Source organism: Nelusetta ayraudi, unplaced genomic scaffold (assembly GCF_046127955.1).
Source record: "Nelusetta ayraudi isolate G7.1 ecotype Tasmania unplaced genomic scaffold, CSIRO-AGI_Nayr_v1 ptg000017l, whole genome shotgun sequence".
NCBI lineage: Eukaryota > Metazoa > Chordata > Actinopteri > Tetraodontiformes > Monacanthidae > Nelusetta > Nelusetta ayraudi.
The window spans coordinates 100,628-242,272 of record NW_027466067.1 but is presented as its reverse complement, the minus strand read 5'-3'; the positions used below and the strand labels follow the sequence as shown (position 1 = coordinate 242,272).

General features: G+C 48.2%; 6 protein-coding genes and 1 long non-coding RNA gene across 21 annotated transcripts in view; 2 read left to right on the top strand and 5 right to left on the bottom strand.

The window, feature by feature from the left end:
- The window catches only part of mapkapk2a (MAPK activated protein kinase 2a), an 18,169-nt gene extending 13,575 nt beyond the window's left edge, over positions 1-4,594 (bottom strand). The window contains exon 1 of the mRNA XM_076024423.1: positions 3,762-4,594. Within this exon, the coding sequence (XP_075880538.1) occupies positions 3,762-3,995 (234 nt within the window). The 5' untranslated portion in view covers positions 3,996-4,594. The remainder of the gene's footprint in view (positions 1-3,761) is intronic.
- Positions 4,595-22,148: 17,554 nt separating this feature from the next.
- dyrk3 (dual specificity tyrosine phosphorylation regulated kinase 3) lies at positions 22,149-32,102 on the bottom strand. 4 transcript variants are annotated; one of them, XM_076024405.1, is made up of 6 exons: positions 32,026-32,102; positions 29,308-29,417; positions 26,021-26,226; positions 24,931-25,234; positions 24,422-24,838; positions 22,149-24,135 (listed from the first exon to the last, which is right to left on the bottom strand). In XM_076024405.1, the coding sequence occupies exons 2-6, from the start codon at positions 29,383-29,385 to the stop codon at positions 23,374-23,376; spliced, it is 1,767 nt and encodes a 588-aa protein (XP_075880520.1). In that variant the 5' UTR covers positions 29,386-29,417; positions 32,026-32,102; the 3' UTR covers positions 22,149-23,373. The 4 variants fall into 4 exon arrangements, with proteins under 4 accessions (XP_075880520.1, XP_075880519.1, XP_075880521.1 ...); XM_076024404.1 differs by having other exon boundaries at positions 31,560-32,096; XM_076024406.1 differs by having other exon boundaries at positions 32,013-32,084.
- Positions 32,103-36,531: 4,429 nt separating this feature from the next.
- On the bottom strand, positions 36,532-62,463 carry rassf5 (Ras association domain family member 5). Of its 2 annotated transcripts, none has more exons than XM_076024420.1 (6): positions 61,567-62,463; positions 48,395-48,558; positions 39,763-39,876; positions 39,193-39,514; positions 38,978-39,093; positions 36,532-38,435 (listed from the first exon to the last, which is right to left on the bottom strand). In XM_076024420.1, the coding sequence occupies exons 1-6, from the start codon at positions 62,348-62,350 to the stop codon at positions 38,292-38,294; spliced, it is 1,644 nt and encodes a 547-aa protein (XP_075880535.1). In that variant the 5' UTR covers positions 62,351-62,463; the 3' UTR covers positions 36,532-38,291. The 2 variants fall into 2 exon arrangements, with proteins under 2 accessions (XP_075880535.1, XP_075880536.1); XM_076024421.1 differs by lacking the exon at positions 61,567-62,463 and adding an exon at positions 56,118-56,418.
- A 1,753-nt stretch (positions 62,464-64,216) lies between these two features.
- ikbke (inhibitor of nuclear factor kappa B kinase subunit epsilon) lies at positions 64,217-72,644 on the bottom strand. 4 transcript variants are annotated; one of them, XM_076024397.1, is made up of 21 exons: positions 72,443-72,644; positions 71,885-72,081; positions 71,335-71,472; positions 70,978-71,107; positions 70,719-70,900; positions 69,788-69,948; positions 69,573-69,683; positions 69,277-69,456; positions 68,711-68,907; positions 68,504-68,562; positions 68,300-68,391; positions 68,111-68,212; positions 67,937-67,994; positions 67,261-67,373; positions 67,106-67,182; positions 66,965-67,004; positions 66,762-66,863; positions 65,767-65,863; positions 65,345-65,436; positions 64,835-64,906; positions 64,217-64,734 (listed from the first exon to the last, which is right to left on the bottom strand). In XM_076024397.1, exons 1-21 carry the CDS (start codon positions 72,474-72,476, stop codon positions 64,680-64,682), a joined length of 2,289 nt encoding a protein of 762 aa, XP_075880512.1. In that variant the 5' UTR covers positions 72,477-72,644; the 3' UTR covers positions 64,217-64,679. The 4 variants fall into 4 exon arrangements, 3 of the variants coding, with proteins under 3 accessions (XP_075880512.1, XP_075880514.1, XP_075880513.1); XM_076024399.1 differs by having other exon boundaries at positions 71,885-71,984; XM_076024398.1 differs by lacking the exon at positions 72,443-72,644 and having other exon boundaries at positions 71,885-72,079.
- A 1,130-nt stretch (positions 72,645-73,774) lies between these two features.
- On the top strand, positions 73,775-75,674 carry LOC142887083 (uncharacterized). Its single transcript, XR_012926500.1, has 2 exons — positions 73,775-74,415; positions 74,456-75,674. It is a non-coding gene; the product is annotated as an uncharacterized LOC142887083 (long non-coding RNA).
- srgap2 (SLIT-ROBO Rho GTPase activating protein 2) lies at positions 74,597-132,402 on the bottom strand. Of its 5 annotated transcripts, none has more exons than XM_076024391.1 (23): positions 132,264-132,402; positions 99,810-100,002; positions 93,678-93,840; positions 90,728-90,790; positions 88,175-88,390; positions 87,835-87,963; positions 85,641-85,862; positions 84,649-84,750; positions 84,357-84,554; positions 84,157-84,241; positions 83,516-83,543; positions 83,185-83,215; positions 82,247-82,307; positions 81,938-82,015; positions 81,703-81,837; positions 81,442-81,547; positions 80,289-80,513; positions 79,359-79,438; positions 78,908-79,106; positions 78,035-78,172; positions 77,601-77,811; positions 77,388-77,498; positions 74,597-77,154 (listed from the first exon to the last, which is right to left on the bottom strand). In XM_076024391.1, exons 1-23 carry the CDS (start codon positions 132,328-132,330, stop codon positions 76,603-76,605), a joined length of 3,393 nt encoding a protein of 1,130 aa, XP_075880506.1. In that variant the 5' UTR covers positions 132,331-132,402; the 3' UTR covers positions 74,597-76,602. The 5 variants fall into 5 exon arrangements, with proteins under 5 accessions (XP_075880506.1, XP_075880508.1, XP_075880507.1 ...); XM_076024393.1 differs by having other exon boundaries at positions 78,908-79,088; XM_076024392.1 differs by having other exon boundaries at positions 83,185-83,212.
- A 427-nt stretch (positions 132,403-132,829) lies between these two features.
- On the top strand, positions 132,830-137,769 carry LOC142887082 (protein FAM72A). 4 transcript variants are annotated; one of them, XM_076024403.1, is made up of 5 exons: positions 132,830-132,964; positions 134,036-134,226; positions 134,501-134,578; positions 135,179-135,303; positions 135,392-137,769. In XM_076024403.1, the coding sequence occupies exons 2-5, from the start codon at positions 134,075-134,077 to the stop codon at positions 135,484-135,486; spliced, it is 450 nt and encodes a 149-aa protein (XP_075880518.1). In that variant the 5' UTR covers positions 132,830-132,964; positions 134,036-134,074; the 3' UTR covers positions 135,487-137,769. The 4 variants fall into 4 exon arrangements, with proteins under 4 accessions (XP_075880518.1, XP_075880517.1, XP_075880515.1 ...); XM_076024402.1 differs by lacking the exon at positions 132,830-132,964 and adding an exon at positions 133,461-133,808 and having other exon boundaries at positions 134,040-134,226; XM_076024401.1 differs by lacking the exon at positions 132,830-132,964 and adding an exon at positions 133,468-133,808.
- The last annotated feature ends 3,876 nt before the right edge of the window (positions 137,770-141,645 follow it).

Below are 141,645 nucleotides of genomic sequence, written 5' to 3'. Positions count from 1 at the left end.
TTCATAAGTATGTTTGGCAGTGTGCAGGAGCAGCAGCGGCTCGTCGACCGCACAGCAGATAAAAGAGGAAGCGAAGGTCGAGGTGGGGTTGGCTCGAGTCCAAGCAAAGACAATACATATGCGCGATCCAGTAAATCACATTGCGGCAAAGGAGCTTAACACACCAAGATAAATGTTTATCAGGGTAGCTTTAAACGCCTGCTAATCTGTTTGTTTGTGACAAATGCCATGTAAATATTTTTGATTTGAAAGAGCCCAAAGTATTAGTTGTCGGCAACATCTTTTACATTAATGCACTTCTTTATCTTTTTTTTTTTTTTTTTAATATTTATCACATTGTATTTGTGTATACAGCTCGCCAGATATAAACTGCAATGGAGCTTACTGTTCAAATATTAGGCTGGAGTCTGGACACTAATGTGCGGCAGTCAGAGGTCCCCGCTCTGACAAACAACATCACAAACAGAGAGCTCTCTCAGTGACGTCTTTGACTATTGACAATGCGTCACAGCGCCGGTGCCCTGCGTGATCCCAGATAGCAAATGGGAGACCCCCGAAATGAAAACATAGCAGTGACTCGACGGTGTCAAAGTCTCGTGTGCGACGTTGCAGCACGTGCCATGAGCAAAGCTCCTGAACGATTTTCGTTTCGTTTCAAAGGACAAAACGTCACATGCGGCCTCAAATACAGTCACACGATTTAATTTATCGTTTATCTTTAAGGTGACTTCAAACTTGCGTCGGTTGACTTTAAGCGTCCGGGTCAGTGTCGAGGTCAATCTGAGCAGAAATGTGAGAAAACAGGGAATAAACCATGTTTAGTATAATATTGTTCTCAGCAAAGAAAATCATTATTTTAGAACGTTTGAGGTGAAGTGTACAGGTCCATATTCAGGGCGGAAGGAACACCTGTCTGGGGGCGTTATAACGAAACTGATCCCTTCCTGACATCACGAGGGGTTGGCTTCCTGGTGACACTTTCCAAAAGTTTGTTTTTGCGGAGAGCACCGACAGGCCGCTACTATGAACTGACCGTCAAGTTAACTTTACAATGACGACGTAGCACATCAAGATCAGCTTCACGGTAACAAGCAACAAAATCCCTTTCAATCGTCTGGCCTTTTACTCTTACTGTAAGGTGAAATCATCCGTCTTTACGGAGAGGAGTGAAGAAGCAAAAAGTGACAAAGACCGCACTGCAGAGGCATGACAGCTTTTGGTTTCTAAACTCCACAACCGATTGAGAATCGACCGAAGAGAAGTTTCTTTTCGACAACGAAATGTTAGCGTCTGCCTCCAGCAGGTGACGTCTGGGAACAGAAGGATTGTGGGTAGCTCTGTAGCCCGTGTTCAAAAGAGATCAAAAGAGATTGCGCTCCCTATAATGGCATACATAGAGGATAGAGGACGTTCCCTTACTCCCCCCGCCTGCCTCCATTTCCTTCCTTCCCATTGGCACAGCGATAAAGGAGCAGGCTCTTCCTTTGTATTTAGGTATCCTCTCATCAGACACGCTGACACTGTAGCTGCCAGATTCAGATGCCACTTCTTGCCCTCTGTTTTTTGGTTTTTTTTTTTATTTTTAGCTCATATAACAATGACAGTAGCAACGTCTTGACCTGTTGTAGCAAGACTACAAGGATTGTTTTGTTTTGTCTTGATACAAAGCGCCTCTAAAAAAGAACCGCCCATCTCAACAATACACAAATACAGTCTGTGATTAACAGTTGCGGGGTGTGGAGGAGGAGGCCGGCAATAGGAAGTTGCAAGTGGTTACACTTCCTCTTTTTCATAGCCGTCAAGCGGCAGGTGTATTGACATCCTTCCCCGCAGGTTTGAATCCTCAGGTAGTTCACCTTGGAACCACTCGAAGAACGTGGCCACAACATTTGCGTCTGCATCCATTCTGTGTTCAGTCCCCTTCGCTGTTCTCATTTCACTGAGTTCACACAGAGAAACTTTACAGGACTCTGAGGAAACACACAAATACTTAACTTTATTTTCAGTCAAAATTGTAATTATGACTGCATGAACTTAGGAAAGCATACCAGATAATAACATGCAATAAGAATGTTGACCTTGATCTTGCAGTCAAAGTCTGAAGTTGACAGCACGTTAAATGCAACTTATTTGAATGATTTAAATCAGACAATAACTGATAAGCCATCAGTTATCATCTGCCCATACTCAATGAAAGGTGACTGACTACTCGGTTCAAACTATCTATTTATCACTCTCCTTTTCTTTCTTTCATTCACTCTCCGTCCTTCCCAATTTTTCTTCCTGTTTTATTAATATTTTTTCAAAGCAATAACTTTATCGATGGTGTTAGTGACCGACGACCTGTTCTGGATTTTGACTCAAGGTTCAGGTACATTCACGCACGTAGTTTCCCCAGGTGCTACGGCAAAAGCCGGGGAGCTGTGCTGCTGAGGTGGAGGGGCGAGAGTGGGTGGGGGTGATTTGACAAATTTAACATAACAGGAGCCATTGTGGGACTTAAAGCTGGCTTGTGGTTCACTGTATTCATGGTGTGGGATGTGGCGATCAAAATGCTACAGCATTAAACCAAAGTAATTCTGTAAGAAATTTGAAATGGTGTTGTTAACAAAAACGAAAAACCCTTTTAAACTGAATATAAAAACAAAGACGTACGGCATTAATACTTTGACCCCAGCTTGGCTTTAAAATTTACCCGTGTGCTTACGTAACGGGAGCACAAAAGCACAGCCTTGTTTTTAACACCCCTGCCACTTGCAGTCAAACAGGGGTCTTAACCTCAAGGCCCTGATCACCTGGTCTTGCTTGCAACGCCGGTGTTAAAAGGAGACCTGCAGAAGCTTCACACACTTTGAGAACCTCGATGTGGCAGGCCAGCTAAAAGCAGACTAGCATCAAATGTAGAGCTCGCACATACAGTACAGGGTGGCAAAACATTTGAGTTTGGCAATTGAACGGTTCTTGAGGTTGGACCAGGTCGTAGTTTAAACAAGAACGTCTCTCCTGAGAACAAGCTTGCAGACACAAGGACGTGTTGTCAGCTGTGCCAGACACAATAGATGAGGTAAAGTTGACTCAGCTAACTGATGAGGTGTCAATGGTGTTTGGCAACACATTTGCCTTATGACACCATGAGAAGATTTACGGTGCAACGTGGAGAGCAAGGAGCCGTCCCCTGCGACAGTGATTGTGAAATGTAGGTAATATTGGAAAAATACAGTGCGGTGCGGTGCGCTACTGCTACTACAAAAAAATCAGTGGCATGCGCAACTATCAAAACACCAGGCTCCTGGGAAATTCAGGCAGCACATCATTGACAAGAACGGTGTTGCACCTGTTGTGAACCGATTCAGATTTATTTAAATAGCCCCCCCATAACTCCTATAACACAAAACCAAAAAACTGGAAACGGCAAAAGCAGGAAGAAAGAAGCGAGAATGAGAGACTCTTCTGAACTTTCTCCAAGTTCTCCTAAAAAGTACTGGGTGTGTAGAAGAAGAGTGTGTGAGTGTACTTTGTACAGTCGAGACAACCACTGAGTGGCACTTCTTTTTTTTTCCCTACCATGTCCAAATAACCAAAAATACAAACTGAAAGTTACGGTGTGGTGTTACAGATGTGGGAGAAAAAAAACATTCATGTTCTTATCTTGTTGCAACACACCAGTTTCATAACTCCATATCCATTCTGTCGAAACAGAATGTTCATTTTTTTTTTTTTTTAGAAGAAGAAGAAGAAGAAGAAGAAGAAGAAGTACTAACCTTCAGTGCATACTTGTCCCCAGTTTTCTTCTGGAAAATTTCAAGCACCTTCCCATTGATACCCAGCCCCAACACCTGGCTGGTCACCTTGTAGTCATCCGTTATGGCGCTCTTCTTGATCTGTAAGTTGGCTCTGGCGTGGAAGTACTGGCCCGCCGGGTTCGGCTGTCCGGCCGGGTTCTGCTGTACCGCCGGGTTGGGAAACAACGGCTGGTTCTGTGCGTTGGATAGCATGGTGTTCAAAGGGGTCTGAAGCCGAAGACGCGAACAAACAGCCAGCCGCCACTCAAACGACACTACTTGTTCTCCGCCTTTTCCTCTCGTCTCTCGACCGACACAGACAGTCTTCTTCCTGTGTTAGCTGGCCTGTAACCGAGTGTTCACGGGGACCGCCAGGCCCGAGGAGACGCCGACAGTGGCTGTGACGCAACACGGGCTTTTTTAATAGTTATTTAAAAAAAAAAAAAAAAAAAAGCTAAGTTAGCTCCAGGCTAGCATGCTAGCTCGGTGCTATTCTCGACCTGTGTGATCCTCAGCTAACTACTCGGCTAACTTGGCTTAACGCTAGCTCATCCATCTCCGCTTCCTCAAACGGCACTTCGGGAACTTTGGTGAAACCTCCCCATGAATGCTCCTCCGCGGCGGCGGTCGCGACTTACAAAAACGCCGAGTGGGTAAAACTTCGCCGGTCGAGTCAAGGAAATAAAACCTTTACGGGAAGCCAAAACACAAGAAGAGCGGGGGGCGAAAGGCTCGGACACCAGTAGCACGCCAAACACACTCCACTTTCCGACGGACAGCAGGCGGAGTGAGACACCCAAGAGGAGCAGGTTTTACTGCTGACGTCATAGCCGGGGTGTTTTTTTTTTTTCTTTCGGCGCTTAAAGGAGAAGTGTGGAGTACGTCGGCAGGTAGAGGCCCACGCCGAGGGAAAACACGCGAGGGACGGCCGCGATACTCATCTCAGAGAAAGAAAAGGAAAATTACTGCCCCGCACGCACCGACGTCAATAGACTCTGAAGAGAGCTCCCAATGTTTTCATAGTAAATGGGGGGTGGGGGGTGAGGGGTGTGTGTTGTGTTGTGTTGTGTTGTGTGTATGTGCGTGTGGTCAAAAATAGCCCTCGGCCAGTAACCAGGGGCACTTTAAGGTTGCCTCAAGGTTAGAGTCTGTTGGTTTTCTGTTTTGTTTTTTTCTCCCTCCACTGAATTTATAATCGACTCTTTATTCGACTTTTGAGTCAAATATGTTTATTGTTAGCAAACTTGTTAAAGCAGTTACTGACTGGTAATTTGAGTAGAACATATATCACACACACATAGGTGTGTGTGTGTGTGTGTGTGTGTGTATATATATGTATATATATATATATATATATATATATATATATATATATATATATATATATATATATATATATATATATATATATATATATATATATATATATATATATATATATATATATATATATATATATATATATATATATATATATATATGAGCTCAGGAATAAGCAGGAATTGAAAATGAATGGACGGATGGTTACGAATCAAGTAAAAGTGATATATTACTTGCACTTTCCCTTAAAACAGAGGTTCCCCACTCAATCTTGTGGTTGAAGTTTCATACCTTTCAAGTTGTGGGTCTTAGATCTTGAAAAGGAGGGAAACCATATTTTCCTTTGTGAGTTTTGTTAAATAACAGTCAATTGTATCATTCAGCTGCATGTCAACAAGTTATCCATAGATGGATAGACAGATCATTTGTTTTGATTTATTGCACATTAAATCACATCATACTAGCAACATTTAGTACCATTTAATTTTTATTTGATTATATTAAGAAAAAATCACACGAAAACTAGTATATTGGAATGCAGCTCAAAGAATATAGTTAGATAAACAAATGGGAGCCAGCTTTACAAAATCAATTCAACCAAGACTGTTTATTTTGTAACCCTAACCCTAAAATTTGTAAAGTAAATGTAAATGTCTAAAGAAGGTTGCCATAGTTATTTCCCATGTTAAATCAGTCTCAGTAATTACAAAAGTTTGCTGGTTTTCACATCACAACATTGCTTCTTGTGCTGACAGGCTGCGTTCTCTCTGGACCCTGAGAGTAATACGTCTTATAGCCACTAGAGAGCAGAGTAGTCTAAGTTTTTAAACAGAAAAAAAAAACAAAAAAAACAGCCAATCCCTGCCGGTTCGTGACGTCACAGCTCCGCTCTGAATTTCCCCTGGCTGTTTATTGATTTATTCTACATAGAGGCTAAACGGGCCAGGGTCACAGAACAACTCTATGGGGATCACTTTGAAGCAAAAGTGCACCTGCGAGGTCAGAAACACTTCTGAAGCTTACATGCGGTGAGGAGGGACATGGGAGACAACTCGGTCACAGTCATCATTTTGGGATGATTCAGAATTTTGAAATATAAAGACCGAAGGCCCTTCTTGGACATATTGCACCATCTGCTTGCATGGTTAATTGTCAGGATGCCTCAGTGTGTGGGGGGCAATTAAAACGTGCGTGAGTCAGCCTACTGCCAGCTAAACCTGAAAAACGTGGTGGGAAAAATGCTGTCAGCCTGTGGCAGCAAAGTCACGAAAACTGCACAGACTCTGTTATGTTTAGATTTTTTGAGAGAGTTTCAAAAATGACATCACAAGATAATATGTCTTAGGATTTTTTTTAATTTTATTTGAACAATTCAAAATAATGTAGAGTACTTACAGGTATATTCCAAATAAATGTGTTTATCTTTGGAATAATTCCACTTGTAATCCACCACATAAATCCCAGTACTTCCGTTAATATCCGTATTATGAGTGTGCACAGTGTGTGCGATATGCATGTGTCCTACCTGACTTCAGACAAGTGTCATGGGATTATAGGATACATTTCACACTTGTTATCCTCAGTTACGTAAGGCCGAGTACATCACATGGCCTCATGCAACCCACATACACTGACACAGAACACACCTTTTGGGAGCAAATTACCAAGAACATGAGTATATTTTTTTAAAGAGACGGGTGGAGCCTGGAATTTGAAACTGTTGTGTCAGCTTTGGGAACATCGTGCTGATGAATTTGCACTCACTTTCTATAGCTCTGAGCTCACCGAGTGCTCAAGAACAAGCCGTACGTAAGGAAACCCTCTCCACTCGGCTCCGCACATTGTCTTCTGTATTATTATCATTTCGCCGCAGCAGATGGGTGGATTTCTGCTGGATTACGTGCCAGTGTCCCCGGGTTGTCCCCGCAGCACAAGGCTCAGGAATGTGCAGTTTGTGCACGGAGCTGACATTTCCCTTTTTTCCCCCGCTCCCTCTCAGAACGCTCCCTGGGCCCTCTCTCCAGTTTCACAGCACTTCTTTTAACTTCCTAACAGGAAGGGGAGGCTCGGGGGCAAGAGGTGCACCCACCCGTCCTCCTTGCCAATACCCCCCCAGCCCCCAGCCCCCACCCCCTTGGTCTTCATTAGCTTACAAAAGTCCGGGCAAGTTTGGATCAGTTATTTCAGGCCCGGCCAGAACCCGTCTTTGTCGGAATAATCCTTCATCGCCGCCTGGGGGCTGAAACCCTAGTCGGCTCTTGATATAGACCTGCGGTCAGCACTGGCTCTGATACAGGATTCTAGCACCTGAACACCCGCGAGCCTCCCCCTCGACATGGGACCTGGTGAACCTGCTCACCCCTGCGGTGCACGCAGACAGACAGACAGACACACGCGCACCCTCCCTTCTCATCATCTCTCACCTCCCCTCCCTCGTCCTCCTCTTTGTCTCTCCATCTCAATCTAATTTCTTTCACGGGGCCAAATTGCAAAGCTAATTTGGTCCCGCTCTATCACTGCATCCTTCGACGGCTGCAGCGATCAGCCGGTCTTAGCCAAGGCCTTAAAAAAGAGGCTCTGCGGAATATGGAAAGTTTATCAATCAGTCCCTCGCCCCCTTTTCTCACTTTCCCGTCCAACCTATTTGTGTCACGATTTTTTCGCTCCTGGTCCGGTTCACCTCCGTGAACCCTGCTGGAAAAGCGCAGCAGGGAAGTGGTCATCCCCGCCTCCCCATCCCCCGATCCAAGACACTCATAGTGCTGCTCCTGAGAGGCAGCAGCACCTGATGGCAGCAGCCTCCTCCTCTGTCCTTGTTTATCACCTGTCTTGTTTTTCTTGTGTGGACTCGCGGGTCAATCAATCAACTTTTATTTGTATGACGTTAAATCACATTCAAAGGCGTCTCAAAGTGCTTTGCACAATCAGAGAAAAAACAACTGGGTCCCCAAGGCAAGCAAAGTGCGACAGTGGCCAGGAGAAACTCCCCTGTGGGAAAAAAAAACCCCAGAGCAGATCCAGACTGCAGAGGACTCCAGAGGGCCGTCATCTGCCTAGACAAGCTGGGGTGAGAAGAAAATACAGGAAATGTAGAGAGAGAGAGAGAGAGAGAAGTAGCCAGAGTGGCAGACAGGCAGACAGGCTGGCGCGATCAGCTCCGAGTCGAACCAGTCCGGCGGTGCACAACTGCAGAGCTGCACTCCTCTGCGGGTGGAAAAATGGGCTTCAGGGGGGAACAAATGTTTGCGTGCCTGCGTGGGTGGTTGCACTGCAGAAGTTTATTATATATTAATACAGCTATTAATACAGCTCATGTATATTCAAGCGTGCAAAAGTGTCGCCTGCCTTTGTATCGGGGACAGGCGGCCGACCCTCTTTCACTCCCTCAGACACACACGCACGCACAAAAACGCACACCTGCATGTGTGAAGTCTGCATAACCTCACAATGCCGCACAAAGGCAGCCATATATTGGTTTAAGTCAGTGCTCCCCCCCCCGCAGCAACCCTCTCCCTACCCCTTTCTATAGCCCCGCCAGGAGCATGTGACCAGCGCTGGAATCCCCCTTTCATCTACGAACAGAGGATGGAAAAAAACACGGGTCCCTGCAGCGGCCCGCCGCTGAAATGTGGGACCCCAGTGGACCCGAGCGCAGGGCCTCCGCACACAGCACCGCTTGGAAATGAGGCGACAACGGCCGCCGGGGCGATAAACAGGCCGAGACGAGGCATGAGCGCAGGGAGGAACTCTAAACAAATTGAGCGTCGGCCAAGAGGTGAGGAAAAGGAGAAGTGACCCAATATGAATCCATCCTTTCTTCCATTTCGGGGTTAGTGGGGCAGCTTATGCGCAAAGCAGTTGCTCTCACGTTTTTTGGTCACATGGACATTCCTGACGCCCCGCTCCGCCTCTTCCCCCTCCTCCCACCGCCTCCTCCTCGTGTCACCCGATAAACAAGAGGCCGTTTGATGATACGGGACGGTGATAGAGCCCACTTCTGCTGCCCAGCCGGTCTTCTGCTCCCTGTTCGGCCGTAATGAACGCCCTCATTTCACCTCCAAACTGCAGAGCTGGCAAAATTGTTCCCATTCTGGACCTATGTAAAAGTATGAATACTTCCATAAATAATACTTTCGTAATACTTTTATTCGCCTAAAAATAAGAAGGCACAGGTCGATAGATAGATAGATAGATAGATAGATAGATAGATAGATAGATAGAACTTTATTGTCTGATTTCAGTAAAAAACAAAACAAAACAAAAAAACTGAAATTTGTCTTCAACACAGCTTTAAAAGAAAACCACTGAAGCACATTCACACAGATAAAAATAATAAAGATAATAAAGACTGGGTTATTTTTTCCTATTCAGAACAGTTATTGCAGAGAGGATGAATGATTTTTTTTTGTAGATGTTTTTTTCGGGCCAGTGGGGTTCTGTATTGTTTGCCTGATGGTGAGTGGTGCAGGGGGTGCGAGGGGTCCTCCGTCATGAGAGTGGCTTTCCTCACCACCGATCGCCTGTAAAGTTCTGTCAGAGGAAGTTGGGAGGTCCTGGTTATGATGCTGGCCTGCTTTATGACGTGAGAGAGTTTTGTTTTGGCGGAGGTGGTAAGGAAGTTGAACCAGGATGAAATATTGCAGGTGAAACTGGATTCAATAAGTGATCTATAATCAAGAGTTAAAATATCAGTAGCTCTACTTCAAGCAACAACAACTACAGAAACAATGTGAATGTGAGTGAATTACACCCCCCCCCCAAAAAAATGTATCTTTTAAATTCTTTTTAGCACAAAAGTGACAAGCATGTTTTTCCAGTGTAAGGATTCAAGAATCAAGATTGAGGAAATGTATTTGTCAGATGCTCAAAGGATGTGCAGTGAAATGTAAAAGTGTCAACGCTACCCAGAGATTGCGCAAACAGCAAAAAAGAAATTACAGAGAGAAAGAAAGAAGGAGTGCAAAGTATAGATTGGGGCGTAAAAGAAATACTAAAATAAAGCACAGATACCTGCAAAATCCACTCAAGTACAGTAACACAGTATTTTGTACTTCATTACTTCCCACTTCGGCCAAAACAGCAGCAAAACAAGGTGGCGGCCAACAACTTCCGCTTCTCACGTGTTGCTCATCGCCGCCTCTCCGCTGCTTTTCTCGCCGCACACTTTTGACACGCACGCTCACGAGGCCGTCCGGTTTTGTGCTGAGGCAGTGACGGGACGCTCCAGTTCTCCCACACAGAGATAGCCTCTGTGCTTCTCACCGCTTTGGCGCAGCAGCGCGCGCTTCCTTCCTCTCAGACACAACAATGTCAAAACTTCCTCATTCTGTCCCTGCGTGATTCACCCCAGGACACTGACCCACTCCCGGAGAGAGAGAGACTGTGGCTCGCTAGCTCACTCACTCACTCATAACGGCTCTCGATTGCTTGTGTGTTGACACTTTGGAGACGCTCGACTGAAATGTTGCGGCCCGCTGACCTAGAATGGGATGTTGACTATAAACCTACTAATGGATAAATATTTGTGGTGTCCTGAAATGGTGTGATTAGTGGGTGTCGATCTCACATTTCCTGTTTGCCACTGAAAGACTGACATGGTCACCGGAGGTTTGTTTTTATACAAGAAACAGGGAATTGTTGACATAGTTTTTTCCCCCCCATGACATCTAAATTAAGCCCTCTGGTAAAAGTTTTGCACTTATTTCTGCTGACATGTGACTTGCTTCAATTTTTTTTTTTTCATCTACCATGAAACCACATGAGCGTAATTCTGTAAATACCAAAGCAAAACTTTAAAACAAGCTCCGACAAGTGTGACCTTAAACAGCGGCGGACAAAGAAGCAACTGTCTGCAGATTTGTACCGATGTAAAATGGACTTTTGTGAACTCGACCAGCGGGCGACAACTTTAAAAATGTCATCGAAAACTAACTCAGCTGTCTGTGGATGTATATAATTTTGTCCCTGTCTGTCTCTTTCTCTCTCTCTCTCTCTCTCTCTCTCTCTCTCTCTCTCTCTCTCTCTGCAGAGGCCCTTGTAATCCAATAATCCATCTTAATCCAAACTGAGATTACATGAGGTGAAAGAGCCACTTTGTGCACGAGATTATCCTCCAGTTTGAATCACTCCAATAGTTGCGTGCGTACGTGCACGCGTGCGTGCGTGCGTGCGTGCGTGCGCGCGTGGGTCCAGTGCATGCACACCTGGGCATATCGACCACAATGTACGTCCCTGTGTGTGCACGTGTGCACGTGCGCGTGCCCATAATAAGAGCCCCAATCAGCGCCCCCCCCCCCCCCCCCCCCCCCTCGGCCCGGGTGCGTGTGTATGTGTGTCGTGTGCCTCTCTAATCAGCTGTGCCTGCGAGCCTCCCCTCACCCCTCCGCCTCCCCCTCCCCCTCCTCCCCCTCCACCTCCTCATCCCCTCCCTCTGCTCTGTGCATTAGCGGAGGTCAGTCCAGTGCTCTTTAATCCTGCCAGTCTGATCCACATCACGTTTCACCTCCTAACACTCAGCCTACTGCCCCACTGCCCTTCAGCGTCTGCCCGCTCGCCGCTGCAGGACACCTGCAACCCCGACTACATACCTGCAGCATTAAACCCTAATGTTGCGAAAGCGGGTGGGGGGGGGGGGGGGGGGGGGGAGGCCGAGGCCGAGGGTGAGGTCGCCGACCGCCACCCGCAATCATTCAAGGCAGTCGGCTCAGATGAGGGCTCAACTCAATTTAATCACCGTCCTCTCTGGTCTCGTCTGTCATCGCAAGCTGGGCCGAGAAATCTGCTGTGAATTACAATCGGACCGGCGGCAGTCATGTGCTCCCACAGTCCCATGCAGTCGAGGCAGGCAGCGCTCCACTCTGCTCTATATTTAAGCTGCCCAGCTGGCACTACCATCTCATCAAGCCCCTCCGCGAACACACACACACACACACACACACACAGCCGTCACGCGCATATCCGCGTGCTCTCATACAGTAAGACGTGTGCGTGTCTGTGCATGTCTGTGTGTGTCTGTGTGTGTGTGTGTGTCTGTGTGTGTGTGTGTGTGTGTGTGTGTGTGCGCCTGCAGGTCCTCTGCCTCTCCCTATGCCCTTGTACGGTTGCGTGACCCACAGACCAGCGTGGCCCCGCTCGTGTGGATTTCCATTCCTGGAGCTCAACTCCTCAAACATGCAACCGGCAGCGACGCTCGGACAGCGTCGCGTCTCGTCACGTCTTGCGCCTTGCGGGACCCTCCCCTCCTCCCCCCCACCACTACACCCCCACACAACCCTCACCCCTTACCCCTCCCCCTCCTCCTCCCTACACTTGACATGTAGCATCCCCATGTCCACGCGCAACCCGCAGCCCTGCACCTGCCTTATCTTAAAGAACCCGTTCTGTTTTTACATCTCGTCGCACGTATGGATGTCCTTATGGAGCCTCTTTCCGCGTCCTGGCCCGGGCCCGGCAACACCGCCAGCAGGCCCGCCTCACGTTTTCAGTGTGCATTTCACCAGCTGACAGGATTAGTAACATTAAGCCCTGAACTATTGAACTTGGGGACTTAATGCACTCAGAGAGACGCAGAGGGTGGAAGAAGCGGTCCAAACCAGCACTGTTTTCTTTGTGTTTTATTTTATTTTTTCCTTTTCCTGTTTCAGGCCGAGTCTGGAGCGCGACCTTGAGCGCACGCCGCCGCTGTGCAGGCAGCCACCATGAGCGGAGTTTCGTGTACACAAGTCACCGGCGATAGTATATGCGGGGTGGGCGGCGGGTGTTAAGGGATAAAGTGTGACATCACCGACTGTCTGGAGGAGAGTTTTGGGGTTGGGGGGAGGGGGCGGGGGAGCGTCGTTGCTCTTTGTGAGAGCTGCTTATCAGGAAAAATAATAAACCTCCGAGCTATTTTTGAACAACTATAAACCAGGCTGAAGGAGGCCGGCGTCTTTGAAAACACGAGGCCGCCGCCAGTAACCGGCCCTGCTGGAGCGAAGCATCGGGACTGGAAACCAATAGAAACAGTGACTCTGGTCCAATGGCAACACAATCGCTTTCCAGACCGTTTCTTGGCTCCGAGCGGCGGCGGCGAAGCAGCGGAAAATCCATCGGCTCCCTCGGCCTCCGAGCAAGTGAAAAGGCCAGCGCGTAACCTTGTCAAATATTAATAACTCTCCCTGCCTCTGTGCGCGCCGAACAAAACACAATCGTTTCTCGATTTGTGCGTTAAGCCTCCGGGAGTGTTTGTTTTTTTTTTCCCTCTCGAAGGGCGCCGCACGTGTGACAACCGCAGTTCAAATCTGCTCCGACCTTTAACCGAATCTGACGAGGACGGCGGCGCTCCCGCTCTCGAGCAGCTCTCCATCATGTAAGAGAGCAAAACGCTGTTTGTCAATGGTTAACTTAGACGTTTTGGTTTTTTTTCCCCCGACCCTTCCGTCGCTCCTCGAGCACCTCCGGCACGTTTTCCATTTGTCGTTTGCTGCGTTTTGCAGGTCTTAATATAGCTCTACTTTTGAGAAGCATAAACATCGACGTCGTGCAAAACGGCTGAATTATTGATGCTCAGCTTACAACGGGTTGCGTCGAAGCTTTTCCCGTTTTCCTCCTTCGCGTTCTTCCCCCCCCCCCTGCCCGTTGCGTTCGGTCAGACGAGTAAATGAGGAAAGAGGAAAATCCTGGCGAACCCTCCCCCCCCGACGCCGCCGCTCTGCTTCCTCTCTTCTCGTGGGGATATTTCCTGTCAGAAGCAGATGGAAACTACCTCTCCTCGTCCTGCAATGGAAAAAGCACTCAAGACAACAATTCAGCCAGCAGCTGCTGCTACACAAACGAGAGAGAGGGACGGACGGGAAAGGAGGGCATCGGAGGGGAATGGGGACAGCACCCCCCCCCCCTTCTCCTCCTCCCCCTGCCGGCCACCCGAATACAACCAGCATATAAACATTTTATATAAATGTCTCCTGGTGCCACCGTGTCGTGCAAACGCAGACGCTGCATGTAATGGTGAATACCTTCTGGGAAAAAATTCAATGCTGCTTTTTGTCCCCTTGTGTGTGTGTGTGTGTGTGTGTTTGTTGGTTGTCATCTTCAAACTAGATCACCGTTAATCAGCAGCGAATTGATTGAATAAAGCTCCAGCTGTCTGGACCGCTCAGAGTTTCAAGTGAGTTGGCGACACATTGTGTCGTTGGTCGGCGCCACCGATGGACTTTTCAAGGAAATCTTATTATAAGGTGAAAAACACCGTCATCTATTGGATTTTATGCTGCCGTATAAACACTCTCCATTATGAGAACAAACAGGATGGGCCACGTGACCGAGACCAGCCAGTTTCTGTGAACTGTGCAACACAAACAAACACTCCAGCTTGTGTATAGTGTATTAACAAGAGAGGGCGAGGGTTTCTCTTCTTTGCTTTGCTTTTTCCCGCACCGATATATTTTCCCCTTCATACATACAGTGTCTATTCAATTGGTGCTTGTCTCGCCCTCTTGGAGTTTTGTGGCAGTGTTGACTCAACTGACGGGAAGAGGCTATAACTCAGCAGCAGGGGGGGCAAAGTTCATGCCCAGCAAATGACCGTCTCCCAAACCCCCAAAATTCCCTGCCACGGGTCGTCCTGCTTTTTCCACGAGAAACCCGAAACCGTCCGTAAAAATATCCCGTATACCCAGCGACAGAGTAGGTTGCGACAACAGCGGGGACGGCCGGAGTTGCCTCAGCAGACAGACAATGGCGGGCCGAGACTCTGGCCACCAGCGGCCAGCGTTCCCGGTTGCAGAGCCGCTCACGTCACACCGACTAGTTTCCGTGTTGTCGTGCCCGCCACAGTAAAGCGTGATCCGGGGAAGAAAAATAAATTCATAAACAAAACAGTTTGTGAAAGTGTCGCTTTCTGTTGCAAAGGGCTCGGCGTTCATGGGCTAATTAGCCACTTAAGCTTTCCAGTTGAGTGCATATAAAGGCATAATGCTGCACAGTCAGGCTAGGAAATCAGCAGAAAATAAACTCCCCTTGGTAGTTTCATTAACATATTGGATTTATTTTGATCAGCTTATTTTACTTGTGAGTCTGCCTTGGGCGCAGAATGTGTGTGTAGTTTTACACTGTCCCTTGTTTTTCAGTGGCTATCTTGCTCCTTGATACCACTTTCCAACGATCAGTGTGTTGCTTATGGTGGCTGGAAGTGACGCAACTGAGAAACTAACAAGAACTCTCTACATGAGGTCAGGAGGAGTCAAACAAGATATTTTTGGCAGGGGTCTCCATGGTTTCTAGGTGTACGAGGAGCGTATGTCTTCTTTAGAGGTGTTTGAATTCTTAACACGAGTGGGATCTTGCCGGGACAGGCAGCAACGCGAAGAAAAAAACGATGCAAAAATAACAATTAAAACATGCAAGCTGTCGTTGTCAATATTAAAGTCACACCAAAAAAGCATAGGATCTGCTGAAAAGCTAATTACGGTTCAGCGAGGACCTCAGAACACCCAATTAGACGCCGAGCAGCATGGGCCGCCCTTAAAAGTTAGACTGGCCTCCTGCCGCAGTACAACAGCAACACGTTGTAGTAATTTTCTGTCCACGACATCTTCTTGTAAATAATGTCTGAGCCGGCGGAATACAGGCTTCACTCTGCCGCCGCTGCTCTTCACTTCCTGCCCTGAATCATCAGAATCAGGTGACCGAAAAACTCGTATTATCATTATCAGTTTAAATCTCGCACACTTCCAAGCGCTCAGGACACCACCATGGTAGCGAAACTCTCTCTGCATTTTAAGTGACCAAGGAGAAGCAGGAGGAGCTCACATCAACACATAAATCCATTTTAAAGAGTTTCCCTCCAGTTACGGCTCAGTGAGACTTTACTATAAAGGGGCGAAGAACGAGGACTTTATTTTTATGAAAGCGATCCCATTTCTGACAGCTCGCCTCCGCATTGCAGGGCTGGGGGGGGGGGGGGGGGGGGGGGGGGAACCTCAGCGGGTGTTTCCAGGCTGGAAGCCGAGCGGCTTCCCTCAGTGTTGCCATGCAGACCCTCCGCTACCTTCAGGGCCTATAGGAGAAGCGCGGCGACAAGACAGAACGCAAAAAATACCTCCAGACGCACAAACACCCCGAGACACGGCCCGTCAGATGCACCTCTCCAGAGACAGGAGCTGACTCATCCTCTATTCCAGTCTGATCCATGACCCAGCCGGGTCATGTCAACAAGACGGGGAAACTGTAGACCTGAGAATTGGATTGGGGGGCATTGGGGGGAGGGGGGGCGGGTGAGGGGGGTGGGGGGGGTGCGGCCAGTCGCCGTGGAGACGGGCAGATTCAAACCGGGGGCTGAAATGTGAACTTGAAGGCTGTCGACAAAAGCGCAACGCAAACAGCCGTCACATTGTGCGCCGAGCGGTGGCATGTGTCCCCGCAGAGCCCTCCCTCACCCCATTGCCCCACCCCCACCCTAGCCCACCCCAGTCCCCCACCCCAGCCCCCACCCCAGCCCACCTCTACCACCGACCTGCATCTGTCCAGCCTGTGCAGGCATGTGCTCAGCTGTGCGTTTGGGGAGTGTGACGGGGTGTGTGCACTCAGCTGTGACCAGAGTGAGTCACTGTGCGCACACACGCTGGCCCCCCACCTGACACACACACACACACACACACACACACACACACAAGTAAGAAACAGTGGGCTGCATTGCTCAGCATTCGCATGTGTGTTGCCTCTCTTTGTCTGTCTGCTTGTGTGTGTGTGTGTGTGTGCGTGTGTGTGTGTGTGTGTGTGTGTGTGTGTGTGTGTGCGCGAGCTGGGGGACCAGCGTGGCCTCCTTTTGCCTCTGCCACCGCTGCTGCCTGGTTCGGCCCTCAGCTGTCCCAGTGGACCGAAGCCAGACGACACTCACAGCTCGGGTGTTTGTGTGTCTGCACTCTGTGACCCGGTACCGTGTCGGTTTATAGTCCTGACCGAGGGCACGTGCGGCCGTGTGTTTGCGCGTTTGTGTGTTATCAGCTGCGCTTATCAGGAGCAGTACGTCGGGTTTGGAGAATTAAAAAGTGAAGTTTCTGTTCTGGAGCTCTGATAAGCCACCGTCCTACATCCTCCTGCAGTGAGTCGTGACCGAGATTCATTTTTGCATCACATGCTAATATGTGAAGGCACTGAACAGCACATTAGCATCAACAATCCTCAGGGGATGGGGATGGGAAGGTTGCGTAACAGGGAAAAACAGAAAAGTGGATGACAAAATAATAACTATTTTTCATCAAAGTCTTTGTATCGTCTGCATATTTGAAGCATTTAAAAGGTGTGTATGAGTAAATTCTGGTCCGGTGTCAACTGAACGATGATCAGCATGAGTCTGTGATTGACCAAAACTGGATACAGACTGACCTGTATTGGCGGCATAAGGGTTGTGTGTTCACCCACCGGTGATAAGTAGCCATATCAACATAAATAGCAGGTCCTCTTGTGAGGAGACGGCTACTTAACTACAGCGGTCCAGAGCACAGACCTGCTGAGGGCGTCACTGTTTTACTCATCACATCATCATCACAGCTGAGTAAGAAAGACGTGACACCAGGTGGGAAGGTGTGAAGAAACAGGGATTGATGCCAACATTGGCTGCAATATGCATTCTTACCATTAGAGGCTGCTAAATCTTAAACACGGGACCTTTAAACAGCTTGGATAGGGCATTCTAGGGACATGAAGTGTTGATCTTTTCTCAATTGTATACTTCACCTACAATTGGTAGTAGCAAGAGCTTAAAAAACAAGGTCCTCAATGATAATATAACAAATGCTACGTGATAAAAGGATTAAAAGATTCGCAATGAAAGGAGATTCAGGGGTTTGATTCTGGCCCTCCCTCTTCTTCACAGGCCACCTGCTGTGACAGTATGTGTGTGGTTCGAGGACAGCAGAGAACAGCAGAGGAGAGATTTGGATTTTTGAAAATCCTTTTGAATGTCTTTGTCATTGTATCATGCGCAACAAATTGAAAATTATTAGTACACCGCAAAAGGCAAAAACAACATAGCAGCAGCAACATTCAGACAGGTTCAAAAGGTAAGAATCAGCTAGCTGTGCCCATTACACCCCCCTCCCCACGCACACACACACACACACCACAGAACCCCCCCTGCCCCCCCCCCCCCTTCCCGGCCGATGCCTGTGGATTAAAGCCTTCGCATTCACATCATCTGATGGGAGGAATGTTCCACACCGCCGCCATGAGCCTGCTCGCCGTGGTTCCAGTCGGCGGAGGAGGAGGAGGAGGAGCGCAGTCAGTGTGTCAGAGGGGAAGTGGGCACGTATGAGCCTCCCGACCATATGGCCAGAAGGTGACTGGATTGGCGTCTAATGGGATTGTCCTAATCTGCTTTTGCCTTTGGCAGGTAGGAGAGCAAGAAGGAGGAAGCGCCACTGAATCGCTCAGATTCGGGGAAGTGATCCAGTGTGGCCTTCGACGCTACGGGTGGAGAAGCCAGTAGGTGTGGCACCAGCGCCAAGAGCTCGAGTGTGTTTAAAGGTCCAGTAAAAATTTTAAGGAAGACTGACTGACAGCGCGTTTCGTATATATGGCACTGTCAGGCTGGCTTCCTTAAATAAGAGCAAGAGTCTCTCTCTCTCTCTCTCTCTCTCTATATATATATATATATATATATATATATATATATATATATATATATATATATATATATATATATACATATATGTACATATATATCCATCCAAGTATACACTTTATAGGCAGTATGTTAAGCTTTATCATAAATGAAGCCAAATATTACACACTGGACCTTTAAAGTAAACCAAGCAAATAATCTTCCTAGCGGTTCCTTAACTTTATCCAACTTTTACATCAGGAAACTGTGACAGCATCATACAAATGGTGTGCAACAGCAGTTTGCAATCTTCCATCATGGAACAAATCACGATGAGGAAAACAGGAGCTGAGTGATGACCAAGCGTCTCCTTCAGATATCTTCATTATGAGCTGTGATAGAACGCAGCGAGTCATACTCATAAAAAGCACAGAATCTACGTCACGCGTGTCTCTTTTTGACAAACCACACGACGTCCTTTGCCTATTCAACAACACCTGGCGGCTCCGGTTTCCTCACAAACAGCCCGGAGGCACCTGCTCAGCCAAACGCCGCCTCCTTTGTCGTCCTCACCAGCGGGTGATGTCGCCCAACCGGTTCCTTCATCCTTCATGTGTACAAGTTTTTTTCTCCCCCCCCCCGCCCTCCCCCGGGGGCACCAGCGGCGTGTGACTGCAGACATCCATGAGTCATCGCCATGAGCGTCGCTTCTGTTTTCTGCGGTCTTTTCGGCGGCCGCGCAGCCACGAACGCAACACGAGATGGCACAAAAACAATCATTATATAATTCGATTTGGTTGATTTACAGGAATTACAGGAGTTGGGGGGGGAGGGCAGGTTCTCACTGGATTAGCATAACAGGACCCACCATCATCGACGAGCAAACGACAAGCACACAGCGGGACGGTTTTGCCGAAACCCAGTTTGAGATCAGCTCGACGGGTGTAACGCTCAGTCAAAGTGGCCTCCTGAAGAATGCGTAACCTCCCCACCAACCCCAATCTTTTTGCGCGAGAGCTTACACACACACACACACACACACACTTTCACACACACACCAACAGGAAGCGGCATCAACGTTACTCACCGACCGCCCGGCCCGTCATTCCAGCTGGCTGACGCTTCGCAGCGCCATCGTAAACAACCTCCAGCCCCAGTTATTAAAGTCTATCAGCTGCAGCTGCGTCCAGCAATCAAGGGGAGAGTCCAATCCAAAACGATAAAGCTGTTATATACTGCGATATCAAAGTGGTTTATCGAGTCACTTGAGCACACACTGGACTACATTGGTTATTATTTTGATTACACTTGGCCTATTTGTGAAGGTTCTCAGTAATCTAGGTCTTCTTGAGGTAGAAGGGTTGAGTCTTCAGTTCAGAAGAAGCCCCTTGGATGAGCGGCGAAACGTCTTCAAGACCGCAAAACGAGTCCAGTGGCCCCAACTCAAGCCTTCCACATCACACTTGACCGCTTCCTTTCCAGGGAAGGAGCACTTTGGCACACTGTAATTTCAGTCTTTAAAGTGTGTAAATTCCCAAATGATTGCAGTGGGCATGACTCACTGATTAATGATTCATTATTTGACGACCAACAAATTAACTGAAGTGCCCCGTTTTACAGTAAAATAATAAAACAATACACGCACAGTCTTGGTTTTAGATTCTCGTCCTTTGTTGGACCAACCACATTTGGAAGGCTGGAGGGGGAATCCACACCTGGCTGGGGGTTAGCGTTTTATGATGAAGCAGTTAGCTGACATTTCCTTGTACGTTCAGCGCGTGAAAGAAATACAGGTTGTGCTTTTTTTTTCCCATGTCTGGGAAATTGACTACGTCAACCGCGAGGGGAATTTTACACGAGCGTTTCACCTTTAAGGTCAAACTCCAGCAGTTAAAAGGAACCATTTTGCACTTTGAGTATCCCTGTGAAATGTTGCGACTTTGCCAGTTAAACCCCTGCGCACCTTCACCGAAATGACAATGCCAATATCCACTTCTAATGGCCCACTTTAAGAAATGAGGAAGACTAAAAATGACCACAGCTCTCAGTTCCTCGTACTGATCCAGGAGTGATGACGTACAGTAAGATGTTCCTCCTCCACCACTCAACCAGTCTTCGCTCTTCACTTTGGGCTTTGACTCAGCGGCTCCAACACTCGACACCGGGTGTCTGAGGGCATTCACACGTACAGTCCGTTTCACACTTCCTGTTCCATCCATCCACACGACTCGTGTGACGGTTGGCAGCCAGTGACGAGGTCGGACTGTTCGATCTGCACCACGGGCCCAGACACATCGCCACTCGCTCACAGTAGGTAACCCAGTTGCCAGCTTAGATAACTCCACAGCGACGAGCAAAAGCAGATCATACCGGAATGTCAGGTTTGGCTTTTTGGCGTGCTGCTGTATTTTGGTATGTCCGACCTATTCTCTGATTGGACAGTTTGGAAATTCCTTTTGCTTTGTTGCTATGAGAGATGCGAGCCAGAAGCAGAAGGGGGAAAAAAAGAGAAAGGGAGAAGAAAAAACACAAGAGCATTTCAGTTAATAATCAATTTTTTTTTATTTTCTTTAGAAAAAGAAACTATGACAACTTCATTTGGTTACTGTACAGTTTCTTTTCTCATAGTCACTCATGATAACAGGCTGTGATTTCATGCTGGAAACACCAAACACCCTCCTAGTAACGCACACCACTAACAGGACAGTATACAACTTTCTCTTTTTCCAACTTTTGCATCTGACGTTCTCTGATATTATGGACTCAATTGCAATAGAAACCACTTCTATATATATTTTATATATTTATATATAAATGAAAAAAAAATGGAGACAAGAGTAGAAATCCCTGACATTTTCACTTCTTCTCCGAAATTAACTCTTTGAGCAGTCGTGGTCCATACAACATGCACCTGATGTGTGTGTCCGTGTGTGTGTGTGTGTGTGTTTTTTGGACAGCACCAATCGGCATCTATACGAGCGCGTGTCAGTTTTAAAAGAGGTTCCCTGCCCTACATGGGTGAGAGTGAGAGAAATGAGACAGACACAGACAGAGGCGCCGAGCGGAAGGGGGGGGGGTGGAGGAGGAGGGGGAGAGGAAATATAGGTCAGATCGCAGAGCATGCAGACCCCCTTTTGCAGAAACACTCGTAAAAGGCATTCTCTCTCTCTCGCCGTCTCTCTCTTGCTCACTTGCACGCTCACGAGGATGCAGACAGTGAAAAAAGGGGGATGTGTCAAGTATGTCTCCCTGAGAAAACGCTACCTTCGTCAGTACCACTTGAGAAGAAGAAGAAGAAGAAAGAAGGAAGCCTTCCTGTGCCACTGACCCGGCCGGTCGAGTCTCCCACATCCTGTCCCTTCCAAACAATAATTAAAAAATAAAAATCTACAAGATCTGGTCTCTGCAAAAGCCCCCCCCCGCCTTCCCTCATCTTCGTCACATTGCACCATTTCTTCATCGCCGGACCGAACCGGACCAACCAAACGCTCGACGTTCCCAAGGGGCCAAACCGTTGCCGCCCTGCTGGTGCCGTCTTCTGCGTACGAGCTGCTCGGCCATCGTGTGTTGAAGTTAGCTTTAGCTTTAGCTTTAGCACTCGAGACGGGCCTGTGAAGTATGCGTGTGGCGGTGACACCTCGCTGACAGGCTCCAGTGGAACTCCTGTACCAGGTCGAGAGGTGGGGGAGGGGGCTGGAAATAGGCCGCCCTGCGACCCTCTCCACGTCTCCCGCAGCGCTCGCTGCCACGTCACAGGTTGAACTGACATGCAAGTACCAGAGGGGGGGGGGGGGGGGCAGTAGTGTCGGCGGAAAAGAAATCATTGCCGCCTCCTCCTTCGATGTGTGTGTGTGTGTGTGTGTGTGTGTGTCCCCTCGGTGCCAGAGATAAAGGCCTTGGTGTTGCATGGGGGGAGGGGACAGGGGGGAGGGTCAGTTTTGCAGTGATTGGCGCCGACCGAGAGTGCGAGATCTCTGTAGCCCTTTTCAAGTTTGACTCGCACAAAAACGACGAGTCTGGAAACAGGAAGGGGAAAAAAAAAAAGAGCGAGAGAGTAACAGATTTCAAGCGGGTGTTATGACAGAAAGCGCGGTCGAGACAAGTGACGGTGCGGGTGCGCTTCACTTAAAACACAACACTCACGCTGAGGAGGAGAAGGGTTAAAAACACGCGGGTTAGAAACAAAACTTGCTTGTCCGGGAAGCCGTCCACTCACGCCAGGAGGTGTTTGTTTTTTCTCTTTTGTTATTTTTTTTTTTTTTTTAAAAACTTCATCTAAAAATCAAACCTCGTCAACAGCTCGCCGTATGTAGAAATTTACACAGCCACTCGAGAGAGAGAGAGAGAAAAAAAAATCCTCTGTATAAAATTGTTTTTCAAACTTTTTTTTCTTCCCCGTCCCCCCCCCATTCGTCCTTTCATCTCTCCGCCGATAATAAAAACCAGGAACTGGGGTGTCGACACCTCGCAGTAGAAAAAAAACAAAATAACGACAACGATAAAACAACAAAAGAAAACAAATAAAAGAATAACCAAACGAGTTCTAAAAAGATGGCCTCCGCTTCCCCCTGCGGCCTCCGGCTCCTCCCGAGGAGCTCGGAGGAGGCGCGGGGAGGAGGGAGGGAGGGAGGGAGAGAGAGGGAGGAGACTTCAGCTCTCTCTCTCTTGCTCTCTCTCTCTCTCTACCTCCGCCTACGAGACCAGTTTGGGCAGCACCGTGCGCAGAGGAATGGCCTCCCTGTGGTCTCCCATTATGTTGCTCCGCAGTTTGTTGTTGGCGGCCGTGCCGCCGCCGAAGCCCGGCGCCGCCTTGCCGTGGATGGGGGGGAAGGTGGTGGCGGCGGGGGAGGGGTGGTGGTGGTGGTGCTGGCCCTCGGGGAGCCGCTTGACGGCGGCGCCGGGGCTCTTCTCGGGCCCGCCGGCCGGCTTGGGCAGCCGGCGGTACAGCCAGGGGTGGCGCAGCGCCTGGCTGGGCGTGAGGCGGGTGCTCGGGTCCCAGTCCAGGCACTTCTTGATGAAGTCCGTGAAGGCGGCGTCCTCGCAGCCCTTGAGCGCCGCGCCCCACTCCTTGCTGCCGGGCGGGCCGCGCATCTTGCCGCGGCGCGAGCGCGCGCCCGTCAGCACGGTGGCGCCGGTGGGCAGCGTGCTGGCGCCGCAGTAGCGCGGGTGCCCCTTGGAGTTGATGAAGTTCTTGGCGCGCTTGGCCTGCTCCAGCACCTTCTGCGGCGGCATGCCCAGCAGCTCCATGACGCAGGCCAGCTGGTCGCCCTCGTCCTCGCCGGGGAACAGCGGGTAGCCCGTCAGCAGCTCGGCCAGGATGCAGCCGAAGCTCCACATGTCGATGGGGAGGCCGTAGCGCGAGCCCAGGATGACCTCGGGCGCGCGGTAGAAGCGCGACTGGATGTAGGTGTAGACCCGCTGGTGCTCGAAGCAGCTGGAGCCGAAGTCAATCACCTGGTGGGGGGGCAGAGAGAGAGCGTGAGCCTCAGACACTCGTTTCCACTGAGAATATTTCAAAACCCGATGAGTTTGCTTGAAGTGTATTTATTACTGCAAGCGATTAATGCAGAATTTTCACCCTTGAAGGTCCAGTGTGTGAAATTTTGAAGGAGTGCCTAGAAAAGCCCTAGTAAATCCAATCCATTATCATTTTTTGCCAATTCCATGACCTTTCCATGTTTACCATGACCGCGGGGGCGCTGTTCAGAGGTCACGGGCGCACGTGTGCGTGTGTGCTCACCTTGATGCCGCTGCGGCCCTGCTGCTTGAGCAGGATGTTCTCGGGCTTGAGGTCACAGTGGATGATGCGGTGCCGGTTCAGGGCCTCCAGGCACTGCAGGATGGAGTGTGCAAACTTGCGGACCAGCGGCAGGCTGAAGCCCTGGAACTTGTTGCGCTTGATCAGCTCGTACAGGTTCATGCTGAGCAGCTCGAAGGTCATGCAGATGTGGTTGCGGAAGGTGAAGTTCTCCAGCATGTGCACCACGTTCATGGTGCCGTTGCGGTCCTGCTTGCGCAGGTGCTCCAGGATGCGGATCTCCTCCTGCGCCTGCCGGTGGAAGCGCTTCTCGTTGCGCACCATCTTCAGTGCCAGGTGTTGCTGCAGCTTGTGGTCGTACACCTTGGCCACCTGACCGAAACTGCCCTTGCCGATAATCTGAGGAGGAGGAGGAGGAGGGGGGTGAGAATCACTCCTGAAGAGAAATGTTTGCTTTGCTACATCATTTCATAATAGCACTTTGGTCTGACCTTGAGGAACTCGTAGCGGTAGGCGAGGTGGTCGTGGGGCACGTGGATGTAGCCGCCCTGCTCGTCGTCGTACCCGCAGTTGTTGTTGCCCCCGGCGATGGCCGGCCTCTTCTTGGCGTTGGGTCCCACGAAGTAGACGTGCGGGTACGAGTGGATCTCCGTCTGCTCCAGCGGCGTGAGCTGCGAGCGGTAGAGCCGCAGCGCCTGCTCGGGGCTCAGGGGGCCGCACATCTTCCCGCTCTTGCCGCTGTTCCCGTCTCCATGAGGGCCCGAGGATTCGCTGGAGCCCTTACTGGACTCGGTGCTGCGGCGAGCAAGCGTCACAGATGGAGGATTATTCGTGAACGACTCAACCACAGGCTACTAATGAGCTTTAGTAATCTAATATTGATGGTCTAATTCATAGGTGTCAAACTCTGGCACCGCAGTGTCATTATAATTGGCCCGCGAGGCGATACTAAGTCACTGCTTGAGCCGGCCCACCGGTATTATACAGCACAGGTACAGCCAATACTACAAATCCCAGCATGCTCTGCTGGTAGTTTGCCACATCAATCGTGATAGAATGTTCATTGAAGGATATAATTATTACTTCATTGGTTTATTATTTCATTTTGCAATATATTGTTATTTTATGTTGAAATACATTTCAGACTGTTTCAAAATAACGTTTGATGAAATGTGTTTAAATTTAAATCAGAAGGCTGCAAATAAAAAGGAGGCATATGATTTTTACTTACATTTTATTTACAGTTTTTTAATTTGAAATTCAATTTTGCATGTGTGCAATATAAAGTGACTTATTGTATAGTATTAAGCGTTGCTTGTTCCATATTCTGGTTAAAGCAAAACTTGTTTGGGTCCATAGAAAAAGGTTCACTGTTATATATTTTCAATCAATATCAATGTTCGCCTTTTTACTCAAGTTAGACATTTTGGCCCCGCTGTGTGTTTTGAGTTTGACAAAACTTTTTTTAGAAAAAAAGGCAGTGTTTGACGCAAGACTGCAACGCCCGTTTGTTAATGGCACACCACAGCGGGTGGCGGGCGATGCGGCCGTGGGTCAGGTGTCTCCCTTTGCGCCCCTCACCTTTCGACGCTGCACTCCTTGGACAGGAGGGCGACCGGGGTGGGCTTGTTGGGGGTGTGGCCGGTGGTCCCGCTGTTCTGGGTGGTTGCCGCAGTGATGGCATTGATCTTTCGGTTGATGTTGAAGTCTTCGTAGAGGTACTGGACTTTCATCTGGCCCCCTCGCGTGGCCACCTGATCGGCCATGGCTGTCTTGTTACTGGCAACCTTGAAGACAGGAGGAAGTAGACAAAAAGGAAATTAGAAAGCAAAAAATAATGTAATATAAATTTTAAAAAAATGTTTTTTTTTTTAAGGAGCGCTAGCTTGTTAAACAAGATTAGATCATAGTGGATTTATAACTAACAGGCATTGCAAAAGTAGTCTGTGTGTTTTCTTTGGTGCGTTTTATGTGTGTCTCTCAGACGTCTAGTTGCGTACTGCATGACAAATAGCGGAAGACGATGATAAATTGCAAATTAAAGCTTACATCGGGGGCGGGGACTGCGCGGGTGAGAAGGCTGGAGTCAAAGTCAGAATCTGACTTTCTCAAATTTTCATTTTACACTTTAAACTTTAAATTCTCAGATTAAAGCCCCCCCCCCCCCCCCAAAAAAAAAGAAAAGAAAAATCAGTTCTTTTTTTTAACGGGAGCAAAACAATCTGACTTTCAACTGAGATTAATGTCACCAGGGAATGGCAGAATATGGGGTTTTTAGAACCAAAGGGATCTGGAGGCAAAGAGCCAACTCAAAGTGTTCTGATATTAAGTGTTTGCAGCAGATAGCAGCGAGCAGCAGGTGAACCAGCGCAACCTGCCAAAGATCCAGTCTGGCAGCCACGAGATAAGAGATCCACCCACAAGCACAACTCACTCACATTCACAAGAGTGGCTCCGTTCCAAGCAATTTGTTTGTTGACTCACTGTTAGCCATGAGGTCAAGATGGTTTCTTAATTTCTAATCCCTGAATTTCATTGATCGAAAACACGTGGCCGTGTGTCAACAGCAATTACTTGTCATCGCTTCCTTAAACAACAACGGTGTGACCAAAAAGACCGAGACTAGACTTTGACCCTTGCTTGCACGTGAGCCAACAGGTGAGTCCTCTCCGTGCTGAACCCAAGCGAACGGGGATTGTTTTCAGAGCTTCTCCCGGCTCACTATAAACAGCAAAGTCTCAACAAACCATAAGAATTCCTTCTTCCTCATTCTCGGCCCGGCCCCCGAAATTCTGCCTCTCGCCAGCGGAAAACGACAATCCGCAAGATTATGGAGCCCGGGGGAAATTACAATCATTAAAGTTAGATTATACTCTTAAACTGCTCAGGCACTTTGGACCCCCTTTATATGAAAAGGGACAAGCTGACATGAGTGCAGTATCGTGAGGAGATGTGACTGAGTCTTTAACACGGTCATTAATGGCCACGGGCCTCCTCCTGGACTTTGGACCTGATGTTCTCCTGACTGATTGGAGGTTTTATTGGGATTTTTTTTTTCTTCTTAAAGGTAAAAGTCACAAAACCTAGCACATGCCGTCCAACGCGGGACAATAAAGGCCCATCTTATCTTATCAGACCATCAAGATCAACAAAACAAGGGAAAGTCTTGCATCGCAAAGCGGCCCTTGCCATTTCAGAGTGAAAGAGGACACAGCTTCCAGTGGTCGCGTGTCGCCCGCCGGACTCCTGAAATAGAGGCGGTATGCAAGACAAGTTTCCATACGTGTAACCATATAGTCTTAACTTATTACAACAGCCCTCCTGTTGACCCGGGGCTGCTGTGCAGCTGTCGGCCCACCAGCGACACCACACAACACAGTGGAAGCCATTGATTTGGCCCCTTCACCTACAAACGGCCACAAATGATGCCAGTGGAGTAGAAATCAACACTTACACAGAGTGGAACGTCAGCTTCGATGGAGCATTGATTTCTCGGGGGGGGGGGGGGTTTGCACTTGGGAATATGATTCGAACTACAAAAGAAAGTGAACCTGGAAAAAGGAAAACACAAGAGAGCTGGAATCTCCCCAAGTGCTGCAGCAGCAGCAGCGTGTGCAAAGTCCTTGCTGTGCCAATCTACATGTGTAACAGATGGGGGAGAGCTAATCTGTTCGCTGGCTGACAAACACCTAAGTACGCCTCCTTCCTTCCTTCCTACAGGCGCACGCCGAGCGTTGCACAACCCCTTGGACGTCAGCGGACGCACAAAGTGGGACCTCGGGACTTTGATACGCCCGGCCCAGCCCGGGGCCGACCGCAGGGACGATAAGATTTGTTTATCGCATGAATATATGCGGCCACGCGAGCAGTAAAAAAAACAAAACAAGCACAACCAGAGCAAACTGCTGTCACATTCAGCCGAGGATATTATCTCTACGAGCGTGACGAGGGGAAAAAAACAACGGTTAAAAGGGACGGGACTAGAATAGAAAACTAGGCCTAACCCCTCGCCAGCACGGGAATGGCAGGGAAGATTACACTGGGCAGACAGACACAGAGAGACAGGGAGAGAGAGAGAGAGAGAGAGAGAGAGAGAGAGAGCGAGAGGGAATGTTGATTGGCAACTTTGTTAGTGGGTCACATTTTCAAGCCCAATAAATCTTTACAATATATCAAAACCAGCCCCGTCCTCCCCCTCAGCTGCTGGAGGGTCAGTGTGTGTGTTAATTTCCTGCCAAAGGGGCTTTTCTGGGGTGGGGGGGTGGGAGTCCCAACGCTCCTATTTATCTGTGTATTTTTACTACATCAGCTGCAGACAGCGTTCAGTATCATGTTCTCGGATTCTTGTCGAAGCATCTTGTACTTCTATGTTTCAAAGTGTAATAAAAAGCGAATACAGCGGGTTGCTCCACTGCAGCCGACCTTGTTAACAAGAAGCTGCTGGTACAGCGTAAATGTGAACGACCGTGTGCCAACTTTGAATTCCAGATGGAAACTGGAACGGACAGCATTCCGCCTTGTCGACAGCTTTGTTTTTGAATAATCAAGTCTCGGCTGTGAAACGCAGGTCAATAAATCTTTGGTGGAAGAAAATAAAAAAAAATTCTGCTTCACCGGGCCGGCCATTCGCATCAGTCGCCTGGACGCACATCTGCGCGTTTTCCCCAAGGCTGTCAATCAATACTCGTCACATGACCGAGAGTTGGTGTCATTGACGGTTGAGAAAGTTCAACTTGAGCACGTGCAGATGCCACAGTGTCAACATGGTTCTCTTGTGTGTTTGTGTGCGTGGACACTGATCGGTGTGTGTGTGTGTGTGTGTGTGTGTGTGTGTGAGAACACGGGTGTGTGTTTGTTGGTACACTCACTGTGTGTTTGGGCACTGGGGGAAGCCCAGACGGACTGTTTGTATCGGCGTCGTCTTTGAGGATGTGGTCCGTCCTCATGTACGAGTCATAAAGACCATCGCCATGGCGCGCTGAGGAAGAGGAGGAAGAAGAGGGGACACTTGGTGAGATTACGCAACAGAACCGTAAAGACTGGGACCAGCTGACGTGACAATATCCCGATGAGCGACGTGTGGAGAATCCTAATTTATCTCCACAGACAAAGCATCTTATCAGACACAACCTGGTTCCGTGTTTTCCGTCTATTAACCAACCAAACAGTTTCGATCGTTGGCTCGGCGCTTAAACAAACCGATTTCGCCCAATGAAACCCAGCGACCGAGCGACCGACCTAGCGCTGACAAAGGCCGCCTCTGTCCTCCGACGGCGGACGGTGGCAGACACGGCAGCGCGCCGTCCATCCGACACATCATACAACCCACATTGTCTGTGAACGGCCCATTATTACATCTATGGCACCTATTGTGCAGCGTCCAATGCCCGCGCTCCGACCTAACCAGCTTAGTCGGAGGCTTAGGGTCCCAGATCGCTAGCGCTGCAAGTGGTATTACTGGCCTAATAGGGGTAACAGATGCCTCTGTGACGACAGCATCTTTTCCGTCTACCCATATGTCCATTCAGGCCGCGCCGTGCACACACACACATGCACCAGGTGTGCTCAGAAAATAGAGCTCTTGGAAGGATGAGGGCGTCTGTCATTTAATAGTGCCTTGCACGGCCGCTCACCTCTGCGGCACTGTGCCAAATACCTAACGCTAAATGGCACAGCAGGCGGCGGCGGCAGCGGCGTGCACGGGGCTCCGGCAGGAGGTCATTTACTCAAATGACAAACCGCTCATCGGCCTGCTGTTTATCCGAAACGCTCCCCACTCCGACTGCCGGCGTCTGCGAGCTGGGAATCGGGCAGGGTGAGCGTTTAACATATGCCATTTATGGCATTATGTTGGAGGGGGGGGCTGGCTAATTAAGCCCAAACTCGCAACGTGCTCTCCGTTCTCTCCAATTTGCCTTCTGAGAGGGTTGTAACCATGTGTGGGTGCGTCACAGCTGCGTCCCCAGGCTCGTCAACAGGCCAGCCCTGGGACAGATTAGGCCGCTGCCTGGATACCGACTCATTAGACCTGCGCGGCACAGCAAACAGACGTATTAGGGCTGTGCGTGTGATATTAGCCAGCGCCGGCCGGCCGGCCCATTAGTCAACCCCGCCAACTCCAGACGCAGGACAGAGCGGACGGGATGTTTTTCTCCGCGCAAACTTTCCTGTGGAGGAACAATATAAATACGCTGGGGGTGACACTGGGACTCGAGCGAGCGAGCGGCCAACCAAACAGCCGGCCCTGCCCGGTCCAGCTGGAGTTCAGCTCCCCACAGCAAAGGGCAAGGAACACGGTTCCAAACAGCCAGCGGATCATGTGTCGCAAAACATGTGGCGTAGTCGCAGCCTTTTGTCCTCCTCTTCCTGGTGTCCTCCTCATGAGAACAGAGACGCAGCGCGCATGTCTGAGGGAGGCAGCTCAGAACTACGTCTCCATCCGCTTGACTTTGAAGTTGAAGTAGAGTTTGCAATGGCTGAGCTACACAAGCCCACTCCAACTAGACATCACGCTGAATGTGACATCAGGGTGCAATGAGCACATGGTACTGATACCGTGCACAGAGAGGAAAGGCTTTTGGATGCCATAAAATTCAGATAGCACAGCCAATTACGTTGTGATAGGACAGTAAATGTGGAGAGATGGAACAGGAATATTTTCACGGACAGTCCAATTGACCTGAACTCCTCGTAAAAAAAAAAAAAAATTAATTAAAAAAACTTGTTTACGACTTGAATGCCTCGTGAATAAAAAAAATAAATAAACAAACATGTTTACAATTTACAATAAGCTCGGCAAATGAAAACAAACGGCAATTAAAAACCTTTGGAACTGCGTCGTCTGACCGAAAAACTTTGGATATGCGAGCTCCCAAAACAACGAGACGAGACGAGACGAGCAAAGGGAACATTTTCAGACACAGGATATTTTTGTAAACGATGATTTGCGAGGAAACTTATGCCGCAGACACGCCAGGATGGCGAGGGCTTTCTGCTTGTGGTGGCGGCGACGACTGTGTCCTTCAGCTAAAAGAGTTTGGGGGTGTGGGGGGGCAGCAACGTTCAACAATCGGCGACACAAAAAAAGTGGGTGAGAAACGACTCTTTTGTTGTTGGTTACCTGTTGCTATTGGGCCCTCTGGTTTTCTGCTTATTATCATCATGATTGCAATTAATATGTGACGCCAGCATCCAAAAGAAGGAGAGGGGAAAAAAATCCCAGAAGAAAAAAAAAAAAGGAGAACAACCAAAGACTGAAAATAAAAGTCACAATGCAAACGAGGCTCACTTGGCCGTAACCTGCTGTGTTTGCAAAAAAAAAAAAAAAAAAAAAAAGCAGAGAACTCCCCCAAGTGTGGTTTCGGTAGAGTTAACTCGAGTTTATTCTCTCCTTGTTATTATCTACCTTTAACTTCTTCCTTTGACTGTAATTATCCTCGTTTTTGTTAAAAAACCGCCGAGTGTTGTGTTTAGTGTGCAGGCTCACACACTGGCCACGGCTATCATTAGCCCCCTTTGGTTGCCGTTCGTACAGGGGAGGGAAGAAGAAGAAGAAGAAAAAAAAAATACACACAAAAAAGAAGAACCTGAGCAGGCGGTGAGGCGGTGGGGGTCGTCTCCCTCGGGTTAGCCAGCCAGCTAGCTTCCAACAGCCACACACACACACACACACACACAAAAAAAACAAGCGTCCGCCGGCCGGAGAGCCGCTCCCTTTGTTAAAAAATAGTTTGAGTCCAAATGTTGCAGCTCGGTGGTGTGAGCCGTTCGCCCCTCGCCTCTCTGTGTCGATGCAGCGGGCGGATCCAGAGCACCATTCCCAGTCGTGCTTAAAATCCCGGCGAGCGGACTTTGTGGTAGGCAAAGCGTAGCACAGCGAGAAAAACCCCGGGACCACGTCCTCCTTCGGGACAGCTGCTTCGGGGCTGCCTCGTCTTCTTCCCCAAGTGGCTAGCCAGAGGAGGCTAGCGCCGCTATCTGTGTCCGAGCTCCATTGTCCGAAACGCCCGAGAGCAGCAACAGCAGCGGCGGCGGCAGCAGCAGCAGCGCGTCCGTCTCGTCGACAGAAGTTTCACCTGTACCGGGGCGGCTGCGATTGGGTTTGATGCGTCGCCCGTGCGGTGCGAGTACCTTATTAGAGGCAGCTGTGTTGTTGCTAAGGGCGTCTTCTTCACCGAGAGTCGGCAGCCAGCACTCAGGACGGAGGGGGGTGGGGCGGGGCTTAGCCAGCCAGCGCCTGAACGCACATGCGCCAGGAGGGAGTGAGGGAGGGCGACACGCAGCGTTCAACTTGCGACACTGCAACCCTAAACAACATCAAAGGGCAACATTTGACATTTTCTTTATAAAAAAAACCACTGCGGGTATATTATTAGTATATTGGGGCGACTGTAGCTCAGGAGGTAGAGCGGGTTATCCAGTGGCCGAAGGTTCATCCCAGTCTGTCCTTGGGTCCTTGGGCAAGACGCTTATTGCCTTGTATGAATGTGTGTACATGTTGGGTGGTGATTGGAGGGGCCGTTTGGCGCAGATTGGCTGCCACAGGTAAGGCATCTGTGGCTACACATGTAGCTCACCACCGCCAGTGTGAATGTGCTCAATGTAAAGTGCTTTGGGTGCCTTGAAAAGCGCTATATAAATGCAATCCATTGTAATTGGTATCCATCCATCCATTTTCCATACCCGCTTCTAACCGAGCTCAGAGTTGTGGGGGTCTGCTGCAGCCTCTGCCAGCTGTCATAGAGCGAAGGCAGGGTGGGTGACACCCAGGGCAAGCTGCCAGTTCATCACATGGCCACTTGGAGACAAACAACCATTTGCACTCACATACACAGCGAGGGTCAAGTTAGAGTTTCCAATTCACCTCACATGCATGATTTTGGACTGTGGGAGGAAGCCGGAGAGAACCCACGCAGACACAGGGAGAACATGCAAACTCCACACAGAAAGGTCCCAGGCCCGGAATCGAACCCTCGACCATTTGAGGCAAATTAGGAACTCTAAATTGACCCGAGGTGTGCGTGTGAGTGCAAATGATTGTTTGTCTCCATGTGGCCCTGTGATGAACGGGCCACTCGCCTAAGGTGTCACCCTGCTTTCACCCAATGACATCTGGGATAGGCCCCAGCAGACCCCCAAAAACCTTGAGTGCATGACAAAGCAGGTATTGAAAATGGATGGATGGATGGATGGATGGATGGATGGATGGATGGATGGATTGGATGATCATGCTGCAATCGTTTTGTGTCAGAGCTACAAGGTTGTCTTTCCGTGCCGGCCCAACAACAATCTTTTCTAGGGTGCAGCGTATGTCACCTTCACCCTAACACAGCTGACTCCAGCAGCCCCGTCATAATTTGCAGTGATAGAAAATGGGTGGCTGAAACATTTGGTCAGTTGTATTTGGTTGATGTTGGATAATGTGTCACCTAGCTCCCACTTGATTTTAATCTTTTTCTTTTTTTTTTTTTCTTTTTTTTTTGCATCATTGTAATATGTCTTGTTGGCTTTGGGTAAATGACCTGGTGCTATTTGAGAGCATTCCATTGTTTTTTCTAAATGGACGCATGCGTTTATACTGAAACCACGGACACACTGGTCCTCAAGGCCACACTGAGCTGCTGGTGGTCATTGAAAATTGCATAGCTGGTCAGAAAAGCTGAGCGACAGACTGAAACTGGAGAGCGAATGGAGATATATACAGAGCTGGATATAGTTGGGGGCAGGCAGAGGACGGAGCGAGCAGGCATGAGAGAGTGGGAGGGGTCAAGCTAAATTCAGACAGTGATACATGCTGGGAAGGGGGGGCCGTGCTAATCTTAGCTCTTTCTCAGAGGTGACAAGTGGGGGGGCCTGTCTATATTTGCTGCCATAAATAAGCATATTGACACAGTTTTAGGTGGCCTTCTGGACAGCGGCCAACCTTTAAGGCCAGCCTGGCCGTGTTGCGTATTCATAGATGGTGGTGTATGGAGAGCGTGAGGCCCCGGTGCCTATAAACTGATCTGCTTATCGCACATTCCCACAAAAAGAAAAAAAAGAAAAAAGAAAAGACAGAAAGTTCAAGGTGTAAGTGTGTGGAAACTGTGCTCTAAACACAGCCAGTGAATTTATAGCCATCGCAGGAGAAGGGACCAGGTGCAGAGAGCTACCTTTAGTCCCTTGCAGGGGTTGAGGGTTCGAGCTGTATTTGGTCTCTGACAGACACGGACATCTGTGAGCTTATTGGTATATTGACCTAAGGCCTCGTTTTGAATGTCCTTTGGAAGAGTAATCTGTGATAATGATTGACCTGGTAGTTTTATTGAATATCTATCTATCTATCTATCTATCTATCTATCTATCTATCTATCTATCTATCTATCTGAAGATCTGTTGGTGAAGTCCCAGTATTTTCATGTAAAATAGTTTTTTAAAGCTTTTATTATGCAAAAAAAAAAAAACAATTTTGCAAGAATTCAGAACACTAAAAACTGCCTCTGTCGTGTCTGAAAAATGTGAAATTCACTCTTTTACATCTTTTGCTTGCTCCACGTAGCAGAAAGTGCCCTTTGTGATGTCACTGATGTTCTTGACCACACCCCTGGTCAGCTGTTGGATGACTGCTGGAAGATTGTAGTGTTATCTCAGCATCAGTTTTGGCAGGAGGCCAAAAACCCCCTGTGTTTTTTGTTTTTTTTTATCAGTGAGCTGTCAACAGAAGGCTAAGCCTCTGTATTTTCTGAAGATCTATGGAGTTTATTTGCATAATTTATCGTGCGAGATTGCTCGGGCTGATGTCTCGGGTAAAAAAAAACAACTAAAGGTCTCTGTCTATCTATCTATCTATCTATCTATCTGTCTATCTATCTATCTGTCTACCTATCTATCTGTCTACCGCCTTAGCCGACATATTGCCATCTGTTGGTGATTACAAGCATAGCAAGTTGTAAAGCGCAACACTTTCCACTGAGGTCATGCCTTGAGAACACATCCTCCTGAAGTTGCTGACATTCAAATTGTCGTGCTGCATTTGAACATTTTTAAATAATTACATCCCATCCCATTACAGGACGTTAATACATGACCTTCCTCACTTTCGCCTCACTCAGTGCTACAGCTTTGTGAGAAAGGCTGATTTTATTGGGGAAAAAAAAAAAAAAAAAAATCAGGACACATGACCCTGCATGCAGTTATTACATGTTATGACACGTGAACACAGAGAGTCATTCATCGGCATTCTGACACAGAAACTGAGATGAGCGAGAGGGATGACCTTTAATTTCATTTTCTTACTTCCTGTACAGCTCTACAGTTATTTATATATATATAATATATATATACATATACAAACACTTCTTCAGTTAAAACAAAAATAAATTGCGGTTAAAGCATTAAGTCTCAACATCCCTCATGTGGATGAGATGGACTATGAAATAAATAACTGACATTTCACACACACACACACACACACACACACACACACACACACACACACACACACACTCAGGGTTGCGGAGAGAGAGAGAGAGAGAGAGAGAGGGACGACTGTTGGGGAAGGGAAAGTAACACTAGCCAAGATTCTCACACTCATGCAAGTTCACACCCCTCACACACCCACACACACACTCAGGCACATGTGTGTTGACACACACTGCATACACAGGGGCACATGAAATTAAAGGCACTGCCAGAAGGGGGAAAGGTTGAGTTTGTTGGGGGGTTTGGGGGCCTGGTGTGCCGTAAGAGGCGTGAGTTCACCGACAGCGCACTTCTTTTTTTTGTCGCTGTTTCTGTGACTTGGATAAAACGGAAGTGTTGGGGCGTCTTGACGCTCCTCCTCAATGCATCCCTTCTATTTTGACATGCACGGCGAACCACTTTCAACCACCAACATGTAGAAGAAGTTGCACTTGGAAATCCACTTCACGTCATTGGATGCAGGTTATGTGAGGCCCGGTGAGTGAGTGAGTGAGCGTTGATGACACACCCAGTATTAAACACCCCTCACGCCATTCTCACAGCACACACATACACACCAGCAGGAATGAGAGAAAAATGATATTCACCTTAATTACAATGTTAAAACCTTTGCCTCTCTTTATGTCTCCCCCCCCCCGTGTCCACATATCACATATGCATTTCAAACACATCATTGGTACATCAGAGCCACTACATTGGAGTTTATTCACTTTATCTTGCTTCCTTTTTTGTGGCCTAATGAAGAAGAGTCACACAGTGACCTGCACCTTTTTTTTTCTTTTTCTTTTTTTTTTTTTAGATAAACCACACTTGAATAAATAGAAATCATAGCCTTTAAAATCCTTTGCAAAGTCCCTATGAGCTTCGGCGTCACTTCCTCTCGCACCTAAGTGCGACCCTCTGCAAAAACAGTAGGAGATCACCCCTTCATTAACGCGACAACACCGCGGGGCTGCTGTTTGCTTGACTCTGATTTCTCTATATGCGGGTGAAGTTCAAGCAGGGCTGAGTTCACCCGACATTTGTTGGGGGGGGGGGGGGGGTGAGATCACAGGTGGGAAGAAGGTGAGAATGCTTGATGCGAGAAGTGGACAGCGAGCCGAGGCAGAAGTTCCCCACCGGCGCGTTATGATGTGGCGTTTAAAGGGAAATTCCAAATGACTTTCTCCACCCGGGGGATTACGCTTTTCCTGTGTCGAGTGGCTCAAGCTTATTCGTCGGCAGGTTTTTGAATGACTGAAGCAGATGATCAGCGTCAAGTTTTAAGGATCTTCAAAAGTTTGAGCAGCATCACAGAAAACGTTTGCACGCAGGTCAAATCTTTTCTTGGCGCTCGATTGGCTTTGGGACTACAAAGCGGCGGGAAAATATCTCCCTGGATGAGAGGAGTGTTGTTCCAAGTGGAGATCCTGAGAGTTCAGATCTCAGCTTGTGAAGGAGCAAAAAAGAATCAGTTAAAGTGGATGATGGTTTTGATTTATGGCTGCCAATTTGAAAATTACATCGAAGCAATTATGGCTTTGGTTACCTTTTGAATTATCTTTTGCACCAAATAAAATGTAATAACACAGGTCACAGATATGAGAAAATGAATAAAATTCTTTCACATCTGAGAATGTAAATAAAAAGCAAAATGGTGATGAAACGGTGAAAGGTGACATTTCAGTTTCTGTCTTTTTTTTTTTTCCTTCCTAATCATGAACAAGAACCAAACGTTAAATTAAAAAAATAAATCCTTTCCTTGTAGTTGGAGTATCCGAGGCGGAAATGCCGCCTTCTTCAACACCACCAAAATGGTGTCTACCTTGTACAGCGTTCCCAAGACTTCTCTTTCTTTGATTGTCCTTCCGTCCCGGATAGATGCTAAAGAAAGTTTTCATGCCTTTCCTATTTAAAATCTTAAACTCTGTGTGCAGTGGGATGAGCTGAGACTCATGCATAAGTAACACTTGTAGTAGCAGCAGCAGACGTAACAGAAGAAGAAGAAGAAGAAGAAGAAGAAGAAGAAGAGCGGCGGGAGGGGGGGCTTTAAAAACACCACTCACTAAATTGATTTTGTTCAAGCGCACAAGCCTTCAAAAATTCAAGATTCGGATCTTGCTGCAGTTTATTTTTCCAGAGTGCGTGTTGTCGTTCGCGGCCTTGCAGATCACACACGCACGCTGAAGCCTTTCTGTAGGCCTGCGGGGGGATAGATGTTGCGTCCTGAGTTGGGGGTCTGCATCTGTGTGTGGATGCACCACGTGTTTGGGTGTAAGTGCAGGGGGGGTGGTTAAGACAAGTTCAGCTCCGGCTCCAGTCTCTGAATAGATTGGCCAGTCTCACGGGCTCTGTGGGTCAGTCTCCCACCCGCTTGACCACAGAACAGGTGTAGAGGGGAGGGGCTCCGGGGTCAGAGGTCGTGTTGTTCCAGGGCCAGTTGAAGCCTCTGCCGGTAATTGTTGTATTTCTGCTCTACCGCCCTCACGCGCTCCGCCTCCTCCTTCTCCAGGATGATCAAGAAGTTCTGCAGCTCGGGGACAGAGAATGCGTGCCACTGCCACACAGAGAAGGAAGACGAACGTTCAATATTGTGCTATAAGATTCCATAGGTTACTTATATATACACTACCGGTCGGTCAAAGGTTTGGGGAAGCTTCATGAAATAATCTACCGGAATGCTCTAAGAACATTGCGGGTGCAGGAAAATGAGTCAGGATGTGCTGAACACATTATGGGATGGAATTCTCTCAATCACTTTTAAGGACATGGAAATGTGTAATTAATGTCACTAAATGTCACTAAAATGTTGCCACACTTGCTAAGCACATCTTGACTGATTTTCGTGCACTCATAATGATCGCAGAGAATTCAAGACCATTATTTCATAAACCTGGTTATAATGGAGCTCAATTCAGAAATGAGTCAGCGACCCAAAACGTTTGATCAGGAGGGTACTTATGACGTCCAAACATTTTCTTTTTGAAGGTTGAGGCTGTATATCAAAAAATCCGACAGCAGTTTGCACGCAATCCCATTTGTCACCACTTGATGCACGATAAGGTAAAGCTATCACCTGTTTTTTCGACCCCTACTCACCTCCACCTCTCCGGTCTCATTCTCTTTGAGGATGAAGCTGAGCAGATCGGGGTCAGGCCCAGCGATCAACCTCAGGAGAAGAGGATGGTCACACTGGGGAAGCTTCTGGAGCAGAGCTGCAAGGGGGGAAACACAATAAATAAAATTTCCTGATATCTATAGCACACTTAAAAAAACAACAACAAAAAAACATTAAATATGTGTCCTTCACCCACCCTGTCCGTCCCGGTGCGTCTGCTTGTACAGCGCAAACTTGCAGGGATTGTCCAGCACCATGAATTTCTTCAGCAGCGCCTGGATGACCTCCCTGGTGGTGGTGTGGGAGCTAATGTGCAGCTGCTTGGCGCAGTCTGAGGGCAGGTAGAAGGACGTTCTCTCCTGGTTGGTGGCCCCCTGGCTCTCCGACGGGACCTGGCTGCCGCCGCTCGCCAGCCTGTTGCCTCCTTCCAAGGCCGGGACGTCCACAGAGGGGACGGTGACCGGCCGGCTGAGCCTCAGGTGGACTCTGATGAAGCCGGTGTAGGAGCCAACTGATGACTGAGGTATGCGGAGGAAAAGGGACGGACATCAGCGAGAGGAGAGGCGCGTTTGACAATGTTCGATGAACATTTTAGAACAAAGTTAAACCATAAAGTTCTGCTGGTAGCCAATTCTTTTCCATTTATGCTCTTTGAAATTTCTAGCTGAATAAGCGATTAAAGGACATGTTCTGAAACCAGCAGATATTTCTAAAATCCATAAAATAACTGTATGAACTGTGCGCCATGAATAATTCCGGAACTCACCATGTTCATTTTATTATCGGAGACTTGAGAGTTGTACTCCTCGATCCTGGTCCGCACCTCCTCCCCCGACAGCTCCTTCTTCCCTCTCTCTTCTTCCTCCTTCGCTTCATTTTGCTGCGAGGACAGAAAGGGAGGCGTTCAGTTTGACTTTAACCAGCAGATGGTGCTGCTTCCCGTAAAATCTCTGCGAGCCAAACGGATGCTTCGCTCAGTTTCATGAATAAACGCCTGAAAGCACCAGAACCGGATGGCTGTATTTCTCCCTTTCGAGGCTTTCAAAGCCAAAGTGGAGTTGAGGGACGGCAGGACTCCGACACTAACCATCTGTGACAGTGTTTCCTCCTGTCCCACATCCTGCCCTCCCTTCTAAAGGGGCGTATCTGACCGTGTGGACATGCTTTAGTCACTGCTCCATTTCTCCTCTTGGTGCAGATTCCACGCAACTCTGCAGCAGAATTGTGAATGGGGCGGATTCGCACATTCAGCATCACAGCGCAGGAATATCGACAGCGCTGCCCCCTTTCACGCTCCCTCTGTGGCTGCGGGGGAGAGGAGGGGGAGAGATGGGGAAGGCGGGAGGATGCCATGGAAGAGGAGGAGGAGGAAGGAGTGGGAGGTGGAAGAAGCGAGGAAGGGGTAAAGAGTGATGAAAGAGCGGCTTCTGCTGCTGCTGCTGCTGAGCCAGCCTTAGCAACACAGAGTTTGACTGGGTTATTTATAGTACAGTAGGAAGCATCCTCTCCATCTCGCAATTGCAACATCTTCTCTCCCTCCCTCCATCCATCCTCACCCATCTTCACTCGCACCGAGAGAGAATTTCAGCGAGGGGTGGTGTTGTCTTTTTCTTTTCTTTTTTCAGAAGGGGGAGTCCTCGGGTTTGAGAGATGAAGTCACCGTTTCATTCAGCAGAGAGGGGGAGAGCACCAGCGCACGCCAGTGTGCACATGCCGGCTGAGCAGCGTCTGCAGCGATGGGAGACGCACGCAGACGCAGTCGGTGTTTCCGTTCACAGCGGAGACACTAAAAATACAGTTTAATTCTACAATATGGAAACCACGCACGCCACTGACCTACATTGGCTGCAGCGACGGGCCGAAGTGACGACGCGAGCCAGCGACTCGGCTGATGTCGGCGATGCGACAGGCATAAAAAATTAACATAATCACCATTATTAACAGATTGGCTCGTCAACAAACTCCCCAGAAACGTCCTTCTTTTACTCGGACTACTTCTTTATGGAATTCAGCTCTTTGTGAGGTCACAAAGGGCACAAAGAACCCAGGACAGTGACAACAACTCGAACCAGGTGTTTTGTTCTGTCCTCTTGGAGCTGCCTTGTATTTTTGCACCTCACACGAAACACACTGAGGTTCCAACAAAGCCTCAGCGTGATCAGACAGCTAAAGACTGGCTGTAAACAGAGGGCTAAATATGCAGTTTTCAGGGGATCTACAGAGTACGGATGTGGAGTCTAGAATCAAAAATGAAGATTTAATAATAAGGATTCACAGCTCCAGCCCCGGTCCTGCCTCTTTAAGGGCTCATTAAAAGGGCAGAGATCACCATCATAATCATAGTGAGAAGCACATCAGATGAATTTCTCCGACGAACACTTCCTGAAAGGAGTGCCAAGTGCACAGAGTGGTTGACGTGCCTCTGAAATTCCAGCAGGAATTCCTGCGTTTGTGTTGCAAGTTTTCTCATTGTGTGAGAGGCGGTGCCCTGCACTCCCTTCCCACATACCAGTGAGAGTGCTGGGGGGACAGAAGAGGGTGGGACAATGGAGCTGCTTCCGCCCACACAGTGCTTGGACGCTGCCCCATTACGGCCGGGTCAACACAGGAGCCGATGACCGGCGAGGCACAGAGGCAGAGATGCGAACCCTAACAAGGGCCGAGTGTGTGTAAGTGTGTGTGCGTGCGCGTGTGGACCACACGCACAGGAAACGCACACATTCTGAGCCGGACTAACACACTGAGAGATAATTCTATTGCACGGGATGCTGCACAAACACCAGGCGCACAATCGCTTGTATTGCAGCTGCAGCTTTTTATTCTGTCTTTCTTGCATCTTTTGGCGACCAAAGCGATTCTAGTCTAGCATGATGTCTGGTTGCTCTTATCTGTGATCAGACACTAGAGCTAAGAGTCGATTTGAGTCATGTCATGACGAGGGACTGAGATCAGAATAACTGGTCCCTGTCCTGATAATTAACAGCGACACAGACGACACGTCCAGTCTGTGTACTCGGGAGTAGTGTTGTAGTCAAGACTGCAGCAAACGAGACCAAGACACTATCAAGACTAGAGAGTATCGAGATCTAGACAAGACCAAGACTTTATATGTCAAAGAAAAATTACAACAAAATAGAAAAAAAATGACCCGTATCTTTTTTAAATTCGAGTTTGCTTCTAAATCGAACAGCAAAATCTCTTTTCAGCAAGGTATCTCTTAATAATGTTCTTTAACATTTTGCCGCTTTGCCAACTATATTGAACCGTTTTCAACACTCTTATTGTGACACTCTGGGTGTCACCAGCGTAACAAGGCAGCGGCTGGATTCTTTTCTGGTATCATCATGTCACTGATGTGTTGGCTGAGTCTCGACCGGTCAGACGAGACCGAGACCCTTAAAAAGTGGTCTGGAGTTTACAGATGTGAACCAGCGGAAATGCAAAGCAGCTTTAAGGCGTAAGACATCCAGGGCTGTTACATAATGGGAAAACACACATGTGCGCACAAGCACGTACACGTACACATGCACACAACCCTGGGGGTGACATGAGTAAGTGTCGACGCTCTCATTCTGATGAGCAAAGACAAGAGGTCACCCAGCTGCTGCTGCTGCTGCTGCTGCTGCTGCACCGAAGGTGCTTTTAAAACATGTACCTATCAAGTTAGTGTGTGCAACCTGAAGCCACCTTTACCGGCCTTACTGAGGTCACACACACACACACACACACACACACGCACGCATGCACGCACACACACACACACTGAAGGTGGCTGGCTAATCGGGAGCAAAAGGCTCAGCTCTGGAAATAATTCATAAAGCCGAGAGGCTCCCGGCGCCCCTCGCTGCTGTTTTGATGGATGTGAGCGTCTCTCTTTGTGTCTCTGCACACAAAAAACCAGCCCGCAGTCCCGCATGCACGCACGCAAGCGAGTGAGCAAGCAAGCAAGCAGGCCGACTTTGACACACTTCCATATTTCAAATCTTTTTACACAACGATGATGTTTCTGCTCAGCAGATTCAGGGGTGATGCCGTCTCTCTTTTTTTGCGGAAGCCTCACTTCCCAGTTCACTGCAATGTGTTTCAGCTTTTCACACGACAGTTTTAGTTTTTTTTCCCCTGCACAGCCTCCACGGCTCCATCAGCCGGCGGGCAGCCTCAGACGGGCTGGGCCCGACACTGACCTGCCAGCAAACTTAACTCTGCGACGCTGACGACACAGATGGTCAATTATTCAGGGGTTATATCTTCTCCCAAGTCGGACAGAGGACGCTGGCGGGACAGCAGAGGCCGAGCCGCGTGTTTTACATGGATGCAAATGGAGCGGCTGCCGGCCGCCCTCTCCCGCTCCCTCCCCATTCCCCCTCCCCTCCCTCGGAACCATTATTCAGCCATTTACTCTGCATCGGTGACCAAGCAGAGAACAAAACGCCAGCCTCGTGGTGGAAATCGTCCCGTATATGAGGCGTAGCGAAGTGCTATTTGTGCGAAGTACAGTAGAGCGAGAGAGAGCTAATCTCAGGAAGTGCACAGCCCTCGGTGGCAACAAAACCCTAGGTTGCCATGGTAACTGGGCTACCGGCTCACTTCGAGTGAAGCAGTTGGCCTACGCACGGATACCCGCGCGCACGTACACACACACACACACACACACACACACACTGAAACGAGGTATCCTCTCCGTTTCTAGAGAAACGTCTCCCACGCAGCAGCGGGACGAAGCGCCCACCCGCGCACCAAACAGTTTTCTCGCAAAGAAAATGACACAAAAAACAAAAGAAAAACTACGGCGGAGCCGTGCCGTCGCAGGTTGGGAGCGACAACGCGGATGTAGCATTCTGGCGCTGCCGCAAACATCAGCGTAATAAACCTAACAGGTGTATACGAGCGCCGCCGCCGCCGCCGCCGCCGCCGCCGCCGCCGCCGCTGCCACTTCCTCTCAACACTTCTGCTTTTTTGGCAGCGTGTTTGTTCTTCTCTCTCTGCTGCCGGTGGGTGCGTGAGCAGTTGGGGTTGGGGGGGGTTTTAGTGGGTTTCCCCCGGCCAAAAACTTAACAAGCACCTCACCCAACTCACTCCTTGTCACCCCTTGCTAACCCAATTACACAACTTCCCCAATCCCCCCCTCAAAGCCAGCGTGTGCCGGGTTCGCTACCTTCGCCGGGGGTCTGGGCTTGCGGAAGAACGAGGTCTTGGCTGTGAAAAAAGTGAAGTCGTCGCTCTCGTCGTCCAGGCTGCAGTAGCCGCTGCTCATGCTGTTGCTGCTGGTCATGGAGGGTGTGAGCACCGTGTTGACGGTCATGGAGAGGTCTCGAGAGGTCGCCGCTCGGAAAGAAGGAGCCGGTCTTTCAATCTCGCTCAAAAAGGGGCAAAAGTGGCCGCGAGTCAGTCGGCGCTCCTCTTCGTCCTCCTCCGCTGCTGTTCCTGGTTCTGTTGTTGCTGCTGCTGCTGCTGCTGCTGCTGCTGCTGCTGCTTCATCCAGGGAGTTTGCGGCTCCCCACCTGCGAGGGGCCGGACAGGTGAACTGGACTCAGATTCCGGAGCCTCCTGTGCCACCAGGGTGGAGGTGTAGGGAGCAGGAAATCTGAGAGCGAGCTCCGATGTGTCACTTCCTCCTTATGCGTATGTGTGTGTGTGAGTGCGTGCGCTCGCTCTGACGCCGGCGTCATGCGAGCGTGAAGCTCAGCTCAGCTCACCTCACTCGCTCCGCACACATGCACAAACGCACTCGGCTCGGCAGCGCAGCGGACCAACGCCGGAGTCCCGGTGTCGCTTTACAGGCTGGTTTCAGGTTCGGCCCGGCTCACCTGAGACCCCTCGACCCCTCTTCACCCACCTCCGCCTTCTACTCTTATGTTAAGCAAGAATAAACTCCAGAAAAGGGCCACATCCTGCTCTCTGCCGCCGCCGGGTGTCACAGTTGACGGATCAAAAATCAACTAAAAACAAAACAACGAACTCAGCTGGAGTCGAGTTCTAGCAGCAGCAGCAGCAGCAGCAGCGGCGGCAGCAGCAGCGGCAGCAGCCGCTCAGTCGTGCTGACAGTCACGGGCGTCCGTCCTCCATCCTTGCATCCATCCAGGGAGTCCGGCACAAAATGTCTTGGCTGCTCCTCCACTGCTCTCTTCCTTCTCCTCCGTCGTCACGCCGCGTCTCTCCTCTCTCACTCTCTCCCGCAGCCGCGCTCAACCATCTGCGGTCGGGGTCTGCCGGCAAGCGAGCGCTCTCCCCTCCCTCCCCTCCTCCTACTCCTCTCTCTCTCTCTCTCTCTCTCTCTCTCTCTCTCTCTCTCTCTCTCTCTCTCTCTCTCTCCCTTTCCTCCTGCAAGCAAGCGATTGCACCCTGCAGAGCGTGCCCACTTCCTCTCACATAGAGGAAGGAGAGATAAAGAGAGAGAGAGAGTGAGCGAGTGAGCTAGAGGGGGACGGGCATTAGTGAGCAGAGAGAGAGAGAGAGAGAGAGAGAGAGAGAGAGAGTAATGAGTGAGAGATATGGAGCCTCACAGCCACTGTTTTGCATCCACCAGAGACAGGAAGTGCAGAGCCTCAGCTGAAGATGACTTCCTGCCTGCTAAGAACCTTCCGCAACAGTTTTCTGTCAAATCGCTTTGAACGTGTTGCAGTGTCTTTTTGTCAGATCTCATTAAAGAGCCCAAAGTGCGACATATGCAGAGACGTAGTGGCATAAAGCGGAACAGGAAATACACATACAGGATGTCAGTTTTTTAAAGGAGTTGAGCGCAAAACAATTTCTCGACGTTGAAAGCTGAAACAAACCGGCTACACGCGCTTCGTTACAGCAGTGCTGAGCAAAGTGGATAAAAACTGGACAAAGTCAAGTCACCAAGCGAAGGACACCCCCCCCCCCCCGGCATGATTCCTGTTTTGTTCGCGTGTACATTGCCATGTTGTTCTTAGCTGTGTCATCACTGAACGTCCTCGCTGCCGCCAAGCAACGAGTTAGAAAGTCAGAAAGGTGAACGTGATGTCACTCCACTGTAGATGTCTTGATGCTGCCACTTATGTAAAAAAAAAGAAGCAACATTTAGTCTTCCTGAACACTAGTGAGCTGAATTTGAATGCAGCCCCTTTACGGAATGACTGGTGCATTTACACAAAGAGCTGCCACACTTGTAAGGAGGTCAGTCGGCCAGAAGGCGGATCTGTTCAGGGTTTTGTGATCCCTCTGGGCGCCAGGGACCACATGATTAAAACTGCTGCTGTCAGTTTGTCTGCACTGTGCTTCCTCGCCACTAGATGCTACTAAATCTCACCCAGCAGACCTTTAACACGACGACAGATTTCCCCAGCGCGAGAATGAAGTGGCGGTTGTGCTTTACCGCCGACGCTGAGGATGAGATTTAAAAATCTGATGAATAATTATGGTGATTTCTAACCTCAGACTGCCCTCTGCACCTGCCCTCTGACTGCACCACCGACCCCCCCCCCGGTCAAAAAGCCTTTTGTCGTCGCCGTGATCGATAGGGCACGTGTCCATCTGTCTGCACAAGCTGATTTTTTTTTTTTTTTTTTTTGTCCGGGTGCAATATGGTTTGGGGATCTAACTCAGACGTGATTATGGAAGAGGAGCGATATGACGCCAGAGGGGCTGCGACTTGCACCTGCAGCGTGAAGGCTTCTCAACGGGTGTCGCGATCGACTCAGCACATGACTGGTTTGACCTGAAGCACTGAAGCTTCCATCAGTGTAATTGCACAAAGGGCTGGGATACACATACACACGCATGCAGATGCACACACACTTGTGCTCGGAGTCGATGAGCCATCATCGCTGCACTGCATGTGTGTGTCTGCTCGTTAGAAGAAAAAAAAAAAAAAAAACGGATCAATTTCTGCTGAAGCACACACAACCAGGGCCTTTAACGACGGAGGGGGAGGATGATGAAACCGCACAACAGACACACAAACACACAAACACACACAGCTGCAGCTACAAAATGGAGCAAAAGGGAGAGTGTGAGACAGAGAGAAAGAGAGAGAGAGAGAGAGTGAGAGACGGAGAGAGGGAGGGAGACAACTGCAGGAAATGAAATGTCATCTTTGCTCTTGTCTGCGGCCGCATCAGCGCACTCTATGAACCGAGCCGAGCCGAGCCGAGCCGAGCCGAGACCTCAGCGCATAGCTGCGGGACGGCATCATCAAGGCTCAATTAAGTCGGACTTTGAGTTTATTATCTTTTATTTCACGGCCATTAATCCCGCGGAGAGATGAGAGCGATAAGGCTGGAAAAAAAAATACCCCACATTAAAACGAAAAACACATTAACCCATTTTAGACAAAAAGCCTGAATTATAGGTCGAGCGATTGCCGCTTGACATTTGAAAAAAAAAAAAAAAAAATTAAAAATCAGCCCGTGTAATTCCCCCTCCTCTCCTTCGCTCTAATTCTCACCATTCCCATCAGCGTGTTGCAGAGTGCGTGATTGCGTGGAGCCGCTCGCGCTCTCGGAGCGGACGACTACCTGGCACTCAACCAGAGGTCTAATTTTGTGTTATCTGCCCGCTGGGGTTTTTAGGGCGGCAGCCAAACATTCTGGTGCAGGCCTGAGGGGTTATCCAGCCTTTTCCAAGTATGTGTATGTGCGTGTGTGTGTGTGTTTGCATATTCAGAGTGGTTTGACTGAGGCAGGGATGCCAAAAGCAGCATGCAGGCTCACGCTTTCTCAGGTTCCTACGCACAAGCACACACACACACACACACACACACACACACACACACACACACACACAAGCACGTTTGCACGTACACATATACACACACACGCGCAATCAGTGGGTGGAAACACTGCATCAAGGATGATAATTACATACTGGCATAAGACTCAATTACTGTATCAGTGGGTAGCCTGTGGCAAGTACAGTATAGGAGTATGGAAATGAAAAAAAGGAGTTTAAGTGATGCTAAATATTGCAATAAGGAAACCGGCTTTAACTTGTGAGGAGAAAAAAAGGCCTGAGCCAACACAACAATAGGGCTCCCTGCTGAGAACAGTGAATAACCTAATTAGTTTCACCCATATGAGAGAAGCTGAGCGCCAGACTGCAGGTTATAAATGTGACAGGAAGTGAGTTTCAGCACGTCAGACACAGAAATGGTGCAGCGTCGTACATCATGAGAGAGTCAGAGAGTGAAACGGGCGCACATGTGAATGAATTTGGAAGTAGACAGTGGGAGGACAGGGCCGGTAAGGTGCTGCGGTTATGTAAGGACGTAGGCTTGGAGAGATACTGTGGGGTGAAACCTGCTGTTACCCAATGGTGACGCACGCACACCTCTACACTGCCTGGCTAAAATCTCTCCATCCGACATGCCACAAATAGCTCCCAGCTAGTTTAAAAAAAAACACACTTCTTTGTGTTATTTTGGGTGTGGAACTCACCTTATGTCGAACTGTTGCAGAGGAGGATGAGGACGAGGATGAGGAGGGCGAGGAGGACGACCTCTGGTCTCTGAGAGATGAAGAGCGTTGTGGAGATTTATCCCTCTGGTTGCAGTCCAGCTGGACCCTCCTCTCACACTCCAGGTGACAGGTGTAGTTGCAGTCTATTGAGAGACAGAGAGTAACCAATCAGATGGTGAGAACAAGAAAAATCAGGGCAGAGAGTTTTCTCTCTCTCTAAAACTCCAAATTAAGATTTGCTTCCAATCTGGAAGACACCTGGAGGCAGACTTGATCGGATCAAACAGCTTCAGTCACATCAACAACACTTTTAGGTAAAGAAACAGCTCCATCTAGTGGCCGAAGTCAGAGGTACAGCTAAGCCTCCTCTTGACTAACTGTGTTTGAAGAACGTAGAAGATGAGTGAATATCTACTTTCTAAAATCAAATCATGTGGCATCTGACGGGAAATGTTGAAAACAAATGTTTTTATTCCATGGTGTAAAACTTTACAAAACCCATAATGAAACAGGGGCAACATCAAAGACCAGAGGAGATTCAAAAAGAACAAACTGGCAGTAATTATGTGCTGTTCTATAAATATTTTTAAGCAATTCTTCCTTTGCACATTCAAAACCATCAAAACTAAACCCTTCAAAGCGCCGCTCAAGGTTCACGGTTCAGCGGCAGAAGTGGATTTAGGTACTTTCCCCAAAATGTCCCAAAATACCCCACACTTCTTTGATTTCTTTTTTTCTTTCTTGACATAAGCAGCTTGTTTATGCCTTGGTGACTTTATTGTGGCTGGAAGCTTCTCCACTGAGACGTGTGGCCTCGCTTCTCCTCCAACTTCTCCGCTTGAAACGAGACGATCCGAGACCGAGATAAGAGAGATTTTTTTTTTTTTTTTTTTTTTGTAAAGGGGGAAATCTGTGTTTCAAACCCTTCTGAAGGGAAACCCGGCAGTGTCATTGAAAAGGTCCAGCGTGTACATTTTGGCTTGATTTATGAGTTTTATATTGGTAAAAGTGTACACATACTCGCAGTACAATACAAAACCAATTTGGTTTTCCCACTCTTTACGGTTCTATACATAAAACAAGCCTCTTGCTCCTAGTTTGCTGCCATCTAGCGTCGCCATTTTTTTTTTTTTAAAGGAAGCCCGCCTAACAGTGCCCTGAATACAAACCGCGCTGTCAGGCAGACTACCTTAAATACCGGGCTTCCTTAAACTTTTTTTTTTACACACTAGACATAAAAGGTCCAGGTGTTTTCCAAAAAATTTGAGCGTGTGTCCTGGGCCCCGCAGAGCACCTTACAGTAAGAGAAACAACAAGGAGGGAAGAGAAAACGTCACGACAAGAGGGAAAATTCCGATACGGAAAAACTCCCCCGTTTGTCGAGAGAGGGCGGAGTCAGCCGCCGCTTGGCAGAGACAGAGGGGAGCCGGCGGAGGGAGGGACCGTATGGCCCCGTTGACAGCAGGGATGTGCCGAGGAAGGAGGAGGGTTGAGATAAGGGACGGTGACGGTTTGGAGGTCAGCGCTAAAGAGACGGAAAGAATGGAAGCGGGCAGAGGAAGGGAAGACAGAAACTCCGTCCTGTTCAATTTCACTTTCCTGCTGTCCTTCACTCTGCACCAGTTCACTCCTGACGGACAGACAGAGTGGTTTTGTTTTCCACACTCGGTATACAAGCTAATCTGAGCTAATCTGAATCTGAGAGCAACTTCATGGCTAGTGAGTCATATGAAGGGTTACCTGATTGATGGTTACCTGATTGATTGATTGATTGAAACGTTTATTTCGAATATAAGGCAATTAAAAACAAAAAACAGGATACAATTCAATTCAGAAAAAAGTTGCATAAAAGCATGAAGAAAAAAAAAAACAACAAAATGTGATGACAACGACTATGTGAATGAGTTCCCGCTGGCCCCATGTTGGTGACAACTGGTTTGGAAGAACTTTTACCACATCCAGTCGAGAGTAAAGAGAATCAGTGTTCCCAAAAGGAGAGCAGCCTTCAGTGGCCTTTTTATGTTCTTTTTTCAAATGTGAAAACACTCTCCATGCTATTCAGTAGTAAGCCCTGTTCCCAACTCATAGCAGCTTCTTCTTCTGTGGTTTTTCAGAGCTCAGAGCCTCTTTATACACAAATGAAGCTGATCGGGAAAGGAATCCACTGACGTTTTAAGGCCTTTTTAAGACTTAGGAGGTGAATGTCTGAGCAGGCCATGTGCCATGCAAACAAGGAATCCCAAATGAACATATTATAAGAAGAATAAGAATAAGAGCGTCTTTAGTTAACACTAAGACATTGGTAGGTTGACATTAAAAGCTGAAGTGAACTAGGTCAATTCCTCAAAATTTCCCTGGGAAACAAAGGTCACATTCAGAGTTAATCTGCAAATAAAACAACACCCCCATGTGACCTGTGTGTGGCGTCATGATGGAAGGAAAAATAGGCCGGTGCTCCTCAGCATCACGCCAGCTATCACAAACTCCTCATCTCCACCCTTTAATCTGCTCGGCTGTCAGTGGAGACACGGGAATCAGTGTTTGCGTTGGCCGGCAGTCACTCTGGTTTCTTTCTCCAGATAAGTGACTGAAAAAAAAAAAAAATCTGGATTCACAAAAGGAAAAAATGGTGGGTAAGACTGCAGGGGGAAATAGTGGCAGCGATGCTCAAAGAGCGTCACTGTTCCACACCCTAAAGTCAGATACGCTGCTGTCAGCAGTGTCACGTGTGACGTCGGAACCAGATTATTCCCACACTGATAAGACACGCTGTCCTACAAGTGAGGAGCACTCCGTGACTGTAGAGGAAAACACAGCAAGAATCATTTTGTCTGTTTGTCTGTTTGGCTTCCAGCAAATGTAAGGACGACAAAAAACAAATAAACTAAACTTAAGAGCTTCTGTCTTCTTCTTCTTTTTCTTTTTTTCTTCCCTGCGAGCCTAATTTTGCTCCGTTGCAGCTGCTTGGGCCGCAGCACGTCAGAACTAATGAGCAGGTGGAGAAACCACTGCAGCGATCCGGTGACCTCGGAGAGCTCTGAAGGTGATGCAGGCCCTGCTGACGCCGACACGGCGACGCAGAGCAAACAAAAGCAAAAGCAGGAGCAGAAATGGAGGCAGTCAGCAGAAGTCACGGTTATTCATGTGTGACTTTTTCATGTCCCGTCTTGCCGAGGCGAAACTCACAGCAGAAAAGTACCAGTGCCAGTAAAAAGTACACGATTGCAATTGTCTGCCAAAAGAGGGAAGTTGCGGGGCTTCTGCAGAAATTATCTGACAAATCATCAAAAAATGTTTAGGAAACAAAAAAAGACTCTCGGGGACCACCTTTGAAGGCCGTTCACTGCATAATTTCTATATATTGGGACTGAAAATGGTCTATGATTAAGATTAATTCCTTTTGTTTTAAACTTTTTGAGTTTGAATTTATTTATTGTTTCTCTTACTTGGGAGATCATCTAATCATCATCCTGAGCTAAATTTCCCAAATAAAATTCCCTAAATTCAAATTAACATTCATGTAAACTAGATCGATCCTGAGGGAGCAATTCAAAGCATTCACAAAATTGTTGCGCAAATGCAAAATAACAAACCACCACCAAAGCTGGACAATGTATGTGAAGACATTTCTGATGAAACAAATCTTTCAGCGGTTCAGACTCTTTCATGAGGACACATGTACAGTGTGGGAGGGGCTACCGAGTGATTACAGTGAATGAGCTTGTGCCATAAACAAGCAAGCCTGCTACACCGAGACACCGAAGTCGCTCTGTGTGTTGCCTAAACACGAAGAGGCACAGCCGTGTTTTTCTGTCGCCATGGAAAACTGCCCTTTGTTTCTACTGCACTCCAAGGTGCGTCCAAAGATTTCCCCCTCCTCCGCCCTCAACCTCCTTCTCCTCCTTCTCCCCCTCAGTCCTCATCCCGTCACTCCAGTTGGGCTGCTTTTTCAAACAGACGTTACTGCTCAGGCTACACACACACACACACACACACACACACACACACACACCGAGACGAGGAAAATCCATCAGTGCAACGGAAAGAGACGAGGCGGCTCAGATGTACAGTATGTAAAGATCTATACACGGCGGCCGTGTTAACCTCCTCTGCTGCACTCAGGTCGATAGCACACGCCGGGAGGGTACGACAGGAAAGGGAGGAGGAGGAGGAAGAGGCAAAGGAGGAGGAGGAGATGGAGGTGGAGAGGGTGGATGAGGAGGAGGAGGAGGAGGAGGGAGTGGCCTGGATTGCGGAGGGGAAAAAAAAACACTTTCAGAGACTGGACAAACTTTATGTCCTCAACATTTAGAGCAGATAAATCAGTTTTCTTTTTAGTCAGGTAGCTCCAGCTCACAGGGTGCTCTCTGAGAGTAGTGACGTTAAAATGCAGTAATTGAAAGTCGATTGCTGAAAGTTGAAATCTGCTTTTCCTGCCGTAACCTTGAAGAGGACGGAGGATGTGTGCGGTTCGCTTCTCCTCTGAGTGACAAACGCAGGAGGAGCACAGACAAAGATTAGCAGGTCGTGGAGGATGTGTGCGCGCTGCCAGATAGACACTTTGGGGATGGGCGTGTTGTTGTGATGACTCCCCCGTCTGGCTAGCGAGGGGACAGTCGGGGCCGGGGGGGGCAAATAAGCACCGGGCAGTTTTAATAAAGGGGGTATCAACACGGGGGCTAATGGACTGACAGGGGGCTCGCAGGTCTTATGAAGGAATTAAGAGCAGCTTTGGGGTCTCTGGGGGCTGGACTTAGCCAGTCTGATCTCATCATGGCTCATTTAAAGCAGTTATCCATGTTCTCCTGCTGCGGGACTCATCAACCAACACCACAGCTGCTCATACAACACTTCATTATTTCTTTCCAGATGAAAAATGATGATAAATATCTATATATTCAAAGATTTTCATTTGTATTCCCTGAACTGACTCGTCTAAGTCCATGCTAACCTACATAGCACCTGACCCTGTCAACAGTGACATCTGTGAGGCGTATTTGTGCATAAACATTCAAATCATATTTAATGCCGGTGATCTTTATCTCCGTCACTGCAGATCTTCTCCTCCCTCAGTTCATCCATCTGTCAGGCTGCAGATGCTTGGAGACAAACAGAGGGAAGAGGAGACTGTTTGCTTTGAGGCTTATCCCGTCGAGTGAGCCGTGATTGGCTGGAACTAAGTTCTTCATTAAAATACCCAGACTTTGATTTTGATGGTATTCAATATTTTTAGCTGCAAATGAAGCTGCGCAAGAGCTTTAGGTATTAATTAGCACAGGCAGGATAAGAATATAAAAGAAGATCAAGCAGTTTAAAGTGTAATGACAGAGTAGATGAACACATTTATCTGATTTTAGATCTTTGTTTTCGTGATTTTTTATGAGCCAGCAGGCACATCTCAAGGCTGTGGAAGCCAATAATTATTCAGCTTTAATAGACCATCGAGCTTCAGAGTGAAGTTTTGCTTCAAGACAAAAGCAATACATAAATACACTCGATTACATCAATGCTCTGTGGGCTAAAATGCCTTTAACATAAAATCAATTTGTTTTTTACGCTGCAGTTTGCTGGAAATGAAGCGTCGGTTTAGTGTTTCACTCCTCTAAATGTTGGCACAAGTCTAAACCAGTGAGGCGGAGACATCCAGGCTGGGGGAAGCATTGAGACAATCAGAGAGCCTTCCCAGCATGCAATTTGATCACATCTTTTCTTTCGGCTCTAAAAGCCCGGTGCAATGTCGTCGCATCTTTCTTGCAAACTCTAACGCAAATTTGCAATGGTTTCCAACGTCGAAGCCTAAAGAACTTTAACACAGCTGCTTGAGAGGCCCCTCAAGATATATTTTATTCATTGTTGACCAAAATAAAAGAGCGGCCTCAACTCTTCTTTAATTCCCCTTATACTTGTCATCCCCTGCAGCCATGAGAGTAAAGTCAACAAGACTGATATTTTTAATGTCGCTGCGAGAGGAATTTCCAGACAGCCTCATCAAAGATTAAAATTTCAGAAGATTAATAACAACAGATAAAAGATGCAATAAAAGAGGGAGTCTAGTTCCAGTTTGGGAGCCCAACGATCTGACGGGAAAACAACTGGCTTCCCTGCTGACTGTTTGATGCTCTGACGTTTCCGAGGCTGCAGCGAGGCGTCATCCAGGTGGAGCAGCAGTGACACCGTGATGAGCGTCTCCCTGGCCAGTGATTCATCTGGGGCTTATCTGGCCTCCGCAGGAGGACGCACACACACACACACACACACACACACAGTAAACTGTCTGCGGCTGTGACCAAATCAATAGTTCTGCAGCAGCAGCCAGTCCTCTTTCTTCTCTCCAGCAAGCAGCTCCTTATTGGTATCATCATCTGCATGCTTCGTTCTTTCCAAGAGATATGACATGAAATCATGCCATCATAACACAAGCCTGCTATTGAGTGGGTCCATGTGTTTGTTTGCGAGTCTGAGACCAGAATAAAACGCTGCATCCAGCAAGCCAGCCTTTATCTGGCTGATCTGATTCAGCTATTTCCAGCAGCCTGCTCCCTCCCCCCCACCCCCACCCCCTCCCCAACCCCACTGCTCGCCACGTAATCCTATCAACACGGACACAGGACAACCTTGCACAAAAGCAGAGCGCCTCGATCAGCTGATAGGTGGGGTGAGCGTGCGTGGACAAAGAGTAAAACCCACCAGTGACCCGCTGCAGTTCGCAGACAGACAGACAGACAGACAGACAGACAGACAGACAGACAGACAGACAGACGCGCACAACATTCAGATATTTTGGCCCTGAGCCGACCTGCCAGTCCTTTCAGCTCAACCTGTCCGCTCATCATTTTCATTCCACCACGCTGACCTCTGTCCCCGCCGTTGAGTGGATATCATCTGACAGCTACAGTCAACAGGGATACCAATAATGGCCAAAAGGGCACTTTCTCCCTTCCTTCTAAAATAGTCCCATCCACAGTGACTGGTAAAACACACACACGTTGACTTTGATTTCCTTCTTCGCTGACAATTAGACTAAATCAAAAACCAAAACTATAAAAAAAAAAAAAGCTTGTTTGGGCCCAGATAAACAGTGGGTGAAATAAGTGAGCAGTGACATCAGCAAAACTCTCCACTTTAAACGGTTGCTGCGTTTCCATTACCCCTAGAATTGCGCGAAACCTCAATATTGCAATAAAACACTGGTAATGGAAACATCTAACCTCATAAAAACCTCTCAAATATGGCTGAAAGATTTTTACGCTCTCATGAGGTGGTTTTTCAGGCGTATTGATCTAGAAGGTGTATCGCAAAAGTGTCAAAACACTTTTTCGCATGTACACATCACCAGACGTGACGTACGGGGTCACGTGACCTGTTCACTTCAAGTGAAAATGGCGCGTTCTGATTGGACGGAGCAGGAGACGGAATATTTCTTTACAAGTAATGAGAGAGAAAAAAATGCAACAACCATTCGTGACAGCAAACAAACATAATCAAAACAAAAGCAAATGTAATTCTCGTAAACTCTCACGGGACGAGAGTTTACGAGAATTACGGCTTCCGTCATGGAAACAACAGCTAGTGACTGGGGTTTTTTCAAAATCTGCCCTTCAAATCTTCCCCTTATCCTCGCATTGAGGATGAGGAGAACCAAAGGTGGAGGAAAATGTTGGTTCATGAGAATAAAACCCCGCCTTGCTGCTGCTGCTCCTACCTGAGTTGTTGAGCAGGGATCCGTTGGAGGATGAGCGTCGCAGCATCCGCAGGCTGTCGCTCCACGACCGCGACTTGGGCAGCCGCTTCAGCAGTCGGCTCAGCCGGCGGGACACCTGGCCGAAGCAGGCGGCGGCGCCAACCCCGGCGCCCCCCTCCCCGTCCCGCTCCTCCAGGTGGAGGAAGGCCCCGCCCACCCCGCCCACCACGACGCCTTCACCTCCAACCGTTCCGCCCATCGCCGCCGTCCCCTGCCTCCCCGGGACCAGAGGCGCTACCTCTGCCATGGACGGGGCCCGGTGGCGCCACCCGGCCGGCGCCGTCCTATGCTCGTAGCCCCCACAGGGGGTCCCTTGCTCGCCCCCCCGCCCCCTGCCCGCCCTCTCTCTCTGGGGGCTGCCCCAGCGCCAGCCCGCCCAGCCGCTGCCCCCTCCGCCATCCCAGCGCAGCCACTCTGCCACTGGTGCCACGCTCCGAAACGAGAGGAGCCCCCCGTCCGCCTGTTGGGCCACCCCCCCGCCTGGAGCCCTCGCCGCCGCCCGCCTCGCGCCTTCCCCCCGCACGCCGCCGCCTCCGCCGCCGCTCGTCCTCGCCCCTCAGACGTCCGCAGCGGCAAACTGGCTCACCTCCGTAAATCAATGCAACCTCATCCTCTCTCCCTCACTCCCCCTCTGGTCTCTGCTGCAGCACCCACACACTACTGCAGCAACCAAACAGCCGGCTTAAAGAGACAGAGACTGTACCCCCCCAACACACACGCACACACTGCCACCCCCCTACCCTCCTCTCGATTCTGACGTCTCTATCTTGTCCCTCTTTTCAGCAACAGGAGCCGTTTCCTCCTCTGCCGTCTTTGCTGCAGATCTGACGCGCACGCACTTCATTCAGCTCTTTGGACCTCAAACGTCACACGGCACTGCGGAGGTGGTTACCGGCATGGCGCTACTTCCTCCTCTTCCTCCTCCTCCTCCTCCTCCTCCTCCTTCTTCTGCCCTCCTTTGCAGCTTCGTCAGTGTGACACCCACCAAACCACACACAGCCTGCTCGAGGGGAACCAGATCCCGGACATGCATCACCTTTGAGGTGACGCGCGTCACTGTGATTAATATGCAAAAGACTGAAGGAAAAAGTACAGCAGTTCCGGTATGTCATTGGGCAGGAAATGAATAGGAATCTACTCATTAACAGTAATAACAACCCCTTGCATCTACTCCTTGGGATATCTGACTGATCCATCGTTGACAAATTTCAAAGAAAACTCCATCAGACACTTGCCTTTTGTGCTAGCACGTGTATTCCTTTAAACTGGGTAATGGATAAAGCTCCATCTAAGGTTCAATGACGAAGGGTGGTACTCGAATGTGTTGCTTTAGACTATCTGACATGTAAACTGCACAGAAAAGATGACGTTTTTCGAAAAACATGGGAACCCCGGAAAGATCTTGAGGAACAGGATGTGCTCACCAGGGTTCACTCACTGGCGGATGACATAATCACGAGTGACGCCGCGCACAAGTCACCGTCTGATGTCATTCTTTTTGATTTGTCATTGAAAAACTTGCACCAGCTTCAGATCGCGCCGGTCTCTCCTCCTGATCTGCACTTCACCACCTCTTCCTTTGCGGTTCTTCTATCGCTCTCTCCGCCAAGGGCGACCTAAATATAGACTGAATGAAAATCCCCGCTGTTCTGCCACACACGCAGCAGAGAGCTGCGGTGGCGAGAAGATCTCACAGCAGCACGTGGGTCCTTCTGAAAAAAAAAATAACCCCAATAACGTCATCTGCATAGCCTACTTTGAAAGTTGCTAAGAATCAAGGTTAGGTCAATATAAAAGTCCGGGGCGGGGGGGGGCTCACTCTAAACTGAACGATACATGATGTTTTTTTGTTTCTAAGAGCACACCGCAGACCACCTCACCCACTCACTGTGTGCATGTGTTTACCTCGGGATGTAAAGGACTTGTTTTGGCTGATGTTAAGTCTGGCTGAAGAAAAAGAGCGAGAGAGAGAGAAAAAAAAACAGATGTACGTCTGGACACGAGCCATTTAACACAAGCCTATATTTTCTCCTGGGTGAATGGGGCTTTGAGAGGGCTGATGTGAACAGGCTGGCAGGTCCCCGGGACAAGGTTAGCATTATGCTGACCGGGAGAAGCCGAGGAAGAGACGGAATTCAGGAGAAACAGAATCCTGGTCCCAGGGGACGGGGGGCAATGCCACGGGACATAAAGAACACACTGGGAGGTTCTCTGTGGAGAATCGCCGTGTGGGTTCGGTTGTGAGTCTGCACACATGCAAGGCTCTGGACTGGCCGCCATGTGTCAAAGACGAAAGAAAAATAGGGTCAAAAAATATACGTATATGGGAGCTTTAAAAGCCCTTTAACTCACTGGGGTAATGAATGCAGTTCAATGTAAACAAGACAATTAAATGGGCCATTTCAGCTTCAAGAGGATGGTTTGCGGCTTCATTTTGCTCCGTCTCATTTTGAATCTAATTTTGTGAGTTTTGATGTCAGCTGTTCAAAAAAAGTGAGCAATAGATCCATCCAACCATTTTCAGTACCTGCTCAGGGTCACGGGGGGTCTGCTGGAGCCTACAGTGTAAGGCAGGGCGGCAGCGCCAACCACTGCACCACTGTGTCGCCCAGCAATAGATCTTACATTTACAAAACACATAACACAGCATAAACACTCTGTTCTAACGAGTTAGTGGACAGTTAACACAAGTGTTTACAAACCGCAGCAGGGGGAATATGGCCACTAATGCCACGGCTGTGCGTAGCGCCGCTCTCTGAAAGCTTTAATTAAATATTAATCTGACGTCTGACTCTGTCTGCCGGGCCTGTAATCCCAGCCGCTCTATCCCCGAGACATAATCCCAGGCGGGAGACACCCAGAGCCGGGATTAAGGAAGACGCCACGCCCCTCTCTCTGTCTCCCTCCCCGCCTCCTCCCTGACTGATGGTGCTGCTGCGGAAATCAAGGAAGGATTTCAATGTTGCTTGCTGTCAAGAATGGTTGTTATATTTTTCTCTTTGATTATGTGTAAAAAAAAAAATACTTTGTTTCTTGCTCCATCCAAACATAACGAGCCATTTTACACTTGAAGTGAACTGATCACGTGACCCCCGTACATCACAGCCGCTGACGTGTACATGCGAAAAAAGTGTTTCCATGACACTTTTGCGATATACCTCTGTATTGATACATTCGATAAAACCACCTCACGAGAGCGTAAAAACCTTTTTGTCATATTTGAGAGGTTTTTCAAAGTGCAGGTGTTTCCATGACCAGTTTTGTATTGCGATATTGAGGTTTTGCACAATTCTAAGGGTAATGGAAACGCCGCTAGAGTGTGATTTACACTTGAAATCAATTTTCCAGGCTGTGCTGCTGCAAATAAAAGGTAGGAAGACTTTCTTCAAGCATCATCAAAACACACACACACATCTCCTCTGAACTCAAGCCTTGAGGTCGCAAACATCATTATTTCATGCTTGTTTGTGAGCTGACCCACGCATGTGGTTCTCATCTTCATGCACGTGATGTATTTATGTGTGCACAGTGCCCGGCTCCACGCCACGGTCACGAGCCACAAATCAAAGGGCCCTCGAACTCCCAAGAGGAGCAGCAACAATAAAAAAGCATGAGAAGAAGGAGCAGCAACAACAACAACAACAACAGCTGAGCCATCAGGAGTATAATTCAGATGATGACACAACGACAAAGGCCGCTTGCCCAGGAGCCCCGGGAGCTCCGGCTTGGCTGACAGATCCAAACCCAGGGCGAGGCCACATCACATCAGCATCTCCGTCCCAAAGGGGACAAAAGCCCAGCGGCCGCTTCTGTAACCTTCGTGAAGCGGAGCCAGCGCACGTTTCGGGAAGGGGCGTTAAATTAGAGACGGGAGACGGAGGCGAAACAAGACAAAGGCGCAGCACGAGGGCTGTTTATGGTCACAAGGCCGCCGTCTCCCACTCCCTGTCATTTGCAGGGTGTAGTTGCAAGGAGAGACGTGTGTGTGTAGCAGCGGTGCCGCGTGTGTGTGTTTCTATTTTGGCAGATTTGGTTGCGATTCTCCCCACAAAAATACCCCCGAAAATGTCTAAATTTTCGACTGCCGGTCACGAACATCCCCATAACCCCCCCCTCCACCTCTCCTTCCCCACCATGATTGGGCCACTGGCGGCGCACCTCTGATGTTTTTCCAACCAGAGGAAGCCGCTGAAGAGAAAGTTGGCCCGGGAGCGCTGGCTGGCTGGCTTGCTGGCTGGCTGGCAGCTCGAGGATCCAGTTAATTAACTCGATGTACAAAGAGAAAATAGGAGGAAGAGGAGGAGGAGGAGGAGGAGGAGGACGGACAAAAAGAAAAAGTTCGGGAGGTTGTATAGAAACTCAGGACACTGTGTGCGAAGACTGCTTGGGTAATCATTGCTCTCGCTCCAGCGAGCTCGCAGCGACGGCGCACTAAATCAGACAGCTCCGCAGTGCAGGATGAAAACTCTTGCTCTTTCCCTCCGTCCGTCTCTCACTCGCTCGCTCGCTCCCCTCCCAGTGACTGTCTCTCCCTGTTCGGCTCACCCTGCCTCCCCGCAGTGACCCTCCCGACTTCCCTATACGCACTTCTCCACCTTCCTCAGCCCTGCTCTTTATCTTTTCCTTCCTTTCCGTCCCCTCCTCTCTCCACCTCTTTCCTCCCTTTTTAATCCTCTCTTTTATTGCTCCATCTCAGCATCCTCGGGCGCTGCTGACGCGGAGCCAACTCAGCAGCAGTGTCCGTGTGCTGTCACATGCATCAACAGACATACGCACTGAAACAACAGCAAAAAAAACATACTCTCGAGGTTACATTTGCTCTGGTTGGTGAGTGTGTGTGAGTTAGACTAGACACACGTCTTGGTTCCTGCACAGAGAGCCAGTCTAAGCCAATTTGACAAAGACGTGCAGGTGAGAGTGATGTCAGCAAAGCTTGGGCAGCCTACAGCAGTACAGTATGTACAGTCAGGTCACATATATAGACAGAGTGGCTGAGATTGGAGTCAGACGAAGGCTTGAACTGGTTCAAATAGGCGTCTGCAAACACCACCACCACCACCAAGAAAATAAAAAATAAAACATTTTTTTTTTAAACACCACCCAGAGCAAATAGCACACTAGATGTTCCGTGACACTACCATTGTGTTTTCTGGTGCTCCACTGTAATTTTGTGCCACCACAGAATTAGAGTCCTTGGGGAGGCAAATGTGCCAGGACGAGATAATGGGCTTTTGCATGGAGCTTTGTGTTTATGGAGCCCCAGCGCGAGGATGTGTCCTTTCCCCCGGCGATGGAAGGGAGCGAGCTCGCACGCAACATCCTAAATCACAGCTTAGCTCATTTTGCTAATCAATAAGTAGTTCGGCATGACAACAAACAAACAAACAAAAAAAAAAAGCACTCGACTTACTCTGACACTTGAGACCTTGCGCGGTGATCTGTCGGCTGCAGGCGTCGCACCAGTCCTGCGTGACGGCTTTGGCTTCGAACCGGTGCCCTTCACCCCTCTCCGCCTTCATCCTCGGGTCCGCCGCCGCCGCCAGCCCCCGGGATGGGAAGATGGACCAGGCCTCCCTGCGGGGCGGTTCGGCGCGGACGAGCCTGACGACCCCTGTCCTGCCTTGGGTGACGCGCTCCAGCGGCACCCCGCCGCCGCTCTCCCCTCGCACCGGCATGGAGGGCGGGGAGGAGCCGCCCTGGTGTCGGCCGTCCGAGCTCCAGGTGCTCCGTCTGCCGGTGGCTCGGAACGCAGCGCCGCCGCCCAGCGTCACTTCGCTCACCGTCCGTCTCTTTCGACCACCTGTGTCGCGGTTCAGGTCGCGGACGGTGTCGCTGTTGCTGTTGCAGTCGCTGCTGCCGGCGGCGCTGCTTCCCGCCGTGACACCGTCGCGGCTGCGCCGGTCACAGTCCGCGCAGCCGGCTTTGCCGCCTCGCTGCGGGCTGAGCGGCGGAGCGACGCGTCCCTCCCCGGGCATCGCCGCGGGGTCGAGGTTGAGTCCCGGAGACGCGTGCTGGGTGGCGGAGTCCTCCCTGCCGCTCCCCGAGCTCCTCCTGAGCATCACCTTCTCCCTGGAGCTCCTCCTCGGCAGGGAAATCTTCTTCTTGGCGCTGCTCAGTTTGATTAAGAGCAGCGGCGGTTCCGAGTCCAGCCGGTGCGGAGCCGGGTGCTGCCCCACCACACTCACGGACGCCATTATCCTGTCACTTTCTCTGTATGTGTGCCTGTGTAAAGCGTCTGTCAGTGCGTGTCCTCCTCCTCCTCCGTGCCCTGAATTGTAAACTCCACTCACGCCCGCGACACGAGTGTGTTGTAGTGACGCAGAAGGAACCCACGGTTTAAATGCCGCGGGCGCGCCCCCGTCAAAGGAGTAGAGCGCGCTCTCGCCAACCCAACGGCTCAGAAAAAGCTGCTTTAAAAGTGGACAATGCGAATTGTCTCCTTACACGTAGCACTGACAGGAAAGTCGCACTTTTACACAGAAAAGTGGGGTCTGGTCCAAGAACACAGCATTGGGATTATGGGGTCACAACAATAAAAACGGTTCAAATTCATGTCTCAAAAACAAGGGGTATTGATGTGTACTGTTAGTATTCATTTTCAAACATATTTGGTGTTTGTAGAAAAAAAAAATGTAGTTACATGTTATTTTTAAATCACTTATTTGGTGATTTGGTTATTTGGTTTTAATTGGTGTGTCACAATGTGTCAGAGTGTCTTTGATGGTTAATAACTGCTTTGTGACAATACGTTGAAAAATGAAAGGGATCCACATTTCAACCCAAGACCAATAGCTTCTATTTATTGTAGACATGACTATTGAAATATGTTTCGATGACGAGCAATTCACACAGGATTAAAACGTGTGACGACCAGCCTCGCTCTCCCCTACACATTACAGCTGTATTACATTCGACCATTATCTCACTGCTCATTTCGCCTAATATGCTGAGCCCATCGTAAATGCACTCAATGCGGCTGACACAGCAAATCAGATAGTGTTACGGACGAAACGGCCAAATGGAGTCCAGGCAATGTCAAATGCAGTCGCATAACTTTTGTTGTTATTGTGTGGGCTACTAGGAAATTCTTTGATTTTCCATGCGAGCAGCGAGAAGGTCATGTGAACAGCACGAAACCACAGGAGCACTTGTGCCGCTCCCCCATAACGAACTGGAGAAAGCCCCTGAGGTGACTCACAGCACACAACTTTCAATTTCACTCTGTGATGCACGGTGTCACAAGAATCTCACTTGTTTTGGACTCAGCTCAAGACCTTTTACTTCCCAGGCATAAGGTGATGTAATTGGTGATTTCTGAGAAACACGGTGACTCAGGCTCATGTTTGTCTGGTCTACTGGACCAGGAACTCCAAGCAAAGGAGATTTCTTTCGCTTTTCCTTTTTAGAACATTTAGTCTGTGGAAGTGGAACTGCAAACGTGGATGAAAAACATAGAGAAGTTATTAAAAAGTCATCATATTTCCCCTTTCGGATCAGACAGCCCATGGGGTTTCCCACCAGAATTTGAAGTCTGTGTGTCATGTGTGTCATTAATGTCGTTGGACACGACTGACCTTGTATCTCTGCGGTAAGAAAAAAAAGGGGAAAAAAAGGAAAAAAAGAGTGGCCTGCCCAAAGTTCCCCAGAGTTGTTACTTCTCTATTAAATTGAAAATTGTCACTGAAGAACACGCACACACACACACACACACACACACACACACACACACACACACACACACACGCACACACACACACGCACACACACAATTCAGAGAAGTGAAATGTTAATGGAAGACAGAAGATTTTAACATGAAATCAATTTAAAGACGGTCACTGATGTAATCAGTAGTTCTTAGTTCGCTCTAAAGGTCTGCAGCGTATCGAAGCAACGTGACCACTTCGATGATCAACCAGGGGACCAAAGAACACCGGATGACTGCAGACCCTCAAAGTTAGCTGGTTTGACACAGTTACAGAACGGATATAAACGAGGCAAAACCAACTTGGCTTTTATTTTGGCAGCATCTTTGCCATTCAATAAGACCAAAAAGGCATCAATGAGGTTTCTACAAAACCACTTTACTGAGTCACCACACACGTACACACACTCAGGGGAAAAAAAAAAAGCTGCAATTCTTTCTCCATTCTATGCAGCTTGTCTCTCAACAGTAGAGTCACATTTTATTGATCGTTTCCATTTGCTTCCTCTTCCTCTGTGAGTGCTCAGAGCTGCAGACAGTCTGAGGGAGAAGATCCCGTCCATCACTAACAGCTGCTGCAGATCTGCCAACCTTGGCAAAATATTTTGAGTATCCATGTGTGTGTGTGTGTGTGTGTGTGTATGCATGTCTGCAGCTTTTTACGTGGTTCAGAGAGTCGAGTCAGACCCGTGTATTTAGATGGTAAAATGCGTAAATGCTACGCAAAATGCATACAGGTTGGCAGGTCCGCTACTGATGAGTGGTATGAGAGATGCAGGGGTGTTAACGAAAAAAAGGCCTGAATGAATAAAGGATGTCGGTCACATTGTAAAAGGTCTTGGCTCCAGAGCTGCTGCAGACGCTACAGGTCCCAGGCTGCAAACACACACAAAACACGTAGAAATGATCTGGATTGTTTTTCTCTCCTGTGGACTAATGTAAGCATGGCAGAGAAGATGTGTGGCAATCAACTGACCTTTCTATAATGCTGTTGTTACACTTCAGCTCCTGCACCAAGACCTCCATCTCCTCCTTCAGATGATGCATCCTGGAATGAATGATGTGGGGTTTTAAAAAAGACAGGGAGAGCTTCAATAGATACCTCGCCAGAGCGCCACCTTAAGCCATGATTTCAGATTATAAAGTGATTATTAGCTAGTTGGCCTGTTTTATAATAATAATAATAATAATAATAATAATAATACATTTAATTTATAAGGCGCCTTTCAAGGCACTCAAGGTCGCTGAACAACAGCTAAAAAAACGTGTTTTCGGTGTCATTACACTGTTGTATGAAAAGCACTGTGCAACATATCCCGGCTCTCGGTGTGCTGTAACATGCAGGGATGAGCTAACAGCGCTAACTGCCATGAAACACCCGTCCATCTGGATTTTCCCAATATTTGTAAACGTCACGTCACTCCCAGCCACTAAATTCCAACTTCTGAGGAAGACGGAATGCACCGTAACACACAGATGCACAAACCTGGAGACCATCTGGTCCTTGTCTATGGGAGCGTTTCCAGGCCGCTGACCTGCTGTTTTGGTCTGCAGACTGAAGAGGATTCTGTCCAGAGCCTGTGAAGGACACGCCAGACAATTCATCATCACATCAGTGGGAGGCCACAAGCCATTTCATCGGTCAGCTCAAACATAAAACGCTATTGATTCTATAATGGAGACAAATGGGCTCCAAACATACTGAATCCAGCAGCTGTCACCACGCGATCACTTTATGTTTTTATGCTGGTTTTGCACAGACAAATGGTTGCAACACGGCTGTGTCAAGCCTAGAACTGGTAACCGTCAATGATACATTACGCAACACAGTTCGCAATAGGAAGCATCCCGGGGAGTGCCGCTATAAACTGAATCCAGCCACACTCTTGCGACAGAGAGAATATTGACCTTATTTTGCTGCTGCTCAATCAACTTCAAATCTGACAACAAGTCTGTGGAAAAGGAGCCAAAGTCCTGCAGTCGGGTGTGCATCTCCAGCAAAACACTGCAAAAATAAATGAAAGAAATTATTCCACAACACAGATACTCAGTGAACACGTGCCTTTTAAAACATTAAGTGAGGATCAAATACGATGACATGGTTGATTTCAAACATTTATTAGTTCTATGAAATATTTAAGGCAAAATATATAAAATCATTGATGATCATTTATAAACAATATGTTGGCAAAACATTGGTCAAGGCTAAAAAAATAAAATAAAAAAATCACTCACAAAATGTAGATTTGTGTTTTATATTAAGCACTCATGCAGCTTCATCACGCTAGATGGATCACAGATAGGTACATTTATTCAGTCAACTAAAATTCTATTGCTAATATTTGGAGAAAAAAAAACACAATTCACTTCTTAATTTTCTTTTTACTCAGATCAGGTCACTCAGTGCAACACCACCATCCAAAATCGCACTAAAAAACCTTTTAATGCAAGATTTTAAATCTGAGTTAAAACTCCAAACCGTATCCATCCATCCATCCATTTTCCATACCCGCTTACTCCCAAGCTCAGGGTCACGGGGGTCTGCTGGAGCCTATCCCAGCTGTCATTGGGCGAAGGCAGGGTGACACCCTGGACAAGTCGCCAGTTCATCGCAGGGCCACATAGAAACAAAAAACCATTCACACTCACATGCACACCTACGGACAATTTAGAGTGTTCAATTGACCTCACATGCATGTTTTTGGAGTGTGGGAGGAAGCCGGAGAACCCGGAGAGAACCCACGCAGACACAGGGAGAAAGAGCAAACTCCACACAGAAAGGTCCCAGGCCCGGAATCGAACCCACGACCTTCTTGCTGTGAGGCGGCTGCGCTACCAAACCATAACCTTGTTGTTTGTCGGAAGTCGACGGCGTGTTGTATGACCTCAAAAGCTGCACTGACCTGCTCCAAATCCTCGTTGTGGCCAAGAGCTCTTTGTACCGCTGCGTGCAGTCCTCTCTGAAGAGGGACTTTACTCGCTTGACGTGGGACGACAGGTGGATTCTGGGAAGGCGCAGTGACGGGCAGATTACAGCAGAGTTCAGGACAAAATCCTTCACGGCCTGCGTGAGCCGGACGGGAACCGCGTGGACGCGAAAACTCACTTCTCGGACTTGTGGATTTGCTCATCGTTGTACGCCAACTCTGGAAGGAACATCGGGAAAGACAGCTGTGGTATTTTTTTTTGTGCCATCAATACAAATGTAAACAGCACACAGTCCATGCTGCCAAACAAACACACATACTGCCGGTAAGCCTGTCTTTGCGAAACTGCTGATGTATGGCCTTGATCTTTTGCAGCAGCATCTGCATCTTCTGACAGCTGTGGAGGGACGAGAGGTCAGGGTTCAAAGGTCACGCAGCCGTGAAGTCATCGCCACCAGCCCCTCCCCCTCGGTACCTCTTCTCGCTGGCCAGCACCTCGGCGAGCTTCGCCTGCTCTATCTGCAGGTGGTCCAGGCGGCTCTGGAACTCGCTGATCCCTACGGCGTATATCGGCAAGTGCTCGTGGACCTGCGGGGGCAGCAGCCACAGAATCATGTCTGCGTGGGATTATGACCCCTAATCCTGGATTACAAATTAGGCCATTCATGTCAGTGTAAACATCTGCACTGTTGAGGGGGTGGGGGCAGGCCGCAGATAAGTAGCGCAAGTTTGTCTCCAGATCGCAACTGAACTGCCCCGATTTATTTCCTCCTCTTTATGGAAAACATGTACTAAAACGGCTGGAGTTTAAAAATCTGCCCTTTGTGACGTCACAAAGGGCAGTAATATTTCCTCTTGTCGTCTCTCCGATACCACCTTCTGTTCTGGCTGTACAGTTTCTCTTCATTTTGGTACAAAGGTACAATACATACGAATAACACAGACATAAAACCACACATTGTTGCTGGATGTCGTAAACAGCGGGCTAATATACGCAATATGTTGCTTTCCCCAATCTTGAGGGTTCTTTTTTAATTTAAACGTGTGAAAGTTTCCACACTTTGACACTTCAACGAGAGAAAAGCTTCAATAATGTTCACACAGGCTTCAACGGCCGCAAACGGCGACCCGGATTTCGCAGCGTTACTCACCTGCTTCAACTTTTGACTGTTATCAGTTAAATCATGGTTTTCTGGGGCATAATGGCTTCTAAAAGAAACGAGGCGAGAAAAGGAAAAATACGGGGATCGTATTATAGGCATTTATTAACAACACTCAAATCCAAAACTACATCAGCTAACTAACGTGCCCGTCGACAAACTCACACTGTGTGGATCCTGTGTTCCGCACTGAGGCACGACTGCAATCTGACTGTGATCAAGGCGATGCTGTGCATTGCTTCGCCGCATTCCTTCCTCAGTGTCATCCTGCAAACAGCGAGCGTCAAATGAGAACCTCAGACAAAGCCGTAAAAACCTGATCAACTCTCTCTTTCAGTGCGCTAAGTGTCTCACATGTAGCAGTAGTATCCTTGCAGAAGCAGCTCCCTGTGTGTGTGCAGCAACCGGACAAGCCGAACATACTGGTGAACTATTCCTACAATTGCCTGCAGGGAATAGTGGGATTAAAGGCCGGTCATTTGCTGGAGAGTAAAGAGCGATCGATGTCAAAGCTAATGTTTGAAAAAGTCTGTGTTGTACAGTCATATAAGTTGATACCTTGGTGTAATTGTAGTCTGCCATTACGTCAAACCTGGTTGGGATGATCGGTGTCTCAGCTGCAGAGGAGGAAAACAAATCAGTCACTCATCTGATAAAAACACTTTAAATTGCATTTTCTCTCAGTGGGATGCACGACACACCGGTGCTGGGTGTCTGCTATAAAGTGCAAAGAACAAAGAAACACGGCGTCTCTGACTGACTTACGCTCTCTGCAGGGCAGACTGTTATTAGCTTCCAGCCTGTAGCTGAGCAGAGTGAGGGGCCGCTCAGGGGACGTGCACGGCAGGTTAACCACCTTCATGCCGGCCTCCAAAGGGAGGTCGTGACCCAGGTACTGCAGATGTTGCAGCTGTGCTCCGGCTCCGGTCTGAGACGCCACCTCTTCAAAAAAAGCTGATATTCTGAGGAGAAGGTGAGGCAGTAACAGGCTGTCATCTAAAAAAATGTTGATTTTATTACTTGACTGAAATAATGACTCAACATTTGTCAAGATATCTGCAGTTCAGTGAAAAGGATTGTTTTGTAAAAAAATAAATAAATAAATAAATAAACAAAATATAATTATAACATTTAATAATTAGAACGTGTTCAACCGAGGCTATAATTATCTGAAGATGGGGAGGAAATAGGTAAACAGGTGATAGAAAAACTTGTCTATGTTAGTGAATCTTAAAACCACAATACATTGGAACTTTTTTTTTTGACAATGTTTCATGATTTAAATCATCCAGTAAATGAGTAAGATGATTTCAGCCAATCGCAGAACTTACGTGTTGTAGTGGTGTATGTATATGCAATGAGCTACAGCCTGCTGCAGAGAGAAGAGGTGAACTGGCTGCCGCTGCAACATGTCTGTGGTGGCTGTGAAGAACTGGTCAAACCCCCAACACCTCTCCTGGTCAGCCTCCAGTATACCAGCCAGTAGGGGGACCAGCTGCACTCTCAGACCCCTGCAGTCAGACAATCAGCAGAGGGATGGAAAATGAGCGTTATATCTTACAAAATGAATTGTAGCAATTGAAAATTAGAAAAATAATAGTTTAATCTATCACAGATGGACACGAACTGTGAGAGTTGGCAGCCGTGAGGTAGGTGGTAGCTCCACTCGATGGGTCCATCTGCGGTGCGCTGGATTCCAGCTATTGCACCCATTGGCTTCTCTGTGGTTATCTTATACCTGCGAACCAAAAGCAGTCACTCGGTCAGATGATTATTCGTACTGCTTTGATAGAAATTCTATAGGAAAAGCGTTTTTTCTGTGCCCCTTCTCGATCTACTTACATGGTTGGTTTATTTTTGCGCGGCCCTCCGTAAGGTGTGAAGGGAAGACTCCCACTGGCGGTGTGGTAAAATGTCACACCAATACTCCACAGGTCAACGTTCACGCCATAGGTTTTCTGATGGGGCTTGCGCAGCACAGCACGTTCATACATATCTGGGTGCTGAAAAAAACAAAACATGCACGCACACACATAGTGAAATGACGAGGTAAATAGAATAAAAGCCATAAAAAACAATACTAGGTAATCCGTTTTGCAAATATAAAAATAAAGAGAGCAGATAAAATAAACGATTCTTGTAACTCAAAGATACCTTTCTGTTTTACACATTTTAACCACGGTAGTGCATGCATTATTTAATTGTTCCACTAGAGGGCAACCCAGTCTTAATGATAAGAGCAGCCGGAATACTTGAAGCCCCTATCGACAAGTTCATTCCCTGCATGCACCTTCTCATATGGAAACACTTTTTTACGTCTGCACTGTCACCCCAGTAGGCGGCTAATTTCCCTGATGTGTTTTCACACATTTTGTGACAATTTTCACATGAAGAGGACGAATCAAATGCTTGTAAATTGCTTGCGTTTTTTGCAAGGTGAAGACAGGGTTTTAGGATATTGCTTTAGGATAGTGCTTAAAAGACTTTAAGTGTGATCTGGATTGTCATCTACTGTCTCAGAAAAAATGGCTCTACTATGTTCTACATTTGCTGACTACTGGTGTATACTCCATGTTAGAAACAGACAAATACAATTACTCAGATTTTTTTTTTTTTTTTTTTTTTTAAATGCATATGATTTTCAGAGAGCAGGGTATATTTTTAAAATATGTTTATGGTTTAGTTATCCTGCTGACATACTTTTCTTGCCACCGAAACATTCTAAATTTGGAAGTCACAAACATCTTTTTTCAACACTCAACTGCATGCTTACCAAATACTCTTCAGTTCCATAGATAGACACAAACTTCTCATCATCTTCCAGCTGTCTCGCGGCACCAAAGTCTGTCAGCTTGTACACAGACCTGCCATCTTCCCCGACCTGCCGCATGATGTTGCCTGGCTTTATGTCGCGGTGCACCACTCCGTTTTCACGCAGATGGTTCATCCCGTGCACTGACGGCAACAGCGGGGAAAAAATCACTCAGGATTGAAGTCAGGCAAAATCCCAAAATAGCGAGACAAACACGCACCCACACACTGCAAAACTATGAGGAACTCTGTTTCAGACAGCCCAAAGGCATTTTCTGGTTCCTCCAGCAGACTGAGCAGGCTTCCGCCGGAGCAATACTCCATCACGAGCACCTTCTGCTTACTGGGCAACTAATAAGAGACAGACATTTAGAAACTTAGTGCTTAACTCTCCATTTAATATTGTAAACATAACATATAGAGAGATGCAAAAATAATTCACATGAATGGCAAATCAAAGTTGGCACAAGGGTTGTTTTTTGTTTTTTGCTTTTTTTGCTCTTGACAAACATTGCTGCCAAGCCGCTTTGTGAGTAATGAGGTTATAGCCCACTTTCCACCTCCGCTGTGACGCTCACCTCCTCCACTGAAAACAGCCTGACAATGTTGCTGTGCTTGAGTTTTCTCAGCATCTCAAACTCTCTCATCTGGACTTCAGGTGGGCGACTGTAGCTCATTATGTTGAAAACCTTGACAGCCACCAGCTCACCAGACTTCTGTATTCACACACACACACACACACACACACGCATAAACAATGCACACATGCGCACGCACACACAAAGAAACAAACATATACTCACGTCACAATCATAGATGGACACGAGATCCAGTCCATAACAAGGAGATTTTTTTTTTCTCTCCTTGCATTTAAATGCATCAAATCAATAATCAAATAAATCAAGAATGTTGAGGATACCGTGTAGATACATACTGAAGACATCAAATACATGACCAATATATGTGGCTTAATGTGGCAAAAGAAAAAAAACAAAACCATTAAGTACCGAAATGTCACGTTAAATATATTTGATCTATCTATCTATTACACACTTATACACATATATAATAAAATCTGTATCAATATATCTCATATTTTCCCTCGGTTCCCCCAGTGTGTGTGGCGACCTTATTGCGAGCCTTGTACACACTGGCAGTGGCCCCCTGGCCGAGCACATCCTGTACGGACCACAGATAATTCACCGTGCTGGCTGTAATCCCAGACATGCTGCACGGAAGAGGGAGAGAGAGGGAGAGAGGGAGAGAGAGAAAGAGAGAGAGAGAGAGAGAGAGAAACACACACACACAGACACACAAAGCGAAACCTGGAAAAGCATTGAGAACAAAAGGGGAAACGTCAAAAACATGGAAACAAACGTGTCACACCAAAAAAAATATGCGTCCTAAAAGCCGATCAAACAAGGCCAATCAAAGTAGGCGTTCAGTTGTAAACTTCAGCCACAGCAATTACATTACACTTCGTACCACTGGAAACGGCTTTCTGTGAATAAAACTCGGAACTAGTTTTTCCTTAACTGACGACCAATAGACTGAGTACCATAACACATATCCAGAGATGAACTGGGCACGTTTTTCAGCTACTGTCAATTTAGGTAACTTACTTACTGAGTTAGTCTTTGGTGACGTCATATGTTCGCATACTTGTTAGCGCAGACGTTAGCTTACCAGCGGCTAGTCGTGTCTGGACATTTATTATCATGCGTCCGATAATGTCGTTCCCGGAAATGCGGTGTCAAAATAAACGTCGACGTCGTCAGTTCAGTTACGGCTGCGGCGGACAATCGAGCGACTGGCACCGAGAACAACAAGACGCCCGCCCACGGTCGGAACTTCTTCCGCAAAGTGAGACCCGAATGAGCGGCATGTCCGCCTCGCTGACAACTGCTGTGTGAGCAGGTAAACTCGGCAAGGGGGCGTGAAGTTGAAGAGGAGGAAAACAACAGCGACTTCCGCCTCGCTCACTGCGGAGCTGGTGGTTTCTGTCGACGGCGGCCTGTACTGCTGCATCTGTTTGGGGAAGTTTGGGGTTTCCTTTCGCACACGGCGGCCTCTACCCGGTTGAGTGTTTTTATTTTGTTTTCGAAGCGGTTTGCTGGTTCGCTGAGGAATCTTGTGTTTTTGTTCTCGCACCAGGTCTTTCCTTCATGTGGCAATAAAACGGTACAACCCCTCATTGTGAAACCACTGTCTTCCCCACATACGTTCAACTTCCACCTATCTTATAGTCGATTGATTATTTTTCAAACTGCTACATTTCCACTATGTTTATTATAGCCGTGGACATAGCCTTTTCTTTTCCTCCTATTTCATTTGCACTGTGTAGTACATAATGAAGCACTGTTACGAACAAATTTCCCCTCGGGATTAATGAAGTATTCTGATTGTGATTCCGAGCATCTCTGGTGAATCAGTTTTACTGTCATTTTACTGCAGAAGTGCAACCCACGTTTTCTTAAAACTAGACCGCGGAGCTCACCACTTGGACCGGGACGTGAGATTAAACTACGTGGGAAGATGCAGATGCATCACTCTCAAACTGTACATGTGCCTTTAGGTGGGAACTTTTTCAGTTTGAAGAAATCACTCTGTCGTTGTTGTTGTTGTTGTTGTTGTTTGTTTCTTAATCTAAAAATCAATGTACATCTCTGTTTAACAGAAATATCACAAACTGCAGGTGAAGAATATTTTTTGAAAAGGCGTTTACTGTGAGATTATAGAACTGAATCAATATTAGAGCCATATGTGAATAATCACATGGAAGGACAGGAAAAGCTAGTCTTTTTTTCTGAGATGCATAAATAAAGATTATTTCAAGAAAGGGCTGAGAAATCAAATTCAATGTTAATTTCTGCTCTTGACCTTTCACCACCGATAAACGGCGTTCAGTGTCAGAAGAATCCATTCATAAAAAATAAAAATAAATTCAGAACTTAACTTCTGCTGAACCTGGCTCATTTTCTTAAAGGAAATGCATTTCTTCTTTTTACCATTTCACAAACATCACATCCAAAATCTTTATATAGCAAGCAATGTTTATTAAAAAAAACCCAACAACAACAGATCGACTACAATAACTACACATAGAATTATATAAGGCCTATTTGATTAAACTACTATTGCTATGTACAATATTGTACCAAAAAAGAGTGTACCTCTGTAATGTACAACATTGTATATACAAAGTACATCTGAAACACAGGATTCTCCAGTAATACAGAGACAGCTATAAATAGATTTGACATTGTGGTCTTTCTTTTTTTTTTCTCCTTTTAGTTCGGCTGTTTTCAAAATGACACAAAAATGCATAATTAACAATATTAATTTCTGACATTTTAAAAACAAAAAAAACAAAAACAGAAATCACCCTCACACACTTAGTCCACACACAAAGCCAAGTTGTTCAAGTGTACAATGATTGATTGGAGATGGAAGAGGGTCCCGGCTCCACTTTGGCAACGTTGTCAGGACGTAGCGAACCAACCGAGCGAGTCTGCATTTGTGAACGCGTCTGTGTGCATTAATAAGGCAAGCTCATGTTTGACCTTACATACACACACACGCAAACATTCCCCCCCAGTTGTCACAATGAGGTAAGAGCAACATAAAAACACCAGGATACAAAAAACCCTTTACACAGCGTACAGAGTGAGGGACAGAGAGAGAGAGAGAGAGAGAGAGAGAGAGAGAGAGAGAGAGAGAGAGAGAGAGAGGACACTGGTCTTTCATTTACAATTTACATACAAAGAAGGATTTATTTGACTCCCAAATGCCATGTTTACAAGTACAAAGTCAGTGTTGGCAAAGTTGTTCGCATATGCCTACATTTGCTCGCAAAGATTTTGTAGTCGTATTGATAAAAGCTTTAGGTCCTTTTTTTTTTTTTTTTTTTTAAGTTTCTCTTCCCATTTTCTACTTAAAGCTGGTCTGCCACTGTTGCTGTGACTGGAGAGGAGGAGGCAACGTATATCCCTGCAGGCTTTACGGATGTCTGGTCACATGTGCGCACAGTGCATTTTTAATTTACTGACCGCGGAGGCTGCTGGATACTCCAGAACACGGGGGAAGAGTTTTCCCCAAAACAAGTCGCCATCAGTGGGAATCCTGGTTTGAGCGGACTGGGGGTGGAGGCCGGGTGCAGACACGCTCCACATTCTTGCATGCTTACACACATTACACGCATACAGGTAACACAGTTCCACATTTTACCAGTACAGACTCTGAGCATTAATACACAATCAGAAAATGATAATTTTATTTATTTATTTATGTATTTTTTAAAAGAAAGAGCGACTTGAAACAACACACGGATGAGGTGGCGGCTGGTTGTGCTCCTGTCTGAATGCACACAGGAGGATCCTCAGCTTCATGCTTCCAGTTATCAACATGATTATTACAACGCACAAACACGTCATTTAAAAATGTAGGGGCCAGAAAAAACACAAACCCTTTTACTGTTAAATTGGAACTATTGAGTCAAAAAAAGGAGCAGGCTGTAACAATAAAGGTGTCCTGTAGGGCGGCGCTCCAGAAATATAATAAACTGTTGCGAACGGCTAGGCTCGCCGCCGCCACCTGCAGCCCCAGCATGCAAAGAACAACCTGAAAAGGTGTTTAGCTGCCAAAAAAAATTGATATAAAAAAAAAAAAATCAACCCACCACCACACACCAGCTTTGGAGTCAACGTGTGTATCTGTGAGTTTCAGTCCAACTATGGCGGTTAAAAATGCAGAGTTTCAGTGGTCCTCTACACACGATACAGCTGCAGGACAGGAAGGAACAGCATAATGCCTCAAACCAGATTGCATCACTTTATTGCTATTTTAAGATTTTAAAATGACCGTTGTTGTGTTCTGGGGATTCAGACATTGCTCCTGCTAATAATAAAAAAAAGAAAAATATTGTAATAATAATTAGGATAATAATGATAAAAAAAAAAAATCACCAAAATATTAAACACTGAAGTTAAGAGATAAAATAAAGCTCTTGATCAAGTGACTTACGCTTTTTTTTTTTGGCCCGTTTTGATTTTCCTTTGTCGTCACTGATGGTAAGTCCACTTTTCTCTGCAACTGATTAAAAGCTCATTATTTCACAGTCTTTTCTCAGGGACTGAACCCCTCAAGGCCTCACAGTCCACCAGTCTCGGGTCAGAAGAAAAAAAAAAGAAAAGTGTCTATTATGAAAACTACTATACAAAAAAATCAAACAGTGCTTTTCGTTCCTCGATTAGACCTGTGTTTAAAGACCAGTAACACTCTTGCTTGCACACCCACTCAAACCCAGTATTAAACATGGAAAAAAAAAAACCTCTTTGCACGCCCGCAGGCCTGCACGTGTCCAAACCTGAAGTCCCCCGTTTCCCTTGTACAAGATTACAAAATCCAGTGACTGCTGGAATCTCTCGAGTGGCTAAGAAGGTCGAGTGGGCTGATGTGAGATAGCTTGACCTGCAGTGAGCAGAGCTGCCGCAATTTCGGAAGAAACGACTCGAAGGGGGAACGGCGGAGGAGCGAATGCTACACATGAGAAGTGGGTTTAAGAGCTGTGAGAAGGTCTTGAGAATCAGTGCCGGGGAGAGGCGGGGCTAGGGCTAGGTTAGGGCTAGGCTAGGCTAGGTAGGGCTAGGGCTAGGCCTAGGTTAGACTAGATCTAAGCTAGGCAAGGGCTAGGCTCAGGGCTAGGCTAGACCTAGGCCTAAACTAGGTAAGGGCTAGGCTAGGTCTGGACTATGGCTAGGCTAAGTCTAGACTAGGGCTAGGGCTAGGCAAGGTCTAGGCCTAAACTAGGGTAGGGTTAGGTTAGGTCTAGGCTAGGCTAGGGCTAGCTAGGCCAGGCAGGATTTGTCGCTGGACTGGGGCGGCTGCGGGGGAGGGGGTGGGGCGTTGGGTAGGGGGTGCGTCTGAGCAGAGGTCAGCGGAGGGGGCGGAGTCGGGGGCGCGGCCGAGGTCGGGGAGCCCGTGGCCGGGCTGCCGCCCCCTCCACTGCTGCCCCTGGGGAGGATCACCGGCTTGGGCCGGGTGGCGGGCGGCCGCAGCTCCCGGAAGGAGGGCACGGAGGAGGAGAGGGCGGAGGCCGAGGGCAGTGGGCTGCGCGGCTGCTGCTGCTGCTGCTGCTGCTGCGTCGCCTTGGCCGGCCGGAAGGACGAGGGCACGTCGCTGGCCGAGGAGGCGCTGCGCTGGAGCGGGTGGCCGTGGTGGAGTGGGCCGCCCTCGCCGTCCCGCAGCAGGCGGGAGTGGAGCGGGCTGGACGGCTCCGAGGCTCCTCCTCCACCGCCTCCACCGCCGCATCCGCTCACGCCTTTCAGCTGCTCCAGCGTGTCCAGCACCACGTCGGGAGCGTGCGTGTGCTTGGAGGCGCTCATCGCCGTCTCCATGTCCTGCAAACAAGCAGGGGGGGGAGACAAAAAGACACTTTTAATGCTAGAATTTGTAATTGATTAAGGAAATCTTGTTAGGACTTTTACTTCCTCTAGATAGTCAAGTTTGATCGTCTTCTTTCCCTCTTTCTTCCTTGACATGTTTCGACGGTTTATAAAGTTATAGTTGTATTAAAAAAACCAAACAGGATTTCGGCCTGAGATGCATGAGGCGGGGTCTGTCGGATCCCCACCTGTGAGCCGTGGTCCACCTGGGCAATGAACTCGGGCTCCAGTGGCCTGTGGTTACTGAAGCTCTTGGAGCGTCCTGCTGGGGTTGACTTGCGCAGCTGCGGGCTCTCCACCTTAAAAAAACAAACAAACAAAAAAAAAACGTTCTTGAGTTCGCATCTTTTCCGAAAAGCTAAACGAAATGGCCCAGACAATGGACGGAGGTCCAGCGGTACCTTTGTCTTGAGCGAGGAGTGGCGGGTGATGGAGTTGAGGATGCTGTGGGCGCTGACGGGCCGCTTGTCCCCGGCTTCCTTCACCAGCGCGCTGCCGACGGGAAGAGAGGCTGTTCTCACTCCTCCGCTGGCCCCCGGACTGGTGCTGTCGCTCTCCGAGCCTCGGAACGTTCTCCGGATGCCTCCGGAGGAGTCTGGACGTTTTCTCAACCTTGAGGGAGACAAATAGTTTAGCCACGTTTCCACCTTCAAATCAATTCAATTCAATCATAAGCATAAGAAAGAAGAAGAGTCTTTAACCTGGATTTAAAAACATTTGCGCTCGGTACTGACTTCACTTCTGATTATAAGTCAAAATGATGCTAATTTCCTTCAGCTGAGACTAAAAAGTACACAGTTGATTGTAAACATTATCATTTAAAGGGGGGACACACTTGTTGAGGTTGGCCAGGTAGACGTCGGCCACGTGAGCGCCGGTAGGAGAGGCAGCGCTGCCCCTAGTGGACACCCTCTCTCCCAGCAGGTCCCTGCTGTCCACATCAGGTTTGGGACTCCCTCTCCCCCCGTCGGGCCTGGATCAGCCGAGCCAGAGGGAGGCAAGAATTAGAGCAGCACAGGTGGCAAACGAGGCAATACAAAATGACGACTGGAGTTGGCCCGCACGTTTACCGCTAATACTACAAATCCCAGAATGCCCTGCTGGTATTTGGGCTCGTGAAACGTTCTTTGAGGGATATAATTATGACTTCATTGGTTTATTGTTGTTATTTTAGTTTTTCATTTATTATCAGCCCGTGGACAAAGGTGACTGTTGAAAATTCAATTAGAAGGCTGCAAATAAAAAAAAAAGAGGAGCCATTTGATTTTTATTAACATTTTAGTATTATAGTATTAAGCTTTGCTTGTTCCATATTCAGGTTAAAGACAATCTTGTTTATGTCCATATAAAAAGCTTCACTGTTATATCTGGAGGAAGATTTTTTTCAATAAATATCAAAGTTGACCCGCGACTTTATCCAACTTTTACATTTAGGCTTTAGGAGTTTGACACCCCTGGTCTCTTCCGAGATGAAAGCAGAGAGCTGACACTGTGTGAAAACAAACACAAAGACCCAAGAAGGAAGTTGACCTCTATGAAATGCTCTTCGCATCATTTTGAGTCAACTTCCTGGGCTGTGGGGTGGGATTTCCCCACTGTGTTACCTTTGAATCAGATTAGAAGCTAATTTCTTTTGTCCCTCATTTCAGGTCATGTCAGGTGAAGCATGATGAAAGACCACAACACAGAAAGAAACAACAGAACTTACCTGTCTTGGACCACGATGTACTGGTGGGGCACCAGTCCGTCCACGCCGTTGTGCCGGCCCTCCCACCAGTCGTCGGAGGCTCGCTGGTACAGCACCAGAGAGGCGCCCTTCTTGAAGGAGAGCTCGCGGCTGGTCCGGCCGCAGTAGTCGAAGCGAGCCACGGCCTCGACCGGGTCCGACTCTGAAACAGCCAACGAGCCTGGAGGTCAGGAGGACGGAGCGCACGCACAGGAAGTGACGGGGGGGTGCCAGCAGGGGGCAGCGTGGCGGGGGAGAGAAAATACAGGGAAAGGTGGAGGCAAATTAGTGCAAAGCAAGTTAGTGAGTCAAGTGCTGCTGTTGTGTTACTGTGTGTTAGAGTCGCCGAGAGAGCAGCAGAGCGTGAGCTGGTCATGCTGGCACGGTGGTGAGTGTGTGTGTGTGTGTGTGTGTGTGTGTGTTGGCTGCTCACCGTCCTCGCTGTTGTGGCTGACCGAGACGGCGTCAGGCGCAGGCTCTTCCACCAGGGGGGGCTCACAGTGCGGGCTGTCGCTGCAGGGGGGGGGTGGGGGGTGGGGGGGGTGTGGGGGGGGATGTTCAGAGGGTGAGACCAAAAGCGATACGACAAAACATCTGTCGGTATTTGGCTCTTTATTGAAATGACTCTTGAACATCTCTGCAAAATAATCCCACAGGCCAACACAGTCGGCACCATGACAACCACAGTGGGAAACGTCTCCACACACACACACACACACACACACACACACACACACACACACACACACACACACACACACACACACACACACACACACACACACACACACACACACACACACACACACACACACCTCAAACCCAGATATTCGGAACAGGTTGCCAACATGGGGCTAAATTATCTGTTTTGCCTTTTTTAAAACTCTAATGATCTTTCATCAAGGCTGTATCCAAAATTAAAAATAAATATCTGACCATGGGTACAATATGCACTGTTTATCACTCTCTATATATTTTATTATTCTAGTTTTATTTACCATGTTTTCCATGTTGAATCAAAACCTTTGTACTTTGAATCGCATGTTTTGACGATGCTACACAAAGCAGGTTCATTGCTAGTATCATAACTGGCTGACTGAGGGACTGACTGGAGAAAAACAATATTCCGCTGGGCTTTGTAATTAAAGCAAGCTGAAACTAGGTCCTCCTGGGGGCCCATGTGGTCAGGAGCTACTTTAATCTACTGTGTCCTTGGCCTGCACGGAGCAGAACGACGCTCCTCGACAGCCACTAAATCAACCCTCTCTCTCTCTCCCTCTCTCTCTCTCTCTTTACCATCACCCAGCCTCCCCCTTATTGGACGCCGCCTTCACATGCCGCCTCAACGTGTGTTATCACTGACCAGAAGTCCTCCCCCGTGCCGGGGACGGTGTACGTGGGGCCCGGCAGGTCCTGCAGCCCGGGGAAGATGCCGTCGTGGTGGATGATGATGGTTTTAATGAGCTCGTTGACGTGGGCCTGGCAGGAGACCTGGTCGTGGCCCTCTGGGACGGACATCAGGGTGGGGCCGAAGCAGATGGCCAGGTTGTAGGGGTCCATCATGTTGTCCTCGCTGTACTGGGACAAGCTGGGCGGAAAGGACGAGAGGAGTCACTCCGAGGGCAATTCCCCCTTTTCTTCCTCTCTATTGAACGCATCACGCGCACGGCGCTGCAAATGACCTCGGCGTATCACTCCCAGCTCGCGCTGCTTGTAAAGGAGCAGCGAGGTGCAACAGCACTGGCTGCAGTCTGCACCAGCACGTCATTTACCTTGTGCACTGGGCTGACAAAGGCTCTCACGCTGATTGTCTGTGTGTGTTTCAGTGTTTGAAAAACAGCAGCAGCAGCAGCGACTGTAAATCATGCAGGAGCTACAGAAGAAGCTCCTCTTCTGTCTCCATACGGGCTGTCGGGGACCCCGTGATTTACTCGCTCTTAAATTTCACCTCTCCAACATCCCGTGTGTGTGTTTATTTTCTTCCCCCTCGCTCCTGCAGGTTAAATATGCCGTCAAACTGACTTAATTTGATGATTTTTTTGGAAAGTTTGTCGTATTTATGAACTGCATTTTTTTTTTATGCGTGCATTTTTTTATTTATTTATGCAGCTATGCTATAACCTTGCGATTCAGCCGGGGGTTTGTAGTCTTGTGCGTCCATCACTTTAAAGTGCTGTCAGTCTGTCTTGTTCCAGACAAAAAGCCCCAGAAGAAGAGAGACAATCACAGGTGCCGCTAAATATATCAGTTTGGCCGCAGCAGGAAGGAGTTTAATCACAACTGGGTGGCAGTTAGACTTTTAAAAAGGAGAACAAAGATCAGCAGTGAAGGCTGAAAGATGTTTTCACTTCACTCATCTTTGGCTCTGCCGAGATTTGTTTTCGTGAAACACTGTGGCACGCTGCGTCCACACACATCGAATGCTATGCCACTTTTTTCTTCACTTCGTCACTTAAATCTTTTACTACCAGTTATTCAAACTGCCCCCCTGTGTAATGTGGTGCCGTGTGACTCACTGGTGGAGGAAGGCGAACAGGTATCTCATGATGATGAGGGTTTTGTTTGGCTGAGACTGGAGGACCTTTTTGATGTGAACGGCCCGCTCCTGGAGGCTCTCCATCGCTGGAACACACACCCAGAGTGATGACTCATTTGACACACACACACACACACGCACACACACACACACACACACACACACACACACGCACACACACACACACACACACACACACACACACACACACACAGCGAGGGCAGCGGGATGAGAAACTTACAGACACAGGATATGAGGTCATGGAAGACTTCCTTTGGGAAGAGGGCTTGGTCCAATCCTCTGAAGTAGAGCTTCAGGACGCCGGCGATGGAGTCCATGTCGTGGTCATTCTGGTCTCCTGCCAGCGGGTCCTCACCTAGAGACAGATGGAAGATCACATCAGATGAGGAAGATGATAAAACTGTTGAAAAAAGAAAAGCCAAATAGTCAAGATTCCCGTGGAAAGACGGTTTCACCTCTTTCAAAGGCGTTCTTGATGTCATTGACCTCCACCTGTGAGCCCGACACCCTGAAGATGCCCTCATGCTGCAGACCTAAGGACACAAAAACATTGTTAAAATAAATATCAATCACACACGCACTCATGCAAGAAACACATTTAAAAAAAAAAAAAAAAATCAAAAATCAAAGGCATATTTCTATGCTGAGGCCAAAATGTTCTGCTTTAATAATCAAACGTGGATCCCAACTGACAGGCCGACTCTGCCAGGCAACCAAGCAGGAAAAGGCTTCTGGCACGACTTCAGTGGCCAAGCTCAACTCACCATGGCGGCTGATGAAGCGGATGCAGCTCTCCACCATCAGAGGGATGGCTTCCGCAGAGTCCTGAAACAGGAGGAGGACCATTCTTACCCACATCACGTCGAGGAAGAGCAGACATGACACGTCTGTGTGTGCGTGTTTATTTTCAGGAAAGATTTACACACACACGCACGCACACACACGCCCGCATATGAACACGCATCGATGCACATGCTAATGTGTGTGTGCGTGCGTGTGGGTGTGTGTGCGTGTGTGTGTGGAGGGTGTGTGCAGCACCCAGTTGTTGCTAGGAGACGGCACTTTTCCCCTCTTTCTCTTTTCGTTTGGAAGAGGTTCCTGGCAGATCAAACACATGTGAAGTCTTTGCTGTGTGTGTTTGTGTGCATGTGCGTGTGCGTGTTTGTGTTGGGGAATGCCAGAATTCCTGCTTCTGGGTGAATCCCACCCTAGGCGGGGAGCCTGATAGGAATCAAGGCTCATTTGATTTCTTCTGTGATGTGACGGCCAAACGGCAGGAAAAAAAAAACACGCGACGGCCACAAGAGGGAGCCACAAAAGCGGGAGATTCCCCAGAGAGAGAGAGAGAGAGAGAGAGAGAGAGAGAGAGAGAGGAGCTCGCTTTTGATCAGCGGTGTTGTGATATTCTGCCTAACAGACCGCCAGGATTCACCATCATACGCATCTATAAATACAACGGCAGGGTTATTGTGATCATGACTAAAGCGCCGTCAGCCGCTGGGCTCTAGTTGTCCAGAGAGAGGGGGGGAAAAAACTAAACATGTGGCTCAAATTATAAAAATGAGACTACAGAGGAGCTAGGCTGAGTTGTTCACACACACACACACACACACACACACACACACACACACACACACACACACACACACACACACACACACACACACACACACACACACACAAAGGCTTGACAGATAATTACCTGCTTCCGCACCGACGAGTTCCGCCGCCTGCTGAACACACAGACAAGTGTGAGACCAAGAGAAAGACAGGCAGAAAAGACGGCGCTCTGTCTGTCATTACGGTGAGAGTTTTTTTTTTTAACGCTGTGAAGTGTCGCAGCGCTCTTCTCTGCCCATGTATTGAGAATACACACATACACATTTAAGACGTGCGCGTGCACGCGCATGGGCCGTGCTAAATGACAGAGCGCCGGCTGCCAAGAACATCAACTGGAAGCGCTGCCGCGGCGCCGAGGCGAGTGTGTGTGTGTGTGTGTGTGTGTGCATATTTCCTTCCTTCGCCACACCTACCTGGCAAGGCAACAGTCGCTCTTCTGACCTGAAGGAGGGGAGAAACAGGAAGTGGGGGAGGGGAGGCGGAGATAGAGGGATTTTTTAGCCGAGGCAGGACAGGAAGCAGATTCAGATGAGCGAGGAGACGTGGAGACAAACTTCCTACCCACACACACACACACACACACACACACACACATACACACACACACACAAACACAAACACACACAAACACAGTTCAGACACGCATTTGGACTTTCCTGTAGGCTTTGCAAAAGCCACCTCCAGGCAGCCAGACACACAGCTGCAACTGCATATGGCCACTGTCAGGGTGACCTTACCCTCCACGCTGAACACTCGAGTACACCAGACACACACAGCTTGCATTTATTACATGTATTAAACTCACGCTGCTTCCCTCCACGGTTTCATGATGTGTCCCAGTAAAAACATTCATCTTTCTGATCTCCTAATGTGTTCTGCCCTCCGGGCAACAAGCCCTTCCTTCTTATATTAAGTCTCTCACACACACACACACACACACACGCACACGCACACGCACACGCACACACACACACACAAACACACACACACACACACAGGATACACGCCTACAGTGTCACGCAGATACCAAGCGCTCCCTGACAGTTGCACTCACTCTCTCCCAGGGTCTTGTCGATGAGGTCACGCTTGGCCTCCAGCTTGGTGATCAGGGTCCTGCCCTCCAGAAACTCCTTCAGCTTCTGCAGCCGCGCACACAGACGCCGGTTCAGACAGGGTTAGAACGCGAACGGGAAGGAGGGAAATAAACAGCTGGCGCATCAAAAACAAAGAGAGCATAAAGAAAGCGCCACCCACCGTGAAGTAGAACTGCTCCGTCTCCTGCTGGTTGGCGCGGCGCTTGGCCAGGCTGGGCTTGCTGAGATAGGACTCACTGAAGGTGGACTTGACCGACTCCATGCTGTTGCTGTGGTGGAAGCACTCGGAGACGTCGTAGTCCTCCACCGTCACCATGTCGTGGATGGTGGACAGCGTGGCCTCCATGGTCTTCTTCACCTGGGGAGAAAGGGACGGGGGTGGAGGGAGGGGGAGCGATCAAAGAGGGGCTGGGAGGCGGTCTTTGAACTGCGGCGTCAGGGGGTCCACCCACCTCCTCGTTTTCAATTTTGAGCGTGGAGAGGCGGGACTGCAGCTGCTGACACCGCTGGAGCAGCTCGCTTTCCAGGGGCTGCTGCGCGCACACCACTCCCATCTGTGTGCACACGCACACACACACACACACACACACACACACACACACACACACACACACACACACACACACACACACACACACAAAAGACAAAAAAACAAACTGACTTCAGAGAAGTTAACGGAACATTGATTTTAACATAAAATCAGTTGAAAGACACTCGCCGGTGTAATCAGTGGTTCTCAGTTCGCTCTAACCCCCCCCAATTTACAACCGAACGCGTCCAAACGCCTTTCCAAGCGGTGGCGTCTCGATCGGGTCACGCGAGGATTGCAAGATGGCGCGACAACCCAGGAGGTAGTTTGGCGTGTATTCAAAGAAAAGAGAGAAACGAAACTCTCCTGAATATTATGATGAAAATCAACCGGATGTTTTCCAATCATTGACTTCCAGCCTGCCACAAACGCTTTTGCTGTAAATTGGGGGTGAAGGTCTGCAGAGTACTGAAGCAACGTGACCACTTTCGATGATCAACCACAGATGTCAAAGGACGCCAGGCGGCTGCAGATCCTCAGAGTTGGTCACAGTCACAAAACATATATACGAGGGGAAAACCACTCGGCTTTCATTTTGCTTTTTCCTGACGCTCCATCACTGAGGCAGCATCTTTGCAATTCAATACGACTTCACTGTGAAGTGAATGTTTTTAAATGACAAATAAAAAAAAGTCTAAGTAAAAAAAGGCATCGATGACGTTTCTACTGAACCACTTTACTGAGTCACCACACATGTACACGCTCAGGAAAAAAAACAACACACACACACACGAAAAGAGAGTTGGAGATGACGGCATCGCAAAAACATTCCATCCTCAGCCGGGCGAGCCGACTTCAGCCTGGACAAGGCTGAGGTCAGCTGGCGACGAGGAGAAGCTGGTGCGCAGCACGTACCGTGTCTCCCATGTGCGACTGGAAGTCGAAGCGAGCCGGCGGGCAGAAGACGTTGTTGTAGGTCTCCATCAGCTTCTGCTTGTCGCCGTTGGCCTCCAGGCTCTCGGCGGCGCCGTCCAGCATCTCCAGGCCCGAGTGCTTGGACGACTCCACGTTCTGCTCGGCCGACAGGTAGGTCCTCAGGGCTCGGTGCAGGCTGGCGTGGTAGCCCAGGTCACAGCACTGAGAAACACACGGAGAAATGTATCAACCAGCCAGTTGGGTCCCTAAAGCGGAGAAGAATCACAGTATGCACGTCTCGTCTGTTCATTTTCAAGTCGGAAAGTCACGTTGTCCTGTTGAACAACTCTCTGATGCAACTGTCTCAGTTTAAAGGTCCAGTGTGTAAAACTTTTAAGGAAGCCCACCTGACAGCACGTTTGGTATTTAGGCCACTGTCAGGTGCATATTCTTATATATATTAACCGTTCTAAGGGTAATAAAACCAAATTACTCTTATTCCACTGTGAATATACACTTTTATTAATGTATATATGGGCAGTATGTTAAGCTTTTAGCGAAATAAAAATCAAGCCAAATTTTACACACTGGACCTTTAAGTTTAATTTCATCCATTCAGCCAACGCCACAGACTTGCAGGGGCAACACGCTGAAGCTGCCGCCTTACAAGATTAATTAGCCTTCAGGCTACAGGAGGACAGAAACAATAAGAACTCCATCTCAGCCACTTGTAAAAGAGTTGTGCTTTATGTGTCGTCCCATGCGTTTACAAAGCGAATGGAATCCATGGTGGCTGTCAGGTGACCCGAGAGGGCGGGACCAACACTTTGCCCGGGTGTCAAGATCAGTCCCGTAGCTTTCACTGTGTCACTTAGGATTGAATCTGCACGGTGTATTTGTATTGTGCACAGTGTATACGAGTGCAAGACTGTGTGCACTTTAGCTTGAAAAAAAAAAGAAAGAAAAAGAGACTCCTCTCGAGCAACAAAATTGGACCCAACCCCATGTTGTGTTTGCGCCTGGAAGGCACCAGAACCACCGTCACCCTCTGGCAGAGTGTTTGCAACCCGGTGGGATCGAACCGCGACGCTGCGCTCGCAAAACTCTGCACCGCCGGCACCATTCAGGTGAACCCGCCGGCACGGGGGGGGTCAGGGCTCGTGCCCACCTGTGCACTGTGGGCGGAGACGCGACTCCAGCTCCTTCTGCCTGCCAGGCGGGTCTAAAACAAACACCTCCTGCTGAGGCTCATCGCAGTTATTGCTGCTATAAAGTGAATGAGAGTAAAACTGCCGCGGTCCACACGAGCCTCTTCTGCCTGCTGTTCTGTGCAAGAGAGCATTCGTGTGTGTGTGTGTGTTTGTGTGTGTGTGTGTGTTTAAACGGCTTCCATGATTTTCAGATGTTTTGTCTTCTCCTTGCACACACACACACACACACACACACACACACACACACACACACACACACACACACACACACACACACACACACACACACACACACAGGGGGTCCGTAGACCCTTAATGATGTGAGCAGCGACACAAAAGGAGAACACAAGCTGCGGCCTCCTGACTTCATTAGGACTGAACATCAATGGTTTGACTGGTACAAACCATGGATGTATTATAAGAACTGGATACCGGACTGGCAATATGGCCAGCGCGCCGATTTTCCCCAGTGGGCACTTGAGGTACTGCAGCAAAAAATGGCCCAAAAAAAAAAGCATTTTCCCCTAAAGACGGCAATACAAAAATAAACACCTTTAAAACGGCTGATAGGACGACTGCGACCTGAAACAGGATTTATAGCAAATCTTTCTACTGAAGATTTTTCACTAATGGTCTTAGTCGTAGAAAATCACCAGAAAAGAGTTTATTCCCAGCGTGACATCACGACGTCGTACGTGCCGCTGCACCCTGACGTGTCTGTAAGTGACGTTCTCCAGAATCGCTCGGATTGGCCAAATGGATCACGTGAGTTATAGAAGCATGATGGGAAGTGACACTGCTACACATGCTCTATGGGCCCATTAATGAGGAAGTCAAAAAGTCTTTCGGCGTACGCGCTGGGTGAGCAACATCATTGAAATGAAGGGGCCGCCATCTTGGACTCCGGGGGTGTGGTTCAAACACAGAAACAAAGGGAGTGGGAGGGGTGTGTGTGGTGGTGGTGGGGGTGTGTGTACACTCACGTTGATGATGTCGGACAGGTCGTGGATGTAATATTTGAAGACGCAGCTGTTGGTGGCCTCCAGAGCCAGCAGGTACTCGTTCCTGGCCTTGATGGCTTTCAGCTTGTTCTCCGTGTACTTGGCTTGTCTCTGGCGATGATGAGGGGGAGAGAGCAACGGGGTGACAAAAGGAAATCAGACAGCGAAGACGGAAGACGTCCAAACAACGGCAGCCTAACAGGTGTCGGCCTCGGTGTTTCCAGACGGGCAGAGGGAACAACAGCGAGCCAGACACGCGCTCATGCATCTTTCATGAAGTCGCAGCCCCCCCCCGCTACCCTCTACCCTCTCCTCCCCTCACCTTCTCTTTCATCTTCTCGATTTTCTTCACGCTGGAGCGGCGCACGGGCTTCTCCTCGCTCTTGATGCTGGCCAGGGTGTCCGGGGAGCGTGGCGTCTGCCGGTCGTCCTGCCGACCGGAGCGGCCCATCTGCTTCTCCTCCTGCTTCTCCGCGTCCTTCAGCTTGGACTCGGCGTTGATGCTGTCCGTGTTGTACATGTGGTACGTCTTCATCACCTGGAAGGGCGGGAGGGGAGACAGCGGAGGTGGGGGGAAAAAACAAAACAAAACAATGGTGAGCATAGCGCTCTCCCGGAGTGCCTCTTGCATCAGAAGCCCCTGGCCGGAGGGAGAGAAGTCAGAGCGAACTTCCGAGGTTCAAATAAACAAAATGGGAAGAAGATCTTTTGTTGATTTTATTCCTAAATATTGCAGCGAATCACACAAACAAAGTTTTACTGCTCAACACGACTTCAAGAGATTGAAATACAGCCACTGCTGAGTGTGTGTCTGTGTGTGTGTGTCTGTGTGTGTGTGTGCGCGCAGTGTCAGCTTTATTTCAGTGTCCACCACCACAGCCATCATTAGAGCGCTCGCAACCTCGCCGCAGCGCCGCGCTGCTGCTGCAGTCACAACCAAGTGTGCATGTGAGCAAGTGCACATCACTCAATCGCCGTCTATTTCTACAGACTGTAATTAAAGCCAGTCAAGGGCACTTTTTATGGTTCTCGGCTGAGGGGCCGGAGCTGCGCCGCCGCCGCCGCTGCTGCTGCTGCTGCTGCTGCTGCTGCAGTGCGGAAGGAAGGAAACTGGGCTCACGCATGGTTGAGCGCCACCGCCTCATTCGTGCTGGCGGAACAAGTGACATTTGTAACCCGACACTATGATGACAGCGCGAGCGCACAAAAACGAAAATAATGGAAAGACATCCACCCCGAGTCAGGGAAGACGTACACACTGCTGACTAACAGAGGCGTGTCTGGTTTATGTAGGGAAATGAGTATATGTTCTGCTTTACTGTAATTTGATTGAATTGTAATAATATTGTAATAAACCAGGCAACCTTCACTATCAAAAGAGCCATCTTGCCCCCATCTGCCGTCAAATAACATTCACCTGCAGCCGCGGGGCATTAAACTGCCTCTTTAAGAGAGACCCGAGGCTGTGGGCATTTTTGCAACTGTCTCTTTCTTGGCGTGCTACTTCTGTAAATACACCGGGCTCCAGGTCTTCTTCTTCTCCTTCCGCCTTCAGGGAGTAAAACCACAGCGCCGCATAAAGCCTGGCGTAAGTACTTTCCAGCGTTTCCTTGTCTCCCATATTCCATTTCCCTACTCATCACTTTGTGGATTCCGACTCGGAATGCTCTCCCAAATCCACGCGACCACTCTGGAGATTCACAGACGAGAGATAATTCCACCCAACTGAGCAGCACTGCGGTCGTGCACCGCAGTGTTAAAAATAAAAGGGTTGACAGACAGAACATCAAAAGACAAGACCGTCCCATCTGACTTGAAGCAGCTGCGCTACCGCAGCGCTTCCAACCAAAATGTTGCCCGTTAGCTGGAGATGCGAGCGCGGTTGTGAGACTAGCGTGATGCAACGCGCGGCCTGGCGCCTGCACGCTCTGGGATATTACTGCCTATTGGCTCAGGCGGCGAGATGGAAGCTTCTTGTGTGAAGTTATTCCAAGGGTGAGAGCCGATGAATAATTGTTGGAGGAGGTCGATAGAAGGGGAAGGTTTGCTGTGTCGTGATCACGCTGCACGTCGTGCGTGTGTCTCCAGCTAGTGGGCAACGGTGGATATTCCGGCTAAGCGCGCAGCGATCCAGTCGTTGGTTTGAGTCAGTTTGGACTTGCTGAATGCTCCAGACTCTTGGTCAACACCACACCAGCACTATGGAGGCATGTGATGCTTTAAAAAGGGAGCAAATAGTCATTATTTTTCATCCGTTGGGAGGAATTCTTTCCATGATCGCTATGAAACTCCAGAATGGTTACATGGATTCTAAAACGTGAGCAGAGCCTGAAAACAGAGGGTGGTGAGTAATAAGGGGTGGAAATATAATTCATGGGTGAACTCGCGCTTGACTGAGTCACCCTGCAGACTACTGTAATTCAGTGCCGAGACGCTGATGCGGCAGAGTTTATCGTTGCCATAATCGCTATTTAACACATTAAAATATTACGTTTAGTCCAGAATCTAGCGTTGCTTTTAAAATTACTGTTTGATTACAAGAGAAAAATATGTTACGGTCTAATTTGAAGCAGAAATAAATCATAGCACTGCTGTTCCATGCCATCGACTGCAAAGACTTTCATTTGTGCTGTGCTGACTTGGGAGAAAACATGTATTCAGAACCTTTTGATGTGTCCAGAAGCTGATTTATATTTTGGTCTGGAAGAAAGTGGCAACCTTAGAGCAGGCGGGCCAAGCCGCTGCAGACACGGTCCCTAATCTTCACCCGAGCGGAGCCAACTCTGATGCCTCATTTTCACGCTGCTTTGCTGCTGATTTGTTTTTTTTTTGTTTTTTTTTTTTAAAGATGCCGACCGTCAGCGGTTTCTCTTACCGTGTAGAGCTCGTTGAGAACTTTCATCAGGTCCTCCTGCAGCTGCACCCCGACCTCTTTGCTCTGCCAAGACAAGAAGGAAACATGCACGAGGCTGTGAGCAAGAAAAGTGGTCATTTGCAAGTATTTACAATAATAACTCCAGACTGGCTAATCTGGCTTAGCCGAAGCGGAGGAGTCGCTAGTCCAGATAAATGAGCAGGGCAGACGTGGACGTGATGAATGTGGACTTGGAGGCGGCCGCTGCAGATAATGATCTTTACATGAGAGGGGAGTGGAGGACAGAGACCGTGCGAGACATCAAACAGAGGGAGGACAGTGACTAATACACTGCCATCGGACTAAAGTACCAGCAGCCAACACTGACTGATGTGTCCCCACACATCTATAAATCTGCTCAAACAAACACACTCACAAGTCGCGCACGACAAATCATGGCTGGACAATATAGGCATAGGGCGGAATAAAAACACTTACGGACACAGTGACACAATGTAAGAGATGTCGGGGATAAAACGTTAAAACGGGAAATTACAGGGCTGACGGAAGGGAAGTAGATTGTAAAAGACGAAACGAAAGCAGCAGATTTTAAGGTGCTGCATTAGACCCACTTTCACTTCCTTCTTTCATCCCAGATTCCAGTGAACCAGGCCCACATGGTTTATTATCAAAACAGAACAAAATCTTTCTAGAAAGCCTTTTTTTTTATCATATATTTAGCCAACTGTTTACTGTAAAAATATTCCTGTTAAATGTGGAGCTTTTGCTGGACCTTCAAAGGGAAAAACCCTGGCTGACAGTGTCATAGTCTGAGTTCTAAAGAACTTCACTGACACCCTGGAGATGCCACCATTAGAAACCACCTGTGGTTTCACAGGTGGAGGTTAGGTATAATAAGGGACCTTTAAGTAAAACAATTAGATATTATAAAATGTAACTTCAATAACAGACGATACAAGACGATAACCATTCAAGAGTGAAATTGTCCTGTTTTCAGGCTAAATCAGAGTCAGAAGTTTCCTTGCACCCTAATCCATCCATCTGTCCATCCATCTATCCATCCATCCGAAATACCCGCTTGGTCCTGCACTCAGGGTTGCGGGGCTGGCTGGAGCCTATCCCAGCTGTCATGCCCCCCCCCCCGGGGATGAATGAAGCATCTATCCTCCGAGTAACTTCTCATTGGTCAGCCAGTACATGATAGAGTGCAATAATGACAAACACAATTATTTATCATTCTATGATTGTGTGTAATAATATGCCTCTGGAAATGACCAGATACAGCTCTGGCAATCTAGCATATTCTGGGACAAGTGGGTGAAGGAGAAGGGAGGGGAGGTCAAGTGTGAAAAGAATGAAGCTGCCGTGGTGCTTAAGTGTCTCCTGGACTGAAAGGGGAGAACCGGAAGGACGGCAGGATTCAACGCTGACGGAAGGGGAAGCCGTATGGGAAAACATTGTGGGGTGAAGATGAAAGGCAGGTAAGCCGATCACCTGGGCCGCGTTTCAAGATTAGCCGGAGGCTCGTATTAGGGCGACAAGCACTCGGACCGCAGCCAATCAAGAAGCAATCGGCCGTGACCGGGGCCCCTCCCATCTACCACCTGCCACCCCCTGACCTTGCGGAACTTGAGCGTTAACTTCCTCTGGCTGCAGACACGCTGCCACGGTCGCGCTTTCACTTCACCGACTCCCCGATGGAGGCTTCGCTCCTTCACCAGCGTGTCGACTTTTCTGCGTGACCAAATCACGCGGCGCCGCCGCCCTCCCGCACTTGCGTCGCTCGTGCTTTCCGCAGTGAAAAAAAAAAAAAAAAAGAGGCCGTAAATGACCTAATTATGTGCTAATTATCTGCCATTAGCGCCTCGTCTGCCAACCGCTTTTGCGGGTGATGAAAGCGACCCTTGTGTCAGGAGAGGAGCGGCGGCTCTGATCTATCGGAGGGAAGCGCTTTGCGAGCGTCGGTTTAAATCCGCCCTCAGGACAATGACGACTATTTTTCAAACGTCGCACGCAAGCGGCGTCGCAATGATCGGACGATGCTCGCGGACTCGCAAAACCACCCGTAGCTTTTTCTGGTGTGAATTTTTGTGTACGGTCTGCCGCACCCTTCCTGGACATAACCGTCTAAAACAGTGTTTCTCAACCGGTGGTTCGCGACCTAAAAGTCGGTCACAGATTTTTTTTTATAAAAAGGGATTTTGATGTTGGGAATTTATTTTGCAGGGTGCACAATTCACTTCAATCATTTATTCACTCGACACATATTTTTGTGGAATAAATTTGAGTGCTGTGGATTAAATTTGGGTCGCGACTTCATGATAAGGAAAGCAACGTGGCTCCTGAGACTCCGCCAGTTGAGAAGCACTGGTCCAAACCTCTCGGCCGTGGGCTCGGCCTGGGGATTTGGCCTCGTGAGCTCTGATCTCTGGAGAAATCCCCCTTCAGCCCTCCTCTTGACCCAATCAAGAGGAGGGCCCAATCACCTCCACTTTCTGTTCTTACTCTCTGACTTCTCTCTTCCCCGTCTCGCTCTGTCCTGCTCTCCCCTCACCACAAGAGGACAAGACTGAGAGAGGAAGCGGGGGGTGGGAGGGACCGTGGGTATAGAGGGGGGGGGCTACCGTTCAGATGACAGATGGCGTAAAAAAAAAACAAAACTGCTCCGGCCTGAGGTTTGGGCCGACGCGGCATCGGGCGATGAATCAGCCGAGACGGAAAACAGATGCCGCGTGCGAGACGGATGGGCAGGGTGCAAATGTGAGGCAGATTTGAGAAATTCTACTGTTGCTAAATTGGTTTACAAAACTCTGCACACACACAGAAACTCGGTTAGACTCTTTCCTAAGGGCACAGACCAGACAGCAAAAGACAAACGCGTGGATACTCGGATTATTTTTGTTGTCGACTAATCTATTAGCCTATTTTGGAGAGGCGCCTGGCGTCTTACCTTCTTGAAGAGGCGGCCCGAGTCCTCGCTGACCTGCGCGAAGCGGGGTATGATGTTGTTGAGGTAGAGGTCAGACAGCGTGGCATGGTCGCGGCTCTCCCTCTTCACCTGGAGCAGCAACAGGTTCCAGCAGTTGAGCGGGGACAGGATGCTCTGCTCCTTCCTGGAAACACACACGCAGAGAGACGGGAAGAAAAAAAGGCTCAGAGACGCAGATATTTTTAGCTTGTTTAGTTTCTTTTATAGAAGATTGAGGAAAGACTAAAATTAGGTCCTCTTTATCTTTTTAACTCCCCTTTTTCATCTTGACAGATGTGCATGCACGTATACACACACACACACACACACACACACGGGCTTACTGCATATAAAACTTGTGCACAGAGACGGGCTTAGAGTAAGAAAACACATTAAATCCTAAATTGTAAAGATGAAACAAGGCGTTGGGGGGGGGGGATTAATACCCAGACAGATTTATGCACAGCCACCCTCTCGCTTTCTCTTTCTGTCTGTCTGTCTGCCTCGCGCACACACACACACACACACACGCACGCACGCACGCACGCACGCACGCACGCACGCACGCACGCACGCACGCACGCACACACACACACACGCACACACACACACACACACACACACACACACACACACACACACACACACACACACACACACACACACACACACACACACACACACACACAGCCAGATTTCAGCCAGGGTACAAAACCCAGCAGGAAGAGGTAGGACTCCTCCAGACAAACAGCTGTCACAGACAGAAAAAGTGCAGAGCTGGAGAAAAGACAGGAGATTTAAAGATTCTAAAGGCTTTGGAAGGGGAAAAGAAAAAAAAAAAAAAAAAAAAAAAAGTGTCAAGGCCCAATACTGTTCCTTTGTCTTGGCCTCAAGTGTCCACACAAGTGTCCATAAAGACACGAAACAAATGCAGCAACACAGTCTAAGTCCTGTTTATATGACAACACACAGGCCTTTTCAGTGCTAGTGTGTGTGTGTGTGTACAGTATGGATGATCCATGGATGATCGAGTGGGTAAAAGGGATTATCGGTGAGTGTAAGTGGATAAAAGGAGCTCTTTGTGCAGTTAAAAGCAGCTTTAACTGGATAGTGACAGCAAAAGGCTGCGAGGCATTTACATCACACACCCAGCTACGCACACACACACAAACACACACACACACACACAAAGTAGAGCAGTGACCCCCAGCATATGAGGGTCAGACCGGCAGAAAGGCTTCATCTAATGAATGGTGTGTGCCTTTTGTGTGTGTGTGTGTGTGTGTGTGTGTGTGTGTGTGTGCGTGTGTGTGTGTCTTGAGTCAGCTGCCAATGTGAAATGTTGGTTGTGTCCGTCAGTAATTACATGCTTCCACCTACACACATCAGAGGAACCACAGACCTGAGTCTCTTTATGAAACGCTAAACTTGATAAACTCCAGTCACATGACCACCTGAGCGTCCGAATCACCCGCCTTTCTCCCGTCTCTCTCTCTCTCTCTCTCTCCCGCCACCGGTTGCACAACGCCAGCAGAGCGAGGCCACGGTTCCTCTTATTTGCACGAGGGATGTCGGCAAGTGGCGGCGCCGGCGGCCATGTGACAAACGACCCTCGGCCCACAAGCCATCGCCGTGGCAACGGAGGCGGAACGCCGGGCTGAAACATCACCTGACCCCCACTGACCCTCGGCTGGCGCAGGGTAAACATTGAAATGTCAGCGGCCTTCGGCAGGACGCAGGGTTGCATGCTGGGAACGGAGTCGGCGGCCGGGTCGGGTGGCGCTCTGACTCATGACGGAGGGAAAATGCTAAACAGTCGTTAGCGTTCAGGATCACAGAGGAGAATTCAGTCGGCCTGTCTGTTTAAAGCCTCCCGTTGAAAGGAGGCCATGATATGAGAGAAAAAGGGATGATATGAATATGGTTTGGATTTTTTGAAACATTTAGACACTGTATAAATAAGACCATTAAACGTTATAATCATTGCATTCTGAAAAAAAAAAAAAAAATACAAAAACACAGCTGTACTTGATTTACTTGACAGTAAAAAAAATATTTACTTTCAGTTAAGATATCAAACTATGCAGTAACTTTTCTAATAATCGTTTGTCTCCAATCAGTCAGCCAGTCTGTCACTGAGCTCCCCAGAAAAAAAAAGAAGAAAAGTTCTTCCTTTACTGCTCGTGTTTGCATCTTCAAAAATGAGGTTGTACAAGAGCGGCTGCACTCAAAGCCATTGGTGACTCAAAGTCACCAATGGCACGGACGTCTTACGGACAACACTCCCGGGTTTGTGTTTAACCAACACTGAGGACAATTTGTCTCCTCCTTGTTTTCATCCCCTTCCAAACAAGTGGAAGGTCCAACAAAGCTGTGTTTTATTTGTGGAAGGCAGTAAATAAAAAGCTAAGGGTGCAGCTTTCTGGAGAATCAGAGGTTTGTTTGGCTTTTTTTTTTTTTTTTTTGATGAGCAATCTCTTGATGCAGCTTTAACTGGAGGCCAGGGAGAAAAAAAATAACAGGATATGGCAACTTTGAGTTGTCCGTGATGAAAAAAAAAACAAAAAACTGACTGAAACGGCTCGTCAACTGAGCGGTGAGGAGAACACAAGGGAAAAAATCACAACAGAGGCGAGGCAATCTTTGCAAGAACAATGATTTTCAGTGTACACGCGGTCACATGACCTCGCGGCCCTGAAGGACGGCTGTCACTGGCGACTGTGATTCGCTGTAAGTGGCCCTAATATTAATCACAAGGATCGGCTTTGAATGGAGAGATCAACTTGTGAGGGCTTTGCCATGTGACCAGTCAGCCTCAGGGTCAACACACACACTACAGTTGAATCGACTAACCCCCCCACCTTTGTTGCATACATGCAGTCTAGCAAATAGCAGAAATACCAGGGGTCTCCACAAGATCCACACACACACACACACACACACACACACACACACACACACACACACACACACACACACACACACACACACACACACACACACACACACACACACCTCAAACCCCTCATTGCTTGAAGCGCCAGCAACAACTGGCTGTATGGCCTAACTTGCCAAAGGCACACACATACACGCGCACACACACAGACCCAGGCATACACACACACACACACACACACACACACACACACAGGCGCAGGAATGCACGCGCGCGCACACACACACACACACACACAACAGCAGAAAATAGCTGGAATTCCACCTGGATTGAGGAGCAGGGAGGGATAGAAACAGATGTTGGATGAAGAGAAAAGAGAGTTTTGTGAGGAGCTGAGGGCAGCGAAAAAAATGAAAGGCAGGGCTGTATTTTATCTCGAACCGACTCGCGGGATCCTGACACTTGACGATGTTAGCAGACGTGCCGAGTCGGTTTGCAGCCGCTGACCTGTTTAACTACATATTTAATTCCTTCCCCTTTGTTCGCCTGCCTTTGCCTGCCCTCTAATGAAATGCACTGAGACACGCGCAGCAACCGCAACTGTCTCTGCTGCATTGATCAGGCCTGGAGGGTGCCTGAGTGTGTGTGTGTGTGTGTGTGTGTGTGTGTGTGTGTGTGTGTGTGTATAAGTGCGTGTGTGTGAGTGAGAGACTGTGTCCTCTTAGTTGAGATTGAGTTTCATTTAGAAGCCCCATCGATCCCTTTCAGTCTGAGCCTTCACATCAGAACAAAAAAAAAAAAAAAAAAGAAAAAAGCTTGACTGTAGTTTATCCCCAGTGGAGAAACAGCACAAACGTGTCTGGCAAACAAAACGTGTGATGCAAGGGGGGAAAGAGAACAACAACAAAAGCAGAAGAAGGAGAAATGCGAGGGTGGAAACGATTGCAGTTCAAAGTCATTTACGGAGACAGAAACAAGCAGGAGGATGACGGTCAGTTTCTGGAGACGATTCCACATTTGGAGTTCAATCACCAAATTGCATTCACTCGCACGTTTGAACGGGCGAATCTGCAGCCGACGCAACGTCTGTCCAGACTTGCGTGTTGAATCTGGCCACTGAAGGAGAACTTGGTCACGTGTCGCAATTTCACGGGCAATCAATCACAAAACTGAAAGACCAAAGAGGGCCCGGAATAGAAAATTCTACATTCTTGAACATTCGTTGTCCAGCGGCAGGACACAAAGTTTGGACACGAATCTGCACCGGATTTAAGTTAAGTTGCTTACTAGTATCATTAATCGTCATCACGTTATTATTTGCTTTGAAATCATCATTTTGAAATGCACTGCTAAGAAGACCGACCGAAGACGGGACTATTAAAACATTGATTTTCTACTTGGCAATAAACGACTTCCTGAATCACCTAGGAGACAAGCGCCTGCTGAGGAGCGGCGGCTCCAATCAGCCGGGGCGTTTTAAGAGGCCAATGACAGACGATCAGCAGCTCTTTTTTTCTCCCGACAGCCGTTTTAAAACAAAAGACGAGGGAATTTGCAATGACGCCGCCGCCGCCGCTGTAGCCCACAGACGTGACACATTTTTTCAGCCGGGGCGTCGTCCCGCGCCTGAAACACCTTTCCCCCGCCTGCGGCTGGAACGTCGCTCTCTCCCTCAAAGACACTGCGGACAGTGTTTGCCACTGTAATAACTTCCTCATTACAGCAGATCTTGGTGAGGAGCCAAAATCCTGAGCTTAAAGGCATCGGCGAGGACGCAAGCGGCATAATTAGACGATGAAAGAGGAGCATCGACTGCCCCTATAGCGCGCCGGTGCGTCCGTGTGTGCGTGTGTTGTGCGGCTAGATGAGTAGTTCAGCGTGACATTCCCACAGAGGAACAACCTTGCCCCCTGCTTTAGAAAAAAAACAGAAAAGAAAACCCCTGCCAGATAAATAATCCAGGAACACTTCCCACAGCTGAAGCTAATGAGCTCCAGTGCGCATTTGTGTGCATCCTGCGCGTCACACACACACACACACACACACACACACACACGGACAGACAGAGAGACAGAGAGACAGGAAGCTGAGCGAAGATCCTCCTTTTGGCAAGAGGGTGCACAGCAGCAGGGCGCCGCGGAAATAGTCAGAGCACAAAATCACCACCTGGCCGTTTCTGGCAAGCAGTTTTTCAGCTTTTCCACAAACACACAAACAACAATGTAATACACACAAAAAGAAATCGCAGCATCCCAGTGACAACAGGCAGGAGCATCCTCACTCAGCGGCAGCCGTGCAAGTCGGTGCAGGGCAATCGTTCTATTTCTGGTCCCGTCTGTACTTCTCCATTCCCCAGGAAGGGACAGGAAGGAAGAAATCTTAAAAGTGTCTAAAATAAAGTGCAAAGCGACTGCTTTTTTTTTTTTTTTTTTTGGGGGCAGATACACAGAGCACGCAACTCCTAATCTCAGAGAAAGTACGAATAAAGGCCACTTGAGGCCGAACCTCGTTTAAAAGATTTTAAATTGTTTTTAAGTGGAGCTCTGGCAATCATAAGCGACACTATTTTTTTTTAGGTTAGCAATTATACATTAGGCCGGGAGCAGCTGATCATCCGTTGCCGTGGCAACAAAGGCAACGGCTGCAAAGGCTGCTTGCTCTGGGGTCGACCCGTCCTCGCTGAGGCAGAGAGAGGCGGCCAATCGGCATCAACCGATCAGTCACCAACCTTTTCGAACCCTAGAGCTGCTTCATGGGCACCGAGTCATGCGAAGGCCGACCAGTGTGCTACACTCTCCCAATCGCAATGCAGACTTATACAGGAAAATTTGTGCCTCCATCCTCCTCAAAGTGGCGTCTCGCGGGAGGAGATTTTACATTTCAAATGGAAACACCTGCGAAAGCGTACTTTGTCGACATTTTAGAAGCATCGTTTGCGAAAAACTGTAACGGAAACGTTAAACTGCGAAATGTTTTTTCGGGAGAGGTTCGGTGCCTCGAATGGAGCAAAACAAACTTTTGATTTGAGGAAAAAGAGCAAGTTTGTATCTCAGTTTACAGCCTCACACAACAGCGGAAAAGCTGCGTTCAACTGAAGCTTCAGCGCACTTTCAGTCCGGCAAACTGGCTCAGGTCCGGAGAACAGCAGGCGGAGAGGATCATCTCCTCAGCAGCAATGCAGCGTGGGTAAAAAAATAAATAAAACACAATGGTCGTACTTGAGGAGATGGTCCTTGGTGCTCCGCGTCTTAGTGAGGAACCTCTCGGCCAGCTTCTCCAGGTTGCGGCTGTAGTCCACCTCGATCTCGGCCTTCTTCCTGAAGAAGTCCTGCAGGTCCTGCAGCAGCTGCACCCTCAGCTCGCACTGCTGGTCCAGACACTTGAGCTGCTCCACCAGCTGGGCTCGGATCTCTGAGGGAGCAAAGGGGAAGACAGAGACAGAGAGAGTGGGTTGATTTTTATTGATTCTTGAGCGCAACCCAGGTTGCAATCAGCGCGCCGTCTAAACAACACGCAACAACAGACCCACGTGCGCCATCGCAAAAAAAAAAAAAAAAAAAAAAAAAAAAACGAACCGAAGGCCCGTCTGCTTGAGAACGTCCGCATTGTGCGTGTCGGTTAGTCCTTATTTCCGGCCCCTTCATGATTAAAACAACAGCAACAACAACAACGTGCCGTATATTAATGGTGGAGAGCAGCTTCACTTGTGCGTCTGCAGCGGAAAACAGACACACACAGTCTGCAAAAGCCATAGACGGGCTGCTGGAAAACAAAAGCCTGGTTGCCTTTGTTGGAATCATTAAAACCTGCAGGTAGTGTGTATGTATGTGTGTGTGTGTGTGAAAGGGGACACACACACACACACACACACACACACACACACACACACACCTCCAGAGACGGCCATTTATCCCAGCTTATCACTTTTCACTCTCCATCCTCTCTGCTCTCCAGTCTAGCCTCAAATTAATAGCGTGCACTCACTCACGTGCGCGCCCACAGACACAGACACACACACAGACACACACACACACACACACATGCTAACCATATTCAATCACCGAATGACTGCAGAGGAGAAATAGTCCCTCTGGTAACCCCTTCTCTTCTCACTCCAGACTGTCTGGGACGCGCACGCACGCACACACACACACACACACACACACACACACACACACACACACACACACACACACACACACACACACACACACACGGGCGGTCGGCGCAACACGTGCGCGCATCCACACGCTCGGGCGCATGACGGTGATAAGCTGGATCAGCGCTGACAGCTGACAGATTAATGCTGCGCTCTCACAGCCGCCTGCCAAAAAGCCGAGCGGGCTGCCGGAGGGACGACGACGACGACAACAGCAACACAACCGGCAGGTGCGGCCCGCCGACGCACAAAAAAAAACCCAGTCCGCCTTACCTTTGCAGCGCTGGCTGTAGAGGAAACGGGTGGTTTTGGCCTCCATGGTGGCCCCGCGGGGACCCACGCGCACGCACACACAGACGCACAAACACACACACGGTCAGCTCGGCGCTCAGACAGCGACTGCGAGCTCGATGCTGCTTTTGTGTTGAACAGCTGAGGGTGCAGTTTCTTCTTCTGGCAACACAAAGAGAAGTGGGATATCGAAATGTGTCTGTGTGACCACTTCTCCCTCTGCCTCTCACTCACACACACACACACACATACACACACCACTTAAACCAGGGGTGTCAAACTCAAATACACAGCGGGCCAAAAGTTTGAACTTTTAAAGTCTCTCGGGCCAACATTGATATTTATTAATAACAATCTTCCTCCAGTTAAAACAGTGAACCTTTTCATGTGGACCCAAACAAGTTTCGCTTCAACACTGAATATGGAACAAGCAAAGCTTATTACTATACAATAAACAACTTAATATTGCACACATGCAAAATTAAATTTGCAATAAAAAAAAAACTCATCAAAATAAATAAAATGTAAATAAAAATCGTATGCCTCATTTTTGTTTGCAGCCTTCTGATTTAAACTTCAACCTTTTTCCAATAAATTCAAAAATAAAATAACAACACTAAACCAATTAAGTCATAACAATAATATCCTTCAACGAACGTCATGTCTTGGTTGAGCAAAGCATTCTGGGATTTGTAATATTAGCAGTACATGTGCTGGATAATACCCATGGATGTATTATGAGAGCTGGACACCAGATTGGCAATATGGTGGCGAGCTGATTTTTTTTCCCCAGTGGCCACTCGAGGTACTGCAGCAAAAAAAAAAATCCCATTTGCCCAAAATGCATTTTCCCCCATAGACCGCAATACAAAAATAAACGCCTTTAAAACGGCTGACGGGATGACTGCTACCTGAAACGCAGTTCACTGGGTGAGCAACTTCATTGAAATGAGTGGGCCGCCATCTTGGACTCTGGGGGTGTGCGATAATACTAGCAGGCTGGTTACTGCAGTGATTTTGTATTGCCTCACGGGCCAAATCTAATTACACTGCTTGCCAGAGTTCGACACCTCTTCCTTAAACTACGCAGACGTGTGTCTTTTTCTCACCGATTTTAAAGAACCGGAACCTTGACACAAACGCGCAAACAGACAAAAAATACAAAACACCACCTCGGCTAATGACCCGCTGGGAATATTTGCTTTGACAGCGCGTGTTATTGACTCACAGTCCCTGTGCGCTTGTGTGAAACGCATGTAATTTCCTCGCCCTGCAACGCTGTCAATAGGGGGGGGGGGGTGAGAGGAGGTCGGCGGCCCCGCCTCCCCAGACCTGGAGGTTTCTGCTCTTGCCTTGTAATTACGCAAACACAATGCAACTCGTGGCCGCACGGGAACAGGATCGGCGGGGGTTGGAGGGCAAAGAAGGGTTTAAATAACGAGGATGAGTTCGACAGAACTCGATTCTCGCACTCAACGCCGCTGATCCTGGCCCGGTTCGGAGTTTCCCAGAGAGATGTGGTCCAAAAAACCTGGTCTTGGTTCATCTGGTTTGAGTGTTAAGGGGCGGACGGAAGAAAAGATGCCGTGGGAAAATATTGTTCTTTTCTTTTTCTTCGTTTCACACCGACGCCTGTCGTTGGCGTACGGAACCTCGAGAGTCGATGGGATCTGGGTTGCGAACTGAAACTGAACACCAGCGGCAGCGGCAGCAGCAGCTCCGCCACCGGTCCTTTCCAAACAGACCGCTCATATTTTCCGAGCAGATGAGAGCAGGTCTTGCGACGGGGATCTGGAATTCTACTCTGCAGATGCACTGCCCACCCTCTGTTATTTCCTCCTCCTCCTCCTCCACTTCCAGGTCCAGTCCCTTCTCCAGTCACTGACAGCAGACCACAGGCTCAAACAAGGGGGCAAAAGTCCCCGTGATTACCGTCTCCTGTTATTTTAACTCCACCTCAGACCTCGGAGTAGGAGATGGTGTGATACTGTGGTATTGCCATTTTTTGGGCTTCGGGTTCAGCACGGGAACAACAGGAATTTACTGAGAGAGACAAAGAAAATCTGGAGACTGTTAAAACTCTCATCCATCTGAAAAATGTCCCCTGTTTTACTCTTCTTTTCTTTTTTTTTTTTTAGCAGAAACAATTATCTGAAAAATCCCTCCAGATCCACAAGAAAGAGCATGTTTAACCCTCTGTTTGCAGCCTCCTACAAAAGAAACTGTGTTTTGTGTCACCTTAGACCTTTTCTCCCTTTGACAACAGTCCTGCAGCTTCAGTCTTTGGAGCTGGAAGACAAGAATCATCCCACAACCCCGAGAGGCCCTTCGGAGCTGGCCTACATACAGGAGCCACACACACACACACACACACACACACACACACACACACACACACACACACACACACACACACACACACACTGCTGCGAGCGCTCAGTGTACCTGAAAACACCCCGGGGTGGTGCGCACGAAACACACACACACACACACACACACACACTCAGTGACAGCTATGCGACCCTGAGTCCAAGCTGTCAAGATGAACTGTTTTGGCTGCAGCTTTCCAGCACGTCTCCTACAAGCTGTAGCCCAGATCTGTCCTCTTCTGTTACCTGACCAACACACACACACACACACACACACACAGTGAAGAATCCCCATCCTGAGTATGTATGTATGAGAATGAGACTCTTGATTGAACTGGCCGATTAAGTGGAAGAGAAGAACAATGAACAATGAAGAAAAATCTGGCAAACTGTATTTTAAAGGGAAATTCCACATTTTTGCGTGATTCGAGATGTATGTTTTTGTAATTTTTTTCAGCGTAATTTTTCACAGGTGTTGCTAAATACGACACACACACACACACACACACACACACACACACACACACACACACACACACACACACACACACACACACACACTGCCCTCTTTAATAGTTTCTATCTAGTCCACCGATTCCTTGACTAGTAACAGATGGGGCAAAAACATGGATTTTTTTTTTTAAGCTGTTATTAAGTTAACTGTATGACCTTGTCGGTCAATTCATCCTTATTTCCACTCCACTGCTCAAAGGAAAGGATAGACTTTGCCATATGGGATCATTTGTGGAGTTCACACAGATTGGGACACAGATTGCTGTTGAAAACTTACCCAAGTTAAAAATTGTGAGCTTTTAATTTGAGATATTTTGGATTTTTTTTTTTTAACCGTCGGTGCACGCTTTGTGACTCAGACAAACTTTGTGAACGTGCATCACAGCACGGAGACAGACTTCTTTCTTTCTAACTTCAACTCAGCCCCATTGTGTGCAGTTTCTATTTTTAAAAACGTGACCGTGACTCTAGTTTCCGACGCTCTCGCTCGCCTTCAGACGTGCGGTTCAGTCTAAACACTTTAAAACCATCGATCGCAGGTGAGCGCAAAAGTCCGCCGGTCTGGAGAAATCCGCCGATCTCGCCCCCACTCTGTGAGTCCACGCGGTGTTTATGCAGTTAAGCCCGGGCTTTGTTGCTCGGGGGGCTGATACTGCAGCAGCGCACAGCGGTGCAGAAGTAGGAGGAGAGAGGGAGGGAGGGAGGGAGAGAGGGAGGCTAAACAGGAGGGTGGTGGTAGCGCTTCTGAGTTGAGTTGTACCATTGTGAGCTCACACTATTGTCCTTGGAAGAATGAGAGAGAGAAAGAGCATAAAAGAAAAGAGAGAAAGAAAGAACAGTTTAGGGAGTTGCGGGAGGGGGGGGGGGGTCGGTGAGGTGCGTGTGTGTGAGAGAGAGAGAGAGGGAGAGAGAGAGAGAGAGAGAGAGAGAGTGCGTGTGTGTGTATGATGTGGTGTGGTGGGTAGAGGTGGGGTGGGGGTCCACTGCGTCAATGCGAATAATATGGCCATTCATCCCCTGTACACACACAGGAAGAGAGGACAGAGAGACAGGAAGTCAGCGGGACGGCTCTGCAGCCAATGGGGGAGCTCATGGGAGGGGAGGGGTGGTGCGGGAGGTGTGGGGGTGGTGGAGGTGAGGTCGGGGGGAGTGCTAAAACAACCGCAGGAAGCACGTGCGTGCGTGCGTGCGTGCGTGCGTGCGTGCGTGTTTGCGTGCGTGCACGCGTGTGTGCACGCGTGTTTGCGTGCGTGCACGCGTGTGTGCGCGTATGCGCGTGTTGTGTGCGTACGTGCACATATGTGCGTGTGTTGTGTGCGTACGTGCACGTGCGTGCACAAGTGCGTGCGTGTCAGCTTCTCTAAAAGCAGAGGGCCTGAAGAAAAACAGGCAGCTGCGCCGCGCTCACCGATATAACCCCCCTGAACCTGAAACCAGGCAGGAACTGAGGAGAGAGAGTCTGACGGGGGAGAAACTGGGCCAGAGGTTTGCAGGCTAAAGGGAGGTGGTGGTGGTGGTGGTGGTGGTGTTGAGGTTGGGAGGGGTCGGCGAGCGTTCAGCAGGGGGGTGGGGTTACGGGACATGACTTTTTTTTTTTTTTTTTTTTTTGTAGTTTTCTTTCTTTTTTTTTTTCCTTCTCCAGCCAGTCAGCCAGCCAGCCAGTGGATTGAGTCGGCAGTCTGAGGCCTCAGGTTGTAGGTAGTATTTTTCTAATAAGATTCTTGAGCGGGGTGGAATCTATTAGTTCCAGACATGCCTGTCTAATAGCGCTCCCCGACCAGCTCGCACACACACACACACACACACACACACACACACACACACACACACACACACACACACACACACACACACACACACACACACACACACACACACACACACACACACACACACACACGGCACAACCGAGCGAGAACTCCGAGGAGGGGAGCGAAGAGGAAAAAGATAGAATTTCAGTACAGTACGGAGTCGGAGGGAAAAGTATTGCAGGAATGGAAAGAGCGGAGCCAGTGCCTTCTCCTCGGCCCGGGGACCTTCCTCTGAAAACAAACACGCACCGACGAGAGCTTCCAGAGGCATTTCCTCTCGCAGCCGGAGAGTCGGAGGGCTTTTTTTGGTGGGTGGTGGAGGGAAAGGAGAGTTGACGAGTAAGGTAACTTTTCTGGATGGGTGGATGGATGGATGGATGGAAAACTCTTCTTCTAAAAGCCCAAAACTCTGCAGAATTGCGTGAGGGCAGGCGGAGATCAGAGCGTGTGACGGAAATAAAACCCGCTGCTGTGCGTCGCGCATGAATAAATAAGCGGCAAGGAGTTTTCAGAGGGGAACGTTTGAGCGCCCACCCTACTTTTTTTTTTTTTTTTTAAATCCTGCAGCAGTATGAGCATGAGGGATGCGCCCAGTTAGAACATGTAGAGCAGAGGTGGGGCAAACTACAGCCCAGGGGCCATGTGTGTCCTGTTAAGCTTTTTTCCGGCCCGCCAAAGTTGAAGAAATTATATTAATAGTCTGTAAGTCATGAAGTTTTTCACTATTTTAAGCGTCATTTCGTGGGGCTTCAAAGACACATACTTTTAACTTTGCTTCTGTTCATTTTCAAATGACATTAAACCACATGTTTTCTACACATCCCATGATATGTTTTTTCCTCCTATGAGGTGGGTCACCAAAACACTCCATCCATCTGCTGCTGCTCCGTCCCCCTCTGTCAAATTTTAGAACTCATTGTGGACCCACCAGTCAAAATATTTGCCCAGAATAATCATCATCATCATCGTTGTCATCATCATCATGTGTCGTCTCGGCCTTTTCCTTTCAAAGAAACAAACACTCTGCGTGCACTGATATGACACGGGCCAAACAGGAAGTGCTGAGACGGTTGATCATGACGACGACGCACTCTGACCCGACCGTGAAACCGCAAAGGGGCTGCAGTCGCTTTCTTTCTCTTTCTTTTTTTTTTTTTTTTTTCTCAAAACAAAGCGTTTCAAAGTCTTTATTTACTTTGCAACCTGCTCGTTTTCTTCACTCGCCGAGCGCAAAATAACCAATCGGGGCGCCGTCTCAGCGCTCGCAGCCTTTGAAGTGCGTGTTTACGCGAGTGCAGCTGGCTGAAATGGATGCTTGCGAGCAGCCAGACGACCAACCGACGTTTTCCTAGCAGAAACATTTATTTGACTTAAATGCGCAGCCTTTGTCATATGGTTGGTGCCCTATTGTTCAGAGCGTTCACTGTGTACGCAGCGTTCACACACAGACAGGCGGATGATTCAGCTGCAGCCCACCATCTAGACTGGACGCTAAACAGTCATTTTCTATCATTAGGTCTATAGCATAAGACAGCTGCCTCAGTCTGACTCACCGCTCCAAGGAAATCCTCCCTCCTCCCCCGTGCTGCAACATACATGTTACTGTTTCAGCCGCGGCCTCTGAGTCAGCAATGCGAAAACAGACGGCCGAGAGCGATGCAACACCTCGACTTGATTTGCAGTGTTTTCTTAACGCGACTTTCCACTCCAGCCCGGGTTGCTCTCCGGATTCCAAGAAAGAAGAAGAAGGGTCAGAAGAAGAAGAGTCAGAACACACACACACACACACACACACACACACACACACACACACACACACACACACACACACACACACACACACACACACACACACACACACACACACACACACTGCAGAGTCGGCCACACAGGGCCAAGACTGGTCTCAAGGGAAAAGCGGAGTTTATAAAGGGCTAAATAACTCGATTATTAGTGAATTTAAAAGGTGCTTTTCTTTTCCTTCTCCCAGTAAAAGAAGGTGAGACGGTAGAGGCCAAAGAGGGTCTTATTGGGGAGCGGCTTCTCCCAGCGGGGGTGGATTCCTCTGTCCAACACCCAGACCAGGAAGTCGGCAACACTTTACTGGCCGACAGGAACTGCAGCTACAGAGAAGGGAAAATGAGAGGTGTGTGTGTGTGTGCGTGTGTGTGTGTGTGTGTTAGAAAGAGAGCACTTAAACCACGCAGTGCTCCCATCAGGGTACCTTACATCCTCTGACCTGGGAGCAGAGGTCAAAGGTCAAGGGTCGCAAAAGCTACCGGAGAGAGGGTCAGTCTCCCGCGTCAAGCTGGAGTGGGAAACGCCGACAACAAAAAGCACTCCCCGCTTTCAGCCCCGACCGAGCGGGGTTTCAGCACTGGAACCAATCCTGTGCCACCTGAATGGACCAGTAACCCGACCAGGCGGCCCCTCCCTCAACACCAGCGACCCATCACACGCTCTGGTTCCTCTCCCGTGGTGGTGGGAGAACCCTTTGTGGGGCCAGGAACCATATGTGGTCCTTTCCACAGGGCATGTTATTACACACAACAGCTTTATAATAAATTTTGCAATAAATGACGGCGCAGGTCAGCTTATGAGTGCGATAAGCCCAAAATGAGAAACGCTTCACCTCATAGAGAATAATCAGAGTTTTCTTCAAGTAATATCCGTGACATTGTCTCAAGAAGACAATATCACTCTGGGTTACAGACGGGGTGGAGTGTTTCTCACCATATATCAGGAACATAGAAAGAAGGAGCTGGGTTTCATAGTGGGCAAAAGTCTCCAGCAGCTACAGCAAATACGGTTTCACCTTTTTCTTTTCATGCCGGGGACAGATGAGAGATGCGCCGTTGCCATTTGATGCCGACATGAGAGACCAGAAGGTCTTGGGTTTGATCCCCAAGCATTTAGGTGTTGAGTTGGCACGTTCTCCACATACCCCTGGAGAACCTGCAAGTTAACGGGGACAGACTCCAGCAGCCCACCCCCAACCTCGCGGCACAGACGGCAGGAGAGGCGGTGATAGAAAGATGGAAGGAAGTCAAACTTTCCTGCTGCTGGGTTAAATGAGTTTTAAGTTGCTGACTTCACCTGACTTGCCGAAGTCGTTTTTTTTTTAGTTTTTTTTTTTTTTTAAACGCTGTATCGTGCACGTGACACTTTGACAAATGAGAAGTTCTTTCAGAACTAATGTCTGGCTGTTTTGAAGAAAATTAATGGATTTAAAATTGATGATTATAATCCTAGATGAGGGAGCAACTGCATATGGTGACGTCTCTGACTCTGATTTAGCCCCAAAACTAAAAAAGTCACTCAAGAAATATTATCTCCTTACATCCTCTATTGACACCCCATGATTTAAGTTTCAGTTAAATTTCAGTGAGTGCCCTATAAAGGGATTTTTTTTTTTTTCCCCTGGGTGGCTGGGGGTCTTTTTCATAATTAAAAGGCTGCTTATCAAAAGTTAACAAGCCCCTCATGCATTGCCAGCCACTGTCTGCTCTACTAACCCACTCTGGAAACAGAGCTTCTGGTTGGGGGAAGGGAGATGAATCCTGTCCGCGGGTTGTCTTGTGGGTTTTCTCACGTCTGGTTTTCACACGCGGTCCTCGGTAGACGTGTGGCAGTGAGTCATGAGAGGGAAATAAGGGGAAAGTGGATTTTAAGGAGAGCTTATTCAAGTGATTTAGTGTGATGCAGCGCCTGTTTAGGCTTTGGAGAGTTTTTCCATTCTAAACGGAGCCACGTAATGCAGCAGAGAGCCGTTATAGGCTGCAAAGCTCAAAGGACAGAACTTAAAGTCAGAGGTTAAATATTTAGGGTGTCTTTACTGTTCTCTAATGTAAAAATGGCTCACATTGGACCCTCAACAATGTGTTCCTTACACATTTTTCATTGTGAAATTTAGGTTAACCTTTTCAATCGATTAATCGTTAATTGATCGATAAGGTCAATCGACTAACGATTAATGAATTAATCGATAATTTGCATCCCTATCCATCGCTTTAAAAAGGTCACTTTGCCCCTCCCCAAAAAATTAAATGAAGTTTCAGAGGCATCTTGGCTGGTTTTGCTACGCGTGTGTGTGGTTGTTCCTCGAGGGTGTTTTCCACCTGGTGTCACCTCTATTTCCTGCCTCCGCCGGACACAGCCATCTGGGCCTCAGTCTGTTCCAGCAGCCTTCATCTCCATCTTGCTCCCTCTGTCTAGATTCTCTTCTCCCTCCCTCACTCTCCATCGCGCACACACACACACACACACACACACACACACACACACACACACACACACACACACACACACACACACACACACACACACACACACACACACACACGCTGACACAATCTACACCATCTGTCCGGGGCGGCATGGATAGGTATCAGAAAAAGCACAAGACAAGCGCAGACACACACACATATTATATCACCATGAGCCAGCAGGGGAGACAATATTAAGCTGAGCTTCCCCACTGTGTTGTGTGTGTGTGTGTGTGTGTGTGTGTGTGTGTGCTAGACTCTTTCCAGTATTTCCAAATGACCAGCCCATAACACGCCTCTTAATCAGCTTAGTTGCCAGTCAGGGGATTTGAATAATCCACAACGCAAGCATGGAGAGGAGCCCACCGAGTGCGTGTGTGTGTGTGTGTGCGTGTGTGCGTGTGTGCGTGTGCGTGTGCGTGTTTGCGCACATGCTTGTCTGTGTCTGACAGACAGTCTGTGGACCGACTTGAATCGACCTCGACCATCTTGGAACCGGCGCTCGGCGTTCAAGCGTCACTGCAGACAGCCCAGACAGACGCGGCAGGCTGCTCTCAGACTCTCAGACAGCCGCCGACCTCTTCGGCGCTCAGACAAAAAATAAAAAATAAATAAAAATCACCAGGCGGCTGGAATAAAAAAAAAAGCTCGCCGGCACCGTCGTCAGCCGGCCGCTCGCCCCGAATCCCACGAATTGGCATCGGCCGGCGTGCGCGACGTCTCCCTCCTCCTCCTGGATTAAAACAGTCGATGGCTCAGTCAATCCCCGTCTCACTCTCTCCTGCCAGAATTAGTCTGTTCTGCGCGGGTGATTTACGGGGACCTCAGTGCGTGCATTGGTGCACACGTGTGTGTGTGTGTGTCTGAGAGAGTGCATCAGCACTTTGAAGCCCTGCACAGCGCTTAATAGCCTCGGCTGTGTCGTTTAGCAGCTCTGCGTGACGCCTGCCCCTCCCGAGGTACACCAGGCGCCCTTCTTTTTTTTTTTTTTTGCACGCCGCTCTCTTATCGCCGCATTCCACCAGACGACGGCGGCGGCATTCCCCAAAATGGCTGCGTGAGATAGTTGGGTGGGGGAGGGGAGGGGGAGGGTTGAGGAGTGAGGAGGGGTGCAGCGAGAGTTTGGAGGCGGAGGCGCCGCGATCGGCTGCCAACGGCGGCGGCAGGCCGATCCTTATCCAGGCGGCGGAGGGAGTGAAAGAGTGAGAGAGTGAGAGGCGGTATCAGTGCGTCAAGCCTCAAGGTCGTATCACCCACGTCCCCTCGGCGGGCCGGGGAGCCAAGGGAGGGAGTTTGGGAGGCAGATGGGTGAGATAAGGTGACGTCAGGAAAGGAATGTCTGATTCACTCACTTCCATTTCCTGAATTAACCTTCACAATTCTCCATTTCCATTTACTTCCACTTGATCCGTTGGGATTCGATATTTCTTTTAACCTTCTAGAACGGCTTTACCGTCGCACAGGGCAAAAAGTTCTGCTCTGTAGCGGCCTACCCAAATTTTTGGACGGCTCTGCCGGCACATCGTGCAGCTGCTTCATCCTGCTCGACTTATTCTGATCCATCTATTGGCTTTAGACTGCATGACCTCTTTGTTTCCAGCTGGCATTAGTTTCAAGGAATCTGCAGAACAGCACAGAAGATATCCAGAAACTGCTTGCCTCTCGATTCTGCGATAAGTTTCACCAACGTTGTCGCATCAACATGCCAGACTGGCCTGGGAGGAGTCCGGAGCGAAGATAAAAAAAAAAAAGGTCCCGCTTTCTCTTGAGATCAGAGACGCGCAGATGATAAACACAGATTTTCCAAATTTCACGGCAGATTCCGCAGCTGCCTTCGGCCTACATCACCGTTTTCCCATCCATCCATCCATCCTTCCTTTCTGATCCCCAATCAATATTCCCGACACCCACCGCCTTGAGTGCGGGGACGCTTCCAATTGATTTGTTAATCCAGAAAGTAGATGAACGCATTAATTGATTCAGCGGCTGACGTAATGCCCGACACGACATGACCAGAGGCTTTTTCTGGAATGCAAATACCCTCAGTGAGCGGTTCAGCTCAGGCGGTTTAAGAGCCTCAGCTTGGGAGGAAGAGCCGCTAGTTTTAAGGTTGTGCGGAGGGAAAAGCTGGAGGTCATCATCAGAGCTGCAAAGACTTTTGGCTCTCATCCCCTTAATCACCCAGAGCAGAGGGGAGGGGAAGAAAAAAAAAAAAAAAAAGAAGCTGATTCAGGATCAGCCTATGCAGCAGCAGCAGCTGCAATAAACAGCCGAGCAACCTTCTCGCACCCCAGAGGTGCAACTCGTTCTCACGTCGGTATGTGTGTGTGTGTGTGTGTGTGTGTGTGTGTGTGTGTGTGGCGGTGGCCTTGCTGCGTAATGACTCCTGCAGCAGCCAGCTTTTCCCAGCCGTGACGGGCGCAGCCAGTGATATACGGCCGGCCGTTCCAGCAGGCAGCGGGCTGTCACAACATCCCTCACAGACGACAAGCTGGTGGGCGAGGGGAGCGGCGGCGGCGGTGGCGGCGATGGAGACGAAAAAATAAAGGCCCCCCCCGCCCCTCCCCCGCCCTCGCCTACCGACCGAGACTGTAGCACTGCGGCACGTTTTATCACCGCCTCTGCAATCGGCCCTGCGGAGCCGCAGGAAAAAAACGATTCGAGTTCACGCGGTTCACGCATTACCCCTACCTCTCCGCTTTCTCCCCCCCCCCCCCGACTGTTCACGCGTGTGGCTCCCTCGCATATGTGTGAGTGCCGCAGAGACTTGCGCTTGAAGGGTGAGGAAAAGTGGGCCAAGACGCGACGGGGAAGGCGGGGAGATCCCACCGAGGCGGAGCAACGCTGGGGATCGGGTGGAATGAGGGAGAAAGCTGCTCCGGTGCCATCTTAGAGGAGAGGAAAACAAGAGGGATGCACTTTTCACCCCGCACGTCTCTCCTCTCTCTTTTCACGCCCCTCAGCGGGGATGCAGCGCCCGTCATGATGCGCTGGTAACAAACTTGGCTCTGTTTCTTGGATGGCAGTGATGTTACAGCGTTCAGTTGTGCTGAAGTAGGGTTTTGTTCAACTTAATTTGCCTACACAAGCTCTTTTTTAAAAAAAAAATTTTTTCCCTTTAATTAAAAATTCTGCTTCCAAAAGCAGAAGCAACACTTCAACTGCAGCAGGATTATTAAGATCTGAAGAGACAAAAGCCATCAGTGGCTGATGAACTCTTGGACTTCCGTGCCAATATATATTTTATAAACTTTCATACATTCCTTCAATATATTTATGGTTTCAGTTTAAGGAACAGACAGTAGAAAACGATACGTTTCAACTTCGCTCTCTCTTTGTTCGCTCCCACGGCCGGAACGCCGTGAACGCAGCGCGATGCGAATGCAGCAGCTTGCTGATGCTCTTGGAATTAAATTCCTCCAGCATAATGAGCTGCGGCGTGGAGGCACTCTATTAAACTTCACAGCCACCGTATCAGATTAGCGCTGCACCCAGTAGCTGAGCGTCATTAAAGAACACACACACACACACACACACACACACACACACACACACACACACACACACACACACACACACACACACACACACACACACTCTCCGACAGACACACAAAACCCACAGTGCGGATGGCGTCGGGCCTGTGCAGTGCGGGTGAAACGCAGGGCACAGTTCAACTTTGGCGACCTCTTGGTATTTTCAAGCAACTTCCATGATGACGCCAGGTCTACTGGTGCCGAAGCTGAAGGATCCCCAGCTGACGTTCCCACTGGTTTACAGCCAGAGACGTAATGAGGAGCCAAGCCATTACCATTAGGCTATTAGCGGCACCGACGCTAATTGTGTTCCGGGCGCAGCGCGGCGGTTTCAGCGCCAAAGTTTGATGTTCTCAACATGCCGATGCAACGCAGACGTATCCGACTGCGTCGCTCCAAGACCCTCAGAAGCAGCAAAAGCAGAGGCGGAGCTTTCCCCCCGCCCCCATCTCATCTGCACGGAACGTGTTCCACCGACACGGATGTGTGTGATGTGTTCAGCGACCCTACAGTGAACCGCAGTGATTAAAAGCATAAATCTGGAGGAAAAAATAAATAAATCGCACCTCCTCAATGTGCCGCCTCGACTTGCAAGCTGCCGGGCAACCAAGTGAACGTGTCATGTGATATGGTGCGATCAGATGTGTTAATATGGGTTGATATGGATGGTGTCACCCAGCCATTCACTGCGCAAATGTGTTCCATATGGGCGACAACATGGCCAACAACAACAAATCCAGTTAATTGCTGACTTGATGGGATTATGAATAATATCGTAAATTACTATTCCACACAGACGGTGGACAGGCTCTTACAAGCCCAACTCATATCTTTTGCTGCAAAGTGACATCCTGTAGATCTAAAGCATTTAATAATATATATATATATATATATATATATATATATATATATATATATTGCAATATCTTTTTTAATACTTGAAAACTTCTTAGCAAGACAAGATCCCCGGGGAAGCCACTTGCAAAAGAGAAAAAGACAGAAAAATGAAAAATATGGTGGAGAAAGGAGAAAACAAAGGAGGACAGGATGAAGAAAGAACAGAAGAAGGAGAAGTAGTAGTACAAGCCCAGAGGGGAGAAGCTCCTGATGTGATAAAAGCTCACCTGAGGTCAGCCTGACGTTGCCAAGGCTCAACAAACAAAGCCTGTGTGTATTGTGCTTGTGCCGTTTCAAACACACACAAACACACGTACACACCATTGTCCTCTTGCCTCTCACACAACACGCTGTCGCCCATTAGGCCACATGACCTCCCTTGTGGCTCCACCGTCGACGTCTCACGAGTCAAAACAAGCGTGATGACGGCGGAGCGTAGCCGAGGACGAGCCGTCAGCTCTCCCACCTCACCGGGAACACGTTCCTCCACTGGTGGTGGTGGTGGTGGTGGTGGTGGGGAAGGGTACACGCTAGTGCCGCTTTGCTGCAACCGGCTGCCTCGCGCAGCAGACACGGTCATCCATTGTTAATGAGCCGCCTGTTCAGTTTGCGGCACATGCTGCAATGCAAGTGTGACGTCTTGCAGCACTGAGCCTTTCGGGTTCCTCCTCCGCAGAGCAACAGACAGAGAGGATTCTGGTCTCTGTGACCAGAGGCTGGTTGACCATGTGGAACCAAAAAATGTCAAAGTCCTGATACAGATCTTTCAATTTTGTCATACTGTTAGAGGAGGCCATGAAGCACAGGTATTGTATTAACACATTCTCAAGAGAAAAGATCTTAAGCACCTTCAAGCTGAAGCTGAGAGTGTAATAAATGTAGAAAATACACCAAAACCATTCTAAACGGACCAACATAATATCTTGAAGGTCCAGTGTTTAAAATGTGGCTTGATCTGTGATTTTTATATTGATAAAAGCTTAAAATACTGCCCATAAATACATTAATAAAAGGGTATACTTGCTAGCACAATAAACGTAATTTGGCTTTCCAATCCTTAGAACGGTTCTCATGCATATAAGAATATACAGAGACAAAGGGTCTTGCGCCTAGTTAACCCATCTGACAGTGGACTCAATACAAAATGGGCTGTAAGACGGGCTTCCTTAATAATTTTACGCCATACAAACAACAAAGCACATTTTGAACTTGCAACAGAAATCAGAAAGTGTTACGTGGCACATGGTCGTACCACTCGGCGCTATCCGCGGTTCATTTGGACATCTACCCCCGACAGAGAGGAGATGCAACTCAGAGATAACTTCAAAGACAGCGGAAAAGAAAAAAAAAAAGAAAAATCTGCCGACGCCGAGCTTTCCCCTCGGCCGATAAGCCCTCAACATCGCGCCGCAGCGCTCACACTGGACTTCCTGATCAGGTCGTATTTCACCTTCACTCTCTCCAGTACACCTGCACGAACACGCCTCCAACCCAGGCTCCTCGCGTCTATCAAGGAAGGCGCGTGTTCAATTGGTGGAGCCTTTTATTGGTCAACTGGGCCCATGATTCCCGCTCACACCCCCACCCCCAGCCTGTCTCCCTCCGTCCTTCCTGCCCTTTGAAGCTGTCTGGGCCGAGCTTCAGTGGACTTTGCGGGATGCGCGACAGAAAACAAAGCTATCTGCGACACAGGAATTCGTGGACGGCCGCGATACAGAGAGAATACGCCTCTCAGGGGTCAGTGACACGGCACAGCGTGTGTGTCCTAGTTTGAGATGTTGTGTCAAAGGGGGAGAGAGAGAGAGAGAGAGAGAGAGAGTGAGAGAGAGAGAGAGACAGAGGAATCTGGGCAACACAATGGAGTGGCGTGGGCGGCCACACCCTTTCCTTCTGGATCTCCCCGCCTTCCAATTGGCCCCACAAAAAACAGGCTCGAGGTTGTTGGTTGTTTTTTTTTTTTGTTTTTTTAAGGAAATCATAAATTACGTTGTGAGTCGTGTCGACAAGTGGGGACCAATGAAACTGGTTGTTCTTTTAAGGAATTCTGACTTTTGCCATTACTCAACTTTTCCTTTGTCCCTCACGTAAGGCACAAGTTGTCCTTCCCACGTATCGACACGTTTCCAGGCAACGCTCTACAGTATTTCTAGGATTTGCAAAAACAAACATGACATGACCGAAACAGACATGACAAAATAGAAAGTTGCCACAGATCAAATGGATGGAGGTCAAATGAGCTTGTGTGTCGCCACGTCATAAAAGTCATCTCAGGACACCCGACGTGTCCAGACCAGGTCCAATGGGAACCGAGTCCACAGCAGGGTGGGAAAACTGGTGGTTTTTAAAAAGGCAGAAATCAAATGAAGGGCAGGAGGTCGTCTACAAGAAGGGTCAGGTTGAACTGTTTGGTTTTTCATTTCTGTAGCTCTGTAACACCCTTAAACTCTTTGGAAAGGGGAAGGTGTTTGTGAAGTGTCATCAGGGTTGTTTGCAGGCATGGAACTGAACTCCGTTGGAATCATGGAGGCCTAGACAAGGCTAACCAGGTAAATCCCCAGAATACTGCGGATGATGAGGAGGATTCAAGAAGTAACTGAATTAAGGGGCGGTGCTAACGAGCGGTAAAAGTGGCAGTTTTGACAGATGTGGGTGGGGCTGAGTGATCCGGAGGCAGCGATACAAAAAAAGCAACAAAAAAAAAAGGGGGTCACGAAAAACAGTCACGTGGGAGATGAGCGAACATCGAGGAACTCGCAGGGAGGACCGAGTCTCGGCGCAGTGTAGCACCGCTGAAATATTAATGCTGCCTTGGTTGCTGAAGTGCGAAGAGAGAGAGAGAGAGAGAGAATGGGGGAAAAAAAAGAGCGAGAGAGATGGCAAACCACGTCAAATGCAACTCGTCCCAGAGATCAAAGGTCACGGAGGGGCCGGGGCGACCCTGGTCCACACCTGTTCCCATCGTCCGTTGGTATTTCTAGCAAGGAGCGACTTACTTGCACCTCCTGCGTCTTCTCCGACTGTGTTTTCTATCGTCTTATCTGCAGACGAGGCTCGTTTGATCTCGCAAGAAAGAACAAAAAAAAAGAAAAGAGAGAAAAACAAAATCCTGCTGTTCCGAACCTCCAGCTCCCAGGCACCAGGCGTCACACTCCTCCCCCTCCTCCCTGTTCCTCCCTCGGTATCGCCTCCCCTGCCAGAAATAAGAACACGCCCCACCACCACCACCACCACTCCTCCACACCATGAAGCACCAAAGACAACAAAATAATTCATGAAAGCAGAAAAATGGCGGCGGAGCTACAGCAGCGGCAGATTGAGCTCGTCAGGCGATGACGGCGTCGGGGTTTTCTGACTGAGGACAGAGGCCCTCATTGTCGCCGAGCGGCGACACAATGGAGGGCGACACAGCCAGGGACCTGACTCACACTCACACTGTAAAGCCCTCCTGGCCATTAGTGGTAACAAAGACGCTTCAAAACAATGAGATACTGTAGCAGCTTTTGTGCCGGACAGTGATGCCGCTGCTTTGTTGCTGCTGCTGCTCTTGTTTTATGGAATTCTGTGGGATTCCCGCTCGTCATTGCCCAGTTCCTCCATATATTTCCCATGATTCTGGGTCTTCTCCGCCACATGGCCGTGTGGTTGGATGAAGAAACTCGAGGGAACGTCTTAAAGACAAGGCGTGGGTCGTGAAAGAAGTCCCAAATTCAAATCGGATGTCATTTCAATCTTGATGTATTCCGATTCTGCCGCAGCGGTTCGTTCCTGAAAGATCCAGACAGTTTGATGACGCCTTCATGGACGCAGTAGCTCCGGCACCAAACGTGATGCTGTTTCCCCATGGTGATTCAGAGGGATTCCCTGCAGTGCAGCCGTGGCGGTCATCGATTCGCGCTGCTGATTCAGCTCCAGATTTGTCCGCCAAACGTATCCCTGGCAATGCCACGCGAAGGTAACAAAGCAACTGTAGCTGCAACCCCCTTCTCCACCCCAGCGGGTCCTGTTGCATTAATAACAAGAGGCCACTGCGTTTCACACTTGGATCAACCCTGGAGGGGTTTTGATCACGGCATCAGATTTGGTGTGAACTCTACCCAACAGAAGCAGCCTGAGCTGAAGGCTTACGAGTCAACACCTGAACTGGAGGTAAAAACAGCATAATTGTGAAACAGCTGAGGACACATAACACAATCCTCACAATCAATCAAAAGGTGAGCAGGTGTTTAGACTTCTTTCCACTGATTTTTGAACAAGTTTTCATTCCATTCTTTATTTTTCTCTGTCTTCTTTGTTCAAAACAAAATCTCGAAACGAAACAAAAACACTCGGTCAGAACAGACTTGGTCCCTTCCAGTGCAAGCACATAGGGACAAGACTGCTGGTCCAGTCAAAAAGCCTTGTCAATCTTTGATTGTGATTGGAGTTAACTCAGCACATTAACACCGGGTAGACGAACCAGAACATTGTAGAAAGATCTACAATACTCAACTCAAAAGAGGAGGAAGAAGTTCTTTGGTCAGAGGTTCTTCTTCTTGTGTCTGGGGTGGACGCTGGAGCGCCCGAGCGCCACCGACAATCCTAAAAGCTGCCATTCATGCTGGTGATCCAGCGGTGGGAATCATCCACAGCAGACTGGGAATCTCGCATCCACATTCCTGGGAGGGAATACCATCAGCACATGACAAGAGTTCCACTCACGCTCGGACACTCAGCCTGTCGCCTCCCACTGCAACCTTTTGCACACACAGACAATGCTTGTGTGTGTGTGTGTGTGTGTGTCTTCATGTGTCACAGACTGCAACCTCCAACACACCACCATCGCCCTCGCACAATGGGGAAGCAACAGAGAGAGGAGGAGTGGGGAAAAGAAAGAGAAGAAGGAGAAGAAGAGTGATGGGAGGGGGGGGAGGTGACAGAACACGCTTGTGCCACATATGAGACCCAGTGATTTATGGGAAGGTTCCTTTGTGCTAAAGGGCACAACCCCCTCACTGCCCCCACGTCTTTGTCAACCTCTCCATCACCCCCGCCACTCCAGCCTGGGTTGCTCTTCGGATTCCAAGAAAGAAGAAGGAGAAGAGGAAGAAAAGGAAGAGTCAGAAGAAAAACAGAAGATAAACAGTCAGAAGAGGAGTGAGAAGAAGAATCAGAAGAAGAAAATCAGTCAGAAGAAGAAGAACAGTCAGAGGAAGAAGGGTGAGAAGAGTCAGAAGATGAGTCAGAAAAGTCAGAAGAAGAATCAGAGGAAGAAGAGTCAGAACAGTCAGAAGACACACACACACACACACACACACACACACACACACACACACACACACACACACACACACACACACACACACACACACACACACACACACCTCGTCTTGCTCAACTTTCAGCTCAGCGCAGGTCCAGGCAGAGTTTCTCGTCCCTGACCAAGCTCCTCGCCAGCGTGTAGCCAAACCCGTACGGAAAACGTTGAGCGGTTCCACAGCGGCCTGCACGGGCCAACGCACTGCAGGAATGGGAGCGTGCATGTGCAATGCATGCGCACATGCACGGGGGAACGCTCCCCATCTCCGTGCTGTATGCGAGGCAGGGGGAGCCAGGCTGGAATCTTGGAGGGGGGGTGGGGGGGGGGTTGAAGTGGGGTGGCAGCGAGGCAGTAATGTGAGAGGGGTTCTCCCACAATGCAGAGCAGCACATGGTGCACACACTGTGCTGCGGTTGGAAGGAGGGGAAACCAATAGAAGGGCTCGGAAAAAAAGTTTGCCGCAGCTTCGAAAATGAAGAGTTGCTGACCTCTCTCATGAAAGCAGCGAGGCCATGGGACCGTGCGGTAAAGAATTAATACAAATAGTTTTCTACGTGAAGGCTTGACTCAGAGCTGGTGGGAACACAAAACAAAACAAAACAAACACATAAAAAAAAAGACAAACGCTCCGGCCACATTCAGTGACGTCCAACTCCCTTCTTCTGATACTTTAAACATCAGCCCACAAAAAAATTAAAGGCCTGATTCACCGAAACCACCGTTTCTGATTTGTAAACAGTGTTTTCATGTTTTCACCCGGTTTGAATGATTTTAAAGGGAACAACAAAGTTAATTTTTTTTTTTTTTTGTTTGTTTTTTGTTTTTTTTGGGGGGGGAGGATTTATTGGGAGTGACCCAGCAGCTGTTTTCTTTTCAAACAATAGGTTCTCTCTGCAGAGCTGTCAGGGGGAGAGAAAAAACACATGAAAAAAGACAATCTGAACTTGGCAAAACTGGTTGTACTTTGGAAATTTAGGTTCACAAGAGGAGCTCACCACAAAGAGGGCTGGGTTGATTTCCAATGTACTGGCCCAGGCCCGTGCACGAATTTGAGCAAGTTCCATTTAATACAACGGGACCGACTGAGTCAACAGTAGCCGGCAGAAGCTGCACGCCAGCGAGGCACAGAGTGGCTGCAGCCAGCGCGCGCAAACCTTAGGACACTGTATCTCCGAAACGTGATATTCTATTTGTCCCTGTGGCGCAGTATTTACATTCCACGAAGCGCAGTTGGAAAATGCTGTAAAACGTCCCAGATGTTCTCTTCAGATACTTGCAGCAACAAAAAAAAAAAAGAAGGCCGCTAGCCAACAACTCTGGTTAGGACTGATTGACAAGACGGGAGCTTTGAAACTGAAGTGTCCAGAAAAACGTGCAGCATGCAACAAAAGATTGAAACCCGTTTGTTTTGTCCGTACATGACAGGCTTGGAAACTCCTACAGGAGGTATTGCACTGCCGCAGGACACGCTTAAACATGCATGACTGAAGAGCACATATCAGCATGTTGCTTGCTTTCTCTCTCTCCCTCACACACACACACACACACACACACACACACACACACACACACACACACACACACACACACACACACACACACACACACACACACCCTCTCTGTTGCCCCCTGGCCACGCTCGGTAAGAGGGAGAACAAGGGAAGAGAGTCTAACAGGCGTCTTAAGGGCAGCGAGATAAATATCAGGCCCAAGGTATTTTTTGCGGATGCGTTTGAAAAACTTGTTTCTGCTGCAGGTGAAGAAATAAGGAAAAAGGCGTTTTCAGCCACAACGGACGCTCAAACTGTGAGGGCCTTCCGACGCACACAGACACACACACGCACACACACAAAGATGCACACAACGCCTCCAGTCGTTGCTTTAGTGCAGCGGTTCTCAAACTTTCTCTGTCACGCACCACCTTGGAGGAAGAAAATTTTTCATGCCCCCCGCCCCCACCTCCCAAATTTGGGGCTTGATGACCCAAATTTGACGTGGCGGTGTCTAGAGGGATCCCGATGAACCTGCAAGTGGCCCCATGTCTCTAGGACAAAGTTGACTTTTGACCCCATAGACTTGCATGGCATTAGGGTTAGCGATAAGGCTGGAATTAGGGTTAGGGTTAGGGTTACTGCTGGAATTATGGTTAGGGTTTCGGGGTTCCTCATGGGCTAGAAGCCCCAAATTTGACGTGGCGGTGTCTTGAGGGATCCCCATGAACCTGCAAGTGGCCCCATGTCTCTAGGACAAAGTTGACTTTTGACCCCATAGACTTGCATGGCATTAGGGTTGGCGATAAGGCTGGAATTAGGGTTAGGGTTAGGGTTAGGGCATGGCATTTAGTGTCAGTAGCTACATTTAGTTGATGGCTGATGGTGCAGATGGTGTTTTGGACTCAAACCTGGTCATTATTCAGGAAAATTATGTGTTTTCCTTCCTTTCGATGGTGTTTTTTCTTATATACCTTTACAATCAATGATGTTGCTGAAGTTTGCCAACGATGCTCATAGCATCAACAACAACAGGACAAATTAAATGTGATGCTATGGCTTAGCTGGAAAAAACAAAACAAATAGGCGCTCCTCGTCATCTCCTCAATTTCTACCAAAAGAAAGCACAATGACTGCATTCTCCTGGCTTGTGGGGGTCAATCATGAAACTCTGACTATAGTTGATGTGGTGGACGGCTTTATGTCCACTAAATTAACAAAGAAAAGGATGTGGAAATCTTCACCGGAGCAGCTGGAATGCAGGAAACAGCAAAAATAGAGGTGTTACATCCACGGGCAACCGGAGGGGATGAGCACCGTGTCCACACACTCACACACACACATACACATACAGAGAGGGAAGAACGAGGGGAGAGAGGAGGCAGATTCAGCGGCGGAGACGAGGTGATGAATGGCTTCATTAAAACAGCATTAGCGGAGGTGTGAACTCCGGTGGCGAGTGCCAGAGTGCGCTGATTGCACACACACACACACACACACACACACACACACACACACACACACACACACACACACACACACACACACACACACACACACACACACACACACACACACACACACACACACAGAGTGAGTTGTCACAATGCTGACAATCTCCATTCATAACTAGTAAAACCTGCCCGGCTCATTTACAGCAGGTGTGATATTGATGCAACTTTTAAATGCCTCTGACATTTCCGGTTGAAAATAGAAAAGATTATAAATAAATATATATGTATACGTAATATATGCTCTCACTTTTCAGGAAACGACAGCAAATTGAGAGTTTCCTTTCATTACACCCAAAAACTGCCATCACTCTCTCTCTCTCTCTCTCTCTCTCTCACACACACACAGCACTCAGCCTGAGGGGAAACCACAGTGACACCATGGAAAAGGAAAGCGACGAAAAGATGGAGTGAAGTAGGTGGGGAAGAACAAATTAGGGGGACGAGGAATGCAAAAAAAAAGGGAGGAGGGGGAGGGGAAAGCCTGAAAAGACGGAGAAGGAGTGAAGGTTCGACAGTGGCATCAAAGCGTGTGTGCGTGTCCGCCTGCTCGCCCCTGTGTGTGCTAACCTGATTAGCTGGATCTTACAGGGGAGACAAATCTGCGTGATTCTCTCCCATTCTCCCCGGCCGCTCCCTCACAAACCCAGAAAAATGGGGGCAATTCGGTAACCGTGGCAACCGACTGCTGTGGCTACGTGCAGCGAGAGGCTGCTGATGGAGTTGGGGTGGTGGTGTGAGGGGGCTGGCTGGTGTTGGGGGGGGGGGGGCAGCAACGCACACACTGCATACTGTACTGTACCGAGACTCGCTGGGTTCCTTCTCCTCCTTCTATTCAGGCCACATTTCACAGACTCCGCCCCCCTCGCTCTTCCTCTTTTCCCTCCTCGGACTCACTTCTTTGTACCCCCCCCCCCCCCCCCCCACCCAAATCTCCCCCCACCTACTCCCTCCTCCTGGCTGTTCAAACACAACCTGTTTCCTCAGGCAACCCCCCCACCACCACCACCACCACCCTCCACCCCCCCGGGACCGCTACCCAACCCTCGGACTGTTGTGTTTTTCTCTCCTTCCCCTCTCTGGACGCCCCCTTGATTATTTTACTGAGGATACGAGTTGCTTTGTAGCCCCCCTCCCCCACTGCTCGGCTTTATATAGATCCGCCCTTAAAGATCTTCTCTCCCTCACACACACACACACACATCCTTCCTCTCAGCTGGTTGTGAGTCAGCGTCCGCTGGCCGACGCGGGTGACACAACTTATTGTTTCAGCGGTGGGGGTTGGGGGGTGGGAGTGGGGGGGTGTTGGAAGTGAGGTGAGGCAAGGCGCGACTAAAAGGGGAGAGCTAAGTCTAACCGAAGCCGGGGGGGGGGGGAGCTTGAGAGGGGGAACCTGTTCCCACAAAGGTCCGATTGTCTTTGGTCAGACGTAGGCCGACGGAAAGAATAAAGTTGAGGAGGGAGAGAAAAGCGAGTGTGGGATCGAGTGCGTGAGCGAAGGCCAAAGAAAATCTCTGCTTTCTGCATTTCAGCAGCGCGGCGTCGCGAGTTGTTCTGCTGCTGCAACTGCAGTGGGCCGAGCGTCGGATTCACGGCTGCGACAACACGACCGACGAGTCCAGAAAAAAAGGGGGAAATTATTCTTTTTTTTTCTCGTTGCAGACACAGACACACAACATTAAGAGTTTTTACCTCTAAAAAAAAATGGTGTTGTTTTTCCTTTTAGGCATTATTTTCTAGTCAAGGTGGGACTTTTTCCTCTATTAGATGGTAAGATTTTTTTTTCCGCTCGAGCACCTCCACTGAACCCTCTACGGATATACAACAATACAACCACCGCCACATCCACCCACCCAACACAACACAAGCACTTACGCAAATGTTACACCAAATATTAATGACAACTAATAATAACATATTAATAACTCAACCGAGCGTGTCGCCGCACACTTTCCTGGGCAAGTTTCAATCTGGGCACCTGCATGTAGCGCCGCTTGACTTCTGACACCAAAACATTCAGGTTGGACTGAACAGCTACCAAAAGAAAAACCAGCCAGCGGCGTTTCTCAACCAGCAAATAAAACAGACATTTTGGAGCGATAAGAGGCCACCTGTTGACTCAGCACACAAATCAGGATCACATGGCTGCACACACACACACACACACAGACACACACAGAGACACCCACACAAGGTGAAGGAGGGAGGGGCCACCCCAGCCTCCAGATCAGCCAACCAGCTGTGACGGGACCATCTGTTTGCCCAATCAAAGCATCTGGAACATCTGGGACCAATGAAAAGAGTCGTCTCACAGCTGACCTTTGACCCCCCCCCCGTTTTGCTCTCACCTCGTGTCTTCTGAATCCTCCTCCGTCAAACTGGTTGTCGTCGCATGTTTTACCGCCCTGTCTATCAACTCCAACCGCGATCGTGCCAGTCAGTCAGTGAACTTACATGTGGTCTACATTCAGTTTACAGGCCACTTAACTGAGCGACTGCCCTCTCGTCCCGCCCGCTATACGAGCCATCGATCTATTGACTCGACAATCGGTGGCGGTACGTCCTCTTTTAGCTCGTAAAATGTAAACGGACATTTGCCCATGTTTCACACTGTCCCGTCGATCCACAGAGCAAAGCCATCGACAGACACTTTAGGTTAGGGTCAAAGGACAAGGCAGCACGTTACGCCTTGGTGCTGAGAGACACAGACAAAATACAGCGCTTTATTGAAATGACTCTGAAAACACTGGGAAAAAAAATGGATGAAATTTGTTTCCGAAGAAAAAAGTTGGTGAAACAAACTCGGATCCCGCCCCCAAAAAAGCGGCGCAACAGCAAGCAGAGACTTTAGGCCGTCCGTGGAGCAGCAGCAGCAGCAGCAGCGTGTTTACGCCCGGGTGCGTACAGACACAAGCCAAGTTAGCACTTAGAGCAATGGTATATTTAGCACTGCTGTAAATTGTCATTATGCAGGGAGACAAACAAGATGATGACGGCGACACACACACACACGCACGCACACACACACACACACACACAGGAAAAACAATGGGACATCTGCTGAGAAAGACGTCGCAAAGACGGAAACGGGGAGGATTTAAAAAAAAAAAAAAAAAAAATCAACGTTAATTCTCGCATTCTTTCTATTCTGGGAAGGGGAAAGAAAGAAATCTCGCTGCATTGTGTTTCGAGTCTTTTCTGCTAATGACGGCTCATTTTGTTGCCGGGACACAAAGCCGCCGGGCGCTGACAGGAAGCTTAAACGCGCTAGGCGGGTCGATCCGTGCCAGTCGCTCCTCCCCAACGTCACTTTCACACTGCGAGTCTTTAAGTGTCTTCGCAGCTGACAAGCACGCACACGCACACGCACACGCACACGCACACGCACACGCACACGCACACACACACAGTCACATTTCACCTGCGCATCTACCGCAAACACACACACACCAGAGTAAACACCAAGTGGGGGGTGACTGACATGTGACTGACATGTGGTTAGAGGCTAACAGCGCCAGTATCAGCCAAACACAATCAGACCCTGAAGGGGCAGCATGTGTTAAAAAGATCACACACACGCCCACACACACCCTCAAAACCACCAAACAGTTGAGTAGCTGAAGATGCTCAGAGTTTTTTCTTTCTCACTCACGTTGGATGTTTGCTGATGCGATAAGCACCATGTTGGAAGCTTTATTAGCCTTCCCTCCTTCTGCTTTCCTCCCTCCTTCTGCTTTCCTCCCTCCTTCCCTACGACTGCCCGTGTAAGATGTGAGCCGTCTAGATTGATGCCAGTTCCTGGGGCTCTGCAGCAGGGGCCCCGGCGGCTCCTCCAGGGGCCGCGTGCACATGCAGCCGAGAAGGAACTGTTTGCACAGGCCAACGCACAGTGATGTTTAATTCCCTGCTTACTGAACCTTTGATACTGCAGCCTTCACCATTGGGCCCTGAAGAGGTTAACATACATACAGACTAAGAGAGACACACTCTCTCTAGCTGCCTTTCCATTGCAGTTTTTCTCAAAATAAAAGCGATTTTTCGAAAAAATTTCGACAAACTCCTTCTCCTCCTCCGTCCAATCATAACGAGCCATTTTCACTTGACGTGAACTGGTCACGTGACCCCGTATGTCGCGTCCGGTGACAACTAAATGCGAAAAAAAAGTGTTTCCATGACATTTTTTGCCATATACCTCTATATGGATACGTCTGAAAAACCACCTCATGAGAGTGTCAAAACCGTTTAGCCAAGTTTAGGTGTTTCCATTTACCAGTTTACCAGTTTTTTAATTGCGATATTTAAGTTTTGCACAATTCTAGGGGAAGTGGAAACACACTGCTTCTATCTAATTCTCTCTCTCTCACTCACACAAGCACACTTATCCTCAATCACATCTTCCCACTGGCCGCCTGTTTCACCAGGCAGACACGTAGGCAGAAGCTCGCGGCTCCATCATCATCTGCAGAGGTGAACGGGTTCAGGAGCCAAGCACGACCGGCCATCTGCATCTGGTTGGCTGGCGTGTCGCTACTTTGTGCGTCAGTATTCAGGCTGAGAATCGAATCAGGGAGAAAAAGACAGAGAGAGAGAGAGAGACAGAGACAGACAGAGAGAGAGAGAGAGACAGAGACAGACAGAGAGAGAGAGAGAGAGAGAGAGAGAGAGAGATCCTCTGCGATGCCCGAACGTTTCTCCCTCCAAAAGCATCATCAGCAAGTTTCCGTCGGAGCCGGCGCTTCTCTGCAGAAACACGGCCGCCGCATGATTAACATTCCCAGATGCGCCAAAAAAAGACAGATGCTCGACCTCTGCGCCAAAACGTACGAGAAAAAGAAAATCACATCTGCTGCGTGTTTCTAAGAGCCAGCACTCCCCAAAATTTCACCTCCAAAAATTTTTTCCCATTACATGATTTAGAGCCTTTCTTTCACTTCTTTTCTTTTTTTTTCCTTTTGCAAAGTTGTGCGGTGAGCTTACGGACTGATTGTGACAGCTGCGAGGCGTGTGTGCGTGAGTGTGTGTGTGCTGGATACATGCAATAAAACCTGCAACAGTCACAAAGACACAAAGATCTTTCAGGCCACTAACAGTCTTTCAAAAAAGCGGTGTGGGGTTGAAAAAAACACTCCAAGCTGTGAATGTGTCTCATAAGTCACCACACCCAGAGCTCTCTACATTGTTTGCACCTACCGCGACGCTCTCATTTTAATGAGCCACACTCGTGTAAGTACTGTTTATCTGCCATTTTGTCATTGGCAAACACGCACTAATCGGAAAACATTCCTGACATGACCCAAATTCCAGAACTATCAGCGATCTGCCCCGTGCCGGATCCAGAAGAACGATGGCAGTGAACAGGCTCGTGCACGTGCACTCTGAGACTCTCCTGTGAGGTTGTGTGCCAACAGAGGATGTGAAAGCAGTGGACTCTACCGCTTAACAAGCCAACTCCTCAAAAACGTTTCTTTGCATTCAAAATGTACCCATGCCCCTCCTGGGTTGGCGACAACACCTCCAGCAATGAGTCGCTTTCGCGAAAGATCCAGCAAAACCAAAGTGGGTTTTGCAGGAAGCTAAAAAAATTTTGCCGGCGGCTATAAACAGAGGGCTAAGTATGCTGCTTTTTGAAAGGGCCCCTGCGAAAAGGTGTGCAAACAGGCACAATGTGGAGCATTCAAAGAGTTTAATTTACTATAAAATATATCATGGGATGTGTAGAAAACATGTGCTTTGATGTCAATTGAAAATGAACAAATGCGTTACAACATAATGTGTGTCTTTGAAGCCCCACGGTATTTAGCTCTTTATTGAAACGACTCCTGAAAAAACTGATGAAATACAGCTATTTTGTCTCTTACTTAATATTAATATAATTTCTTCAGGTTTGGCAGGCCGGATTAAAAAGCTTCATGGACCGCACATGGGCCCCGGGCCGTAGTTTGCGCATGCCTTCTTCTACATGAAGATGAGCTGGACCACTGAGAACCTCCACAGACACACGCTCTCTCCTCAGTCAACGGGTTTGCTGGAGCCTGTCAAACCGACAACCTGCGGCTGTCAAACAGAAAACAAGGGTGTTCCAGCCACTCGCTGCCATCAGGATAAACGTGTTTGCCAGGCACTGACGCAGCCAGCTCGTCCTCTCTCGCTCCCACAAGACGTTCACGAGGGCAAGGATTCACGTTCAAGACGTTGGTCACCGCGAGCGGCTTCCCTGTCCCTGCGGCACCCAATCCAACAAAGGTTGAGGCAACAAAACGAGGCAGATATTGGTTTGGAAATGCACGCAGGGAGACGAATGAGACGCTGCGCCGCTGTTGCCGGACCCCCTCCTCCATGAAACGACGTCTAACAGCAGAGTTCCAGGTTAATGACAGGGCCGCCTGCGTCTCCCAGGCCAGTCAGACCGCCGGGAATGTCACGGCAGACACCCGGCACCTGGACAGCAGCCCCACGCCTCTGCAAGTTATGCGGATGAGCAGCTTAGAGCCCTGCTTTGTCTATTTTTTCTCTTTTCTCAACAGCACATTTGGAAAAGTCGCTCACGCAAAAAAGGGGCGACGAAAAGGTGAGGACGGCTCGGCGCAGCTGTGCACCGGCGAGGTAATGAAGCGGCCAAGGGGGGGGGGCGGGTCGATGCGGGAGGTCGATGGACAACTATTGAGTGAGTTCACTGAAAAAAAAATAAAAATAAGAAACACTGACAGACAGCTCTCACACCACAGGACGGACGGGAAGCCTTTCCACGGGCCGCCGAGCGTAAAGAGCGGCCCCAAAGAGACGCTAGCGCAACAATGCTAATGTGGCAGCGTTGACAACTCAAGGAGTTGGCAGCTGAGCCGGTAAACAAAAAGCAGCTGATTAGAGGAGGTTAAAAAAAAAAACACAAGTCGGGTTAAGTCTCTCCACGTGGCTCTGTCTGTTAGTTCAACCAGCCAAATGAGAAACAACAAACTGAGCTTTTTTGCTCAAAGTTTCTCCATTAGCTCGGGGGAAATGTCCATCTGGCACAGCAGATGAAAAAGTGCAAGCCAGTGAAACGTTTCCCTCGCCAAGAAAAACACTCTTTTTGTCCTTTTTTGTTTGTAAAAAAACAAAAAAAGAGGTGAAAGCACCTTTCAGTTATGACAAAACGGCCACAACTACGCCCGTGTCTTGTAGTCACTTCCTGTATTTCTTTTTCTGGGGCCGTTTGAAACAGTCACATTGAGCTTTCGACACAAACCGAAAGGAGGATTGACAAGATGGATGGAGGGGTGAAGAGGAGGTGAAACAGACAGGCGGGCAGGCGTGGTGGTCAGCGGATCAAAGTCAGCTTACGCCGGTGATGCAGCATGACTGAATTTTTTGGGGGGTAAACACCTTCAAATGTCATGTGGCTAAAAAGTTGCTCATGCCTCCAGTTGTGTTCCAGGAACTGGGCACCAGTGGCCGTTTGGTGGCTTTTGCCAGTTCCACATCTGACAACGGCAAAAAAAATGGAAACAGCATTTTGACTTACTTTCAAATTTTTTCTTGGGGGGGGGGCGCGGGAGGAGGATCTAGTATTTGAGAACCAGTTCCTTCTGTTTATACACCGTTGGATGTGTTAATGATTCAGACAAACCAAAAGACTTGGGTACAGTAAGACAGCCTCCACTCCCGCAGCTGCTCTTACGGACCGACATTGTTGCTGGAAATCATAGCAGGTAAAGCACTCCACTGCGATGCCAATTTGTTTAGCTTGAGGCACGAGTCTCCCCAGAGGAGAGGTTTTTTTTTCCTCTGAAGTCTCGCAGGAGGAAAGTAGTTCCACTTGTTCAGAGTCTGAACATTCAAAAAAAAAAGGCTTCTTCTAAAGTGGTTTTCCTGCCCTGCAGTATCATTTGGAAATCATTTTTTAACTACCCACTGACTTGTGACAGGGAAGCATTGCAGCTCTTGCAAAAGCCTCTGCAGAGACCCAGGATGAGGACGAGAAGAAGATGGAGCAGCCGGAGCGAAAGACCCGGCCGGTGATGCTGCAAGAGCTAGAACCTCTACTTGGTGTCACCTTAACGCAGCGGTCTGGAGTCTTAAGTCTTGCAGTCAGTGTCTTGGACCTCTGTCACAATTTACTGGCTCCTCTCCAAGACTTCAGTCCACATGCAAATCACTTCTATTTCCAAACACGAAACACAAAGTTTTGACACAGCGGAAATTCCCTTTCAACAGCCGATATCCCAACGACGGACATTCTTGATAAGACGCAACCGTGCTTTTAGCAACTTTGCTCGTCTCTGGACTCTATGCTTAATCCCCCCACCCACCCACCCACCCCCACAGCTGGAGGCGACAGCAGCTCTTTGGGAGGAACATCTGAAGATGTGGCCGGGAGAGGGATAACCAAAGAGAAGACAACAGGAAGTGTTTAGATGAGAGACGCGGTCTGCCTTTTTTCTTTTCTTTTCTTTTTTTTTTCCATTCTGGTGGTCTGGCAGCGTAGCAGGAGTGGAAACATGCTGTCCATGAGGAGGGCAATATCCTGCCTTCCCCTTCCTCCACATGTCTCCTCCTTCCTGCCACCTGCGAATTCCCTTTTCCCAGCCTTGTAGATCACGGCCTGATCTGATCTCATCTGATAGGGCATAGCTGTGGCTGACACGGCCCAATACAGTGTGTGTGTGTGAGTGTGTGACACACACACACACACAGACGTCAATAGTTAACATCTGAACGCCCCTTCTCCAGCCTCGACAATCTGCTCTGCTCTCCGGTGTCCTTTTGATTTATCTGCAAAATCAATGGACGCGCCTTTGCATTTGCACAGGCTGATCACTTCCTTCGATTTGGCTATCGCCCATGTGCACCGAGGCCATGTCTGCAGGATTGTAACGTTGCCTGCACACCAGCAGCGGTACCACCACCAGTAGCGGCGGCGGCTACACACACACACACACACACACACACACACACACACACACACACACACACACACACACACACACACACACACGTTGACGACAGCAGCAGCAGCAGCAGCGGGAGAGAAAACGCCCTGCCTTGTTCCATGTCGAAACCCCAGCCCTCTGGGTTAGTCTACGCGGAGGAAAAATTTATAAACTACCGCGCGCACGAGCAATCAAACGCCTTTCATGCCGGCATGCACCCATAAAAGTGGGCCGAGTGTGCGCGGCAAACCTCTGATTCCAGCGCGGGGGTTTTTTTCCCCCCTTTCCTGCCTTTGTTGGCCATCTGCGTGCTGCGTTCATGCGCACGTTTTGGGGGGAGAGGAGACACGCCGTGCGGGATGTTTAAGCGTTCGCGATCGCGCCCAATCGACACGTTATCGATCCGTCTCGTCCGCGTCGTGTCAATTAAACCCCCGCAAATGATCGGCGCGGTACGGGTTTGTTTGTCTTTTTCCTTTCCAAGGAAAAAACGCGCACCCCATGACGCCTGATCGGAAAGGCAGAAAATCCATGCGAGTCCAGCCCAGTCAGGGAGGACTGGGAGGACTGACCTCACAGCACATCCATATACACAATCATCAAATGAAGTTGTCGGGTTTTTTACCTTTAACTTGAGTCTCATATTCGGCCACTATCTCCTTGTCCTTTCGGAATTTCGCCGGAGACGTCATGGCTGAGTTTGGAGATCAAACCACTTGCCCTCCTCCTCCTCCTCCTCTTCCTCTTCCTCCTCCTCGTCGGCCAGGCAGGCAGTTATTACCCCCTCTTTCCCGGAGTGACTCGATCAGCTAATCAGGCGTTGGATCTGGGGATATCACACCAATCTGGAAATCGGCTTTGTCAGAGAAATCAGATGGCTGATCGGCTGCTCCTCGGTCTTGTCGCCTTGCCTCCGTTCACTCCGGGCGCATTGTGAGTTTGGCGCTGCTGCTGCTGCTGCTGCTCCTGCTGAACGCTCCCATCCGCCGCCGCCGCCGCCGCCTCTTCCTCCAAAAAAACCGGTTATGATGCAAACGACTCGAGGAGAGTGGAAGCTCATCCCCTCCTTTGCTGGATCTCGAACGGCGACTGCTTGTCAGTTGGGCGCGTTCAAAAGTTCATTTTCTTCCTCGCCTCCGCAGCGTCTCGTTTGCATTTGCTGCTCCGGGCGGGCGGGTAGTTTGGCTCGCAGCTGCCAGTCCGCCTGTCTGAAGTCAGACTGCTCCTCTCGTGGCTCCCCCTCCCGTAGTAAAGAGGGAGGAGGAGGGAGAGCTGGAAGTGGCTGCCCCTCAGTGCGCAGGACAGGCGTGGATAAACACATAAAAGGTGCGGGATGTCTATGTATGGGTTTAGTGTAAACTGGATAAAGTAACTCTCCCATTTTATTGGAAAATAAAACTATAAAGGTGAATAGCCACATGGTTAAGCGCATGCTGCTCTGTCCACTGCAGTGAGAAGACAGTTCCATGTTCCTATTCCAGGGACAGAACATGAGAATGCAGGATTTAGTAGCATGCTAATATGTTAGTGCTGAGCAATGTTAGCTCACATATTTTAACTGCTGCGAGCAACATGGCGTTTCCTAAAATCGTGAATAGTAGTAAAATATAAAAATCTGTGTATACGTTTCAGTTAAATATTACATATGACTTTTAAAAACCACAACAAAGTCAATTTTGTTCTGTTTTCCCCTCTTTCGCCCTGTCAAAACATCAACTTTTTCAACTTCGTAAGGACATGCCCCCGCTTCACATCATAGGACAAGCGCTGTGAACCTCACGCAGCAATTGGTCAAAAGTCGTTTGAGCGACGTGTCTTTTCACCAATCGACACTCGGTCATTTTAAACCTCTAGACAGCACGCCGTCGTGATTTTCAACCAATCGTGTTTATACATTGGTAACGCAATCTGGCCAATGGTGTTGGTAATACTGGAGGGTGTCCAATCAGAGATCGTTGTGTGGTCTTTTAAAGATAGTTTCAGGAAGTGCTATTAAATATCAGGAAGTTGTAAACAGAGCTGACAGCTACTCGGTTAGGTGGTAACTACATCTTCAATGGACGCCAAACTAGTAATTTAAGACATCCTAGGTTTTCCAACGATATTGAGCATTTATTTGGCACCCGCCGCAAACGTTTTGTTTTCTATCGAGGCCGGTTTACGGACTCCGGTACGTTCACCGAGATAACCGCCAACCACCTTCTGTGCTGTCGCTAGGGAAACAAGCTAATGTTTGTACAAGGACGTTAGAGCTATAGCCGTAACGCCTTCAAAGTGAACGCCCTGTCGGGTCTGCCAACCTCAGCCCTTCTGAAAGGAGGCGAACTAACAATTACCACTATTTTCTTTTTCTTTTCTTTTTTTTTTTCCTTCGTTGCACAAACCGTTGGTGGGCAGGAAGAGAGAGGACGTTCGTCTGTCGAAGCTGGGACAACGATGTCTACGTCCAACGCCAATTTTAAAAACAAGTGTGTGACCCAGGTGAACTGCGTATTTTGTGACAACCTGCTGTGCACGAGAGGCATGAAAGCGGTGCTTCTTGCAGACACCGAGGTTGAGCTATTCTCGACTGATATACCTCCGACTAGGTGAGTGCTAATGTAGCTAGCATCGATGCTAGCCTTTGTTTATGTCTGCTTCTGTTGCCAGGGCAAGGTGTACGTGGAACAAACTAGAACTTACTACCTGATGTAATGTAATTGAGGGGGGATTTAAAAAAAAAAAAAAAACATTTTTTTTTTTTAACTGAACATTTTTGTCGTAATGAAGGAGAAGAATGATATGAAAGCGGAAGGTTGATGTGGGGTTTTACCATTTTCTGCCCGTGTTTGTTTCTCATTACACGTACCTTCCTCCCCCAAGGACTGTTGACTTTGTGGCCAGCTGCTACTCTACCGAAAGCTGCAAATGCAAACTGAGGGACATCGCTTGTCTTAAGTGGTATGTTAACCTTTTTAGCTGCCTGCTGGAGGTTTGCTTTTCGGAGACAGCCAGCAGATGTCAATTGTTAGTACAGCAAACAAACAGGTCTTGGCAGTTAAGCTCGTTCTCTCATACTGCACACACCTGTGAGGCTGTCACTGGCAGGCGTGTTTCCATTCCAGTTAATGTGGTCATTATTGTTGTTGTCATATGGGTCAATTAACCGTCATAAAAAAATAATTAGTGGTAATGACTAATTTTGTAGTCCAAGATAAGTTTGCAAAACGTCTCCTTTTTATAATGGTAGGTAACGTAAATACAGCAATTTATGCGGATGTTAATCAAAATAGTCCGTCAAACAACGGATTTGCCTTTTCTGTTCTTCTGACGACCTAAACTGGAAAAACCTAATTCTATATTGTCTTGAAGCCGAGTTTGGCACCACAATGATGTTTAATGGAGGCTCTATTGTATCACTGGGCCTTTGGTGTTGTTGTACACGGGGCAAAAACAAACATCTCACAGATAATAGCTGCCCACCAGTTGAGTTAGCACTTTTCAGAAGAGCCTCCAGGAAAGTGCTGACAGACGTCTCTTTATTCTCTCCCGCTCCCCCAGTGGTAATGTTGTGGGCTACCATGTTGTGGCCCCCTGTAAACCCTGCCTGCTCTCCTGTAACAATGGCCATTTTTGGATGTTTAACAGCGATGCTGTGTCCACTCTCAACAGACTGGATGCCACAGGTCAGTACGAGCCTTCCTCTGTTAATGTCTTTCGCGAGACCCCCGTTTTTTGTTTAGTTTTTTTGCCCACCATCTGTCCTGTCTGCAGGATTGAATCTGCTCCTGTGGGGAGACCTTCCCGAGCTGGATGACAGTGACAATGAAGACTCTGAGAGTCCATCAGAGGAGGAGTGTATTAGGTAGAAAGGGACACTGGACCGTGTGAAAGACTTTGGTGGTTGCATTTCATAAGAGTGTATGAATCATGCCTGAGAAAAAGAGAAAACACGAGCCTGAAAGTGTAATCTAACACTCAATCAAATGGGCCAGGAAAGTGCTGCTGTGGTGGAAATCCCGGTCTCCGAGACGATAAAGTCAAAGACCCCGCAGAAACCACCTGGCAGAGTTCTTTGGCCCTTGTTTATTAAGTGTTGAATTACCCTTTAACCTGAGACCACGCCTTTCTTCATCATCTTTTCACTGTTAAAAAAGCACACAAACACATGCATCCACAGTCACACATATATCAACATCTGTCTTTTAATATTTTCTGGTACATCATGAGCCTTTTGGTCTCCTCTCAAACATGTGAAAGAGATGAAGAGAACTGACAACAAAACTCCCTCATTTAGAGTGTTTGGGTTTTTTCTTTTTTTTTTCTGTTTGTTATTTTATTCCTTACTCAGTTCTTTTCCTGATTTGCCTTGCAAAACGTTGCGGGAGTGTGGTGTGATAAGTTGTCACTAAATGGCGTGCTTTCACACCGCTAAGCTTTGTGATAAAATGACCACAATTTGCCTACCTTCATTTTTCTAAAAAATCCGTTACATTGTGTACATTATGCTGTAGAAGGCAAACACTCCGATTAACGGTCACATCTTGAAGACAAACAAGATGTTTCCTTTGTGGCTGCGTGTTGAGTGGAAGACGGACTTGTTTTTTAATGCCATGCGTTTGAGAAATAGCACAATGATTGAATGATGCGCGTCTGAGTTACTTGCTTTTTAGGGACTTATTTGATTTAAAACATTGTCAAAAAAAAAAAAATGTATTCGAAAACATTTCGATGTGCTGTTGTGTTTATGCGCGTCTTAACACCCATAAATCTGACAGTAGCGGGATCTGATACTAATGTACTAACTTATGCATACGGTATGCTTCCACAAAGGCCAGAAGCAGCTAAATTTCAATTTTTAAAGTTCAATTTTAGTCAGGAAAAAGACATTTGTATTGATGCCAGAACAGGGAGAAAAACCAAGACTGAGGGCTAAGTCGAGGTGCCTTTTTGCAGCACTCTACCTACTCAGTGTGGACTAATGAAAAGAATTATGAAAATATGAATTCTATATGAAATTTCATGTCCACGATTGTTTTTTTGTTTCACTGTTGAGTTTTATGTAGCAGCAAACCTGTAGCAGAAAGAGAAGGTCATGGAGTATATCAGTGTTCAATTAAGACCAAACAATGAGGATTTTTAGTTGCCGTTTTGGCAACTTTATTTCATTTTTTTCCCCCATAAGATCAAGTTGATTAAAAATCACTGCGACTGGTGATGAAACGGAACGTTCAGTATTTTGTAATGAAGCTTGCGGTGCCGGTGTTGTAGAGAACATAGTTGGGGACAAAAAGTGTGTGAATTTTGCTCCAACGGCAACAAGCACATGCCAGCTTCCAGTCAAACTGCCTCGTCTTGTGAAGTCATTAAAACTGGAGTCATTCTGGATTGGCTGTACTATCAAGTTAATGTGTAAAAAGTGAAAGTAAAAACAAAAAAACATGCTGATTAACGAGCAGAGCTCAAGGAGTCCAACGTTTGGCGAATGTAACTGAGAATGAACCTCGGCCTTTGAGCTTTTATTGGCCTTTTTCACCATTTCTGTTGTCGCCTTTTAAAATGTGTATCAAGAAGGAAAACTTTCTCCAGATTTTCACGTCCTTCACTTTTTACATTTCTGACAGTCTGCTACACTTGCACACCAAATACTGTCTGTCTGTATGTCTGTCTGTCTGTCTGTGGAACTGATAGAACACATCGGTATTTATAAAAATCCACAAACCAAATATGTAAAACCACAAAGTTCCTATTTGTTTACAAGTTTTGTTTACAACTATTGGTTTATACTGTATTTTGCTTGAGTACTTACGTTTAGGTTTTTTGTTTGTTTGTGTATTTAATGTTTCTTTGTGATGTAGTGGTTGGTTTTGTACAGTACAGGTCGGACGTGTACAGTTTTATCCCAAGAGGGTACCACCTGCGAGCTTCCTCTGGTTAGGACAAATGTCACATGATAATCAGAAAATTATCATTATTATTATTATTAATATTATTATTATTATTATTTAAATGGCTGTTTCTGACAGATATAACTTTGATTAACATGCCCTGCTGAAAAATGTATATTTTGGAATTGCACTGAAACTGCATTAGTAGTTTGAAATGATGATTGTTGTTTTTGTATGCTTGTTAAATTAATAAACTCTTCTTTTTTTTTCAAAATATCTTAACGGTCTTCTAGTTTCTGTTTTACCTTTTAATTTTTAAATCTCATTAGGCGCTATTCACAAATGCTGCCTTCAAGAACTGGATTAATAGAAAACTAACATCACAGTTCGATCGCAGGAAGAACTTGGTGTGACCTCTGTTCTGGGTGGACAGTGTGCATTAAAACTGCGACTATTTACCTAAACAAATATTTGACAAAGTTCATCCAATGCTTAGTTAATGCTAAACTTATGAACAGCGGCAAAAACATGTAAATGCTACGTCGGGAAATGCAATATTTGCCTGAGTCAACAATTATGCAATGTTTTCTTTAGAAAGTTGACTAAAGATAATTATGTAATGCAATTTCACATATCATGCGTTGAACATAAAAAGCTGTTAGAGGACTAAGTTGGCCAAACCTGCACTAACACTGCAGTCATCTGCACGCATCATTTGTGTGAAGGCTCTTGGAAAAAAAATCACAGGATGAGTTTGAAATTGTGCAGCGAAAAGAGAGCATTGACTTCTATCTTCAGTGTGTGCATGAGTTCCTGCTGAGTTGACCAACGTATGCATGATGATATACTACCCTTATTATTAACCCCTTTTGGTCGAACCTTTTCAATGAATTTCAGACAATTCAGAGACAACGTATGAACGCAAGAGAGTCGACGTGAAGTCCTCAGAAAGGGAAGTGATACCAGCGTGTGCGTGCATGTATTTTTGTGATGTTTGCCTTAGAACAATCTGTCTAAAGTGCAATCATTTCTGTTTGCATACCTCTGTCATCCTGCACTGCCGCTGGGACTTGCACAGGCCAAATGAAGCGCAACGAAGGCAAGTGAAAGGAGAAACAAATACTTGTGGCTTGGCTCTTCTCGATTGAGTACATCCAAAGTACCAGTTGTGCTTCCTCCACCATCAGCTTCATCATAAATCTTAATGGGCTGTTTCAACCTGTTTGATGTTTTGCCATCTGAAACACAGCTGTAAACAAAATCTGCCATCATCGTCGGCTGTGTTTGACAGACAATGAACGACTGGGTGGTGCCGGAATAAAAGAATGTGTGCATCAAAGTCAAGGTACGGCTGCCTTCAACTTGACAAACAGAAGATATGTGGCGCACCAGATCATGTTCATCTTCAGAGGAGCCAGATCAATGCTCCATATCAGACTCCACTGATTAAATGAGTGTACGCTGCAAAAGAAATACTCAATTCTGAAACTTGTCTTTCCAGCGTGGAAGATGTAAATGAATAGGCCAAAAAAAAGTAAGGTAAAGGTAAAAATCAGCTGTTTTTCCACCATTCTGTCTGATCAAAGGGACACCAACAAATTCATCAATGCACCTAGAAAAAAAAAAAATTTAGATTCTGGGCCGAATTAGGGTGCATTCATAAAATGTAATATCTGATATAGTACATACATTGGCTGTATCATGACTAAAAAAAAACCTTTGTGCTGAAAATGTTATTAATTCAGTTTGCCTGGGGTGGAATTATAGCAAAATTGTTTATTTCTAGAATTCTTCTCCTTTCTACCTGTCCTTTTCCCATCTTTATTTTCTTCCAATATGCTCTTAACATGCTCTTAGGTAACAGTTTCAGTCAAATGACTAACCTGTTACCACTTTCCATGGAAAAGGCAAGGCCTTAAAGCGGTTGTTGTTGCTCTAATGCAGCCTCCACACATTCAGTGTGAGCTGAACAGGAAACCAGTCAGACAGGTAAGGAGCCAGCGGGGCAGCTGTGTGGCTGAACTGTGTGTGTGTGTGTGTGTGTGTGTGTGTGTGTGTGTGTGTGTGTGTGTGTGTGTGTGTGTGTGTGTGTGTGTGTGTGTGTGTGTGTGTAAAGGGTGGACAGGTGTGAGGGAGAGACAGCACGGCTGCTGCAGGAGCAGGTGTGCGTCGGATTCAACGTCAACAGCCGCCAGACTGAGAGGACACGGAAGGAAGTAGCTCAAATAAACTTCTTCTTCTTTTACAGCAATCACAAAAGACTTAACACGTCCTAGTATGTTCCAGTCCTTGTCTACATGGAAACATGTCTGTGTCAGCTGCCCTGTTGACCCAACCAGAAATCTGTCAATATTATTTATTCAAGCCGTGCTTCTGTGGCTCGGACAAAAGGGGTTGAACCTCAAATATTTGATGCCTCACTCGAGTAAAACAAGCGACGTGCCTTTACAAAACAATGAAGGGCAAAACTTGACCGGCTTGTAAAACTTTCCACAAACTAACAATGCAATTTTTTCCTCTGGAGAATTACAAACCATTTACTTTTGAGATAGTTGTAAAAACATGACAAATGTGCACAGAACTTGTATGCTTTAACAAATGCACGCAGGATCTGTGATATAATACAATATAAAGACTTCATAGAAAATAAACTCGCTCTTACAAGGCCAAACTCGCACCTGTTGCTGGAAATGTCTCAGTTCTTGAGACCTTATGTATGTAATTACAGTTACACTGGCTGGCATGTTAATTAATAGCAGCAATTACTACTGAGAATAAGTAACAAGTGTTGCGTGGTTCAAGTAGGCTCAAGTATTTACAAAATGTTGGCTTGGGATGTGAAATGTGCAGCAGAATTAGAACATTTATTTTGAAGGTTAATATATTGAAACAAAAAAGTGATGAGGATATATGTCCTGTATAATCTTATTCAACCTTGTTTATTGGTGGTTCTTTCCAGCGTGAACTTTCTCAGCTGCAGAAGAAACGTCCATTTATTATGCAGACGGGATATCTGACGCACTATAGAAATTGTCCATATCTGGCTTTTAATTGTAATCTGCATCTTAACAAATAACATACGAAAATTCCATATTCTAAAACACGATTCATTTTTTTTTTTTAGATGTGAGTTGTAGAAAACCCGAAAAAAAACTAAAACAAAAATACAAAAAAACAAAAAAAACAAAAAAAACTACAACAAAAAAAACAAACCCCTGCTGAGCCCAGTGTGCCTCGGTGAGAGCGCTCTGGCGCACTCTGCTGGCTGTAAAAGGCTATAGCAGAAAAAGAAAAATAACCACCGTTTTATTGTGAACCGTGACATTGGTTAGTGATTAAAAGAAAGAAAGAAAGAAAGTTAAAAAAAAAAGTACTTCATTGAATTTATTACTTTGGATCAGTAACATTAATGTGTTTTTTTTGGCGTTGTTTTTTGTGTCTGTTCTACTGATAATGTGAGATTCGCACACATTAGAATACATCGGGTCAATGAAAGAAAGATTGTGGTTCGTCAAAGTCCATGTCAGAAATAACACCAAGCTGCTCACTTTGCCTGGTTTTTAGATTTTTTTTAGAACTTTGGTTTTGTGCTGTGACAACTTGTTGGGTCTCAAGTCCGGGCACACAATGAAAACGTAACAGCACAGGGTGTGTTTGTGTTTCCGTTATTTAAAATGCAAATAAAATCATTTATTTTGTACGTTAAAAGTCATCAGAGAGTACAAACTAACAGTGAATAACGAATGTTTTTAAAGCCAGGGTTCTCCTGGCTGGTGGTTGCACATTCAAAGGTAATTCGCTTTATTGGCACTAGATGGCAGACTTGCACCAGAAATGGACGCCACTTTGAGGCTCGCACATGGCAAATTCGAGTCCACCACCGTGGAGCCCAAAAGACATCTGCTGATGAAGAAAGTTGAACCCTGGAAAAATGAATCAAGAACCAACATTTATCTTGGTTTCATGTGGGATGGAAAGCCCCTTTTCTGGTGGACCCTAGTAGAATTTGAAAAATAGAATAATAAGCAATTGAATTACATTGTGCAAATAAATTAATGTGGGCTGTAGATGTTTAGAAAGAAAAGAAAAGAAAAGAAAAGAAAAGAAAAGACACGTCACCTGCTTATACATGAACATCAA

What these genes read in the sequence shown, in the direction of transcription:
- rassf5 (XM_076024420.1), bottom strand. Translation starts at nt 62,350, where the DNA reads ATGGCGTCCGTGAGTGTGGTGGGGCAGCACCCGGCTCCGCACCGGCTG. An exon ending in GCAAGGTCTCAAGTGTCAGA is followed by an intron (nt 48,559 to 61,566) that starts GTAAGTCGAGTG and finishes GTCTCTCAATAG; the next exon opens with ACTGCAACTACACCTGTCAC. An exon ending in ATGAGACCGGAGAGGTGGAG is followed by an intron (nt 38,436 to 38,977) that starts GTGAGTAGGGGT and finishes TCTGTGTGGCAG; the next exon opens with TGGCACGCATTCTCTGTCCC.
- dyrk3 (XM_076024404.1), bottom strand. Translation starts at nt 31,602, where the DNA reads ATGATGATAATAAGCAGAAAACCAGAGGGCCCAATAGCAACAG. An exon ending in AAGGAGTGCAGCGTCGAAAG is followed by an intron (nt 25,235 to 26,020) that starts GTGAGGGGCGCA and finishes TGCTCGCCGCAG; the next exon opens with CACCGAGTCCAGTAAGGGCT. An exon ending in ACCGCTACGAGTTCCTCAAG is followed by an intron (nt 24,839 to 24,930) that starts GTCAGACCAAAG and finishes CCTCCTCCTCAG; the next exon opens with ATTATCGGCAAGGGCAGTTT.
- LOC142887082 (XM_076024403.1), top strand. Translation starts at nt 134,075, where the DNA reads ATGTCTACGTCCAACGCCAATTTTAAAAACAAGTGTGTGACCCAGGTG. An exon ending in GACATCGCTTGTCTTAAGTG is followed by an intron (nt 134,579 to 135,178) that starts GTATGTTAACCT and finishes CCGCTCCCCCAG; the next exon opens with TGGTAATGTTGTGGGCTACC. An exon ending in CAACAGACTGGATGCCACAG is followed by an intron (nt 135,304 to 135,391) that starts GTCAGTACGAGC and finishes TCCTGTCTGCAG; the next exon opens with GATTGAATCTGCTCCTGTGG.
- srgap2 (XM_076024391.1), bottom strand. Translation starts at nt 132,330, where the DNA reads ATGACGTCTCCGGCGAAATTCCGAAAGGACAAGGAGATAGTGGCCGAA. An exon ending in AGCGACTGTTGCCTTGCCAG is followed by an intron (nt 83,216 to 83,515) that starts GTAGGTGTGGCG and finishes CTGTGTGTTCAG; the next exon opens with CAGGCGGCGGAACTCGTCGG. An exon ending in CCGCTTCATCAGCCGCCATG is followed by an intron (nt 82,016 to 82,246) that starts GTGAGTTGAGCT and finishes TTGTGTCCTTAG; the next exon opens with GTCTGCAGCATGAGGGCATC.
- ikbke (XM_076024397.1), bottom strand. Translation starts at nt 72,476, where the DNA reads ATGATAATAAATGTCCAGACACGACTAGCCGCTG. An exon ending in CGCAAAAATAAACCAACCAT is followed by an intron (nt 69,684 to 69,787) that starts GTAAGTAGATCG and finishes TTTGGTTCGCAG; the next exon opens with GTATAAGATAACCACAGAGA. An exon ending in CAAATCCACAAGTCCGAGAA is followed by an intron (nt 66,864 to 66,964) that starts GTGAGTTTTCGC and finishes GCGCCTTCCCAG; the next exon opens with AATCCACCTGTCGTCCCACG.